Genomic DNA, 144,179 nt, shown 5'->3' with positions numbered 1-144,179 from the left:
ACTCAGAATAGAGAAGCAGTAACACGCGGGACGCGGAAAGACTCAGAGCACAGACCTGGACAGACGTGGATAGACTTGGTGAGATGCGGAGCAGTGTCGCGGTGAGACGTGGAATAGTGTTGCGGTGAGATGCGGGATATCCGGGGCCGAGTTTCCACGGGAGATCAGAGGTGTCAGTGGAAACGGCAGAAGAGTGCCGCTGTGAGGCGAGTTGGCACACAGCAGAAGGGTGGAGATCACGACCCTGCAGCTCGTCCGACATAACCATGGAGGAGGAAGCAGCTATCCAGCTTCTCTCTAGTATTCTCTCTAAGACAGGTGTATCTTGCAATGTAAAAAAGATCAAATCCTTGGTGCACTGGGCTCAGAAGGAGGGTTTTCTGAAGGAAGTCCCTCTAATGTTTAGCCCAGATGAGCGGTGGCATGTAGGAGCTCGATAATGGGATAAAGCCATTTCAAGTGGAAAGCTGGATAAAGATGCAAGTGCGACATGGCACACAGTGATTAATGCGCTGTGCGGTATGAAAACCGAACAGCAGCTGGCTATGGCGGTGGCACAAACTTTGTCAGTACCATCTGGGACTGACAGAACGCTGAGTGCAAAACCTGAGACCTCAGGAATGCGGCTGGCAGGATTCTTTTTGTCAGTTCCTGCACCCACCCCGGTTCAGGGTATGACCTCTTCAATAAAGGAATCAGCAGCAGAAATAACGAAGGGACTATCGGAGCAGAGTGCTGATGGGGAGTGGGGGTTGCCCTCCCCACCCCCCGTGCCAGAAAATCTTGATAAATCTGCGCTGCCAGTATCTGTGCCGCTGCCAGGCAGCAATAAATCCACTCAGGATGCTTCGCCAATGAGAGGTACAGCAGCAGCTTCCAAGAATTGACCTTCAGTGGAGGAGCTGTTCCAAGAACTGTTAGAGAAACTGGAGAACTTAAAAATTAAGGATTCGGAGGAGCTTCCTCTCTCGTCCGCCCCACCAGAGCCGACTCCCTCATTATTCATTGCTACAACACCGTCGGCACCAAGGAGGGACAAGTGCTCCGGCGTCAGACGTGATGCCATCATAGAAGGGCATAGGCATGCTACATCCTTGGCCTGCCCTATTATTATCGACCCTGTGCAAGACACCAGGTCGTGGCAGCCACATGACTGCAAGATTCTACAACAAGCTCAAAAAATGATTTTGGACTATGGATTACAATCCCAGGCGGCTCGACAGATAATTCAATGGATTTTCCAGGCAAAACCAATGTGTCCACTTGACTGTTGAAACTTGGCACGCTTATTGTTAACTCCTTCCCCATTGTTATTGTTTGAAAGGGAATGGTTGCGGTTAGCACAGGGGGAAGCGGGTCGACTGCGTCAACCGGGGGACCCTCTGTATGGGATTACTGCAGAGATGTTAATGGGAACGGGTCCTTATATCAATACCCAGGTTCAGCTGCAGTTCCCTGCGATTATTCACCAAACAGCTACACAGCTCACACTGAGGGCTCTTCTTAGTCTCCCAGGGGAAAATAAAGCACCTCCATTCTCATCTGTAGAACAGGCCCCTGGGGAACCATATGCTAAATATAGCAGGATACCTTGGAAGCAAAAGGGTTGAAGATAGCCATGGCTATACTTGGGATGGAAAATATCAGACTCTACTATTCGTCCACAGAAAGTTGATATAACTACAGTTATATCCGCAGCTGGCTTCAAGGACGAGATCTACGTGACTGCTAATCACAAGGGGGTTGTTTTCTTGCAGGTGGGGTTGGTTTCTTGCAATTGTTTGTCTGAGTGCTAGTGCGTTCTTTCTGCAACATCATGCAAAGCTCCACAGCTCCCCACATCAGGCCACGGTGGGGTATCCCACTGTCCTGGTCTCGACAGTCTCTATCCACCCCTTATTCCATACCATTTATGTCATGCTCAGGTTACACTCTTTTCCATACATTCTAATTAGTCACCTATAGTAGTCATGGTAGTGATAACATACAGTATAATATACTAATTAACATGGTACAATTCAATTCATGGGCTATTCTCACCCAGTATTAAATCTCCTTGAGGTACACATCGGACCTCTCCATTCTTTTGCATCACCCACCAAGTGTATCCAGGTCCCTGAGCGAAAAAAATTCCACGAATAGGTTTGCCTTTTCCTGAGGCAGGAGTAGCCCAGACTGTTTTACCCAGCATATTTCTTACATGCACTACAGGAACTTTATCCCCATCTACAGTACGTAACAGGTTTGATTGGGCAGGTCCAGCTCGGTTGGCAGATCCCCTAGTATTGACTAACCAGGTGGCCTTTGCCAAATGCATATCCCAATTTTTGAACGTCCCAGCGCCTATTGCTTTCAAAGTAGTCTTTAACAGTCCATTGTATCGTTCAACTTTCCCGGAGGCTGGTGCATGATAGGGGATGTGATACACCCACTCAATACCATGCTCTTTGGCCCAAGTGTCTATAAGGTTGTTTCGGAAATGAGTTCCATTGTCTGACTCTATTCTTTCTGGGGTACCATGTCGCCATAGGACTTGCTTTTCAAGGCCCAGGATAGTGTTCCGGGCGGTGGCATGAGGCACAGGATATGTTTCCAGCCATCCGGTGGTTGCTTCCACCATTGTAAGTACGTGGCGCTTGCCATTGCGAGTTTGAGGGAGTGTGATGTAATCAATCTGCCAGGCCTCTCCATATTTATATTTCAGCCATCGTCCTCCATACCAAAGAGGCTTTGACCGTTTGGCTTGCTTGATTGCAGCACATGTTTCACAGTCATGAATAACCTGTGCTATAGCGTCCATGGTCAGGTCCACCCCTCGGTCACGAGCCCATCTGTATGTTGCATCTCTACCTTGATGGCCTGAGGTGTCATGGGCCCATCGGGCTATAAATAATTCACCTTTATGCTGCCAATCCAGGTCCACCTGAGCTACTTCAATCTTAGCAGCCTGATCCACCTGCTGGTTGTTTTGATGTTCTTCAGTAGCCCGATTCTTGGGCACATGAGCATCTACGTGGCGTACTTTCACAGCCAGGTTCTCTACTCGGGCAGCAATATCTTGCCACAATGCAGCAGCCCAGATGGGTTTGCCCCTACGCTGCCAGTTGTTTTGCTTCCATTGCTGTAACCATCCCCACAGGGCATTTGCTACCATCCATGAATCGGTGTAGAGATAGAGAACTGGCCATTTTTCTCGTTCAGCAATGTCTAAAGCCAGCTGAATGGCTTTCACTTCTGCAAACTGACTCGATTCACCATCTCCCTCAGCAGCTTCTGCAACTCACCATGTAGGACTCCATACAGCAGCTTTCCATCTCCGATGCTTCCCCACACAATAATGTCATCGATGTACTGCAGGTGTTCAGGAGCTTCCCCCTGCTCTAGGGCAGATTGGATCAGTCCATGGCAAATGGTAGGGCTGTGTTTCCACCCCTGGGCAGCCGATTCCAAGTATATTGGACTCCCCTCCAAGTGAAAGCAAATTGTGGCCTGCACTCTGCTGCTAGAGGGATGCAGAAAAATGCATTAGCGATATCAATTGTGGCGTACCACTTGGCTGCCTTCGATTCAAGTTCGTACTGAAGTTCCAGCATGTCCGGCACTGCATCACTCAGTGGTGGCATCACTTCGCCCAGGCCACGATAGTCCACTGTTAGTCTCCACTCGCCATTAGACGTTCGCACTGGCCATATGGGACTATTGAAAGGTGAAAGAGTCTTGCTGATCACTCCTTGGCTCTCCAATTGACGAATTAGCTTATGGATGGGAATCAGGGAGTCTCGGTTAGTGCGATATTGCCGCCGGTGCACAGTTGTGTTCTTCGACCCTCAGCAACCCCACAACGGAGGGGTCCTCTGAGAGACCAGGCAAGGTAGATAATTATTTAATGCCCTCTGTCTCTAAGGCAGCTATACCAAAAGCCCACCGGAACCCTTTTGGGTCCTTGCAATATCCTCTTCTAAGATAGTCTATGCCAAGGATACATGGAGCATCCGGGCCAGTCACAATGCGGTGCTTTTCCCACTCATTCCCAGTCAGACTCACTTCAGCCTCCAATACAGTCAACTGCTGAGATCCCCTTGTCACTCCACAAATACAGATGGGCTCTGGCCCTTTATAGCTCGATGGCATTACAGTACATTGTGCACCGGTGTCTACTAGAGCCTTATACTTCTGTGCGTCTGACGTGCCAGGCCATCGAATCCACACAGTCCAATAAACTCGATTGTCCCTTTCCTCCCCCTGGCTGGAGGCAGGGCCCCCCTAATCCTGGTCAGAATCTTCTTCCTTTCTGTGTTTGAAGGACTGTCTGCTGGAAGTTGGAGCAGCAAACTTTTCAGAGAATCCCTTTTTCCCGATTGTTTTATTTTGCAATGCATGTACCCGTGCCTCTAGGGTCGCGGTAGATTTTCCATCCCATTTTCTCATGTCCTCTCCATGGTCTCATAAGTAAAACCACAGGGTGGCACGGGGTGAGTACCCACCATATCGTCTTCCTTGTGTGGATGAACGCCTACCCCTGATAGCTGAGACACTGCTTTGTAGAGGTGCGGAGGAGAATAATCCCTCTTCAAGTTGGTGAACCTTTTCAGAAAGTTTCTCCCAAGTGTTCTCTTTTGGTCGGTGGACACTGGTTGGTTCAGGTGGGGAGGAAGATAGATTCTCTTTAAGTTGGTGGAACTCTTCAGAAAGCTTCTCCACAGCTGAGACGCAGGCCTGCAAGGAAGAGGAGAGACTTTCTTCGTACTGCCGGAGTTATTTAGCCACTTCATCCACTGTGGGTTCCTCATCCTCTTTCCAGGCCATTATTGCCAATGAGCTGGCATATGATGATGGTGCACTCCATACAAACTTCCGCCACATGGGTCGTGTACACCTGACTTCATCTGGATCTTTGGATGTTTGTCTGAGGTCTGGATCCTCATAAATCACTTCCCGTATGGCTAATTCCCTCAGGTACTGGATTCCAATCTCCATAATGGTCCACTTGCCTGGTAGACATAAAAGTTCTTCCTTGAAGGGATACCTTTCCCTCACAGCTGAGAGGAGACGCCTCCAGAGGCTGTGAGATTGTGCTTCATCTGCAATTGCTTTGTCAATGCCTGCGTCTCTAGCAAGGGATCCCAGTCGCTTGGCTTCCCTGCCGTCTAATTCCACACAATTGGCTCCAGAGTCCCAGCATCGGAGCAGCCAGGTGACAAGCTGCTCACCTATACAGCGACCAAAATCTTTTCGCACATCTCGTAACTCACGCTCATTTAGGCTTCGGGTAGTTACTGTTGATTTTTCAGCATCCTCATCTTCCTCCTCCTGAATCCTTGATGGCCCAGCGTCGTCGTCGTCTCCGTCGTCTCTATACCTAGATTTGGCAGAAGATTCTCTGCGTTCTAAACGACCTGAATCTCTATACCATTTTTTCACCTTCTCTACAGGGGCAGCTTGCACTGCTACAGCTCGTTTCTCTGACCTTGTTACAGGGTCTGCCACAGGGGTTGGAATACCCTCCGCAGGGTCAACTTGCACTGCTACAGCTCGTTTCTCTGACCTTGTTACAGGGTCTGCCACAGGGGTTGGAATACCCTCTGCAGGGTCAACTTGCACTGCTACAGCTCGTGAGCCACAGGAGCTGGAGCGGCTGCAGGAGCTGGAACAGCTGCAGGAACCGGAGCTGGAGCGGCTGCAGGAACTGGAGTTGGAGCAGTTGCAGGAGCTGGGACTGGAGTGGCTGCAGGAGCTGGAACTGGAGCAGCTGCAGGAGCTGGAACTGGAGCGGCTGCAGGAGCTGGAACAGGAGCGGCTGCAGGAGCTGGAACAGGAGTGGCTGCAGGAGCTGGAACTGGAGCGGCTGAAGGAGCTGGAACAGGAGTGGCTGCAGGAGCTGGGATTGGAGCGGCTGAAGGAGCTGGAACAGGAGTGGCTGCAGGAGCTGGGACTGGAGCGGCTGCAGAGTCCACCGTAGGGGTCACAGTGGCCGCTGGATCTGTCACAGGGCTTGGAGTGGCCGCAGGGTCTGTCACTAAGTTGATAGCAGTATCAATGGCAGCTCGATAGGCATGAGCCAGGCCCCAGCACGTTACAATGATTTGTGTTACTTTGGAACTGCCAGAATCCTGACACCTTTTTTTTCAAGCATTCTGCCAGTTTTTGAGGATTTTGCAGTTGTTCAGGGGTGAATTTCCAAAACACTGGGGGTGCCAACTGCTCTAGATGCCTGCCCATATCCTCTCATACTCCCTGCCACCCACAACTATACTGCCTCCGGGCAGATCTCTGGATGAGCTTCCTAAGTAGTTGTTTAACTTTAAGCAGAATCTGAAGCACATTCAGGAGGCAGAACAACAAGACCATGCTGGTCTGAGTATCTCAAGGATATTCAATATCTTGGAGAGCTATTGTACCAAGCTCGGAGGATAAGAGGGTGGTGAAGGAGGAAGGGAGAGTGATCAAGGAGGATACAGGGGTGGTGAAGGAGAAAGGGAGAGTAATCAAGTAAGAAAAAATATCTTCCCCTTTCCCCTCCACAGATTGACTCCCTAATGGAAAAAAACAATAGGTATAATTGCTAATAGTTTCCAAGATACAGTTTCCAAAGTACAGTGTCGACGATGTTACTGAGTACAAATACCAAGTTAGAGTCATGACCAGATATCTCATCGTGTCATAAGCCATTGCTACAACACTCAGTACCATAATGGTCTGAAACCAGGGCCCGGAGAGGATAAACAACATGACAGAGAGCACATACGGAAAATAATGTACTATAATACTCAATTTGGAAAACAGGCGCAGCAGAGTTAAGATTAAAGTAATCAGTATCATGACAATTAAGCAGGTCTAACACTTACACCAATTTTAGTTTAACACACTCTGATCAGATCTGCCGTTATCTCAACCTTTCGCGCCCCACGTTGGGCGCCAAAAAGACTGTCGTGGTTTAACCCGGCCGGCAGCTAAACACCACGCAACCGTTCGCTCACCCTCCCCCCTCCCTCTCTGGGACGGGGGAGAGAAATGGAAAGTGAAGCCCGTGAGTTGAGATAAAGACAGTTTAATAAGACAGGAAAATAATAATAACAAAAAAAAATAATAACAATAATAATAATAATAATAATAATACAATGGTGATAATAGGAAAGTAATAAAAATATGTACAAACAAGTGATGCACAATGCAATTGCTCACCACCCGCTGACCGATGCCCAGCCTAACCCCGAGCAGTCCAGCCCCCTCCCCCGGCTAGCCACCCCTATATATTGTTTAGCATGACGTCAGATGGTATGGAATACCCCTTTGGCTAGTTCGGGTCACCTGTCCTGGGTCTGTCCCCTCCCAGCTTTTGCTGCACCCCCAGCCTGCCTGTTGGCAGGACAGAGCAAAAGGCTGAGATGTCCTTGGCTTGGTATAAGCACTGCTCTGCAAAAATTAAAACATCGGGGTGTTATCAGCACTCTTCTCATCCTAACAGCCAAAACACAGCATTCCACCAGCTACTAGGAAGAAAATTAATTCTGTTCTAACTGAAACCAGGACACTCACTGAGATGGGGCAGCACAGGCTTTGAGGGGACAGTAGCAGGGCTGAGTGTCCAGCTGCCTTGAGCCACATCCTGATGAGAAAGGGGGACAGAGAAGCAGTGGGCTAATTACAACAGTTTGGGAGTATTTTGAAGATCCATCTGTAACCCATGTATTGCTATTTCTAATTCTGAATAACAGGTTTCATTTTCTCTCTAAGATTAGTTGATTGTTTAAAGAACTTACTTGGGAATCTGTCCCAAAACAGTCTTGTGGTGAGTGGCAAGGTGTGTGGGATGATGTTGGCAGATACCTGTCACGAGTGTCTCCTCCAATAGTTTTGAACTTCACCCCTGAGCAAGTGCTAAATCCTAAAAACTTGGTAGAATGTTTGAGAGTTGTATGTCCTGACCCTGATAATGCCGGAGAACAACAGCTTGCAGCATTGTGCTGGGTCCTGGCTTATTCCTATCAAACACTGTTTAACATCATCCAGCAACTTGAAGAAAGGGAAGAAAGTAATCCAAATTCTCCTGAAAGCTGGTTTTGCCATTAAACAGAGCAAGGTCAAGGGGCCTGCACAGGAAATCCAGTTCTTGGGGGTAAAACGGCAGGATGGACGTCGCCATATTCCAATGGATGTGATCAATAAAATAACAGTTATGTCTCCGCCAACTAGCAAAAAAGAAACGCAAGCTTTCCTAGGCCTTGTGGGATTCTGGAGAATGCATGTTCCAGGCTATAGTCAGCTTGTGAGTCCTCTATATCGAGTGACTCGAAAGAGAAACTATTTTGAGTGGGGCCCCGGGCAACAACAGGCCTTTGAACAAATCAAACAAGAAATAGCTCGTGCAGTATCCCTTGGGCCGGTCCGTAATGGACCAGCTGTGCAAAACATACTTTACACTGCAGCTGGGGAGCATGGCCTCACCTGGAGCCTTTGGCAGAAAACCCCAGAAGAAACTCGAGGCCGACCTCTGGGGTTCTGGAGCCGGGGCTATCGAGGATCAGAAGCCAATTACACCCCAACTGAAAAAGAAATACTCACAGCATATGAGGGTGTTCGAGCTGCTTCAGAAGTTGTGGGTACAGAGGCACAGCTCCTCTTGGCACCGCGGCTACCTGTGTTACATTGGATGTTCAAAGAGAAAATTCCCACTACACACCATGCGACTGATGCTACTTGGAGTAAGTGGATAGCGTTAATTACACAGCGGGCTCGAATGGGAAAACCCAATCGCCCAGGAATCCTGGAAGAGATTATGGACTGGCCGGAAGGCAGAGATTTCGGAGTGCCAACAGAAGAGGTAACCCGTGCTGAAGAGGCACCACCATACAATGAGTTGCCAGAAGACAGAAAGCAGTATGCGTTGTTTACTGACGGATCCTGCCGTGTGATAGGGAGCCATCGGAAATGGAAAGCTGCTGTGTGGAATCCCATACGACGAGTTGTGGAAGCCATGGAAGGGGAAGGTGAGTCGAGTCAGTATGCAGAAGTGAAAGCCATACAACTAGCCCTAGATATCACCGAAAGAGAAAATTGGCCAGTATTGTATCTTTATACTGACTCATGGATGGTGGCAAATGCTCTGTGGGGGTGGCTGCAGCAATGGAAAGAGAGCAATTGGCAGCGCAGAGGTAAACCAATCTGGGCTGCTGCCCTGTGGCAAGATATTGCTGCCCAGGTAGAAAACCTGGATGTTAAAGTATGTCATGTAGATGCCCACATGCCCAAGAGTTGCGCTATTGAAGAACATCAGAACAACGAAGAGGTGGATCGAGCTTCGAAAATTGAAGTGGCTCAGGTGGACCTAGACTGGGGATGTAAGGGTGAGCTGTTTGTAGCTCGATGGGCCCATGAAACATCAGGACATCTAGGGAGGGATGCCACTTACAGATGGGCTCGTGATCGAGGGGTGGACTTGACCATTGAGGCCATCACACAGGTTACCCATGAGTGTGAGACCTGTGCTACAATCAAGAAACCCATGAGGGTAAAATCTCCCTGGAACAGGGGGAGGTGGCTAGGGTTTCAATATGGTGAGGCCTGGCAAATTGACTATATCGGACCACTCCCAAAAACTCGCCAAGGCAAACGGTACATACTCACCATGGTAGAAGCAACTACTGGGTGGCTGGAAACATACCCTGTAAACCATGCCACAGCCCGAAACACTATCTTGGGCCTGGAAAGGCAAGTGCTGTGGCGTCATGGTACACCAGAGAGAATTGAGTCTGACAATGGGAGTCATTTCTGAAACAATCTTGTTACCTCCTGGGCAAAGAGGCATGGCATTGAGTGGTTGTACCACATCCCTTATCACCCACAAGCCTCTGGGAAGGTTGAGAGGTACAATGGACTGTTAAAGACTATGTTACGAGCATTAGGTGCTGGGACGTGGAAACAATGGGACACAAATCTACCAGAGGCCACTTGGCTAGTTAACAATAGGGGGTCTGACAGCCATGCTGGTCCTGCCGAAACAAAACCCCTACACACTGTGAAAGGAGCTAAAGTTCCCGTAGTGCATGTGGGAAAGTGGATGGGGAAGATGGTGTGGGTTGCTCCTGCCTCGGGAAAAGGCAAACCCACTCGTGGGATTGTCTTCGCCCAAGGACCAGGGTATACCTGGTGGGTCATGCAAAAGAATGGGGATATCAAGTGTGTGCCTCAAGGAGATTTGACATTGAGAGAAAACTAATCTATAATCTAAGTTATATGTTGTAGGAAGATGCTGTAGGATCAACGACAGGTCAACTTTGCAAGGAGCCGGGCAGTGCAACAAGGACTTGAGCTAAGCTGGTGCTGGTGTCCAGACATCCAACTCCGCCTGCCTTGAGTGGCCACTTTGGCAGATGAAGACCTAATCATCAACAGTTCTTATGAACATTTTCCAAGAAAGACCTATGGAATGAAAAGATACACCTGCCTATTAATCCTGTCCTGTTAAATCCTTGTCCTGTTAAAGGACAAGGGATAATGATGAGAATGCTTGTATGCTAAAGTATGGGGATCTGAGTGTGACACAAATGTTATGGAATAAGGGGTGGAGGTTGTACTGGGTCTGGCTGGAATGTTAACTTTCCCGGCAGCAGCCCATACAGTGCCGTACTCTGTACTTGTAGCTGGAACAGCAGTGTTATCACACCAGTGTTGTGTCTACTGCTGAGCAGCAGTGGCACAGCATTGGGCCTTTCTCTAACCCTCCTAGGGGGTGGGCAAAAAGTGAGGAGAGAAACATCACTAGGGCAGCTGACCTAAACCAATCAAAGGGATATTCCATACCATGTGGTGTCACACTCAGCAATAAAAGGTGGAAACAGGAAGAAGAGGGGAGGGGTGGGCTCTCGTTGAGAAGACGTCGGTCCTCCTCTCGAACACCGGCTGCGTGCGTTGAGGCCTTGCTTCAAGGACGTGGTCAATCATCGCTCATTTGTGGGAAGTAGAGAGTAATTTCTTTCCTCTGCACTTCCATATAGCCTTCATTTATTTTGTTTGTTTGTTTTCCTCCTTTCTTTTTATTTTCCCTTTTCCCCTCCCTTTTCCCCTTTCCCTTTTCATTTCCCCTTAGTTAAATTGTTTAGTTCATGGCAGTCTTTATTTTATTATTATTATTATTTCCCTTTAATTAAATTACCCTTATCTCAACCCATGAGTTGTTCTTTGCTTTACTTCTCCCCCTCCTCATCTAAAGGAGGGGGAGTGAGAGAGCGGTTGTGGGGTTTAGCTGCCCAGCACGGTAAAACCACCACAATATCTCAGATAATTTTCTTCAGACAGGATCTTCTGTGAAGCTATTTTATTTGCGATTGCAATGGCAGACATAGCCAGGATTGTGTGTAGGGAGCTCAACTTCAAAATCTGTTCTTTACTAGGACTGAGTATGATCTGTCATTTTTAGAAATCTAGAGAATCCAGACACAGTTGCTGCTGGAAATAGTAATCAGGGACAAGGCCTTTTCAATCTTTCTAGGCATCTGGGTGCAAATCCAACAAAAGCCGAGTTTCCAGAGCTTAGACAATTACTGTCTGATCTTCTCCATCCTTCCAGAAGAGGAAGGATGCCAAGGAGTGTGAAATTTCCACTTAATTCCTAGAGTCCACATTATCCCTTGCAATATTTTTGGCATACAGTGATTTCTTTGATCAGGGTTAATATTTTCAACAATTCCATACCTGGGAGTTAATTATTCTAGAATTACTTTAGTTACTGTGCTCACAGTAGCAGATACTGAAGGGAAAGCTTCCACCCACCCTGACAAAAGATCGACCAAGACTAACAAGTATTTAAATCTACCTACTCTAAGGAGTTTTGTAACATCTACCTGTATATTTTGGAAGTGTTGAATTCCTGGTTCTCGCCCTCCTTTGGGCTGACTGCAGGTAATTTTCCTATTTACCTTTTGACATCCTACACAACTCCTGCATACTTGTCCAGACAGAGTATATATATTCCTACACATAAATATTTCCATAGCACAGCATCACACATTGCTTGAATTCCTCAATGACCCTCTTGATGTAAAACAGTTAATATTTGCCTCCTTAGCACTTCCTTTAGCATTTCTCTCCCCTCAGGGAGTATCTGTTTTCCTTTGGACTTCGTGACTCCTAATTCCTTAAAAACCTCTTTCTCTTAAAAATGTTAGTTCTTTTTAGTTTTGGGTAGGGGTAGCTCAACAGTTCCCTGAATCCTCTCTGGATTTATTCTTCATCCCCCCTCAGACACTAGATGCCCTAAATATTTGACTTCTCTTTCTATGAATTTTAATTTATTTTCCAATCCTTTCATGCCCTGTTTTCCCAGAAAGTTGAATAGCTTGTTAGTGGCTTCCTTCACAACTGTTTTCTCCTGTCCTGACAATAAAAGATCATCCACATACTGTAACAGTAACACCTCCTTTGGAGGTTGGAATTGTTCCAAAATTTGTTCTAGAACTTGCCCAAATAAATCTGTGGCCCTGTAAACCCCTGAGGTAAAATTATCCATCTGTATTGCTGCTTCCTCCCCATTTCAGGGTCTTTCCACTCAAAGGCAAATATATCTTTGCTCCCAGGGTCTGAGAGCACCCCATTAATAATACTGTTATTCCAGCCTAACGATTTACTATTTGAATGCCACATTTCATTATCAAATCCTTTCCCAACAAGTTAGTCCCTGCTTCGGGTGCATACAATAATTGCCCATTGATCATTCTATCCCTAGTCTCAGTTTGGTGTCCCCAAAAAGTGGCACTGTTATCCCAGTCCCTTCCAACACCAACACATTTAGGGTTTCATTAGTTAATTTAAGCCTTGATACTTTACAGGCCAGTAATGACCTAGCTGCCTGCCTCAGTGTTCTGGGTTCACATGGCAAGGTTCTGGTACTGGGGGGGCTGCAGTGGTAGCCCCTGTGAGAAGAATCCAGCAGCTGCCCCAGGTTAGATGAGGGCCAGTTTCAGCTGGCTCCAAAGGGGCCCACCGCTGCCCAGAGCCAAGCCATGAGCAATGCAGAGAGCACACCAACTCAGCCAGCCATTGCTGCCCAGCTAGGAGAGGAGCGAGGCCTTGGCTGTCTGCTCCTATCTCTGCTCCCCTGGGCTTCTGGTTAGGATACTATTTATGTCCTGATGGAACAAAATCTGGATTCTTTGTGCCTCTTCTTCATATAGTGCTGGGTGTTTGTGTTATCCATCCAAAAGTCTAGCCATACAGAAAGGGCAAAGAGCAGGCTTGTGTATTCCTCCATCTTTTCCAAGCTCTGTGTTGTAATTTCCTCCACAGTCTCAGTAATAAATATCTCCAGTCTCCCTCCACTGAGAACTGTAAAGGGCTGGAAATGCACTGCCTTGAAAAGTCTATTTTCTGATGGCAGAATGCCTGAGATGCTACTTCTAGGAACAATAGCAGGAGCTGCTGTTATTTGCTGCTCACCCAACTGAAAACTTACCAAACCAATGTTTTGCTTCTGTGGAAGCTGGCTGAGGCTGTAGCAAAAGCAACCAGGCAATAATGGTCAATGGAGTCTGGCATCACAGCAAGATGGAGATTTGGGGAATGCTGGATGTGGAACTGAGTCATAATTTTAATTCTGCCTTATTCTTGTAAAGAGCTGAATACAAATCTATGCACTCTAAAGTTTGTGCCTCTTTCAGTGGGCCAGATAAAGAGTTTAAAGCCCCTGCAGTATTGCCCAGATCCCTGCTCCCTGCAGAGAGAGAGAGAAAAAAGCCTCTTGGCAGCCTCAAGCTGTTTTTAAATGAGACAAATTCCTGGGGTGCCTGTCTGCCAGAGCTTCCAGCCTGTACATCAAGTCCCTTTTTAGCATGCTTCTCCATGCATCTATATCTGGCTCCAGTTCCTTGCTCAGGGAACATGACTTCATCATTGCTTTGGTATTTCCAGTGATTCAGCCTGGTCTGGGACAGGGAGGATTCATTCCTGGTGCATGAGGACAGGTGTATGTGCATTGCTGGAATTCCAGCATGGTGCAGCCCCAGCCCTTCCACTGCCTTGACAGCTCTCCTCCAGTCCTCAGCTGATGCACTGCATTCCTGACTGGCAGATGGTCTGGACACAGCTGGGAGAGGCACCCAAGCTCCTGCTTTTGGGGCTGATGGGGATCACTGTCTTCGCTGCATACAGTCCTTGGTGAGGACAAAGTAAGCTGAGAACAGTGGTGTGTACGCCTGGGAAAGCCACAAGGAGTCTGCTTTATGAGTGGAAAATGAGCTTTGCAGAATGCTTATAACTATTTCCAGACTGCAAGTGTCCCATAATGAACTTAACTTCACAACAGCTGCAGAAACGTGGTGTTATGATGCTTATTTCACAGGTGGGGAAACTGAGGCACGGGACAGGGTAGTGGTCTGCTTGAGGTTTTACGCAGCTAGAGCTGGGAAAGTAAACTCCCATGAAGCGATGCTGACCATGCCTGCCCTCTCCGGTAGTGTCTGGATTCCTCCAGCGACTGTGGGCAGCAGGTCAGACCAAGGTGGAACAATGCTTGTAGGGAGGAGCAGCTTCTAAAGCAAGACGAGTCCAGGCTGTTGTGTTGGGTCTGTCTGAGCTGGAGTCACCTTTTCCCTGCAGCAGCCCACACAGTGCTGTGCTCTGCACTCGTAGCTGGAACAGCACTGATATCACTCCAGTGTTGTGTCTATTGCTGCGTAGTGCTGGCACAGCATCAGGACTCCTTCCAAGCCCCCAAGAGCCAGCAGGCTGGGGGTGGGCAAGTGATGGGGAGGGGACATTGCCGGGGCAGCTGACCTAAACCAACCAAAGGGATATTCCATAACACCTGATGTCACACTCAGCAATAAAAGGGGGGGGGCTCTCGTGGGGGAGGGGGCTGTTCCTCCTGAACAACCACTACACATTTTGAGGCCCTGCTTCCCAGGACGTGGCCAAACATCGCTCGTTGATGGGAAGTAGAGAATAATTTTTTTTTTTCTCTCTCTCTGTGCTTCCACGCGGACTGATTGTTTCTTTTGTTTCTTTTTTTCCTCCCCATTCCCTTTCCCTTTAATTAAACCTTTCTCATCTCAAACCTCGAGTTCTCTGTGTTGTATTTTCTCCCCCTTCCTCTTTGAGGAGAGGGGGAGTGAGAGAGCGGTTGTGGTGGTGCTTGGCTGCCCACCTGAGTAAAACCACCACAGTCCTTTTTGGTGCCCAACGTGGGGCTCGAGGGTTGAGATAACAATAGCATTGGTTGAAGTATTTACAACTAACATATTGGTAGTCATAATGATCTTTTTTCTGGTAATGCTTTTCTGTGTGGATATGTTGTATGTAGTCCACTCTCTGTTTTCTTTTTTCCTTTACATCCGATCGGAGAAAGTGTTTAAGTCTGTGCTTGTTTTTTTTATCATGTTGTGCTGTAACATACTGGCCTTCAGTTTTGTTTGGTATTCAGGCCCGGCATTGTTATCCTCCTGGTCTCATGGAGATTATCTTATTGAAAATATTAAGAATTACAGAGCCTTCTTTTTTGCCCCTAGCAGTCAATCAGTGAATAATATCGGGTGTGGTGCCTTCTACTTTTCTCCCTGTGGGCTAATTACAGCAGCCTTTCAGTATCTTGGATACCCTTGGTCAGATATTATCCTCCTATTACTAGGTCTAGTGTTTGTCTTCCTCCCCAAGGTAAAGCAATTTATTAAGAATATTATCCAAGGACCTGTCCCCAGACAAAGTAGTTGTGGGTGGCAAGGTGTGTGGGGGGATTTGGGCAGGTACCTATCACGGTTTTCTCCTCCAATGGTTCTAAATTTCACCCCTGATCAAGTACAAAATCCAAGAAAACTGGTAGAATGTTTGAAAGATGTATGCCCTGACCCTGGCAATACTAGAGAACTCCACCAGCTTGCTGCACTCTGCTGGGGTCTGGCTTACGCCTATCAGATGTCAATTAACATTGCCCAGCACCCTCAAGGGGATAGGGAGGTTCCTGAATTTGATGATGAGACAGCACACACTGTGACCACCCCAGAGGACCGACCATCTATGATATCAGTCGCCCCTGTAGTAAAGACAAAACAGTGGAAACGGAGATCAGGTTGTTACCAACAATACCCAACAGCTAGAAGGCAATGAAGCCTTGTAGTTTTATTTACGTGACCACGGGGAAGATATGAGGAAGTGGGACGGTGAACCGACCTCGGCCCTAGCTGCTCGGGTACGTGAACTATGGAAAGATACAGCAGCAACAAAGAGGGCCCCTAGGAGGATTGCTGCCCCAGTTTCTGTTGGGCAGTCCCCCAGAGGCAGTAGAAGGGATAGTATTACTCCTGACCCTGACGAAGAGACTTCTGCTTCACATTTGGAAGAATTAATTGATAGATACTCCGACCAGGACTAGTGGGGCCCTGCCTCTGGCCAGGTAGAGGAGAGGGACAACCGGATTTACTGGACTGTGTGGATTCTATGGCCTGGCACACCGTAACCGCAGAAATATAAAGCTTTAGTGGACACAGGTGCACAGTGTACACTAATGCTGTCAGGCCAGCAAGGGGCAGAACCCATCTCTATCTCCGGAGTGACGGGGGGATCCCAAGAGCTAACCGTATTGGAAGCTGAAGTGAGTCTAACTGGGAATGAGTGGCAAAAGCATCCCATCGTGAATGGCCCAGAGGCTCCGTGCATCCTTGGCATAGACTACCTCAAGAAAGGGTACTTCAAGGATCCAAAAGGGTACCGGTGGGCTTTTGGCATAGCTGCCTTGAGCACAGAGAAGATTAAGCAGCTGTCTACCCTGCCTGGTCTCTCACAAGACCCTTCCGTTGTAGGATTGCTGAGGATTGAAGAACAGCAAGTGCCAATTGCGACTACAACTGTGCACCGGCGGCAATATCGCACCAACCGAGACTCCCTGATTCCTATCCATGAGTTAGTTCACCATCTGGAGAGCCAAGGAGTGATCAGCAAGACTCATTCACCTTTTAACAGTCCTATATGGCCAGTGCAAAAGTCCAATGGCGAGTGGAGGCTAACAGTGGACTATCGGGGCCTGAATGAAGTCACACCACCACTAAGTACAGCAGTGCCAGACATGCTAGAACTCCAGTACGAACTAGAGTCAAAGGCAGCCAAGTGGTATGCTACAACTGATATTGCTAATGCATTTTTCTCTATCCCTCTAGCAGCAGCATGCAGGCCACAATTTGCTTTCACTTGGAGGGGCATTCAGTATACTTGGAATCGACTGCCCCAGGGGTGGAAACACAGCCCTACCATTTGCCATGGACTGATCCAGACGACACTGGAACAGGGGAACACTCCTGAACATCTGCAGTACATCGATGATATCATCGTATGGGGTAACACAGCAGAAGTTTTTGGGAAAGGGAAGAAAAAAATTCAAATTCTCCTGAAAGCTGGCTTTGCCATTAAACAGAATAAGGTCAAGGGACTTGCACAGGAAATCCAGTTCTTGGGGGTAAAACGGCAGGATGTACGTCGCCACATTCCGATGGATGTGATCAACAAAATAACAGTTATGTCTCCGCCAACTAGCAAAAACGAAACACAAGCTTTCCTAGGCCTTGTGGGATTCTGGAGAATGCATGTGCCAGGCTATAGTCAGCTTGTGAGTCCTCTATATCGAGTGACTCGAAAGAGAAACTATTTTGAGTGGGGCCCCGAGCAACAACAGGCATTTGAACAAATCAAACAAGAAATAGCTCGTGCAGTAGCCCTTAGGACTGTCCGTACTGGACCAGCTGTGCAAAACATACTGTACACTGCAGCTTGGGAGCATGGGCTCACCTGGAGCCTCTGGCAGAAGACCCCAGGAGAAACTCGAGGCCGACCTCTGGGGTTCTGGAGCCGGGGCTATCGAGGATCAGAAGCCAATTACACCCCAACTGAAAAGGAAATATTAACAGCATATGAGGGGATTCGAGCCGCTTCAGAAGTTGTTGGTACAGAAGCACAACTTCTCTTGGCCCCACAGCTACCTGTGTTACATTGGATGTTCAAAGGGAAAATCTCCACTACACATCATGCAACCGATGCTACGTGGAGTAAATGGGTAGCGTTAATTACACAGCGGGCTCGAATGGGAAAACCCAACCGCCCGGGAATCCTGGAAGAGATTATGGGCTGGCCGGAAGGCAGAGATTTCGGAGTGCCAACAGAAGAGGTAACCCGTGCTGAAGAGGCACCACCATACAATGAGTTGCCAGAAGACAGAAAGCAGTATGTGTTGTTCACTGACGGATCCTGCCGTGTGGTAGGGAGCCATCGGAAGTGGAAAGCTGCTGTGTGGAGTCCCACATGACAAGTTGTGGAGGCCATGGAAGGGGAAGGCGAGTCGAGTCAGTATGCAGAAGTGAAAGCTATACAACTGGCCCTAAAAATTGCTGAAAGAGAAAACTGGCCGGTACTGTATCTCTACACTGACTCATGGATGGTGGCAAATGCGCTGTCGGTTTTTTTCCTCCCCATTCCCTTTCCCTTTAATTAAACCTTTCTCATCTCAAACCTCGAGTTCTCTGTGTTATATTTTCTCCCCCTTCCTCTTTGAGGAGAGGGGGAGTGAGAGAGCGGTTGTGGTGGAGCTCGGCTGCCCACCTGAATAAAACCACCACAGCTGTGCAGATTCTTAAACCACATCTTCCGTGGGTATTACTTTCTTCCATCTCTGGGTGTGCTCAGAAGGCAAAGGGGAGAACTTGCAGCCAGTGTTCCCCAGACGAGGTCAGTGCTCGTGGCAGGCTGTGGATGCTGCAGGGCTCTCACTTGTACCTCGGCAAGACTACAGTTGCTGCCAATGCTGTAAACCTTATTGCAGCCTTGATCTAAACACTTTCAGATGCCTTATTTGAGCCTGAGTTGTTGTGAACGGTTTAAAAACTGTTTGGGACTATCCAGTGGTTAGCCATTCCCTGGCTGAGACCGATTTGGCTGCAGAAGCCTCTTGGTTGAAGATATGGCTTCAGTGTTGTCTTGCTTAGCAGTGAGCCAGTCTGTCACTATGCAGGAATAAATCATGAAGGCTCATCATGTTTGGAGAGGCAGCCTCTCTGTGGAGCCCCTATTGATGAACAGGTCCTTGGAGAACCAGTCCTGGCTGCATTTTGTTTCAGACAGACCTGGGGACTGGCACCTGACACCAGATTTACTGTTACTACATTGGGAAGTTTTCCCTTTATTTTTGAGCTGGGAGAGTATGTTAGAGGACGCACGGCCGAAAGCATGACAGGCAAAAGCAGAGTCAGATCATGCTCCATTTTATTGCCCGAATAGCCTAACTTTTATAGTGAACTTAACAGGGGCGGACAGTGTTTCACACAAGATCATTGGTCAAAAGAACTCAGACAAACAGTTACAAGAAAACAACCCCACCTGCAAGAAAACAACCCCGTTGTGATTAGCAGTCACATAGACCTTGTCCTTGAAGCCAGCTACTGGTAACAATATTTTCCTGAATTCCTCAATTGGGCGATGTGGGAACACTGTCATGGGAACTTCTCATAGTTGCCCTGGTAGCTTGGTTTGCTCAGCTACAGCAAGCCATGGGATTTTTGCTGTTTCAAAAATCCCTCAACAATTCCCCCTTTTTTTTTTTTTTTTTTTTTCTTTTTTGAGCAAACCACGCCCAATATAACATTTTTGCAAGTAACCCTTTAACCACATTTATCACAATACCACATGCAATGATGATTGACACCACAGCAAACAGAATCCTTAATCCCTCTTTGACTAATCCCAGTAACCATCTATGCATCGTTTCAAACAAATCAGTGAAGCATTGATTGAAAGGATTGATACCATATTGAATCTTTCTCATGTGCTCTTTCAGGAAAGTAATGGATTTGTGAATTGACACATTATGATCAAAAAGGTTTAAACAGTACATTCCCTTAAAGTCCTCACACCCATTCCTTTGAGCCAAAAGCAAGATGTCAATAGCAGCTTGATCCTGTAAAAGCAGATGTTGCAGACTATTTTGATCTGGTAACATCTCCTCAAGTATCTCTGTCGTGGCATAGGCTTGCCTCTCGGCCCAGCATACCAATTTTTCTAAGTTGTTACGTGCGGCCGGAGGTGCCACTCCAGGCACTAAAATTGCCAATGCTGCTCTAGCTGCAACTCAACATTATCATTGCAATCCGGTGCAAGCAATGCCCATTTATGTCTGGTGATCTCATGCAACTGTAACAAGCTAGGAGCAAATACAATGAGTTTATCTAAGTAACATGGACATCTGATAGCATTTGCAGGGATACCTTGCCAGGCCCTATCCCCACAAATCAGAAAAACATCAGGAGGTAAGGCCAAAGCTGTACAATTGTTCCAAACACTGTAGTTGTTACCCCTTGTCTCCATGCTATAAGCCCCTAAACCCTGCTTAGCAGCGTCACTGTAAACACGGATGTTACTTGTATTTCTATACCTGTATGGCCCTTTCCAGGTTCCTGTAGCAGGAATCATCTGATAGCCACGGCTACATTCACATTTGCAGCCACCTTTCAGGTTAATACAGATTTGACTACAGATACCAGGGTTTTGGCATTCATCAATATCTCCACAGTTTCTCTTGTCTACAAACTCAAACCCAGCTGGACAGTCACATTCATTTTTGTTGCATTCCTTCAGGGGCTCATCACCCCAGTCCTTGCAGTCTCTCTGCTGGTTACACACTTTATTGATATCTATGCATTCTCCACTTCTGCACTTGAATTTGCCAGGTCCAGAGCACTGAATAACATTGTTACAGTTTGCTTCATCAGTGCCATCCAGACAGTCTCTCACACCACTGCACTGCCTACTCCCATGGACACAGTTCCCATCTTCACATCTGAACTGGTCTGGCCTGCAGGTGATTCAAAGATCGAAGCCGAAATTCCTTTAAGTGGTATATTCTTTATTGCAGCGCTGGATGCACGGGGGATCTCTCCACCTATCATGCATACCTAAAGCGGAAAGCAGTCTTGAATTTATACAATCAATCTATCAATATTCTACAAGCACCTATACATATGCATTACCTATCCCCGCCTTCCCTCGCTTCTCATGCTAATTAGCCTTTTGGCACCTTGCGCCTGCGTAGAGCCTCCCAAGAATTGTGGGCAGGGGTCTTTGGGAGGAAGACCCCGAGTCTTCCTCACAGTGTACTTTTCACCTTTGGTCAGGAATCTACTGAATTGGCAGGTTTCTTAATTGCAAGAGCTGGTTGTTGCTAATTCTTCCGTTTGTTGTATCTTTATAATGAATTCCAATGTCCAGTTTTGAGATTTATAGTCCTTACGTTTGTTTCTCCGTCCGTCTGCCGCTTCCTTATCATGAGTTCCAGTGTCTTGTTTCGAGATATACAGTCCATGTCTGGGGATTGTCCTTGCCTCCCCAATGCCTCCCCAATACCTCCTTAATCAATCCCCCCTTTTCTTTTCCCATGCAAATTCTTTTGCATCAGATACTTTCATTATTTACAGTAACACAACAAAGCAGGCATCTAAACAACATGCACACAAATATTCCTAACACTACTAATGCGATTAGAGCAATGAACACTTGTTTCAACCATTGAAAATTGGGCAACCAGGAGGTTAACTGTTATAAATGGCTCAGGATTCAAATTAGGATTAAATAAAAAAAAATAGGATTTATTGAAAGAATATAAAGGAATAGAGGTAAGCAAACAGCGCTGGGTGCACTGGGAGTCTCCGCTCCACCAGGACACACACCAGTTACATCAAGCAGCTGATTTTTATGCTCCTAGACTAATACATATTCATTACTACTTCTAAAAAAATAGATTAAAAAAAATAGATTAAAAATAGATTAAAAAAATAGATTAAAAAAATAGATGGACACGAATTGTTAAAACATTTCTCACAATCCCTTATCTTCTTTTTAATATCAACAATTCGTGTCACTTCTGTTGTTAATAACTGGATTTCATCAGTCCATTCTTGGAGGGTCCAATTCTTAAACATCATAATTGATATATCCCCTTCCTTTTTTAATGAAGTTATTACAAATGTACTATTTATCACCCAGTGTATTAATAATGTAAGACAAGGTATCATACAAGGTATAAACAATAACATCATTACACCACATAACAATAAAAATAACACTCTTTTAACCCATGGTCCACCAGGCAGCCATGAAAATAAATCCCATTCCATATCCTTCCAGGTTTGTGTTTGCTTGCTCACCTCCCCCCCCTCCTTCTCTGGGATGGGAGAGAGAAATGGGAAAGTGAAGCCTGTGAGTTGAGATAAAAACAAGAAGATAATAACAATAATGATGATAATAGTACTACTAGTAATAATGTGTATGAAACAAGTGATGCACAATGCAATTGCTCACCACCTGCTGACCAGTGCCCAACCTAACCCCGAGCACTCCGGCCCTCCTCCCAGCCTGCCTGCTGGCAGGACAGTGAGAAGCTGAATTTGGCTTGGTCCTTGGCTTGGTGTAAGCACTGCTCTGTAACAATTAAAAACAATTAAAACATCATCATATTATTAACATTCTTCTCATCCTAAACCAGAACATAACATTCTATCAGCTACTAGGAAGAAACACCCTTTTTATCAATCTTTAAACAGCAATTACTAAAGCTAAATTTTCCACAGACTTCTCCTTCTTGTGCTAGTAAATAATCCAAAGCTAGGCAATTTTGATACAAAGCAGTTCTCATCTTTATAACTCATTTAGATCAGTTCTCATCATTTATAACTATTTCTATTACAGCTAATAACCCTAATAACCTAATTATTCAATTTAGTATATATACTGGGGTCCTATAGTCCCAGGATCTGTCTTCTGCCCACGTAGCTGGATTATAATAGGCAAACGCCTTCAGTCAAGGAGTTAGGCCTGCTTTCAGGGTCACTTCAGGCTTGTGTTACCGTTCGGCCTGTCAGGGTGATCCAGCTCCTGTAAAACAAATCACAATTTTATATAGGTTTAAAAAAGAGTTTTTTTTTTTTTTATGTTATTTTCTCGGGACAACCTGATCTTAGTGGGGGAGAAGTCCGGTCGAGGCCCTCTCACTCGGCAGTCAATACCCATAGGGGTTGCCTCCCTCGGTAGACCTTACACACCGCAGTGGAGGGTCCTGCCCCGGTCTTGCCTTCTCCCTTTTCTCCCTTTAGGCTTGTCCCCTTTATTTGGCATCCTTAATTCATGCAGAGCCTCGTTGCCAGAATATTAGTTCTCCCTTAGCTTGAGTTTCAGTTTCCCAGGAGCGGACTCAACCCTCCAAGTTTCAGTAGTTACTGGTCCTTTTATTCTGGATGCGTGGGTCCCTTTCTGCGGTTCTCACAGCTGTTTCAGTAGTCAGTAAAACAAGGTACAGTCCCTCACATCGGGGGTTCAGTGATTCTTCCCTCTCGTGGCTGCTTGTTGAAACACTTTCTTTTTTATCTTCTGACAAGTTAAGCAACGGTTATGTAGTTTGCTTTGCCGTAGCAGGATTCATCTGATAGCCATGGCTACATTCACATTTGTAGCCCCCTTTCAGGTTGAAACAGATTTGACTACAGATACCAGGGTTTTGGCATTCATCACTATCTCCACAGTTTCCCAGCTGGACAGTCACATTCATTTATGTTGCATTCCTTCAGGGGCTCATCACCCCAGTCCTTGCAGTCTCTCTGCTGGTTACATACTTTACTGATATCTATGCATTCTTCACTTCTGCACTTGAATTTGCCAGGTCCAGAGCACTGAATAACATTGTTACAGTTGGCTTCGTCAGTGCCATCCAGACAGTCTCACACCACTGCACTGCCTACTCCTATGGACACAGTTCCCATCTTCACATCTGAACTGGTCTGGCCTGCAGGTCCAGGAAGGGCAGTTAATTTCATCACTTCCATCCTTACAATAAGGATCTCTGTCACATCGCCACAATCCTCTTCATCTTCTCCACTGTCACAGTCTTTTTCACCATCACATTTCCATGACACTGTTCTCATATGACACAGCTCAGCACTTTCGTCAGACCCATCTTCACAATCCGGATCCCCATCACACTGCCATCTGTTTGGCACACACTGACCACTGTTGCACACAAAGTCAGATTCAGCACACATCTTCTTCACACAAGAACTCTCATCACTGCCATCTGAGCAGTCTTCACATTTTACTCTAGCACCGTCGGCAGCAGTGCACAGTCAGGTGAAGGCGAGCAGCAGGCAGAGCGCCCCGCACTGTCACCTGTGTCACTTATACTACTCCTATTACCCATGCTGTTAGTGTCAGTGGCATCCTCCTTTTCTTTTTGCCACTGACCATTCACCACAACTGGATGAGACACATGATTACTAGTTAGGAAAGAGAGTGTAAAGTCTGCTATACGGCTGCAGGCAGTGCCAGCTGCAACCTTAGGTTTGTGAACGAGCCTGCCGGTGGTCATTTGGCAGTGTAATCTGCATCTCTGCACTCCTGCCCTGCAATAGAGCTAAGTCGTCATTAGTAATGGTTATAACACCGATCTGGGGACTAATAGTCTTTTTTGCATTGCAAGATAAACCTCTTATAAAAAGAATGCTAGAGTGAAGCAGCACAGCCGCTGCTGCCGCTGCCTCCATGGTTACGTCAGACAGGCTGCAGGGTCCTGATGTCCGCCCCTCTGCTCTGTGCCAACTCGCCTCACGGTGAGAGTCGACTGCCGGTGTCCACTGACGCCTCTGGTCTCCCGTAGCAACTCGATCTCGGATGTTCTGCAATTACTTCAATTTCCCTGCGTTTTGCAGCTTCTGTCAGGTCTATTCTTTGTCTCTCAGAGCCGTCCGTGGCTCTGCAGCGTCCCAGGGCTCTCTCCGTCCAGCGGTAGTCCCTCCGTAGTTTCTCTGGTCTCCCAGCGCCGCTCCAGTCTCTCGGCGCCGCTCCGGTCTCTCGGCCTGTTCAGGTCTCAGCGAGTCCAGGTCTCGGCCTGTGCGGGCCTCATATGTTGCAGGAAGCACAGACGAAAGCACCAGTAGAGTCAGATCATGCTCCTGCCTTTTTCTTGTCACAGTCAAAACATTTAAGAGCAAAAATAGGATACACAAGATACACAAGATACACCGGGCCCATATATTAGGCAGCACCACTCAAAACTTGGATAAAACAGCACTTCTTTTCAGTCTGTCAAGCACTTCATTCGTCTCTGCCCACTCCCCTTGCAGAGAGTACGGAACAACGGATCGGAACTCTGCACTCGCTTTGCAGCAACGCTGCGTCTCACTCACACAGCACAATCGCACACGGAGGCCTCCAGCACATCTCATTCATACCACAGGAATAGAATGATAACCAACCAAACAAGTATTGTCTCTGACTGTGTTCTTCGTGAAGTGACTTGTAACACTTTGTTTCAAACCCTTACATTTACACAAATACTTTCAACACAAAATACATACAATATGCAAATATTACAATATACAAAATGTCAACACAAAATACATACATAAAAACACATACAATTATTAACACTCCAGTTAGTATCCCTCCAGCAGCTGAAAACATACCGTTTGTCTGCAGTTTCAGGAGATCTTTGCTCCTGCGGTGAGCAGCTGAGAGTGGAGTCCCCTCCGAGCAAAAACGCTCAGGGTGCACCTAGGGGCGTCCACGCTGCAGCCGATCCCGCAGCCGAGCAGAGTGTCTCCTGCCTGGCTCACCAAAATGACTCACAGAAAGCTGACTCCACAATCAGTAAGATTGTAAAGTAGGTATGTTTACTCAGTTCCATGCAGCACGGGGCGGGTAGTCCCACCAAAGTCGTGCACGCCTAACGTGGCAAATTGCTCTAGTAAAGAGTTACATATACATGAACATTCCTATACATATACATATTCCTAAGCTGTCCCTTTGTGAGCAGTCCTCCTTATCTCAGACCCCTTGATTAAAGTCCGAACCATGAGGTTGTTTTTGATCTGGTTCTCGGGGTCCGAGAGGCTCCTGTTATCTGGTGGTATAAGTGCAGCACAGGCACAAATGTAGCACATATTCATTCTTAATCAATTGCTCTCAAATTTCTAATTCCAATGTTTCAGCTTGCTCTTTTCTGGATCCATGGGTATTCTACTATTAATGTTCAAAGCCTGACAGACCCCGTCCTCCGTGGATCAAAATACATGGGGTCTTAAGAGTTCTTTTGGTCATTCTATCATATAATACAGGATCATTTTTAATTTACTCTTTAATTTTCTGGGGCCCCTATTGTTCCAATTTCTAATCATTATTCGTAATGGACTTTTTGGTCATATATCTGGTAATTTGCTCCCTTTCTGGTCCTTGGTCTTCGATTTTATCTGACCCATCCGGGAATTTTACTAGTGGCAATTCCCACAGTCCTTGGTTGCCCCTAGTGAGAGTGTCTTGCAGGGGGTTTAGGACCTATCACCCACCCACGTATCCCTCTCTTCACCAGCCCAGCACCCCCGACAGGAGATTAGAACTGGTGAGAAAACAAAAAGACCTCCACACGGACTTTAGAAGTCTCAGTTACACTCTCACACACAAACACTAGCAACCGCACCTTTACCCAACCGGACGGTATCTTACGAATCAGTCGTCTTCATCCAGAATCCAACTGGACGGTATCCACAAGCATCTCTGCTGTCTTCATCTGGGATCGAACCAGACGGTATCCACAAACGACTGTCGTCTTCATCCGCTTCGATTCCGGACACCGGAATCCAACCGAACGGTATCCAAACGACCCTGTCGTCTTCATCCGGATCTTCGCGCGCAGAATTACGGGCAAAAAACAGCCGGCAAGGGAGCTCAAAAAAAATCAAATTCTTTGCTTACCTTTATTCAGGTTCAGGATGGCATTAGTCCCGATCTGACTCAAACAGGAGCCACCAAATGGTGGGGCGCCTCTCCTAGATTAAATCAGAATTCAGGAACTATAGCCATCCCGGACGAGCCCCCAAATTGTTATAAATGGCTCAGGATTCAAATTAGGATTAAATAAAAAAAAATAGGATTTATTGAAAGAATATAAAGGAATAGAGGTAAGCAAACAGCGCTGGGTGCACCGGGAGTCTCCGCTCCACCAGGACACACACCAGTTACATCAAGCAGCTGATTTTTATGCTCCTAGACTAATACATATTCATTACTACTTCTAAAAAAATAGATTATTATAATTAGCTTCCGGGGTCCAGTCCCTCCTACTGGAGCATGCGCAGTCTCCTCTGGGGGTCTCTTCTGGGGGTCTCCAGGGGTCTTTCATGCTGAAGGCGCGTAGTCTTCCTCTCCCCCTTTGTACTTACTTGGCACCATGCCAAGTTTATAGAACATTCTCTGCAAGTCTTGTCTCCCAGTCGTCCTTCAGCTTCTTTTTCCTTCCTCTTAATCTCTTGGCCCCCCTAACCAGATACCAAAGATCCTCATAGTATCCCATAACAGTCACTAGTTGTTATCAGTTGTTCTGAAACTCCCAGACTTCAAACACAAACAGCTTTCTTATTTGACGCTTCACGAGTAATTAAAACATTCTTCCCCAGCCATTCACAGACACATCTATAGCAGTGTTAAGTTAATCTTGAAGAAGACAGGAAAAAAAAAGGCTGTAACTGTTAGAAATAGAAGTCCGGAATAACAAAAGCAAACAGGTTCATAAATTTAAGGAGTATTTTCTGAAGACTTGATAAATTGACTAGAATGAGGGGGAGACTGGGACACACTGCATCTGTGGTTCAAGAATTAAGTTGCCAGTGCAGGGCCCAGAGGCAGACAGGATTCAAACAGAATTGTTCTTTATGGACACGAATTGTTAAAACATTCCTCACAATTATTCCATATTTCACTAAAACTCCATGAAAGATCATCTTTACTGATCTCATGTAGGATCCTTGTCTGCTTCCATATTTCTTCCAGGTCGGTAGAGATCCTTCCACTCTGATCTACATACATACAACAACTTGTGTTTATTACTGTACAGACTCCCCCTTGAGTGGCCAGTAACAAGTCTAGGGCCATCCGATTTTGTAATACTACCTGTGATAAACTAGATATCTCTTCTTGTTGAGCCTTTATAGCATCCAGAATTTTGTTTTCTAACTTCTCTATAATTGCAGAAATATTAACTATTGCCTTTTCCAATTCACTCACTCCTAACCATGGGATAAACCATCGAACAAAACTATGAAAAGCGGTGTGTCTCTCTATCAATGGATTGTTAATTTTTCGTCTGATTCTCCGCATATGAGTTCTCAAGTAACCTCGAGGCACTACATCATGTACTGTCATATTGGGGACTACCGCTCCAAGAGTGCAAGTTCCCTTCCAATTCTCAGGCAAGACCTTACGGGCTGTATCGTTGCATAGCCAATACCACCCTTTTCCTTCTGGAACCGTCCAGCTGGTTGAATTTGCCCAGCCGCTAGTCGTACTAATATCAATTGTTCGATTACAAGATGTCTGATTTCCCACATAAGTAGTATCCGTATTTATACAATCCTGTTTCCCCATACCCCTAGGTGGGTTACACCTTTGTACACATACATAGTAAGATTCCAACAGCACAAAGCTATTCACTTCTAGTTTCAAAATTTCTTCATATTTTCGACCCCAAGATGTGTTTTCCCACAAATTAGTCCAAGATAAATTTGCAGGCAAGGGAATCCCAATTAATGATACACCCTTATTCCCATGCTCTGGTAGATGGGTGCATACCCAACAGTTCGTCTTATTAATCACTTGAGATACAGTTTGTATTAAGGTCAGGTGTAAGTTCTCGTCCCAAGTTGCCCATCCCAAATCTGACAACCACACCCCCACAATCATTAGGATCTGGAAAAACGCAATTTTGCCGGTCCGATTGGGGTCGTGGTCCATATCCTCGCCGGGGCCTTCTTCACCTTTGAATAGTGGATCCAAGCTGCTTGCTCCTTGACTTTGACTGCCGTATGTGTTGTTAGTAGTACTTGATATGGTCCCATCCACTTCTCTTCCAATGGGCGACCTGTAAATAATTTTATATAAACATAATCCCCTGGCTTAATGGGATGAATTGGTAAGTCTAGTCCTCGGGTTCGGGCTCCGAAGACTGTCTTAGCTATTAGGTCCAATCGTTTTTGGAGGCTTATCATATAGTTATACAAATATTCTGAACCCAACTGTGTTAGATCCTCCCCACTAAATAAGGATGTGTAGGGCCTACCATACAGTATCTCGAAAGGGCTCAAATTCTCTTTCAAGCGTGGTTTCGCCCTAATTCTAAGCAGCGCTAGAGGAAGCGCTTGAGGCCAAGTCAAATTAGTTTCTTGTCCTATTTTGGCTATTTGTTGTTTAATCAAATGATTCAACTTTTCCACCTGTCCGCTCGCTTGGGGTCTATAAGGAGTGTGAAGATGCCAATCTATCCCTAAAGCCTGGCTTATTCGCTGAACAATTTGTGCACCAAAATGCGAGCCTCTATCTGAGGAAATGGTTGCTGGGATCCCGAATCGGGGTATTATTTCATTCAACAGTGCCTTAATTACCTCCTTAGCCTTATTAGTTCTGCAAGGGAAGACCTCGGGCCATCCTGAGAAGGTATCTGTTAAAACTAATAGGTACCGATACCCCCCTTTTCTTGGCAGTTCCGAGAAATCAATTTGCCAATGCTGCCCAGGATAGTTCCCTTTATCAATGACACCAAACGTCACCCTATTTCCTGTATTGGGATTATGACGCATACAGGTGTCACATTGTTGGGTTACCTGCCTTATTGTGGTATACAGATTTATAGAATCATAGAATCATAGAATATCCTGAGTTGGAAGGGACCCTTAAGGATCATCAAGTCCAACTCTTGACACCGCACAGGTCTACCCAAAAGTTCAGACCATGTGCCTAAGTTCACAGTCCAATCTCTTCTTAAATTCAGACAGGCTCGGTGCAGTGACCACTTCCCTGGGGAGCCTGTTCCAGTGTGCAACCACCCTCTCTGTGAAGAACCCCCTCCTGACGTCCAGCCTAAATTTCCCCTGCCTCAGCCTAACCCCGTTCCCGCGGGTCCTGTCACTAGTGTTAATGGAGAAAAGGTCTCCTGCCTCTCGACACCCCCTTACGAGGAAGTTGTAGACTGTGATGAGGTCTCCCCTCAGCCTCCTCTTTTCCAGGCTGAACAGGCCCAGTGACCTCAGCCGTTCCTCGTACGTCTTCCCCTCCAGGCCTTTCACCATCTTCGTAGCCCTCCTCTGGACACTTTCCAACAGTTTCATGTCCTTTTTATACTGTGGTGCCCAGAACTGCACACAGTACTCGAGGTGAGGCCGCACCAGCGCAGAGTAGAGCGGGACAATCACCTCCCTTGACCTACTAGCGATGCCGTGCTTGATGCACCCCAGGACACGGTTGGCCCTCCTGGCTGCCAGGGCACATTGCTGGCTCATATTCAACTTGCTGTCTACCACGACCCCCAGATCCCTCTCTTCTAGGCTGCTCTCCAGCGTCTCATCGCCCAGTCTGTACGTGCAGCCAGGGTTTCCCCGTCCCAGGTGCAGGACCCGGCACTTGCTCTTATTGAACCTCATGCGGTTGGTGATCGCCCAGCTCTCCAACCTGTCCAGATCCCTCTGTAAGGCCTTTACGCCCTCATTTGAGTCCACAACTCCTCCAAGTTTGGTGTCATCAGCAAACTTGCTCAAAATACCCTCTATTCCTACATCCAGATCGTTTATAAAAATATTGAAAAGTACCGGCCCTAAAATGGAGCCTTGAGGGACCCCACTGGTGACCGCCCGCCAGCCTGACGCAGCCCCATTTACCATAACCCTTTGGGCCCTGCCCGTTAGCCAATTGCTCACCCATCGTATGATGTTTTTATTTAGCTGTATGGTGGACATTTTGTCCAGTAGGATCCTGTGGGAAACCGTGTCAAAAGCCTTGCTGAAGTCCAAAAAAATCACATCAGCTGGTTTCCCTTGGTCCACCATACGGGTGATCTTATCATAAAAGGAAATCAGGTTAGTTAGGCAGGACCTACCCTTCACAAACCCATGCTGGCTGGGACCAATGACTGCTTTGTCCCCCAGGTGCGCCTCAATAAGTCCGAGAACCAACTTCTCCATGATTTTACCAGGCACTGACGTGAGACTGACAGGCCTGTAATTGCTAGGGTCTTCTTTCTGACCCTTCTTGAAAATTGGCACAACATTTGCCAGCTTCCAGTCTACCGGGACCTCTCCAAATTCCCAGGATCGTTGAAAAATAATTGAAAGAGGTTCCGCGATGACATCCGCCAGCTCTTTCAGCACCCGGGGATGAATCCCATCCGGACCCATGGACTTGTAGGGATCCAGGTGGAGTAGCAAATCCCGCACACGTTCAGGGTCGGTTGGGAGTTTGTCATCCCCACCGTCCCGGCCCTCCAGCTCAGGGCACCCTGGGTCCCGAAGCCCATCATTGGCATTGAAGACAGAGGCAAAGAAGGCGTTAAGCGTCTCTGCTTTGCCTACGTCATCGTCTATGAGGAGACCTTCCCTATCAAGGAGCGGCCCTATGAATTCTTTAGTTCTCCTTTTTCCATTTACATATCTAAAAAAACCCTTTTTATTTTCTCTCGCAGACACAGCCAGCTTCAACTCTAGCTGTGCTTTGGCCATACGAACTTTCTCCCTACAAACACGAACAGCATCCCTGTATTCTTTCCATGATGCCTGGCCCTCCTTCCAGTAGCGAAACACTCTCTGTTTCCGCCTAATCTCCATTAGAACATTCCTGGTCAGCCACGCCGGCCTCCTGCCCCGCCTGCCTGACTTGCGATATTTAGGAATTGCCTGATCTTGTGCTTCTAGGAGGCATCGCTTAAAGAATGACCAGCACTGGTGGACATCGAGGCCTTCAAGAGCAGTTTCCCAGGGGACCTTGCTGACTAGTTCCCTGAGCAGCCTGAAGTCCGCTTTCCCCATATCTAGGGATGAGGTTTTGGTGGCACTTTTCCTTCTGTCACCATAAATTTTGAACTCAACCACTTCATGGTCGCTATGACCGAGGCGGCCACCAATCACCACATCTCCCACCAGACCCTCTCTGTTTTCTAGCAACAGGTCTAGGAGGGCACCTTTCCTAGTTGGCTCCGTTAGCACCTGCACCAAGAAGTTATCATCTAGGTGCTTCATGAACCTCCTGGACTTGCTCGTGTCAGCCGTGTGGCACTCCCAGTTAACGTCTGGCAAGTTGAAGTCCCCCATAAGGACAAGGGGAGTTAATCTCGAGGCCTCTCTTAGTTCTGTAAAGAATAATTTATCGGCGCTATCGTCCTGGCCAGGCGGTCTGTAATAGACTCCCACAACGACATCCCCTTTATTTGTTCGTCCCTTGATACCCTTTCTTGCTACCAAGACTTGATTTAATAGTTTATACAGGGCATCGGCTCCCCAATGGGTTTTATTGTGTTCCCCCAAAACCATAGGCCACACCAAATTAGAGGGCATAATAACCCTGTTGTCCTTCAAATGAGCCCACCCATCAACATTCAGCTTCCCTTTTAGATCCTCGATCAACTTTAAATCTTCTTTTGAATATTTAGGAGCCTGGCCTTTCTCTAATGTCTGAATTTTACCGTCTGGTATTAAAGCAAGCACTTCCACTTGGCCTCTTTCCGCCGCCCTTCTTGCCTCTTTATCAGCCAATCTGTTCCCAATCTCGAAGTCAGTGGATCCTCTTTGATGCCCTCGGCAATGCATAATAGCCACTTTTTCTGGTTGTTTTACAGCCTCTAACAATTTTAAAATTTCTTCAGCATGTTTTATCTGTTTTCCCTGAGCAGTCAGTAATCCACGTTCTTTCCAAATCGCTCCATGAGCATGTACCACGCCGAATGCATATTTAGAATCTGTCCAAATATTTACCCTTTTTCCAGCTGCCAGTTCCAATGCTCTCGTGAGAGCAACTATCTCCGCCTTTTGAGCTGATGTTCCAGGGGGTAAAGGCTTAGACTCAATTACCTGCTGAGTAGTTGTTATAGCATATCCAGCTTTACGTTGCCCTTGCGTAACAAAACTGCTCCCATCCGTGAACCAAGTTTCTTCCGCATCTTCCATGGGCTCCTCCTTAAGGTCTGGTCGGCTGGAATACACAGTCTCCATAGTTTCTAAACAATCGTGAATCACAGGTTCCGCCGGAGCATCACTAAGAAAAGAGGCTGGATTCACAATATTAGTTATCACAATTTCCACATCGTCCTGTTCTACCAATATTGCTTGATATTTCAAAAATCTCTGAGGAGATAACCAATGGGCCCCCTTTTGTTCTAAAACTGCTGACACAGTGTGTGAGACAAACACTGTTATCTTCTGCCCCATTGTAAATTTCCGGGCTTCTTATATATTCATAATTACGGCTGCCACTGCTCGCAGACAGCCTGGCCATCCTTTACTTACTTCATCCAATTGTTTGGAGAAATAAGCCACTGCCCTTTTGTAAGGTCCCAACTTTTGTGCTAGTACCCCTAAGGCCATACCCTGCCTTTCATAGGAGTATAACCAAAAAGGTTTAGACAAATCTGGTAAACCAAGAGCTGGGGCTTGCATTAACTCCTTCTTAAGCTTCTTAAAGGCTGCTCGGGCTTCTCCTGTCCATATTAGTCTTATGCAGTTATCTTTAATTAAATCATACAAAGGCCTTACAATTAATCCATAATTGTTGATCCATAATCTGCACCAACCTGTCATTCCTAGGAAAGTTCGTAATTCTTTAACAGTCTGTGGTTCTGGGGTACGACAGATTGCTTCTTTGCGTTCTGTCCCCAATTCACGTTGTCCTCCTGAGATCTCACTTCCCAGGTACGTCACGCGGGTTTGAACCAATTGTGCCTTCTGTTGTGAAACCCGGTATCCATTCATTCCTAGGAAATTAAGGAGGCTTACCGTCCACTGTATGCAGCTTTCCCTGTCTTCGGTAGCAATCAAGAGATCATCAACATATTGCAGCAGGACCCCTGCAGAATTGGGGGCTTCCCAGGATTCAAGCTCCTTTGCAAGTTGATTACCAAAAATCGTGGGGCTATTCTTAAACCCCTGAGGAAGCACTGTCCATGTCAACTGTACTTTTCGTCCTGAGTCAGGATTTTCCCATTCAAAGGCAAAGAGGTTTCGGCTTTCCGGGGCCAAGGTTAAACAAAAGAAGGCATCCTTTAAGTCCAGCACGGTAAACCAGACCAACTTGTCCCTTAACTTGGTCAATATTGTATAAGGGTTTGCTACCACAGGATGTATGTCTTCAGTGATCCTGTTTATTGCTCTTAAGTCCTGTACTAACCTATAACTCTTCCCATCCGGTTTCTTAATTGGTAAGATGGGAGTATTATATTCCGATTCACACTCGACCAGTAACCCATATTGCAAAAACTTATCTATTGTATCTTTTATTCCTCTTCTATCTTCTATTCTAAGGGGGTACTGCTTAACCTTTACTGGCTTTTCTCCCGGTTTTAATTTTACCATTATTGGTGCAGCATTCTTCGCTTTCCCAGGGACATCAGATTCCCACACCCCTGGATAAACTTGATCTTGGATTTCCGGAAGGGTTTCATTAAAAGAATCGGTTTGGATCAATACCAAACTTAGTGCACTTATAAGTCGGTCTTCTTTTACTCTTAACTCTACCCTTCCCTTTTCAAAGACAATTTCAGCTTCTAATTGCTCTAATAAATCCCGTCCCAATAAAGATCTAGGAGATCCCGGCAAATACAAAAACCTATGTATTCCCATTTGCTTCCCCAATTCATATTCTAATGGTTTTAAAAAGAAAGCTTTTTCGTGCCTACCTGTTGCCCCCACCACTGTCACAAAATCTTTATCTTCAGGCATCAACTTCTGATTTAACACTGAATATGTAGCTCCTGTATCTACTAAAAATTCTACTTCCCGACCCAATTTCCCTAGCTTAATTTTAACCAGTGGATCTGCTAGGGTAGAGTCCCCCGGTCTCCTTCATTGTTTTGTAGCCATTAATAGCTTGTTTTCCTCTTGCCGCTTCGGGCATTCCCTTTTCCAGTGTCCTATCTCTTTACAGTAAGCACACTGTTCAGCCCGCAAGGGGAGTCGTATTACCTTCCCCCCCCCCTTCTCCTGCCTCGAAAAGATTCTTCCTGCTTTCGTAAGGCTGCCACAGTGGCTGCTGCAATCGTCTCACCTAACTTTTGCCTTTCATTCCCCTCACGATTTCTAAACACTCTCCAGGCTTCTTCTACTAATCTTTCCAAATCCCTTACGTCTGGTTCTTTCATTTTCTGAAGCTTTCGTCTAATATCTTCTGCCGACTGACCCGAAAATAGGGATACTAATTGAAGTCTACCCCCCTCAGAGGAAGGGTCTATAGTGGTAAACTTCTGCATTGCTGCCCTCAGCCTTTCAAGAAATTCGGATGGGGTTTCTGAGGTCCCCTGTTTTATTGTATATAGTCTTGACCAATTCACAGATTTAGGTATTGCATTTTCTAAAGCAATCCTAATCCATTCTTGATATCGTTTCAGCATTCTATAATCATTCTCATCATTATAATCCCAATTAGGGTCCGCCCTAGGCACATGTACTTCCACTGTGCCGGGCAGGGCTCCCGAGGCTACCTGGATTTGTACCTGCGTTCTAGCAGTTTTAACTATTAGCTGTTTCTCAGTTTCTGATAATGCAGCCAGCATTATCTCTATATCCTTCCAGTCTGGGTCTAAGTTTTTCACAATCAATTCAAATCTTTTAGCCACCGCCTCTGGATAATCTCAATACCCTTTCACCGCCTCCTTCCAGGCATCTAGTTCATTAGTTGTGAAAGGTACTTTAATTCTAGCGGGTCCATTAGCTCCCATAGCCTGACGCAGAGGGGCTTGGATTATTGGTCCTATTTTACTTCGTGTACGAGCAGTTATCGGAGTAAACCCCTTAGAGTCTATGTCATTTCCAGTGCCTTCAACTTCTATTCCAGCACCTACATCACCATTTATAGGTGGTAAAACATAATCTTCCATCCTTTCTTCTGGCTCATTTAATTTTAAACATCTCTGCCCAATGCTACATGCCAAACAACACCTCTTTAATTTCCCCACTCCATCCCTCCTCATATCCTTCTCTATTGATAAAATCAAAGGGTCTTGTGGGGCCAAATTAATGCCACACTCCTTCTGCCACTCTGGGTGGTTTCTCAGAGTAAAAAACATATCCGCATATGAAACTTCATCCCATTTCCCTTCCCTCCTTAAGAATAACATTAATTGTAATAGCGTGTTGTAATTCAAGGTCCCATTTTTAGGCCATTTTTCCCCTTCTTGTAATTTATAAAGGGGCCACCACTGATTACAATATTTTATCAGAGTTTTCTTATTTTCACTTCCACCCGGAGCCCCCCCTATATCCTTCCAATGACTCAAAATACAACCCAGCGTACTTTTCTTAGGAATTTCACTGCTTACTCGCCCCCCCATTTTCCAGTTTACACTTTCAGAATACACGTGTTACTTACAAAAGCGTATCACAAAACGTATCACTCACAAAAATACGGGCACGCAATATCTTTCAGTAGCGATGTCACAAAACTACTATTACCAGCAATATTGCCAAAATCACAATAACAATAGTCAGAGTCAAATTCCACATGCGATAAGTCAGAAAACCGAACTGTGTAACACCGTAACAATATCTTTCTTATAACAATGCCACGAACCTACTATTACCACCAGGAAAATAGCCAAAATCGCAGTAACAATAACCAGAGTTAAATACCATACTCCATGAGTCAGAAAACCAAAATAGACAACACAATTCCAGATGGACCTTAAAGCGAGCTCCTTCCTTAAGGTCCCCAAACATATACTTATGGTGCTAACCACAAAGTATATACCAAACACTGCCTCGCAGAAGATCACCTTCTGACTTACAGACAGTTCCAGATGACCGGTCTACCAGAAAACCAAACCAGAATAAAAAATATACTCACTTACAATGATGGGGTCCTTGTCTGCCTCCGCAGTGATCCGGTGAGTCGAGGAATCCCTCCGGGAAATCCCGGGGGTACCCTAGGGAGTCCTGTCCCCAGCGGGTCCTGCGGTCTGGCAGAGAGGTTGTCCCATCTGGGGTGCCAGATTGATTCAAAGATCAAAGCCGAAATTCCTTTAAGTGGTATATTCTTTATTGCAGCGCTGGATGCACGGGGGATCTCTCCACCTATCATGCATACCTAAAGCGGAAAGCAGTCTTGAATTTATACAATCAATCTATCAATATTCTACAAGCACCTATACATATGCATTACCTATCCCCGCCTTCCCTCGCTTCTCATGCTAATTAGCCTTTTGGCACCTTGCGCCTGCGTAGAGCCTCCCAAGAATTGTGGGCAGGGGTCTTTGGGACGTGGGCAGGGGTCTTTGGGAGGAAGACCCCGAGTCTTCCTCACAGTGTACTTTTCACCTTTGGTCAGGAATCTACTGAATTGGCAGGTTTCTTAATTGCAAGAGCTGGTTGTTGCTAATTCTTCCGTTTGTTGTATCTTTATAATGAATTCCAATGTCCAGTTTTGAGATTTATAGTCCTTACGTTTGTTTCTCTGTCCGTCTGCCGCTTCCTTATCATGAGTTCCAGTGCCTTGTTTCGAGATATACAGTCCATGTCTGGGGATTGTCCTTGCCTCCCCAATGCCTCCCCAATACCTCCTTAATCACAGGTCCGAGAAGGGCAGTTAATTTCATCTCTTCCATCCTTGCAATCAGGATCTCTGTCACAGTCTTTTTCACCATCACATTTCCAGGACACTGGGATACACTGGGTTGACTGAGGACCACAGCTGATTTCATTTACCCGGCATGTTCTCATATGACATAGATCAGCACTCTCATCAGACCCATTTTCACAGTCCGGATCCCCATCACACGGCCATCTGTTTGGCACACACTGACCACTGTTGCACACAAAGTCAGATTCAGCACACGTCTTCTTCACACAAGCACTCTCATCACTGCCATCTGAGCAGTCTTCACATTTTGCTCTAGCACCGTCGGCAGCAGTGCACAGGCTGGCGAGGGCGAGCAGCAGGCAGAGTGCCCCGCACCTGTGTCACTTATACTACTCCTATTACCCATGCTGTTAGTGTCAGTGGCATCCTCCTGGTACCGTTTCTGTCTTTGTCGCCCCTTACTCTCCCTCTTTTCTTTTTGCCACTGACCATTCACCACAAATGGATGAGACATGATTACTAGTTAGGAAAGAGAGTGTAACGTCTGCTATACAGCTGCAAGCAGTGCCGGCTGCAACCTTAGAAGCTGTTTGTGAAAGAGCCTGCCGGTGGTCATTTGGCAGTGTAATCAGCGTCTCTGCACTCCTGCCCCGCAATAGAGCTAAATCGTCATTAGTAATAGTTATAACACCGATCTGGGGACGAATAGTCTTTTTTGCATTGCAAGATAAACCTCTTATAAAAAGAATGCCAGAGAGAAGCAGCACAGCTCAGCACAGCTGCTGCTGCCTCCATGGTTACGTCAGACAGACTGCAGGGTCCTGATGTCCGCCCCTCTGCTCTGTGCCAACTCGCCACACGGTGAGGGTCGGCTGCCGTTGTCCACTGACGCCTCTGGTCTCCCAACTCGATCTCGGATGTCCCGCATCGCACCACGATTACTTCAATTTCCCGCGATTACTTCAATTTCCCACGTTTTCCGCGGCTCCGTTTCCCGCGTCCCTCCGCGATTCCTTTTCCCGCGTCCCCCCGCGGTTCCTTTTCCCGCGTCCCTGCGCGGCTCCGTTGTTCAGGTCGGTGTGTAGAGTGTTTCAACGTCTCTCAGGTGTTCCGGCGTCCGCCAGGTCTGTCCTTGTCTCTCGTAGTTGGCCGTAGCCCTGCAGCGTCAGTCAGTGCTCTCTCCGTGCGGTGGTAGGCTTGCCGCGTGCCTCGGGTCTCCCGCGCCGCTCCGATGTCCCGGCGCCGCTCCGATGTCCCGGCCTCAGCCTGTTCGGGCGCCATATGTTGCAGAAAGCACGACAGACACCAGCAGAGTCAGATCATGCTCCATTTTATTGCCCGAATAGCCTAACTTTTATAGTGAACTTAACAGGGGCGGACAGTGTTTCACACAAGATTATTGGTCAAAAGCACTCAGACAAACAACTAGAAGAAAACAACCCCACCTGCAAGAAAACAACCCCCTTGTGATCAGCAGTCATATAGACCTTGTCCTTGAAGCCAGCTACTGGTAACAATATTTTTCTGAATTCCTCAATTGGGTGATGTGGGAACACTGTCATGGGAACTTCTCATAGTTGCCCTGGTAGCTTGGTTTGCTCAGCTACAGCAAGCCATGGGATTTTTGCTGTTTCAAAAATCCCTCAACAAGAGTATCCCATCCCAAGCATAGCTGGGCTGTGCAGTGGTGGAGAGTCTCTGCACCATGGAAGGGAAAAGCACAAAGCACCTTACTCACTGTAGCCTGGGGAAGGGATATCAGGAGGCGCAAAACAAGGAGTTTTAACCCCAACTGTCCTTCCCCAGTTTTCTGGGAACAGGGGACAACAGGTAATGCAGCCAGGCCATTCTCATCAATAGGGAGCATTTGGGGCTGGCTTAATGCCTAGCTAGATGGGCCATGCTTGTAGGCATCACCAAGGCATAGACCTGTTACACTGGGGTCCTTGTGCTCTCCTTGAAGCTAGGTTAACAGTATTTACCAGTGTGATTGACCTAAGTCAGCTTTTTCAGCCTTTTTCTTTTGAGGCTAGATGGTATTTTTTCAGGGATCTCCCGAGCCTCTAGAGTATACACATCAGTTGCTACCAAACTCTATGGACTCCCTGTTCTTTGTCACTGGTGGCATCCAGAGGTCACTGATGTGAGCTGTATGCCTGTCTGGCATCAGGCATACTGAAAATAGGCTGTGCCCACTTAGGTATGCACCCTGAAACAGTTCCTTCGCAGCCTCTTGCTGAGGTCTTTCAGTGCTAGTTTAGTGGGTGGTAGTTGAAACCTGCTGAACCCCTCTACTGCTGGTTCCATCTGTGGGGACAAAAAAGAAAAGCCCCAAAACCCTTTGACACGTTGCTTCTTTGCTGAGCTAATTCCTATCCTTCCCATCTTTCTTATCTGGTCCAAGTTTCAATCCAGTTGATAAATTACCCTGAAATGGAAGGGAAAAGAAGAATCCTAGCAGGAGGTGCCAGAGGCAGTGAAATGGAGAAAGATGGTAAATCCCAGTGACTGGGGAGCCCCTGTGTATGGGGAGATGGACAGTGAGGGTGGACTGCTGCCCCATGAGCTGGTCTCACACACACAGTGGAGCAATGCTTTTCTTCCCAGCTGTGATGTGCTGCTGGAGCAGCATGCATCAGAGGAGGTGTGGGGATGGAGTATCTAATGTTGGGCACAGGGTGGAAAACCGCATAGGTCTGCATTCCTGCTAGCAGTTGCTGTGCCTGGAGTTGTAGGAGTTGCAAGGGAGCATGGAGCTGGGTGTCCCCATGGCTGGCAGCTGCCCTCCCACTCCACTGTGGGAGTGGGCAGGCGGTGGAGTCAGCAGCACAGTCCCATCACACTGGCTTCTTTCTGAGCTTGCTCTAAATAGCTCTCTGTAACATGAGCCACATTTCTGCCATAGTCTTCTCCAGAGTGCGTCTGTATTTATACTGGGGCTTTCATTAGCAATCTGGCTCTTGCACTGCTAGCAGCCCACAGCCCTCACTAGTCTCTCCTGCCCACATGCTCAGGGAGCGAGACGAGCACCCTGGCACCACTGTCCCTGAGGATAGGAAGGTGATTGGCAGCTGGAGGAATCCCTGAGCCAGCTCCTGTCGGGAAGAAGCGCCTTGTCATCATGTCCCACCATCCTGCAGCAACAGGGGGGACTGCCTGCAGACACCCCCCCCCCAGCCAGGCTCACTGATCCCCAAGACAGCATGGGGACAAGCTGGGTTTGTTTTGGATTATTGCTGGCTCTACGTGCTGTGTTCCTCCTGCTGCTCTCATGCAGTTGCTGCTGTACCTGACTCCCAGCCAGAGCGAGCTGAGCCCACCATCTGGGGAGATTGTATCTGGCACGGTAGGAGCTGATCCCTTTCAGTTTTTCTCCTAAAAGTGGTGTGACCAATCCTGTCCCAGCTGGAGAGAGTGCTTCAATTAATAGTGCATATCTGGTTTGATTATGTATTCTGCTGTGGCTCTGATGACCAAACAGTATACTGCTACACGGGAAGAAAATGCATTTATCCATCATGTTTTTACCTATACACTGCAAAATCAAGCCCTGTCTCCCTTTCTGCTCCAGCATGGTGCTCTGATACTCCAGAGCCCAGGTTGCCCAGGTAGGCATCCAGACAGGCCTTGAATATCTCCAGAGAAGGAGACTCCACAACCTCCCTGGGCAGCCTGTTCCAGTGCTCCGTCACCCTCACTGTGGAGAAGTTCTTTCGCATGTTGGTGCAGAACTTCCTGGGCTCCATTTTGTGGCCATTGCCCCTTGTCCTGTCCCCACAAACCACTGAAAAGAGGTTGGCCAAATCCCTCTGTCTCCCACACCTCAGGTATTTGTACACATTGATGAGATCCCGTCTCAGTCTTCTCTTCTCCAGGCTGAACAGACCCAGGTCTCTCAGCCTTTCCTCATAAGGAAGATGCTCCAGGCCCCGTATCATCTTTGTGGCCCTACCCTGGACTCTTTCCAGGAGATCCCTGTCTTTTTTGTACTGGGGAGCCCAGAACTGGACACAGTACTCCAGGTGACGCCTACCCAGGGCAGAGTAGAGGGGGAGGATCACCTCCCTTGACCTGCTGGCCACGCTCCTTTTAATGCATACCAGGATCCCATTAGCCCTCTTGGACATCAGGGCACAGTGCTGGCTCATGGTCAACCTGTTGTCCACCAGGACCCCCAGGTCCTTCTCCTCAGAGCTCCTCTCCAGCAGGTCGTCTCCCAGCCTGCACTGATAGATGCGGTTGTTCCTTCCCAGGTGCAGGACTGTACACTTGCTCTTGTTAAACCTCATTTGGTTTCTTCCTGCCCAGCTCTCCAGCCTCTCCAGGTCTCGCTGAATGGCAGCACAGCCTTCTGGCGTGTCAGCCAGTCCTTTCAGCTTTGTGTCATTGGCATACTTGCTGAGGGCAGACACTATTCCCTCATCAAGGTCGTCGATGAAGATGTTGAACAAGACCAGACCCAGCACCGACCCCTGGGGAACACTGCTAGTCACAGGCCTCCAGCCAGACTCCACGCTGCCGATCACTACCCTCTGAGTTTGGCCAATCAGCCAGTTCTCAACCCACCTCACTGTCCACTCCTCTAATCCCACACTTTCTCATCTTTGCTATCAGGATGTCATGGGAGACAGTATTGAAAGCCTTGCTAAAGTCAAGGTAGATGACATCCACTGCTCACCGATCTACCCAGCTGGTGATGCCATCATAGAAGGCAATGAGGTTGGTCGAGCACGACTTCCCCTTGGTGAATCCATGCTGACTACTCCTCATAACCTTCTTCTCTTCCAATTGCTTGGAGATGGCATCCAGAACAAGCTGTTCCAACACCTTTCCAGGGACAGAGGTGAGACTGACTGGCCTGTAGTTTCCCAGATCCTCCTTCTTGCCCTTTTTGAAGACCAGAGTGACATTGGCTATCCTCCAGTCTTCAGGCACCCTTCTCCCAAGACTGAAGTCTTGGGAGAAGGGCAGAGGGAGAAGAGAATCACAAAAGACAAAAACCAAGGAAGTTCAGTAGGCATGGAAGTGGCATGACAAAAGTGATTCTTCTAGAATAACCCTATAACATTAGACAAAGTGTCCTGGTTTCAGTTAGGAGAGAGTTAATTTTCGTACTAGTAGCTGGTAGAATGCTATGTTCTGGATTAGGATGAGAAGAGTGCTGATAACACACTGATGTTTTAATTGTTGCAGAGCAGTGCTTACACCAAGCCAAGGACGTCTAAGCTTCTTGCTCTGTCCTGCCAAAGGGCAGGCTGGGGGTGCAGCAGGAGCTGGGAGGGGACAGACCCAGGACAGGTGACCCAAAGTGGCCAAAGGGGTATTCCATACCATCTGATGTCATGCTGAACAATATATAGGGGTGGCTAGCCGGGGGAGGGAGGCTGGGCTGCTCGGGGTTAGGCTGGGCATCGGTCAGCGGGTGGTGAGCACTTGCATTGTGCATCACTTATTTTGTACACATTAGTAGTAGTAGTACTATTAACGGCTGGGTTAAACTACAACAGTCTTTTTGGCGCCCAATATAGGGTCCAAAGGGTTGAGATAATGACAGAACTGACCAGAGTGTGTTAAACTAAAATTGGTATAAGTATTAGACCTGCTTAATAGTCACTTGTCATAATGCTGATTGCTTTAATCTCAACTCTGCTGCGCCTGATTTCCAAATTGAGTATTATAGCACATTATTTTCCGTATGTTCTCTCTCTGTCATGTTGTTTATTCTCTCCGGGCCCTGGTTTAAGTTCATTATGGTACTGTGCGGTGTAACAGCGGCTTATGATACAATGAAATTTCTGGTCATGACTCTAACTTGGTATTTGTACTCAGCAATGTTGTCGACTCTATACTTTGGAAACCGTATCTCGGAAACTATTAGCAATTACACCTATTGCCTTTTTTCATCAGGGAGCCAATCTGTGGTGGGGAAAGGGGAAGATATTTTTTCTTACTCGATCACTCTTCCTTTCTCCTTCACCACCCTCTTATCCTCCGAGCTTGTTACAATCGTTAGCCAAAATATTGAATATCCTTGGGATACTCAGACCAGCATGTTCTTGTTGTTATGTCTCCTGAATGCGCTTCAGGTTTTGTTTAAAGTTAAACAGCTACTTAGGAATCTCATCCAGAGATCTGTCCTGAGGCAGGATAGTTGTGAGTGGTAGGGAGTATGGGAGGATATGGGCAGGTTTCTAGAGCAGTGGGCACCTCCAGTGTTTTGGAAATTCACCCCTGAACAACTGCAAAATCCTAAAAAACTGGTAGAACGCTTGAAAAAAGGGTGTCATGACTCTGGTAGTTCCAAAGTGACGTAATGTGCTGGGGTCTAGCCCTTGCCTATTGAGCTGCAATTGATACTACTACCAACTTAGTGACAGACCCTGTGGCCACTCTAGGTCCTGTGACAGACCCAACGGCCACTCTGAACCCTATGATGGACCCTGCAGCCGCTCCAGTTCCTGTAGCCGCTCCAGTTCCAGCTCCTGCAGCCGATCCAACTCCTGTAGCTGGGTCAGAGAAACGAGCTGTAGCAGTGCAAGTTGCCCCTGTAGAGAAGGGGAAAAAATGGTATAGAGATTCAGGTTGTTTAGAACGCAGAGAGCCTTCTGCCAAATCTAGGTATAGAGACAACGATGCTGGGCCATCAGGGATTCAGGAGGAGGAAGATGAGGATGCCGAAAAATCAACAGTAACTACCCGAAACCTATACCAGCGTGAGCTACAAGATGTGCGAAAAGATTTTGGTCGTTGTATAGGTGAGCAGCTTGTCACCTGGCTGCTCCAGTGCTGGGACACCGGAGCCAATTGTGTGGAATTAGAGGGCAGGGAAGCCAGGCGGCTGGGATCCCTTGCTAGAGACGCTGGCAATGACAAAGCAATTGCAGATGGAGCACAATCTCACAGCCTCTGGAGGTGTCTCCTCTCAGCTGTGAGGGAAAGGTATCCCTTCAAGGAAGAACTTGTATGTCTACCAGGCAAGTGGACCACTATGGAGAAGGGAATCCAGTACCTGAGGGAATTAGCCATATGGGAAGTGATTTATGAGGATCCAGACCTCAGACAAACATCCACAGATCCAGATGAAGTCAGGTGTACACGACCCATGTGGCAGAAGTTTGTACGGAATGCACCATCATCATATGCCAGCTCATTGGCAATAATGGCCTGGAAAGATGATGAGGAATCCACAGTGGATGAAGTGGCTAAACAACTTCAGCAGTACGAAGAAAGTCTCCTCTTCCTTACAGGCCTGTGTCTCAGCTGTGGAGAAGCTTTCTGAAGAGTTCCACCAACTTAAAGAGAATCTATCTTCCTCCCCACCTGAACAAACCAGTGTCCACCGACCAAAAGAGAACACTTGGGAGAAACTTTCTGAAAAGGTTCACCAACTTGAAGAGAGATTATTTTCATCCCCACCTGTACAAACTAATGTCTCAGCTATCAGGGGTAAGCGTTCATCCACACAAGGAAGACGATATGGTGGGTACACACCCCGTGCCACCCTGTGGTTTTACTTATGAGACCATGGAGAGGACATGAGAAAATGGGATGGAAAATCTACCGCGACCCTAGACTCACGGGTACGTGCGTTGCAAAATAAAACAACTGGGAAAAAGGGATTCTGTGAAAAGTTTGCTGCTTCAGCCTCCAGCAGACAGTCCTTCAAACACAGAAATGAAGAAGATTCTGACCAGGGTTAGGGGGGCCCTGCCTCCAGCCAGGGGGAGGAAAGGGACAATCGAGTTTATTGGACTGTGTGGATTCGATGGCCTGGCACGTCAGATGCACAGAAGTATAAGTCTTTAGTAGACACCGGTGCACAATGTACTGTAATGCCATCAAGCTAGGTACTAGGCTGGATGTTCAAAGGAAGGGTCCCCTCTACATATCATGCAACTGATGCTACATGGAGCAAGTGGGTTGCACTGATTACTCAGCAGGCTCGAATAGGAAACCCCAGTCGGCCAGGAATATTGGAAGTGATTATGGACCAGCCAGAAGGCAAGTACTTTGGGATATCATCAGAGGAGGAGGTGGTCTGTGCTGAAGAAGCCCCACTGTACACCAAGCTACCAGAAAATGAGAATAAATACATGTATGCCCTGTCCACTGATGAGTCGTGTCGTATTGTGGGGAAGCATCGGAGATGGAAAGCTGCTGTATGGAGTCCTACACGGTGAGTTGCAGAAGCTGCTGAGGGAGAAGGTGAATCGAGTCAGTTTGCAGAAGTGAAAGCCATTCAGCTGGCTTTAGACATTGCTGAACGAGAAAAATGGCCAGTTCTCTATCTCTACACCGATTCATGGATGGTAGCAAATGCCCTGTGGGGATGGTTACAGCAATGGAAGCAAAACAACTGGCAGCGTAGGGGCAAACCCATCTGGGCTGCTGCATTGTGGCAAGATATTGCTGCTCGGGTAGAGAACCTGGCTGTGAAAGTACGTCACGTAGATGCTCATGTGCCCAAGAATGGGGCTACTGAAGAACATCAGAACAACCAGCAGGTGGATCAGGCTGCTAAGATTGAAGTAGCTCAGGTGGACCTGGATTGGCAGCATAAAGGTGAATTATTTATAGCCTGATGTGCCCATGACACCTCAGGCCATCAAGGTAGAGATGCAACATACAGATGGGCTCGTGATCGAGGGGTGGACCTGACCATGGACACTATAGCACAGGTTATTCATGATTGTGAAACATGTGCTGCAATCAAGCAAGCCAAAAGGTCAAAGCCTCTTTGGTATGGAGGACGATGGCTGAAATATAAATATGGAGAGGCCTGGCAGACTGAGTACATCACACTCCCTCAAACCCTCAAAACGGCAAGCGCCATGTACTTACAATGGTGGAAGCAACCACCGGATGGCTGGAAACATATCCTGTGCCTCATGCCACCGCCTGGAACACTATCCTGGGCCTTGAAAAACAAGTCCTATGGCGACATGGCACCCCAGAAAGAATTGAGTCAGACAATGGGACTCATTTCTGAAACAACCTTATAGACACTTGGGCCAAAGAGCATGGCATCGAGTGGGTGTATCACATCCCCTATCATGCACCAGCCTCCGGGAAAGTTGAGTGATACAGTGGACTGTTAAAGACTACACTGAAAGCAACAGGCGCTGGGACATTCAAACATTGGGATATGCATTTGGCAAAGGCCACCTGGTTAGTCAATACTAGGGGAACTGCCAACCGAGCTGGACCTGCCCAATCAAACCTGTTATGTACCGTAGAAGGGGATAAAGTTCCTGTAGTGCATGTAAGAAACATGCTGGGGAAGACAGTCTGGGCTACTCCTGCTTCAGGAAAAGGCAAACCCATTCATGGGATTGCTTTTGCTCAGGGATCTCGATGCACTTGGTGGGTAATGCCAAAGAAGGGAGAGGTCCGATGTGTACCTCAAGGGTATTTAATACTGGGTGAGAATAGCCCATGAATTGAATTGTATCATGTTAATTATTATATAATACTGTATGTTATCACTACCATGATTACTATATACCCTAGATGAAAATGGTGATTAATTAGAATGTATGGAAAAGAGTGTAACCTGAGCATGACATAAATGGTATGAAATAAGGACTGGATAGACAAAAAGGACTGTCGTGGTTTAACCCAGCTGGCAGCTAAACACCACACAGCCTTTTCCTCACCCTCCCCCCCTCCCTCTCTGGGATGGGGGACAGAAATGGGAAAGTGAGGCCCATGAGTTGAGATAAAGACAGTTTATTAAGACAGGAAAATAATAATAATAACAATAATAATAATAACAATAATAATAATAACAATAATGATGATAATAGTACTACTAATAATAATGTGTACAAAACAAGTGATGCACAATGCAATTGCTCACCACCTGCTGACTGATGCCCAGCCTAACCCCGAGCAGTCCTGCCCCCCTCCCCCGGCTAGCCACCCCTATATATTGTTCAGCATGACGTCAGATGGTATGGAATACCCCTTTGGCCACTTTGGGTCACCTGTCCTGGGTCTGTCCCCTCCCAGCTCCTGCTACACCCCCAGCCTGCCCGTTGGCAGGACAGAGCAAGAAGCTTAGACGTCCTTGGCTTGGTGTAAGCATTGCTCTGCAACAATTAAAACATCGGGGTGTTATCAGCACTCTTCTCATCCTAATCCAGAACATAGCATTCTATCAGCTACTAGTACGAAAATTAACTCTCTCCTAACTGAAACCAGGACACAAAGGAAGAGCCTTCTTTCTCTGAATAGTCTCAAAAGGGTATCTTCTTTTTTCCTTCAGTCCCTCAAGGCAACGTGTTTTGCTATGGAAAAGCCTGAGGCTGCTGTTGTCCCTGGGGATGGTGGCCAGTCAGTATTTTTGGTCTGGTGCAGTGTTTTCCAGCCAGCCTCACTGGCGTTTAATGCCTACCAATATATGCCTTCACTGGGGCTCACCAAGAAACCCCTGCTGGGTTTGCCTGTTTTAGCCCAGGATAGGTAAAATGAGAGGGCAGCAGCATTTTATTCCAACCTCGATGGTGTTTCGGCACAGCTGATCCTTTTTTGTTTGTTTTTCTCTTTTCTACAGCAGCTGCGGTGTGCCTGCCCCTGCATGCATACAGCATTCATCTTTCCCTGCCTCTTGTACCTGGTCTTCCCTCCTATATGGGGGATAGTCTCCTAAACAGGACAGACAAGGGTATCAGGCCTTCTGCAGGTGATGCTTTCCTTGAGGACTGACCCAAGTAACAAAACCTGTTTTAGGGCCCCCTGCATCCCCAGCTCCGAAGTGTTGAGGAGGGAAGGGGGAGTCTTACAGATTTCCCTCCTTAGTGCACCCTGCTCTGCTGCCAGTGGGCGTATAAATAATACCCACAGCATACCATTTTGGTAACAAGCTTTTCCCAGGATTTATCCAAAGAAGTACATGAACAAGTGTTAAAAATAACGCCAAGCCCTGCCCAAATGCTGGCATCGGTTCAGGGATAGTGTTTTGGGGTTCTTCATAGAAAGCCCTGGCTCTTGGGTTGGTACAGCAGAAGGGGGCCAGCAGGGCTCCTACTGCTTCCCTGTCCTCACTGCCTTGCTGACCACAGAGGATGCTGACCTTCAGCAGATCTGCTGTTCCCCAGGAGGATGTGAGACTTGCACTTCTAATTAGGTTATTTGCTACTGAGCTTTCCCTGCATGTCCTGTGCATTATTTCTGTGTCTAATGGGAGGCACAATGCCAGGAGGAAATGCCAGGAGGGGTTAACCTGGGCTTTGTCTAGTTTGCTACCAGCTCCCTGCCACTGGCCAGATTTAGCTGCTCCTCCAATGTCTCATGCCATAGCAATGGCATATGTAGACATTCTGGCCCTATGTTATGTTTATCCTGATCTGGAAATTGGTTTAGTTGTGGAAGGCACATTACCTTTGTATGTTGAATTAACATCTATATCTCTGGACATCCTTGTTATCCATATAACCACAAAATATAATTGCAAAATTCTGCCCTTTTAATGGGCTGGTTGGTGCCTGTAACTGAAAACCAGACCACCCTGCAGAGACTGCAGGGATGCTGGGGAGCCATACTCCTGGGGCCTATGCAGGCTGCCCCATCCCACTGGGGAGATGAGAGCTGCAGTTTGTTACCCTCAGGCTGGGTTTTACTTGTTGATGCTCAAATCCTGTGCTAGGTATGTAATTTTCCTGCTCTCAGGCTGCTGGAGCATCAGCCTCTCTCCTGTTTTCAGGCTACGTGGGCCAGAGCAGCAGATCCCACTGCTTCCTTGTGTATGGAGCCTAGAGCTCATATAAATGCATCTCTGCTGGTCTAATATGGGATGTAGGAGAAGTTACACCTGTGGAACTGCAGCGTCCACTGCTGTGATGTGGTTTAATATGTGGAGCCTTCTTCATGGAAGAGGAAAAGAGCTGAGATGTCTCCTGGCTGCAAGCCTGGGGCAGTGCTTGGGCTCGCCTATCTGCTCTGATTTGAAGGCACCAGTGTCATGGGTGGGGGAGACCACACTTCTGTTTCAGTGTCTGAAACAGAACTGTGTCATTAATCCCTCCCGATAGCACCTTGGCCTCCATATTTGCATCTCTAGATACATCTGTGCTAGTTTTGGCTTTGAAGAGGAAGGGCCAGATACTTCTGCAGTCTCTAAATACATTACTTTCTGAAGGGCTGGGTTTATTTTAAGCCAATACAGAAAATTGCTGTGAAAGCAGCAGGTGTGCAAAAATTGCTGAAAAGGTCACAACTGCTGCTTGTCACTCCATGCTTCACCTCTTCTGATGTGGGAATACTAATCCTGGAAGATGTTCCTAGTGATGGAGGAAAGGTTCTGTTAGAACATGGTGACCCAGAGTTTTCTCCAGCCATTGCACTGAGAATTAATGAGAGCACAGCAGCTGCTTGTGGTTTGGCTTTGGCCGTCTTATCTAGTGTGCCCAGCTCTCACTTGCTCTCTTCCCCTTCTGGACATTTAGCTGGGCTTCTCTTTTCCTTGCTGTGTGTTGAAACGCTCTTACTGAGTTTGTGCACAGGTTGGAGTGCTTTCTTAAGGGTTGCATTCAATGGAGTGCATTGAAAATACAGACTTCAGAATTGTCCAGAGGTGGAAAGACATCAGAGATGAAAAGCATCTTTTTTTTTTTTTTTTCCCCAGATATTGTGAGTATTGTGAGGCAGAATAACCTGCTCTGGGCAACCAGTCCTTCATCAGGGGCATCCTGCTCTTCTGTTCTTCTGATCCTTCCTGCTCCTCTCCCATGTCCAGCCAACATATGAGGTCTCTGAGTCATCATCACTGCTGTTTATTATTAGGTCTGAACCAAGGCCCTGTGTATTATCATTACGGAGCTCCATTTTCAGTGCTCTTTCCACCCTGATATGCTCTTGTTCCCATGGCTGGAATGCATCTGGGATGCATGGGGACACATGACCTTGTTTGCCATCTTTAAGCACCTCTTTGCTGTCTGTTTTTTGACAGAGTTCTGTGAGGTGCCAGAGCACCACACCACAGTTTCCAGCAATTCCCGAAGTGCTGAGATAGCTACACGGGGAGCATCACAGAGCATCATGCACCATCTCTTTAGTCTATCTCACCTGAGGGTTGAGCCCTATTTTGGTCTGTCCAATGAAGTCTAAAGTCGATGAGTTTGTCAGGAGTCTCCTGTGACCTGCTTTGTCACTGGCATCAGGTCACAGGTACTGTGTGAGCCCAGGCTTTCCCTCTACCATCTTTACTTTCTATTTTAAAGAGCATGTCAGGATTTCCTCCCACACATGGATCCCCTTTATCTCTAGCATTTCCTTCACTGTGGGTCTTTTTCCATCCTGAGCAAAACTGCTGCTCACAGTGTATGGACACATACTGGTATTGAACAGATTCCATTCAGAAAAAAACAAACTTGAGTATGTTTTTAATAGCCAGGTGGATTAGCTACTGGATCAGCTGGCATGGGATGCTTTTCCACTCTCAGTCCACCTGTAGGCTTACTGTGTCTTTCCAGAAGCGTATTTCTGTTTCTTCAGGTATTCTACCTAAATAAATTGCACTAGGTTTTTAATCCTGCATTAGAGGCTTTCTGGTCCTCTGAGTCAAACAGAAATCATATGAGAATAAGACCTCCGGAAGTCATGCAATTACATCTCCCTAACCCAGACATAGTTTACTTAGACTATGCCATTCCTCATGTTTCTTCATCTTATCTCTCTCAAGAAAGTCCCAGGGACTGGGACATCATTGCTGCATCCCGTGTCTTTGCAGTCCAGTCCCTTCCCTTCTTCAGTTTCCCCTGATGCTATGGCACACAGAGTTGGACGAAATCCTGAGTTGGGCATTTCTTTGTCAGCAAACCCAGACAAAAAAAACTTTCCAATTTCTCACACTAAGGGCCTATGAAAACCAACAGGAATGTGTACCTCTAAATAAGTAAAGCAAAGAGCTTCTGAGACAGACAGAACCATGAATAGTATGAAGAAAACCAGTCTTATCTCCTGACTGTTGTGTTTTTTGTTTTGTTTTGTTTGCTTTTTTTTTTTTGTGTGGAATAATGCATGTTTTATCTGTCATACCTGATGTTTAACCTAAACTTCCCTTGCTGCCTGTCAGGCAGCCTATTCCTGTTGCCCTGGGATGTGGAGAATGGCTTATTAACTTGTTTTTGGCAGCAGCCTTTTATGCATTTCAGAACTGCTTTAATGTACCCCCTAGTTTTCTACAGACAGCTATCACACTTGCTTTGCATTTTACTTCTTTCTGTTTTTTTTTTTTTTTTTGTTGCTGTCTTTGAAGTCTCACCAGTTTGTCTATATTTTTGCCAGACTGGTGGAAAGCTGGGGCATGTACCAATGTTGGGTAGAGATGAAGGATTACTCCATTTCTTGTGTATGGCATGCCTGTTCATACAGCTGGACTTATTGTTTGTCTGCTTCAAAGCAAAATGCCACTATTATTCAAGTTCAGCCTGTGATCTATGGTAACCACAACTCCCTTCTAAATGAGCAGGTCATGCACGATCATTATAGGTGAGGATGTGCAGTCTGTGCTGTGTGAGGTGTCATGGTAATGATTATAATTTGTGTCTATTTGCTGTTTATGTATAGACCTTTTCCCTTCAGCTAACAGATGGTACAGACGAAGACTAAGAGACAACCATTCCATTTCAGAGCCAGCAGGTTAAATGCCCAAGAGGTGGACTGAGTCTCCAGGGTTTAGTTACAAGCCTGCAATACCTAGGCTTTTTAGCAGATGTTTTCAATGGCTTTCCCTTAACTGTTGTTTCCTCTTCTCTTTGCAGCTTTTCTAAGCACCTACTGGGACGTGGGTGTCCATGAATGCATGCAGACTTTTGTGTGGCACTATAATCTGCCACTCATGTGCTGCTAGGTTGCTGCTGAGGGATGATTTCTGAGTGTACCTTCAATGGTCTCTTCCAATCAGAGAGCTCTTTGCAGAAGTACCAGTTATCTAAGGATTGCTTCATTTGGCATTAAAACGTAGCGAGCTGGGGCAGGTAACACTTCAGAGCAGTGCTGCATGTCCATTTTGGGTGATAAATGTATAACCTTAGGAAAAAAAGCAATATAAACAACCATAATTAATATCATGCAACTCTAATAAGCTGGTAGTTGTGTGCTCATTGAGAGGGCTTTAAACTAAGTAAGATGGGGGATGGGGCTGAAACAAGGCTTGTTGGAGCTGTGCCAGGGGGAACAATGGCAAGGCCGGGGAAGAAGGCAATGGCCCAGCTGAAGCGCATCTACACTAATGCACGCAGCATGGGTAACAAACGGGAGGAGCTGGAAGCCATCGTGCAGCAGGCAGGCTATGACTTGGTTGCCATCACGGAGACGTGGTGGGACCAGTCTCATGACTGGAGTGCTGCAATGCCTGGCTATAAGCTCTTCAGAAGGGACAGGCAGCACAGAAGGGGTGGTGGTGTGGTTCTCTATATTAGAGAATCTTTCGATGTTGTGGAACTCGAGGCTGGGAATGACAAGGTTGAGTCCCTTTCGGTTAGGATCGGCGGGAAGGCCAACAAGCCTAGCGTCCTGGTTGGGGTCTGTTATAGACCACCGAACCAGGATGAGGAGACGGATGAGGAGTTCTACAGGCAGCTGACAGAAGTTGCAAAATTGTCGGCGCTTGTTCTCGTGGGGGACTTCAACTTCCCTGACATATCCTGGAAGCACAACACAGCCCAGAGAAAGCAGTCTAGGAGGTTTCTGGAGAGCGTGGAAGATAGCTTCCTGACGCAGCTGGTTAGTGAGCCTACCAGGGGAGGTGCCCCACTAGACCTGTTCACAAACAGAGAAGGACTGGTGGGAGATGTGGAGGTCGGAAGCTGTCTTGGGCAGAGTGACCACGAAATGGTGGAGTTCTCTATTCTTGGCGAGGCCAGGAAGGGGACCAGTAAAACCGCTGTATTGGACTTCCGGAGGGCTGACTTTGAGCTGCTCAGGACACTAGTTGGTGGAGTCCCTTGGGAGGCGGTTCTGAAGGGCAGAGGGGTCCAGGAAGGCTGGGCGCTCTTCAAGAAGGAAATCTTAATGGCGCAGGAGCGGTCTATCCCCACGTGCCCAAAGGCGAGCCGGCATGGAAGAAGACCAGCCTGGCTCAACAGAGAGTTGCAGCTTGAGCTTAGGAGAAAAAAGAGGGTTTATAATCTTTGGAAAAGAGAGCAGGCCACTCAGGAAAACTATAAGGATGTTGCGAGGCTGTGCAGGGACAAAATTAGAAAGGCAAAAGCTCATCTGGAGCTCAATCTGGCTACTGCCGTTAAAGACAACAAAAAATCTTTTTACAAATACATCAACGCAAAATGGAGGACTAAGGAGAATCTCCAGCCTTTACTGGATGCGGGGGGAAACGTTGTTACAAAAGATGAGGAAAAGGCTGAGGTGCTTAATGCCTTCTTTGCCTCAGTCTTTAGCGGCAATACCGGTTGTTCTCTGGATACCCAGTACCCTGAGCTGGTGGAAGGGGATGGGGAGCAGGATGTGGCCCTCACTATCCACGAAGAAATGGTTGGCGACCTGCTACATCACTTGGATGTGCGCAAGTCGATGGGGCCGGATGGGATCCACCCGAGGGTACTGAGAGAACTGGCAGAGGAGCTGGCCAAGCCGCTTACCATCATTTATCAACAGTCCTGGCTCTCAGGGGAGGTCCCAGTCAACTGACGGCTAGCAAACGTGACGCCCATCTACAAGAAGGACCGGAGGGCAGACCCAAGGAACTACAGGTCTGTCAGTTTGACCTCAGTGCTAGGGAAGCACATGGACCAGATTGTCTTGAGAGTCACCACGCGGCACTTGCAGGGCAAGCAGGTGATCAGGCCCAGTCAGCATGGGTTTATGAAAGGCAGGTCCTGCTTGACGAACCTGATCTCCTTCTATGACAAAATGACGCGCTTGGTGGTGTGGTGGTTTTACTCAGGTGGGCAGCTGAGCACCACCACAACCGCTCTCTCACTCCCCCTCTCCTCAAAGAGGAAGGGGGAGAAAATACAACACAGAGAACTCAAGGTTTGAGATGAGAAAGGTTTAATTAAAGGGAAAGGGAATGGGGAGGGAAAAAAGAAACAAAAGAAACAATAAGTCCGCGCGGAAGCACAGAGAGAGAGAAAAAAAAAAATTATTCTCTACTTCCCATCAACGAGCGATGTTTGGCCACGTCCTGGGAAGCAGGGCCTCAAAATGTGTAGTGGTTGTTCAGGAGGAACAGCCCCCTCCCCCACAAGAGCCCCCCCCTTTTATTGCTGAGTGTGACATCAGGTGTTATGGAATATCCCTTTGGTTGGTTTAGGTCAGCTGCCCCGGCAATGTCCCCTCCCCATCACTTGCCCACCCCCAGCCTGCTGGCTCTTGGGGGCTTGGAAGGAGTCCTGATGCTGTGCCAGCACTACGCAGCAATAGACACAACACTGGAGCGTTATCAGTGCTGTTCCAGCTACGAGTGCAGAGCACAGCACTGTGTGGGCTGCTGCAGGGAAAAGGTGACTCCAGCTCAGACAGACCCAACACAACTTCCACCCCTTATTCCATAACATTTGTGTCACAGTCAGGTACAGTTTAATATATAGATGTTCTCATCACCATTGTTTTCTGTCCATTGAAGCATTTATATGTCTGTACTTCTCTTTATTCCATAGGTCTTTTCCCAAAATGTTCATAAAAACTGTTGATGGTTTCAGCTTCATCTGTCAAAGTGGTCACTCAGGGCAGGCGAAGTTGGTTTTCTTGACACCAGTATCAGCTTAGCTCACATCACTGTTGCACTTGCCCGTTGCCTTGCGAAGTTGACCTGTCGTTGGTTCTGCAGTGTCCTCCTACAACACATAACTTGGATGACCGATTAATTTTCTCCCAGTGTTAAATCTCCTTGAGGCACACACTTGATATCCCCATTCTTTCTGCATTACCCACCAGGTATACCCTGGTCCTTGGGCAAAGACAATCCCACGAGTGGGTTTGCCTTTTCCCAAGGCAGGAGCAACCCACACCATCTTCCCCATCCACTTTCCCACATGCACTACAGGGACTTTAGCTTTTCCCACAGTATGTAGGGGTTTTGTTTCAGCAGGACCAGGACGGCTTTCAGACCCCCTGTTGTTAACTAGCCAAGTGGCCTCTGGTAGATTTATGTCCCATTGTTTCCATGTCCCAGCACCCAATGATCGCAGCATAGTTTTTAACAGTCCATTGTACCTCTCAACCTTCCCAGAGGCTTGTGGGTGATAAGGGATGTGGTACACCCATTCAATGCCATGTCTCTTGGCCCAGGAAGTGACCAAATTGTTTCGGAAGTGACTCCCATTGTCAGACTCAATTCTTTCTGGTGTACCATGTCGCCACAGCACTTGTCTTTCCAGGCCCAAGATAGTGTTTCGGGCAGTGGCATGGTTTACTGGATATGTTTCCAGCCACCCAGTAGTTGCTTCTACCATGGTCAGTATGTAATGTTTACCTTGGCGGGTTTGTGGAAGTGGTCCGATGTAGTCAATTTGCCAGGCCTCACCATATCGAAATCCAAGCCATCTCCCCCTGTTCCAGGGAGACTTTAGCCTCATGGCTCTTTTGATTGCAGCACAGGTCTCACACTCATGGGTAACCTGTGTGATGGCCTCAATGGTCAAGTCCACCCCTCGATCACGAGCCCATCTGTATGTGGCATCCCTCCCCAGATGTCCCGATGTTTCATGGGCCCATCGAGCTACAAACAGCTCACCCTTACATCCCCAGTCCAGGTCCACCTGAGCTACTTCAATTTTCGAAGCTCGATCTACTTCTTTGTTGTTCTGATGTTCTTCGGTAACACGATTCTTAGGCATGTGGGCATCTACATGACTTACCTTTACATCCAGGTTTTCTACCCGGGCAGCAATATCTTGCCACAGGGTAGCAGGCCATAGAGGTTTACCTCTGCGCTGCCAGTTGTTCTCTTTCCATTGTCACAGCCACCCCCACAGCACATTTGCCACCATCCATGAATCAGTGTAGAGATACAGTACCGGCCAGTTTTCTCTTTCAGCAATTTTTAGGGCCAGTTGTATAGCTTTCACTTCTGCATACTGACTCGACTCGCCTTCCCCTTCCATGGCCTCCACAACTTGTCGTGTGGGACTCCACACAGCAGCTTTCCACTTCCGATGGCTCCCTATCACACGGCAGGATCCGTCAGTGAACAACACATACTGCTTTCTGTCTTCTGGCAACTCATTGTATGGTGGTGCCTCTTCAGCACAAGTTACTTCTTCTGTCGGTGCTCCGAAATGCCTGCCCTCTAGCCAGCCCATAATCTCTTCCAGGATTCCCGGGCGGTTGGGTTTCCCCATTCGAGCCCGCTGTGTAATTAACGCTACCCATTTACTCCACGTAGCGTCGGTTGCATGATGTGTAGTGGAGATTTTCCCTTTGAACATCCAATGTAACACAGGTAGCCGTGGGGCCAAGAGAAGTTGTGCTTCTGTACCAACAACTTCTGAAGCAGCTCGAATCCCCTCATATGCTGTTAATATTTCCTTTTCAGTTGGGGTGTAATTGGCTTCTGATCCTCGATAGCCCCGGCTCCAGAACCCCAGAGGTCGGCCTCGAGTTTCTCCTGGGGTCTTCTGCCAGATGCTCCAGGTGAGCCCATGCTCCCCAGCTGCAGTGTAAAGTATGTTTTGCACAGCTGGTCCAGTACGGACAGGCCTAAGGGCTACTGCACGAGCTATTTCTTGTTTGAGTTGTTCAAAGGCCTGTTGTTGCTCAGGGCCCCACTCGAAAGAGTTCCTCCTTCGAGTCACTCGATATAGAGGACTCACAAGCTGACTATAGCCTGGCACATGCATTCTTCCTAACTCATGGATAGGAATCAGGGAGTCTTGGTTGGTGCGATATTGCCGCCGGTGCACAGTTAGTTGTAGTCGCAATTGGCACTTGCTGTTCTTCAGTCCTCAGCAATCCTACAACAGAAGGGTCTTCTGAAAGGCCAGGCAGGGTAGACAGCTGCCTAATCTTCTCTGTACTAAAAGAAGCTAATCCAAAAGCCCACCGGAGCCCTTTTGGATCCTTGAAGTACCCTTTCTTGAGGTAGTCTATGCCAAGGATGCACCGAGCCTCTGGGCCAGTCACAATGGGGTGCTTTTGCCACTCATTCCCAGTTAGACTCACTTCAGCTTCCAATACAGTTAGCTCTTGGTATCCCCCCGTCATTCTGGAGACAGAGATGGGTTCTGCCCCTTGCTGGCCTGACAGCATTAGGGTACACTGTGCACCTGTGTCCACTAAAGCTTTATATTTCTGTGGTTACGGTGTGCCAGGCCATCGAATCCACACAGTCCAGTAAATCCGGTTGTCCCTCTCCTCTGCCTGGCCAGAGGCAGGGCCCCACTAGTCCTGGTCGGAGTATCTATCAATTAATTCTTCCAAATGTGAAGCAGAAGTCTCTTCGTCAGGGTCAGGAGTAATACTATCCCTTCTACTGCCTCTGGGATTCTCCCTTGTTTGATCTGGAGACTGCTGGACACGTTGTCCACAGTTGGCCCCATCCCCTCCTCCCAACCCATTGCTGCCAGTGTGCTGGCATGTGTTGGGGGTGCAGCCCGTACAAACTTCTGCCACATGGACGTTGTGCATTGGACTTCATCAGGGTCTTTATGTACCTGGGCATTGTTTAAATCACTCTAAAGCATCTCCAGCACAGCTAATTTCTGCAGCTGCTGAAGGCCCTTATCCATAGTGGTCCATTTGCTTACTTTGTATACAATATCTTCTTTGTGGGGGAAAGACTGTGGATGTGGTCTACCTTGACTTCAGCAAGGCTTTTGACACCATTTCCCACAGCATTCTCCTCAAGAAACTGGCTGCTCTTGGCTTGGACTGGCATACACTTCGTTGGGTTAGAAACTGGCCAGATAGCCAGGCCCAAAGAGTTGTGGTGAATGGAGTTAAATCCAGTTGGAGGCCAGTCACTAGTGGAGTCCCCCAGGGCTCAGTACTGGGGCCAATTCTCTATAATATCTTTATCGATGATTTGGATGAGGGGATCGAGTGCACCCTCAGTAAGTTTGCAGATGACACCAAGTTAGGTGCATGTGTCGATCTGCTCGAGGGTAGGAAGGCTCTGCAGGAGGATCTGGATAGGCTGGACCGATGGGCTGAGGTCAACTGCATGAAGTTCAACAAGGCCAAGTGCCGGGTCCTGCACCTGGGGCGCAATAACCCCAAGCAGAGCTACAGGCTGGGAGATGAGTGGTTGGAAAGCTGCCTGGTGGAGAAGGACCTGGGAGTATTGGTGGATAGTCGGCTGAATATGAGCCAGCAGTGTGCTCAGGTGGCCAAGAAGGCCAACAACATCCTGGCTTGCATAAGAAACAGTGTGGCCAGCAGGGCTAGGGAAGTGATTGTCCCCCGTACTCGGCTCTGGTGAGGCCGCACCTCGAGTACTGTGTTCAGTTTTGGGCCCCTCGCTACAAGAAGGACATCAAGGTGCTTGAGCGAGTCCAGAGAAGGGCGACGAAGCTGGTGAGGGGCCTGGAGAACAAGTCCTACGAGGAGCGGCTGAGGGAGCTGGGTTTGTTCAGCCTGGAGAAGAGGAGGCTCAGGGGCGACCTTATTGCTCTTTACAGATACCTTAAAGGAGGCTGTAGTGAGGTGGGGGTTGGTCTGTTCTCCCACGTGCCTGGTGCCAGGACGAGGGGGAATGGGCTTAAGTTGTGCCAGGGGAGTTTTAGGTTAGATGTTAGGAAGAACTTCGTTACCGAGAGGGTTGTTAGGCATTGGAATGGGCTGCCCAGGGAAGTGGTGGAGTCACCATCCCTGGAAGTCTTTAAAAGACGTTTAGATGTAGAGCTTAGGGATATGGTTTAGTGGAGGACTGTTAGTGTTAGGTCAGAGGTTGGACTCGATGATCTTGAGGTCTCTTCCAACCTAGAAATTCTGTGATTCTGTGATTCTGTGATTCTGTGTTCTCCCTGGGTTTCATGGTAAAGGTGGGAGTGTTTGAGAGCTAGGAGATCTGCTGGAACACTTTGTGGAGAGCTGACAGATCTCAGTGCTTGGCTTTTATTGTTGCTCTGAGCAGCGATGGCAGAGAAGTGCCCAGGCATGCACAGAGGGAGGCAAGCGTGTGTTTTCTGCATGAAATCCAGAAATCTTCATACTTGCTGTTGCCTTGGAAAACTGGAATATTTATGACTCAGTACTAAAACAGGAGTCTTTTTCCATTCTTGGATGTGGCCTCTCTTGTGTCTAGTCTTGGCTTGAGATTCCTCATGACTGCTTGAATTTCAGACATCCTGTCACTGCAAGGTATTTGACACTGGTCAAAGTGCTTGTGGCTGCATCTCACTCTGGGGTTGACTGCGTTTCAGGGACACTGTGTAGATGCTGTTGACGAAGCTCTCCAGGACAATGCACCACAGAAATTTAAAAGAAGCTTCAAGAAGCTTCTTGTATTTTTCCTGATCTTTCAGTTTTAAGTCTTCCCATCCTCCTTCTCCCATGCATTACTTTGCAGACGAGTGTTTTATCTCCACGGGCTCTGGCTGCCATTATCAGTTGTAGAAACACAGCAGTCTGGTTCCTTTTGCTTTCATTTACAAAGCCAAAAGAGATCAGACAGCTTGCAGTCATGCAGCATCTGAAACCCAAGCTCATCACCTAATAAGATACTTCAGCTCTGTCCTATGACATAGGCTTTGATTTTATGCTTCTCCTCATGCTACCTTCCTGATTTCCCAGTTCCTGTAAGAATCAATCCTCCATCTTCCAGCCTGATTTGTTCTCTCCCTTTCTCTTCTTCTCTGCTCCCTCCCATGCCCTCCCTTGTCTGAGGTCCCACAGGGGCTGATTGCAAGCTGGAGTGACTGTGCTGTGGGCATGCTTGCTCCTTCATATGAAGCAACGTCACAGCAGCAGGAGCATTGGAGATGTGATTGCGCAGACCCTCTGCATTGCCAGGGATGCAGCTGTGACCAAAAAAAATAATAATAATTGACTCTGTGTTTCCCACAGCATCCTGGTGAGAGAGCACGGAGCCCACTGGAATCAGAGTGCTCAGCGCTGCCAGAGCGGAGCATGTGCAGGGAGAGGAGACAGGAAGCAGAGGATCTGTGGAAAGGTGAGATGGAGAAATGAGTGGGGTGGGCGTTTGCCTTACTGATGGTTTTCAGACTGTTCATTGTCCTGTGAAATGGCTGGCTTGCTTGTTTATGCAGAGATTGCCAGCTACCCAATGAAGCGTAAAGATTTTAGGATTGCTTTGTCTGTTCAGAGGCTGCATTGTTTTGGAGCTGTCATGATTATAATTGATGCAAGAGAGTGAAGAGGCTGGTATTGCTGTGCAGAATGCATGTTTTTCCATTGTGGCCATGAAATAGTGGTTGTTATGTCCGGGGCTGGTTGTGCAGAGGCAATCTGCATTTCGCCCCAACAGTACTCTCTTGGTGCAGTCGCACAGCTCTCTATTGTGTCTACCATGACAGCTGAGCCCACACGGATTGTTGTGATCCCATGAGCTGTCACGATCTCTGTACATCCCCAGCGGTGATGCTGCTGTGCAGCTCAAGAGCTGTTTTGACAGACAGAACTTCCATGAAAAGACAGAAACAAAGGATGCGGGAACAAGAAGGTCTGCTTTTTTTTTAAATGTCTTTTTAAAATATATATATATATATTAATCCTAGTAAATCAATTGCTCAAAGGGCATTAGGATAAAATAGTGTGGCAGGTAAAAACTTGCTCTTCTGCAAAATGATACACTGGGATCTGTGCAGGCTGGAATCCTTTGTGTTGCCCAGGGTGTGTCTGTTCTGGCTGTGTAAATGAATACTTTCTCCCTGCCTCTTTTCGCCAATCAGATGAGAAAGGTTATCTCAGAATGGAGGAATTGCTATTTTTAATTACTGAGATGAGTGGTCTGGGCTGGGTACCAGTTACTAGAGCTTAATTACATGGTCCTCTTATAACCAAATCCATCTTTTCCCTCCTCCCTGCCTTCCTCCTTCTTTTCCCTTCCCTACACCCTGCACAAAACCTTCCCTCAAATTGCTGCTGCACATGCAAAAGGCCAAGGGCTTGAACAAAGAGAATGATAAATGTGGGAAAGGGATATAAATTGATCAGGATGATGGTTAGTGAGAACAATATGGAGGAATGATTTGGGTATCTGTGATGCAGTGACATGGCCATAGGAGGATGTATACATGAGGACATAGTAATGTAAGTAAATAAGCAAACAGAAGATGCAATCTTTTGGGGTTATAGAAAATGCTGACCATGTGGAGATGCAATTGTAGGTGTTTGGGAGGAATGTGGTGTTAATGGAAGTTAACATAGCATTGGCTATTGAGAAACAGATCATACAGGGACTGGATTGATGGGCATTGCAAAGGTGTGTGGAGTATAGGGGAGTATAGCGATCTTCTGCATTTATTTTTTTTTAACCTCCAAATGTTGCAGGAAGCATGGCCGAAAGCACGACAGACACCAGTAGAGTCAGATCATGCTCCATTTTATTGCCCGAATAGCCTAACTTTTATAGAGAACTTAACAGGGGTGGACAGTGTTTCACACAAGATTATTGGTCAAAAGCACTCAGACAAACAGCTACAAGAAAACAACCCCACCTGCAAGAAAACAACCCCCTTGTGATTAGCAGTCACATAGACCTTGTCCTTGAGGCCAGCTACTGGTAACAATATTTTCCTGAATTCCTCAATTGGGCGATGTGGGAACACTGTCATGGGAACTTCTCATAGTTGCCCTGGTAGCTTGGTTTGCTCAGCTACAGCAAGCCATGGGATTTTTGCTGTTTCAAGAAATCCCTCAACACTCCAAACACCTAGAGCCTTGTCTACCAGTGCTGCTAATGAGTGAGCTTGGCACGTCTAACCTCTTCACAAAACCCTTCTGCAGTGTGCCAGCTTGACAGAGTGCTTGGGGCAGCTTAGCATTGAAGTGATCTGAAAATAGCTCAGATATATCATAGAATCATAGAATATCCCATGTTGGAAGGGACCCATAAGGATCACCAAGTCCAACTCCTGGCACCACACAGGTCTACCCAAAAGTTTAGACCATGTTACTAAGTGCACAGTCCAAATGCTTCTTAAATTCAGACAGGCTTGCTGCAGTGACTACTTCCCTGGGGAGCCTGTTCCAGTGTGCAACCACCCTCTCGGTGAAGAACCTCTTCCTGATATCCAGCCTAAACTTCCCCTGCCTCAGCTTGACACCATTCCCGTGGGTCCTATCACTGGTGTTTATGGAGAATAGGTCACCTGTCACTCCACTCCCCCTCGCGAGGAAGTTGTAGACCACGATGAGGTCCCCCCTCAGCCTCCTCTTCTCCAGGCTGAACAGGCCCAGTGACCTCAGACGCTCCTCATATGTCTTCCCCTCTAGGCCCTTCACCATCTTCGTCACCCTCCTCTGGACACTCTCCAACAGTTTAATGTCCTTTTTGTACTGTGGTGCCCAGAAGTGCACACAGTACTCGAGGTGAGGCCGCACCAGCGCAGAGTAGAGCAGGACAATCACCTCCCTCGACCGACTAGCCATGCCGTGCTTGATGCATCCCAGGGTACGGTTGGCCCTCCTGGCTGCCTGGGCACACTGCTGGCTCATATTCATCTTCCTGTCAACCACAACCCCCAGATCCCTCTCTGTGGGGCTGCTCTCCAGCATCTCGTCGCCCAGTCTGTATGTATAGCCAGGGTTGCCCCGTCCCAGGTGCAGGACCTGGCACTTGCTTTTGTTAAACTTCATGCAGTTGGTGATCGCCCAGCTCTCCAATCTGTCCAGATCTCTCTGCAAGGCCTTTCCACCCTCATCCGAGTCCACAACTCCTCCAAGTTCTGTGTCAACAGCAAATTTGCTCAGAACACCTTCTAGTCCTACATCCAAATCATTTATAAAGACATTGAAGAGGACTGGCCCTAAAATGGAGCCTTGAGGGACCCCACTAGTGACCATCCGCAAGCCAGATGTGGCCCCATTTACCACAACCCTTTGAGCCCTGCCAATTGCTCACCCATCGTATGATGTTTTTGTTAAGTTGTACACTGGAAATTTTGTCCAGTAGGATCCTATGTGAAACCGTGTCAAAAGCCTTGCTGAAATCCAAAAAGATCACATCAGCTGGTTTCCCTTGATCGACTAGATGGGTGATCTTATCATAAAAGGAAATCAAATTTGTTAGGAAGGACCTACCCCTCATGAAATTTACCATGTTGGCTGGGACCAATGACAGCATTGTCCCCCAGTGTTGTGGTTTAACCCAGCCAGCAGCTAAACACCACACAGCCGTTCGCTCACCCTCCCCCCTCCCTCTCTGGGACAGGGAAGAGAAATGGGAAAGTGAAGCCTGTGAGTTGAGATCAACACAGTTTAATAAGACAGGAAAATAATAATAACAATAATAATAATAACAATAATGATAATAACAATAATGATGTTAATAGCACTACAAATAATAATGTGTACGAAACAAGTGATGCACAATGCAATTGCTCACCACCTGCTGACCGATGCCCAGTCTATCCCCGAGCAGCGAGTCCCCCCACCCCAGCTAGGCACCCCTATATATTGTTCAGCATGACGTCAGATGGTATGGAATACCCCTTTGGCCAGTTTGGGTCACCTGTCCTGGGTCTGTCCCCTCCCAGCTCTTGCTGCACCCCCAGCCTGCCCACTGTCAGGACAGAGCGAGAAGCTGAAAAGTCCTTGTCTTAGTGTAAGCACTGCTCTGCAACAATTAAAACATCAGCATGTTATCAGCACTCTTCTCATCCTAATCTAAAACATAGCAGTCTACCAGCTACTAGGAGGAAAATTAATTCTGTCCTAACTGAAACCAGGACATCCAGGTACACTTCAATAACTTGAAGAATCATCTTCTCCATAATTTTACCAGGCACTGACGTGAGACTGACAGGCCTGTAATTGCTAGGGTCTTCTTTCTTACCGTTCTTGAAAATTGGCACAACATTTGCCAGCTTCCTGTCTACTTGTACCTCTCCAGATTCCCAAGATCATTGAAAAATAATTGAGAGCGATAAAAAATAAATAAATAAATAAAGCATCTTTAGGCCTGTCTAGAGCCACAGGATGGTAGGGATCATGTAGGTAAAGTCATGAGTGTTTGGCAGATCTATAGAGTAACCTTGGAGCTGAAAAGGCAGGTGTGAGGAGCATTGCAGATCTAGAGGAACAAAGTTGCGGGTCAGAGACCAGCAGTAGAGGGCCCAGGGGAGGAAATTTAGGTTCATGTTCAGGGAATGTAAATATGTTGTTTATAGTGTCATTCTCAAGCCTCTCTCACTGTGTTCCCTGAGATGGTCAGTGTTGTGTGCATCCGTACCGGTTTTGTAGAAATAGGCACGATCCTCAGCACAGCCTTTTCTGCATCAGTTGTCTGAAGGAACCATTTCACTGCTGCGTATTCTCAGACAGTCACTTCCTCTCCATCCTTGTGGAGCAGCAAGGATCTGCAGCCTTGACATTCAGTAGAGAAGATGTACCCCAGGTTTCAGTTCAGGCTGCCAGGTGGGAAGTGCAAGGCTTCACAGAGCAGAATGAATTCTGCTCACAGCTCTTTGACGATGTCCTGGCAGTGCCATAGGTCTTCCTGAACTGCAACTCCTTCTCCCCCCAGCCTGAAACCTCGCCCTGGGACACTGTGTCATAGAATCATAGAATGGCCTGGGTTGAAAAGGACCTTAAAGATCATCTAGTTTCAACCCCCCTGCTCTGGGCAGGGTTGCCAACCACTAGAGCAGGCTGCCCAGACCCTCATCCAGCCTGGGATCCCCAGGCCTTTGTCCCACACAGCCTGATGGAAGTCAGTAGTGGGATGTGCTTCTGTGGTGGTTTTACCGTGCTGGGCAGCTAAACCCCACAACCGCTCTCTCACTCCCCCTCCTTTAGATAACTCTAAAAATAGAATAATAAGTAAGTGGCAAAGAATAACTCACGGGTTGAGGTAAGGATAATTTAATTAAAGGGAAATAATTATAATAATTAAATAAAGACTACCATGAACTAAACAATTTAACTAAGGGGAAATAAAAGGGAAAGGGGAAAAAGGGAGGAAAACAAACAAACAAAATAAATGAAAGCTATATGGAAGTGCAGAGGAAAGAAATTACTTTCTACTTCCCACAAATGAGCGATGATTGACCACGTCCTCGAAGCAAGGCCTCAATGCACGCAGCCGGTGTTCGAGAGGAGGACCGACGTCTTCTCAACGAGAGCCCACCCCCCCCCTCTTCTTCCTGTTTCCACCTTTTATTGCTGAGTGTGACACCACATGGTATGGAATATCCCTTTGATTGGTTTAGGTCAGCTGCCCTAGTGATGTTTCTCTCCTCACTTTTTTGCCCAACCCCTAGGAGGGTTAGAGAAAGGCCCAATGCTGTGCCACTGCTGCTCAGCAGTAGACACAACACTGGTGTGATAACACTGCTGTTCCAGCTACAAGTACAGAGTACGGCACTGTATGGGCTGCTGCCGGGAAAGTTAACATTCCAGCCAGACCCAGTACAACCTCCACCCCTTATTCCATAACATTTGTGTCACACTCAGATCCCCATACTTTAGCATACAAGCATTCTCATCATTATCCCTTGTCCTTTAACAGGACAAGGATTTAACAGGACAGGATTAATAGGCAGATGTATCTTTTCATTCCATAGGTCTTTCTTGGAAAATGTTCATAAGAACTGTTGATGATTAGGTCTTCATCTGCCAAAGTGGCCACTCAAGGCAGGCGGAGTTGGATGTCTGGACACCAGCACCAGCTTAGCTCAAGTCCTTGTTGCACTGCCCGGCTCCTTGCAAAGTTGACCTGTCGTTGATCCTACAGCATCTTCCTACAACATATAACTTAGATTATAGATTAGTTTTCTCTCAATGTCAAATCTCCTTGAGGCACACACTTGATATCCCCATTCTTTTGCATGACCCACCAGGTATACCCTGGTCCTTGGGCGAAGACAATCCCATGAGTGGGTTTGCCTTTTCCCGAGGCAGGAGCAACCCACACCATCTTCCCCATCCACTTTCCCACATGCACTACGGGAACTTTAGCTCCTTTCACAGTGTGTAGGGGTTTTGTTTCGGCAGGACCAGCATGGCTGTCAGACCCCCTATTGTTAACTAGCCAAGTGGCCTCTGGTAGATTTGTGTCCCATTGTTTCCACGTCCCAGCACCTAATGCTCGTAACATAGTCTTTAACAGTCCATTGTACCTCTCAACCTTCCCAGAGGCTTGTGGGTGATAAGGGATGTGGTACAACCACTCAATGCCATGCCTCTTTGCCCAGGAGGTAACAAGATTGTTTCAGAAATGACTCCCATTGTCAGACTCAATTCTCTCTGGTGTACCATGACGCCACAGCACTTGCCTTTCCAGGCCCAAGATAGTGTTTCGGGCTGTGGCATGGTTTACAGGGTATGTTTCCAGCCACCCAGTAGTTGCTTCTACCATGGTGAGTATGTACCGTTTGCCTTGGCGAGTTTTTGGGAGTGGTCCGATATAGTCAATTTGCCAGGCCTCACCATATTGAAACCCTAGCCACCTCCCCCTGTTCCAGGGAGATTTTACCCTCATGGGTTTCTTGATTGTAGCACAGGTCTCACACTCATGGGTAACCTGTGTGATGGCCTCAATGGTCAAGTCCACCCCTCGATCACGAGCCCATCTGTAAGTGGCATCCCTCCCTAGATGTCCTGATGTTTCATGGGCCCATCGAGCTACAAACAGCTCACCCTTACATCCCCAGTCTAGGTCCACCTGAGCCACTTCAATTTTCGAAGCTTGATCCACCTCTTCGTTGTTCTGATGTTCTTCAATAGCGCAACTCTTGGGCATGTGGGCATCTACATGACGTACTTTAACATCCAGGTTTTCTACCTGGGCAGCAATATCTTGCCACAGGGCAGCAGCCCAGATTGGTTTACCTCTGCGCTGCCAATTGCTCTCTTTCCATTGCTGCAGCCACCCCCACAGAGCATTTGCCACCATCCATGAGTCAGTATAAAGATACAATACTGGCCAATTTTCTCTTTCGGTGATATCTAGGGCTAGTTGTATGGCTTTCACTTCTGCATACTGACTCGACTCACCTTCCCCTTCCATGGCTTCCACAACTCGTCGTATGGGATTCCACACAGCAGCTTTCCATTTCCGATGGCTCCCTATCACACGGCAGGATCCGTCAGTAAACAACGCATACTGCTTTCTGTCTTCTGGCAACTCATTGTATGGTGGTGCCTCTTCAGCACGGGTTACCTCTTCTGTTGGCACTCCGAAATCTCTGCCTTCCGGCCAGTCCATAATCTCTTCCAGGATTCCTGGGCGATTGGGTTTTCCCATTCGAGCCCGCTGTGTAATTAACGCTATCCACTTACTCCAAGTAGCATCAGTCGCATGGTGTGTAGTGGGAATTTTCTCTTTGAACATCCAATGTAACACAGGTAGCCGCGGTGCCAAGAGGAGCTGTGCCTCTGTACCCACAACTTCTGAAGCAGCTCGAACACCCTCATATGCTGTGAGTATTTCCTTTTCAGTTGGGGTGTAATTGGCTTCTGATCCTCGATAGCCCCGACTCCAGAAGCCCAGAGGTCGACCTCGAGTTTCTTCTGGGGTTTTCTGCCAAAGGCTCCAGGTGAGGCAATGCTCCCCAGCTGCAGTGTACAGTATATTTTGCACAGCTGGTCCAGTACGGACAGGCCCAAGGGCTACTGCACGAGCTATTTCTTGTTTGATTTGTTCAAATGCCTGTTGTTGCCCGGGGCCCCACTCAAAATAGTTTCTCTTTCAAGTCACTCGATATAGAGGACTCACAAGCTGACTATAGCCTGGCACATGCATTCTCCAGAATCCCACGAGGCCTAGGAAAGCTTGCGTTTCCTTTTTGCTAGTTGGCGGAGACATTGCTGTTATTTTATTGATCACATCCATTGGAATATGGCGACGTTCATCCTGCCATTTTACCCCCAAGAACTGGATTTCCTGTGTAGGCCCCTTGACCTTGCTCTGTTTAATGGCAAAACCAGCTTTCAGGAGAATTTGGATTATTTTCTTCCCTTTCTCAAAAACTTCTTCTGCTGTGTTGCCCCACACGAGGATGTCGTCAATGTACTGAAGGTGCTCAGGAGCTCCCCCTTGCTCCAGTGCAGACTGGATCAGTCCATGGCAAATGGTAGGGCTGTGTTTCCACCCCTGGGGCAGCCGATTCCAGGTGTATTGGATGCCCCTCCAAGTGAAAGCAAACTGCGGCCTGCATGCTGCTGCTAAAGGGATGGAGAAAAATGCATTAGCAATATCAGTTGTGGCATACCACTTGGCTGCCTTTGACTCTAGTTCGTACTGAAGTTCTAGCATGTCCGGCACTGCAGCACTCAGTGGTGGCGTGACTTCATTCAGGCCTCGATAGTCCACTGTTAGCCTCCACTCGCCATTAGACTTTCGTACTGGCCATATAGGACTATTAAAGGGTGAGCGAGTCTTGCTGATTACTCCCTGACTCTCCAGTCGGTGAACCAACTCATGGATGGGAATCAGGGAGTCTCGGTTGGTGCGATATTGCCGTCGGTGCACCGTTGTGGTAGCAATTGGTACCTGTTGTTCTTCAACCTTCAGCAATCCTACAACAGAAGGGTCTTCTGAAAGGCCAGGCAGGGTAGACAGCTGCCTAATCTTCTCTGTGCTCAAAGCAGCTATGCCAAAAGCCCACCGGTACCCTTTTGGATCCTTGAAGTACCCTCTCTTGAGATAGTCTATGCCAAGGATGCACGGAGCCTCTGGGCCAGTCACAATGGGATGCTTTTGCCACTCATTCCCAGTTAGACTCACTTCAGCTTCCAGTACAGATAGTTGTTGGGATCCCCCTGTCACTCCAGAGATACAGGTGAGTTCTGTCCCTTGGTAGCCTGATGGCATTAAGGTACATTGTGCGCCAGTGTCCACTAAAGCTTCGTATTCCTGTGGTTCTGATGTTCCAGGCCATCGGATCCACACAGTCCAATAAATCCGGTTATCCCTTTCCTCTACCTGGCCAGAGGCAGGGCCCCTCCAGTCCTGGCTGGAGCGTCTGCCACTTAATTCTTGCAAATGCACAAATTCTGGCAAATGAGAGGTAGAGGTCTCTTCTTCGTGGTCAAGAATAACATCAGCTCTTCTACTGCCTCTGGGGTACTGCCCAATAGAAACTGGAGCAGCATTTCTCTTAGGAGCCCCTCTTCTTGCTGCTGTATTTCCTTTCATTTCACGTACCCGAGCAGCTAGGGTTGAAGTAGGTACACCATCCCATTTCCTCATATCTTCCCCATGGTCACGCAGATAAAACCACAAGGTGCCACGTGGTGTACGTCTTGGGTACTCTCTCTCTTGAGTAGGCGAATGCTGATTCTTAGTGGCTGAAGTATCACTCTGTCTAGATGAGGGGGAATATACTTTCTCCACAAGCTTGTCAAGTCCTTTAGACAATTTCTCCACAGCTGAGACACAGGACTGTAGCGGAGCAGAGAGATTGTCTTCATATTTTTGAAGCTGGCAGGAGACATCATACATTGTTGGTCCCATCCCCTCATCCCAGTGAATTGCTGCCAGGGTACTGGCATGTGCTGATGGTGCACTCCGCACAAATTTACGCCACATGGATGTTGTGCACTGGACTTCATCGGGGTCTTGAGGTGTCTGGGCATTGTCCAAATCACTATAAATCATCTCCCGCACAGCTAATTCCCGCAGATGTTGGAGACCTTTATCCACAGTGGTCCACTTGCCTATGTGATATACAATATCTTCCTTATGGGGATATCTTTCTTTGATAGCTGCCAGGAGTCGTCTCCAGAGGCTGAGGGCCTGTGCTCCTCTCCCGATTACTTTGTCGATTACCCTTTCTCTAGAGAGGGATCCCAGCTGCTTGGCTTCATTGCCTTCTAATTGTAGGCTACTGGCCCCAGCATCCCAGCATCGGAGCAGCCAAGTGAGGATGTGTTCACCTGGGTGTCGTGGTTTAACCCGACCGGCAGCTAAACACCACGCAGCCGTTCGCTCACCCTCCCCCCTCCCTCTCTGGGACGGGGGAGAGAAATGGAAAGTGAAGCCCGTGAGTTGAGATAAAGACAGTTTAATAAGACAGGAAAAAAAAAAATAACAAAATAATAATAACAATAATAATAATGATGATACAATGGTGATAATACGAAAGTAATAATAGTATGTACAAACAAGTGATGCACAATGCAATTGCTCACCACCCGCTGACCGATGCCCAGCCTAACCCCGAGCAGTCCGGCCCCCTCCCCCCGGTAGCCACCCCTATATATTGTTTAGCATGACGTCAGATGGTATGGAATACCCCTTTGGCTAGTTTGGGTCACCTGTCCTGGGTCTGTCCCCTCCCAGCTCTTACTGCACCCCCCAGCCTGCCCGTTGGCAGGACAGAGCAAAGGCTGAGATGTCCTTGGCTTAGTATAAGCACTGCTCTGCAACAATTAAAGCATCGGGGTGTTATCAGCACTCTTCTCATTCTAAGCCAAAACACAGCATTCCACCAGCTACTAGGAAGAAAATTAATTCTGTGCTAACTGAAACCAGGACATCTATCCACCCCTTATTCCATACCATTTATGTCATGCTCAGGTTACACTCTTTTCCATACATTCTAATTAGTCACCTATAGTAATCATGGTAGTGATAACATACAGTATAATATACTATTTAACATGGTGCAATTCAGTTCATGGGCTATTCTCACCCAGTATTAAATCTCCTTGAGGTACACACCGGACCTCTCCGTTCTTTTGCATCACCCACCAAGTATATCCAGGTCCCTGAGCGAAAACAATTCCACGAATAGGTTTGCCTTTTCCTGAGGCAGGAGTAGCCCAGACTGTTTTACCCAGCATATTTTTTACATGCACTACAGGAACTTTATCCCCATCTACAGTACGTAACAGGTTTGATTGGGCAGGTCCAGCTCGGTTGGTAGATCCCCTAGTATTGACTAACCAGGTGGCCTTTGCCAAATGCGTATCCCAGTTTTTGAACGTCCCAGCGCCCATTGCTTTCAAGGTAGTCTTTAACAGGCCATTGTATCGTTCAACTTTCCCGGAGGCTGGTGCATGATAGGGGATGTGATACACCCATTCAATACCATGTTCTTTGGCCCAAGTGTCTATAAGGTTGTTTCGGAAGTGAGTCCCATTGTCTGATTCTATTCTTTCTGGGGTGCCATGTCGCCATAGGACTTGCTTTTCAAGGCCCAGGATGGTGTTCCGGGCGGTAGCATGAGGCACAGGATATGTTTCCAGCCATCCGGTGGTTGCTTCCACCATTGTAAGTACGTGGCGCTTGCCATTGCGAGTTTGAGGGAGTGTGATGTAATCAATCTGCCAGGCCTCTCCATATTTATATTTCAGCCATCGTCCTCCATACCAAAGAGGCTTTGACCGTTTGGCTTGCTTGATTGCAGCACATGTTTCACAGTCATGAATAACCTGTGCTATAGCGTCCATGGTCAAGTCCACTCCTCGATCACGAGCCCATCTGTATGTTGCATCTCTACCTTGATGGCCTGAGGTGTCATGGGCCCATCGGGCTATAAATAATTCACCTTTATGCTGCCAATCCAGGTCCACCTGAGCTACTTCAATCTTAGCAGCCTGATCCACCTGCTGGTTGTTTTGATGTTCTTCAGTAGCCCGATTCTTGGGCACATGAGCATCTACGTGGCGTACTTTCACAGCCAGGTTCTCTACCCGAGCAGCAATATCTTGCCACAATGCAGCAGCCCAGATAGGTTTGTCCCTACGCTGCCAGTTGTTTTGCTTCCATTGCTGTAACCATCCCCACAGGGCATTTGCTACCATCCATGAATTGGTGTAGAGATAGAGAACTGGCCATTTTTCTCGTTCAGCAATGTCTAAAGCCAGCTGAATGGCTTTCACTTCTGCAAACTGACTCGATTCACCTTCTCCCTCAGCAGCTTCTGCAACTCGTCGCGTAGGACTCCATACAGCAGCCTTCCATCTCCGATGCTTCCCCACAATACGACAGGACCCATCAGTGAACAGGGCATATTTCTTTTCATTCTCTGGCAACTGGTTGTACAGTGGGGCTTCTTCAGCACGACCCACCTCCTCCTCTGATGATATCCCAAAGTATTTGCCTTCTGGCCAGTCCATGATCACTTCCAATATTCCTGGGCGACTGGGGTTTCCTATTCGAGCCCGCTGAGTAATCAGTGCAACCCACTTGCTCCATGTAGCATCAGTTGCATGATGCGTAGAGGGGACCCTTCCCTTGAACATCCAGCCTAGTACCGGTAATCGGGGTGCTAGGAGGAGCTGCGCTTCAGTACCAACCACCTCCGAAGCAGATCAAAATCCTTCATATGCTGCCAATATCTCCTTTTCAGTTGGAGTATAGCGGGCCTCAGATCCTCTGTATCCCCGACTCCAAAACCCCAGAGGCCGACCTCGAGTTTCCCCAGGTTCTTTCTGCCAGAGGCTCCAGGTGGGGCCGTTCTCCCCGGCTGCAGTATAGAGCACATTCTTTACATCTGGTCCTGTTCGAACTGGCCCAAGGGCTACTGCATGGACTATTTCCTGCTTGATTTGTTCAAAGGCTTGTCGTTGTTCAGGGCCCCATTCAAACTCATTCTTCTTACGAGTTACTTGGTAGAGTGGGTTTACAATCAGACTGTAATTTGGGATGTGCATTCTCCAAAACCCCACAACACCTAGGAAAGTCTGTGTTTCTTTTTTGTTAGTTGGTGGAGACATAGCTGTTATTTTGTTGATCACATCCATTGGGATTTGACGACGTCCATCTTGCCATTTTATTCCTAAAAACTGGATCTCCCGTGCAGGTCCTTTGACTTTATTTTGTTTTATGGCAAAACCGGCTTTCAGAAGGATTTGGACTATTTTCTTCCCTTTCTCGAAAACTTCCTCTGCTGTGTCACCCCACACAATAATGTCATCGATGTACTGCAGGTGTTCAGGAGCTTCCCCCTGCTCTAGTGCAGACTGGATCAGCCCATGGCAAATGGTAGGGCTGTGTTTCCACCCCTGGGGCAGCCTATTCCAAGTATATTGGACTCCCCTCCAAGTGAAGGCAAATTGTGGCCTGCACTCTGCTGCTAGAGGGATGGAGAAAAATGCATTAGCGATATCAATTGTGGCGTACCACTTGGCTGCCTTCGATTCAAGTTCATACTGAAGTTCCAGCATGTCCGGCACTGCAGCACTCAGTGGTGGCGTGACTTCGTTCAGGCCGCGATAGTCCACTGTTAGTCTCCACTCGCCATTAGACTTTCGCACTGGCCATATGGGACTATTGAAAGGTGAATGAGTCTTGCTGATCACTCCTTGGCTCTCCAATTGACGAATTAGCTTATGGATGGGAATCAGGGAGTCTCGGTTGGTGCGATATTGCCGCCGGTGCACAGTTGTGGTAGCAATTGGCACTTGCTGTTCTTCGACCCTCAGCAACCCCACAACAGAGAGGTCCTCTGAGAGACCAGGCAAGGTAGATAATTGTTTAATGCCCTCTGTCTCTAAGGCAGCAATACCAAAAGCCCACCGGAACCCTTTTGGGTCCTTGCAGTATCCTCTTCTAAGATAGTCTATGCCAAGGATACATGGAGCATCCGGACCAGTCACAATGCGGTGCTTTTCCCACTCATTCCCAGTCAGACTCACTTCAGCCTCCAATACAGTCAACTGCTGAGATCCCCCTGTCACTCCACAAATATAGATGGGCTCTGGTCCTTTATAGCTCGATGGCATTATAGTACATTGTGCACCGGTGTCTACTAAAGCCTTATACTTCTGTGCGCGTGATGTGCCAGGCCATCGAATCCACACAGTCCAATAAACTCGATTGTCCCTTTCCTCCCCCTGGCTGGAGGCAGGGCCCCCCTAATCCTGGTCAGAATCTTCCTCGTTTCTGTGTTTGAAGGACTGTCTGCTGGAAGTTGGAGCAGCAAACTTTTCGGAGAATCCCTTTTTCCTGATTGTTTTCTTTTGCAACTCACGTACCCGTGCCTCTAGGGTCGTGGTAGATTTTCCATCCCACTTTCTCATGTCCTCTCCATGGTCTCGTAAGTAAAACCACAGGGTGGCACGGGGTGAGTACCCACCATATCGTCTTCCTTGTGTGGGTGAACGCCTACCCCTGACAGCTGAGACACTGCTTTGTACAGGTGCGAAGGAGAATAATCTCTCTTCAAGTTGGTGAACCTGTTCAGAAAGTTTCTCCCAAGTGTTCTCCTTTGGTCGGTGGGCACTGGTTGGTTCAGGTGGGGAGGACAATAGATTCTCTTCAAGTTGGTGAACCTTTTCAGAAAGTTTCTCCACAGCTGAGACGCAGGCCTGTAAGGAAGAGGAGAGACTTTCTTCGTACTGCCGGAGTTGTTTAGCCGCTTCACCCACTGTGGGTTCCTCATCCTCTTTCCAGGCCATTATTGCCAATGAGCTGGCATATGATGATGGTGCACTCCGTACAAACTTCCGCCACATGGGTCGTGTACACTTGACTTCATCTGGATCTGTGGATGTTTGTTTGAGGTCTGGATCCTTACACCAATTTTAGTTTAACACACTCTGATCAGATCTGCCGTTATCTCAACCTTTCGGGCCCCACGTTGGGCGCCAAAAAGACTGTCGTGGTTTAACCCGACCGGCAGCTAAACACCACGCAGCCGTTCGCTCACCCTCCCCCCTCCCTCTCTGGGACGGGGGAGAGAAATGGAAAGTGAAGCCCGTGAGTTGAGATAAAGACAGTTTAATAAGACAGGAAAAAAAAAAATAACAAAATAATAATAACAATAATAATAATGATGATACAATGGTGATAATACGAAAGTAATAATAGTATGTACAAACAAGTGATGCACAATGCAATTGCTCACCACCCGCTGACCGATGCCCAGCCTAACCCCGAGCAGTCCGGCCCCCTCCCCCCGGCTAGCCACCCCTATATATTGTTTAGCATGACGTCAGATGGTATGGAATACCCCTTTGGCTAGTTTGGGTCACCTGTCCTGGGTCTGTCCCCTCCCAGCTCTTACTGCACCCCCCAGCCTGCCCGTTGGCAGGACAGAGCAAAGGCTGAGATGTCCTTGGCTTAGTATAAGCACTGCTCTGCAACAATTAAAGCATCGGGGTGTTATCAGCACTCTTCTCATTCTAAGCCAAAACACAGCATTCCACCAGCTACTAGGAAGAAAATTAATTCTGTGCTAACTGAAACCAGGACACTGGGCGTCGACCATAATCCTTTTGTATTTCTCGCATCTCACTCAGGGATAAGGATCGAGTGATTTCTGATTCCTTTATGATTTCCATCTCGTCTTCCTGCTGTTTTTGTGATGGCTCTGCTTTAGAGGTGCCTGCCAATTCCCCTTCTCCCTCCTTCTTAGGAGAGCCTTCTTCCCTTACTAAACGAGCTGACCTCCGTTTCCATTGTTTTGACTTGACTATGGGGGCGACTGATACCATAGTTGGTTGGTCCTCTGGGTCAGCCACAGCATGTGTTACTTGGTCATCAGATTCAGAGACTTCCTCCCTCTCTTCAAGTTGCTGGATGAGGTTAAACAGTGTTTGATAGGAATAAACCAGGACCCAGCACAATGCTGCAAGCTGTTGTTCTCCGGCATTATCAGGGTCAGGACATACAACTCTCAAACATTCTACCAAGTTTTTAGGATTTAGCACTTGCTCAGGGGTGAAGTTCAAAACTATTGGAGGAGACACTCGTGACAGGTATCTGCTAACATCATCCCACACACCATGCCACTCACCACGAGACTGTTTCGGGACAGATTCCCAAATAAGTTTTCTAAACAATCGACTAATCTTAGAGAGAAAATGAAACCTGTTATTCAGAATTAGAAATAGCAATACATGGGTTACAGATGGATCTTCAAAATACTCCCAAACTGTTGTAATTAGCCCACTGTGAAAGAAGGGAAAGGTACCATTCCTGATATTATTAATAAACTGGTGTCCAGATGAGAAAAGGAAGGCAGTGTAGTTCTGAATATTCTGTGAAAGATAGTTTCCATGGGACCCAAATGATAACAGCGCAGAGCCTGAATTCCAGAGTAAAACCAAGGTCAGTGCTTGGCAGCACAACGAATTAAAAAAAGTGAACACAGATTGTAGCACTTTGTCGGATCGGATATATAGGAGAAAGGAGAATATGACACGAATTGCATGACATATGAACAAAGCCATTATTATTAACAGGGCAAGGAACATGGTTACTAGCAAGCAAGTGTGTTAGTTGTATGCGTTTAATCAATTCTATTGTTATCTCAACCCTTCGAGCCCCACGTTGGGCGCCAAAAAGGACTGTGGTGGTTTTACCGTGCTGGGCAGCTAAACCCCACAACCGCTCTCTCACTCCCCCTCCTTTAGATGAGGAGGGGGAGAAGTAAAGCAAAGAACAACTCACGGGTTGAGGTAAGGATAATTTAATTAAAGGGAAATAATTATAATAATTAAATAAAGACTACCATGAACTAAACAATTTAATTAAGGGGAAATAAAAGGGAAAGGGGAAAAAGGGAGGAAAACAAACAAACAAAATAAATGAAAGCTATATGGAAGTGCAGAGGAAAGAAATTACTCTCTACTTCCCACAAATGAGCGATGATTGACCACGTCCTTGAAGCAAGGCCTCAATGCACGCAGCCGGTGTTCGAGAGGAGGACCGACGTCTTCTCAACGAGAGCCCACCCCCCCCCTCTTCTTCCTGTTTCCACCTTTTATTGCTGAGTGTGACACCACATGGTATGGAATATCCCTTTGATTGGTTTAGGTCAGCTGCCCTAGTGATGTTTCTCTCCTCACTTTTTTGCCCAACCCCTAGGAGGGTTAGAGAAAGGCCCAATGCTGTGCCACTGCTGCTCAGCAGTAGACACAACACTGGTGTGATAACACTGCTGTTCCAGCTACAAGTACAGAGTACGGCACTGAATGGGCTGCTGCCGGGAAAGTTAACATTCCAGCCAGACCCAGTACAGCTTCTGGTGGTGTGAGAAGAGGGAGACATGCTCTTGGACCATGTTTGTGCTATGGAAAGGTGGTGCTGCAGAGCAGCCTCTTTCAGGAGGGTGCCAAGGGCAAGAACAGCACGTGTGCATTCATAGGTGCATCATGGGCCAGAGGACAGGTCATGCAATGAGATAGATCACTGCAGGATACATGCACTTCTGTTGTGCTGTGGAAGAAAATATGTGTACTGTCTGTTTACCATATTTGCGTAGCAGAATAAAAAGAAGGTGGTGCAGCCTGCTTTGCTGCATGGGAGGGAACACTCCTCAGGACGTGCAGGCTGTGCCTAGCTGGTAGGTGCTACTCTTACAGGAACATCTGTTAAGCTGTGAGAGTGCACAGATAATCTCTGCCCTGAGATGCTTGAACCTAAAAGATGGACAAGAGCCTCTGGTGACTGGAGCTGGCTGAACTGATTCACAGCAGGGAGATAAAATCATTGCTGTGTGTCTTCTTCACTGTCCTGATGCAAAATGGAGGTTCCCAGGGTCCAAGGGCCTGGACCTGCATTGCATAAAGTGCAGGTGCCTGAGAGAGTATGCAGTCGTCTCAGAAATGGCCTTCCCATGGTTCTATTGCCGCCTGTCAGGGTTTCTGAGGCTCTGATAGCAAGCAAGGAACAATTTCTCTGTCCCAGAGATGTTAATTTTCTTGCAGTCTGATGCTCCTGGTGAGACAAGATCTCACTCTGGTGTTATTCCTGATAGCCAGACAGTAACCCACCTTTAGCAACCCCATGCCATGTTTTGCCCCATTTTAAGTTTATTACTGTCTCATTATTCTTTGCCAATGTTTTCTGAAAGCCTTATGTAGTATTAAGGGCAGGTCGAAAGATCTATGGTGGGTCACTTCCCTTCCTCTTTCAGAACAGGTATAGGCTTTACCTTTATTATTTGTCAGCCACATGACTTCAGCTCCTTCCTCTCTTTTTCCTCATAGGTATTTTTATTGAAAGCTCTGTTGTTAGCTGTGAACATGCAATGATTCTTTAAATGTCCTGGGATCAAGAATATCTTGTCCTTTCTGACTGGAGTGCATTAATCTCCTTGGATTTGTTTCCACTTCAAATGCTCATTTCCTTCTCTGCACTCTCTTTTCTCTGTATTGTCTAACCCATCATTGATGTATCTTCCATGTTCTTCTTTATGCCAAAACAGTATCAAAGATGCAGTCTCTACTTGACTGTAATATCCTTCTTGGTGTGGTTATTCATTCAGTTTGGTCAGGAGCCCTGTTCTTCTAATTTCCTCAACTTTCTTGGTGATTCCAGATGTTTTTTTTACTTACAATGTACATTCAAAGTTTTTTCTGAACTAATTCCTTGAGCTCCTTGTTCTTGTTGGCTTTATAACTGTTTTGCCTGGTATGCCAAAGATCTGCTCTTTAAAAATTGAAAAGGTTTCATTACAGAGCTGTTTGCTTTTTACCCTTCTATTTAATGTAAACTGGATCAGCTTGAGATAGCTCTTTAAATTGATAAACAGACCAATAGGTAGAGCTGCTAGGTGGGGAGAGCTTAAAGAAACACAAAGATGAAGACCTGGATAGGAAAAAAAAAAGACTGCAGCTGTTAACTCTTGCAAACGAGCTACCCTGAGCTGCAAGGTGGGTAGGAGAACCAGATTAGAATGTGCTGTGTTCTTGGGAAGGGGTGGGACACATGGACAAGGAATGGGTACTGGACTGGGAAAGTCTGCCTTCCCGCTGGTTCCCAGATGCATGAGACTCACCTGTGCATATGTGGCTCTCTTTGCTCGGGAACATTCCTGCATATTTGTGCAAGGAAATTGAAAAGCATGCTGTTTCAGGATTTTTATTTTTGGGGGGAGGAGTGGGAGGAGAGAAACAAAGTTGTGTTTTTGCAATAGAAGGTGTTTTTACAGTGGAAAATTCCACTAACCTTGCATATTCAAAAGTGATTGTACAGCATAGCAGTGGGGAGTATGTTAAGCAGATAAGGGAAGGTCCCACTGTCCCAAAATAAGGAGGATAGCTAAGAAAAACAGGATGAGCAGTACAAAATCAGTAAAAACGATAATCACAGGCCCTCTAGTTAGGAGAGAAGAAGGGGAAAAAAAAAAAAAAAAAAAAAAGGAAAAGGAGAAATTAATGGTTGGTCAATTCAAATTGTGTATATATATAGTACAGAAGAGTGTTGAGTAGCTTGTGAACCTGTAGTACTCAGCCAATGAGGAAACGGGAGAAATCAGGTGTCAGGTAATAGGGAATATAAGGTTATGATAAATTTTTACTGTATGCTCCTGCTTGCAGGACACCCGCCATTGCAATCGTGAATAAAATAGCTTCACAGAAGATCCTGTCTGAAGAAAAATACTGAGATTTTTTCTCACAGGGGGGCGAGAACTCAAGTTATCTATTTGATCTTTGAATCAAAGAGTTGCTTAACCATGATGCAGTCAACACTGGGAAAATCTTGTGCTCCTGAGTGTTGGCTAACACAGACATGATTTGACACCAATTAGATCATTGCTAAGCTCCTTCTGGCCCCCAGGGAATGGGCTCTTCAGGTGCTACTCTTGAAGGGAGAAGGGAGTCCGTGCTCCCTACATAGTTAGGCTAATCTCACTGGTTTGTTTTAATACCAGAACCACACCTGATTATGGGTAAACTGGCACCAACTGCAATTACTTCTGGAGAAGTGTGACCTAAATGCTTTCAATGGGCAGGCTTTTCTCCATTCTGCTCTGCATACATTGGTGCAGGAGCAACCACATACCTACTTAGCCTCCTTTTACCTGGTACTTCAGTAAGGCTTTTGACACTGTTTCCAACAACATTCTCCTCAAGAAACTGGCTGCTTGTGGCTTGGACTGGCGTATACTTCATTGGGTTAGAAACTGGCTGGATAGCTGGGCCCAAAGAGTTGTGGTGAATGGAGTCAAATCCAGTTGGAGGCCAGTCACTAGTGGCATTCCCCAGGGCTCGGTACTGGGGCCAGTCCTCTTTAAAATCTTTATCGATGATCTGGATGAGGGGATCGAGTGCACCCTCAGTAACTTTGCAGATGACACCAAGTTAGGTGCGTGTGTCGATCTCCTCAACGGTAGGAATGTTGAGGGATTTTTGAAAAAGCAAGGAGGCCATGACTTGCTGCAGCTGAGCAAACCAAGCTACCAGGATGACTATGAGAAGTTCCCATGACGTTGCCCAACTGAGGAATTTTAAAAATATTGTTGCCAGCAGCTGGCTTCAAGGACGAGATCTATGTGACTGCTAATCACAAGGGGGTTGTTTTCTTGCAGGTGGGGTTGTTTACTTGCAGTTGTTTGTCTGACTGCTTTTGACCAATAATCTTGTGTGAGACACTATCTGCCCCTGTTAAGTTTGCTCTAAAAGTCAGGCTATTCGGGTAATAAAGGGAGAGCATGATCTGACCATACTGGTGTCTGTCGTGTTTTCGGCCGTCCTTCCTGCAACATAGGAAGGCTCTGCAGGAGGATCTGGATAGGCTGGACCGATGGGCTGAGGTCAACTGCATGAAGTTCAACAAGGCCAAGTGCCGGGTCCTGCACCTGGGGTGCAATAACCCCAAGCAGAGCTACAGGCTGGGAGATGAGTGGTTGGAAAGCTGCCTGGCGGAGAAGGACCTGGGAGTATTGGTTTAAAGTCGGCTGAATATGAGCCAGCAGTGTGCTCAGGTGGCCAAGAAGGCCAACAGCATCCTGTCTTGTATAAGAAGCAATGTGGCCAGCAGGGCTAGGGAAGTGATTGTCCCCTTGTACTCGACTCTGGTGAGGCCATACCTTGAGTACTGTGTTCAGTTTTGGGCCCCTCGCTACAAGAAGGACATCGAGGTACTCGAGAGAGTCCAGAGAAGGGCGACGAAGCTGGTGAGGGGTCTGGAGAACAAGTCTTATGAGGAGCGGCTGAGGGAGCTGGGTTTGTTCAGCCTGGAGAAGAGGAGGCTCAGGGGCGACCTTATTGCTCTCTACAGGTACCTTAAAGGAAGCTGTAGCGAGGTGGGGGTTAGTCTATTCTCCCACGTGCCTGGTGCCAGGACGAGGGGGAATGGGCTAATTTTGTGCCAGGGGTGTTTTAGGTTAGATGTTAGGAAGAACTTCTTTACTGAGAGGGTTGTGAGGCATTGGAATGGGCTGCCCAGGGAAGTGGTTGAGTCACCATCCCTAGAGGTATTTAAAAGATGTTTAGATTTCACAGAACTGTAGGGGTTGGAAGGGACCTTGAATGATCATTGGGTCCAACCCCCCTGCCAAAGCAGGTTCCTCAGAGCAGGCTGCCCATGTAGGCATCCAGACAGGCCTTGAATATCTCCAGAGAAGGAGACTCCACAACCTCCCTAGGCAGCCTGTTCCAATGCTCCATCACCCTCACTGTGAAGAAGTTCTTTCGCATGTCAGTGCGGAACTTCCTGTACTCCATTGCCCCTTCCTGTGCAGCCATTGCCCCTTGTCCTATCCCCACAAACCACTGAGAAGAGGTTGGCTACATCCTTCTGTCCCCCACCCCTCAGATATTTATATACACTGAGGAGATCCCCTCTCAGTCTTCTCCAGGCTGAACAGACCCAGGTCTCTCAGCCTTTCCTCATAAGGAAGATGCTCCAGGCCCCGTATCATCTTTGTGGCCCTACCCTGGACTCTTTCCAGGAGATCCCTGTCTTTTTTGTACTGGGGAGCCCAGAACTGGACACAGTACTCCAGGTGAGGCCTACCCAGGGCAGAGTAGAGTGGTAGGATCACCTCCCTTGACCTGCTGGCCATGCTCCTTTTAATGCACGCCAGGATCCCATTAGCCCTCTTGGACATCAGGGCACAGTGCTGGCTCATGGTCAACCTGTTGTCCACCAGGACCCCCAGGTCCTTCTCCGCAGAGCTCCTCTCCAGCAGGTCGTCCCCCAACCTGTACTGATACATGCGGTTGTTCCTTCCCAGGTGCAGGACTGTACACTTGCTCTTGTTAAACCTCATTTGGTTTCTTCCTGCCCAGCTCTCCAGCCTCTCCAGGTCTCGCTGAATGGCAGCACAGCCTTCTGGCATGTCAGCCACTCCTCCCAGCTTTGTGTCATCGGCGTACTTGCTGAGGGCAGACACTATTCCCTCATCAAGGTCGTCGATGAAGATGTTGAACAAGACCGGACCCAGCACCGACCCCTGGGGAACACCGCTAGTCACAGGCCTCCAGCCAGACTCCACGCTGCCGATCACTACCCTCTGAGTTCGGCCAGTCAGCCAGTTCTCAACCCACCTCACTGTCCACTCCTCTATCCCACACTTTCTCAGCTTTGCTATCAGGATGTCATGGAAGACAGTATCAAAAGCCTTGCTAAAGTCAAGGTAGATGACATCCACCACTCTCCCCCCATCTACCCAGCTGGTGATGCCATCATAGAAGGCAATGAGGTTGGTCGAGCACGACTTCCCCTTGGTGAATCCAAGGGAATAGATGTTGAACTTAGTGATATGTTTTAGTGGAGGACTTGTTATTGTTAGGTCAGAGGTTGGACTCGATGATCTTGAAGTCTCTTCCATCCTAGACAATTCTGTGATTCCAATTTACTTAAATTATTTATTAATTGTTAGAAATGGCTCAGGATTCAAATTAGGATTAAATAAAAAATAGGATTTATTAAAAGAATATAAAGGAATAGAGGTAAGCAAACAGCGCTGGGTGCACCGGGAGTCTCTGCTCCACCAGGACGCACACCAAGTACATCAAGCAGCTGATTTTTATGCTCCTAGACTAATACATATTCATTACTACTTCTAAAAAAATAGATTATTATAATTAGCTTCCGGGGTCCAGTCCCTCCTACTGGAGCATGCGCATCAGTCTCCTCTGGGGGTCTCTAGGGGTCTTTCATGCTGAAGGCTCGTAGTCTTCCTCTCCAAGCTTTTTTCTCGTCTTTCCCCTTTGTACTCCTTTGGCACCGTATCAAGTTTATAGAACATTTCCTGCAGGTCTTGTCTCCCAGCTGTCCTTCAGCTTCTTTTTTCTTCTTCTTAATCTCTTGGCCACCTGGCCAGATATCAGAGGCCTGCATAGTATCCCATAACAGTCACTAGTTGTTATCAGTTGTTCTGAAACCCCCAGACATCAAAGACTTCATACAAACACAAATAGCTTTCTTATTGACACTTCACCAGTAATTAAAACATTCTTCACCAGCCATTCACAGGGACAGTCACACCTATTGCAGTGTTAAATTAATCTCGAAGAAGACAGAAAAAAGGCTGTAACTGTTAGAAATAGAAGTCCGGAATAACAAAGGCAAACAGGTTCATAAATTTGAGGAGTATTTTCTGAAGACTTGATAAATTGACTAGAATGAGGGGGAGACTGGGACACACTGCATCTGTGGTTCAAGAATTAAATTGCCAGTGCAGGGCCCAGAGGCAGACAGGACTGTTCTTTATGGACACGAATTGTTAAAACATTCCTAACATTAAGGCACCTTCTTTTGGTCCCCCTCTGGGGCTCCCATGGCAAAGAGCAGGGACACAGGCATTGTACTTCTTACCACATGTGTTCTGTGTAGCTCAGATAGCATAGGTGTTCTCACAGATGTCCTTCTCGGCAGGGAAAATGACCCATCTGGACCATTGTGCTAGGGAAATTTGTTGTTCTTTGTAGTGAGGCTATTTCCAGTGCCTGCTTGCACTGTATTTTTCCCCACGTAGACTAGCTTTCAGACCTTTCCCAGTAACTCAACTGATAAAGTCGTAAGCCCACATATAGGAAGATCCAGTGGAGGTGTAAATAATTCATGTCTCTGGTCCCAAGATATTGCTGGCCCACCCTGAGTATTTTCCCTGGCTTTGCCTAGTTTCTTCTTATGATCCATGGCAGGAGCAACACATCTGCCCTGAGGTTTGGCTTGCTGTGGCTGCCGTCTCCATCAACGCTTGTTAGCATGTGAACAGTTGTAGTCACTTTTAAAGTTTTCTTGCCTGAATATGGCTTATCACGAGCAGTGATTGTAGCTTGACCCTTCAGAAGAACAGCAAGTGGATTTCAGCAGACATCTGCACTTAGTCATTTTCTACTGCCAACAAAATGTTCTCTCTAGTCCACATTCAGTGGCATCTTACTTAATCTACTGCTAAGAGATATCCTCCAGCTGCAGGTCATAGTGCTTGAAATGGCCACTGAGGGGAGCATCTTCCTTACTCAGATGTCTTGCCTCAGCTCCATGTCATATGCCTCATTTTCATTTCTGCAGACACCTGCTATTTATAATTATTGGATGTATAAAGCACTCTGAAGGTGGTGACTACTCCTTGTTTCTGTAAACCTGACAGCCTTCTTGGTCCCACTTGCTTTCCTTCTATTTTTCCTCTTTTCCCTGACTTTTAGGGAGGACTTGAGAGAGGAAAGGTGAAGCTGCAGGGAGCACAGAGAGACCTCAGACATTCCTAGAGGTCTCTATCCCTTAGGACAGTAGGCCTAGACAGTTCATGGCACAATAACAGGGGAGGAGAGGAGGAACTGTCAGAAACAGGTATGTCCCAACACTGACAAGCAGTGGGCATGACAGTGGTTATCACACAAAGGTGGCAACACTCATCACAGGTCATTCAGCATACTTTTGACCATATCTTTTTGAGACACCGATAGCAGTCATTGATCCGTTGAGATATCTATTCTCTGAGCTTCTGCTGATGACTGTGCAAGCTTTACAGACCCCCAAAAAAGCCTCCATCTCTGTAACTGACCCCTCAAAGACTTTGTGCTGCTGACAAGGTTTGGTACTGCAGGGTAGTAGAAATACTTTTAACTGAAGCAACATGTTTGTATTTGTCCTGGAGGTACAGAGGGGTGATTTCTCTCTTTACCAGAGGATGTTCCACAGACAGTATTTTGGTCTCCTATCTTGTTGCCTGCTTTCCCCTTGGCACGAGTTGAGGTTAAAAAAAAGAAAACCCACAAAAACCTCTTGGCCTGCTGATAAAAGCAGAAGGAGAATCTTCTTTCATGGAGGCAGGCCACCAGACCTCGCTGATTAAATAAGCAAATTTCACCAGACAAAATTTCTTTCAGTCCAGACCTTAGTCTGTGATTGAGAACCCTGTTATCTCTTGAGGACCCACAAAGAGAATTTGCATGAAGACAGGTAAAACTCCACACACACCTACCCCAAGTATTTGTGGAAGTTGAGGATGCAAAACCCCCACAAACCAACCTCCAGATGCAGGGAAAAGAAACTCCTTTCCTCAGAGAATGTATATTTGAAAAAAAAAAAATCCCTTGGTTTCTTCTATGCTAGTCTTTTTGTAAGCCTGGATTTTTTTGAACTTAATGCTGACTTAGATAAATGGTATAAGAGTGTTACAAGGACAGCTACAACAGTATACTTTGCCAGGTTCCAAATTATCTGGCTTTGAACTACCAAAAGCCATGCTTTTGATGTCATGCTGGCCATTGAGGAACTTTACTGATGAACATCTATATTTAAATGTTAAGGTACATAAGAAAAGGAATGGAAAAATATTGCAGAGTTTTTTAATGTTGATACATAAAGCAGAGGGCATCCCACCATCGATTGGGAAAGCATGTGCAATTAATTAGTCACCCCAGATCAGAAGGATGACTAAAGACTTGGTGGGAACTGAGGAACTGCCCAGGAATCTGCACAAAGTCCTGGAAAACTTTCATAACTGGAGAGACTGAAGAAACTGAGATTATTTCTGTGAAATGGGAAACTGTAGGATTCATGATATGAAATAATGAATGGTCTAGAGAAAGAAGATAGTGATTGATGTGCTGCCCAGCTTGTAACGTCAAAGTATTCCAGAGAATTAAGGAGGATTATTTGAAAATAATAATAGGAATAATTTTCACATACTGTGATTAATTAGTCCATGAATCTTACTGTTAAACTCAAAGCCCAGCAATATTCCCAAATGGCTTGGCATTTGTGTGAATAACAAGACTACCCAGTGTATTTATAGCACATGTTCAGAACTGAAGTTGCAGAGTTTTGAAACCTCCTGGCTGAGTTGAGGCCTATCTCAGTGTAAGGGCTTAGTAGGGACAAATTCTTCCTCACAACATGATGTAGATACTTCTTCTTTGAGACTTCTTGTACAGAAAGGACACAACTTCAAGAAAGAAGATTTCCAAATCTGTGCATGTCCTATATAGGAAGACCTGGGAGCCTACCGTCTTGAGGGGTCTCCTCTACCCTCTTGAACGTGCTTGAAGTGATTTAAAGCAGAGTAGTCATCCCTCTGGTGCATCCTCAGGAATGTTGATCTGCTCCTCCAGTACAGAGCCAAGGATCATCTCTGCTCTCCCTTTTTCTTCAGTATAATAGGTCTATGCATCCTCTGCAACCCAGAAAGACTTTCCTTAGCAGACCTTGGTTAATCCAGATTTATCAGATTTAGTTAGATAGACCCTTAATGCTCTGTTGAGCCCAGTCATTCTGAGCCTAATTAGCAAATGAGCTGTCTTCTGGAGCATTATCCTAAAATAAATGTCTCACTCAGGGCAGCTGATCACTGTCCCAGCTGGAGCTTTACAAGCCGAGTTTGGTTTGAGTTGTCGGCCCCTGTTGAGGGATAAGTTTCTCCTCTCAGAAGAAAAGTATTCGTAATCATTACTAGAGCCTGGTCTGCTTCATAAGTATTTTATTAAGGTTCTGGCTTGCCTTTTGTTAGTTATGTTGCATGGAAAATATTCTGTTATGTAAATTAATGCTGCAGTTTCATCCAGATCTTCTGAGTTCTGCCTTGCCACTGTGCAAACACACAAGTGGAGAGAGACGGGTGTCGGGATGGGGGAAAGCTCTTGTATGTGAGCAGGATGAAAAGCTTGGGACTGCTCAGAGGGGTGGCAAATGCAATAAGAAATATAATGCTCTTCCTGTCCTAACACAAGGACAAATAATGAAGGTAAATGTTGGTAAATTCTAAAGGACTGACTGACAGCTACTACTGTGTCATGTAATTATCTATGAAGCTCAACGATTCAGGATGTTATAGGGTTCAAAGGTTCAGAAAAAATGGACACTATCAAGGATGTCAAGAAAATGTAGTATTATGATTATAAGGGCACCTAGCTGTTTATGGAGGGGTTATGAAACCTGCTTCTGGCATAAAGCATTCTCAAGTGGAGGTTGCCCATGCCAGGAGGGGGAAAATGGAACAGCCAGTCACTTGTTCGCCCATTTTGGGATTATTACACCTCATTCTGAGCCTCTGAACTCTGCTGGCAAAGGCGAAGGACTGGGCTGTACTGGCCATCTGATTCAGTCCACAGACTTATGTGTTCCCATGCTGAAATTAAAAATTCCCTGAGGCTGGTGATCCATGAAGGCTAAATATGTTCATCTGTCCATTGCTTCTTTCTCCTCCCTCTGTTTCTGAGCTAGTGGCAACAGTTGGCTTAGAATTTGTAATTCCTGGAAAAAAACAGCATTCTTGGTAGACTTGTTTTGGGCAGGGAGGTCACATCAAGACCTGCTGTGTGGGGCAAAGAGCAGTTTCTAATCTCACACAGTCTCACTGTGCGCTGAGAGCTGGGAAGGGTTAAAGTTTTCTGCAGTCTTGGCAGGAGTCAGCTGTTGGACATAGCTACTGTTTGAAAAAACATTTAGATTTGCAGTGTGTGGAGGAACATCTAATAAAAACAGCCTGCTGCTGGGATGTTTTTCTGTTTGTGTTTGCTTTTGGGGTTTCTGATCCGGTTGCACACAGTATGTACTAAATTCCTTGTACAACTGAATCATTTAAAAGTAATAAAGCTCTGCAAATGCAGGTATTCTGGACAGCTGGCAGAACTGATGCCCATTGCTGTGAGGTAACACCATACCTGCATTGCTTCTGGCTACTGTAACAAACCATTGGCTACTGTAACAAACATGGCTACTGTAACAAATCATTATACCACCACTGTGTTCAAGTCTGAAAATTATTCTGTAAGGGCTTTTTGACGTCTGTCTGTTTTATTTATGGTGAGTTGTGGGAGTAATACTTTAGTTGTTTCAAGACCCATGTTACCCATGTTTTTTTCTTCAATTTCAACTGAATACCATATCCACGTTTGCTGCCCATTCTGCTATTGCTGTGTTGCTATATTTATAACATAATGTTAATACATCTAGGTTGTACATCTATAATCTGCTGTCCCAGAAATGGTTGTTTTTCACTTGATACTGACTGATTCGTATATATGTGGAGCTCTGGGCTGAGCAGACAGTAAACATAATTTCACAGCCTCTTTAACTCAGCTGTCATGACTGAGTTCCTTATTTCTCACACTTTCATCCATGGTCATTGATACTTTTGCCTTGCAGTAAGGATTCAGGCTTGCTTTGCAGCTGTGATTCCTGCCAGGCATGGTCTTGACAGAAAAGCAATGCCGTCTTAATCTGGATAGAGAGCAAGTAATAATGAAGTCATGCAGCCATGGAGTGGCTTGTATGTATGTATGTTCTGACCTGTGCTGCAGTAAGAACTTATTTCCTGTGAAGACAGACCTTTTTTGTCCCTTTTAGGGCTTAGCTCATCTCTTTTCCCCAAGTCATGAAGGTGACAGGGGATCTAGAGATCCATCTTGAGATGGAGCTGTCTTCATTTGCTTTCTTTGTGCATATGAAACTTCTGAAATTATCCTCCCATAACCTTTGGATAAGCAGGACCTCTCTTTTGCCACAGCCTGAGCAAAGTTGAGCTGTCTGAAGCCATCTTCCAGGAAATGTTAGGAAAGTCCTGAGGGCCTAGTGGGAGAGATTTGTGACCTATTAATTCTAGGGATGCTTCACATCCCCAGCAACCCCTGAAATCTCCAATACTAAGAACATTCCCACACATATGAAGCATCTGTGCCCTCTGCCTCTTGCTGTGATCTTGGGAGCCTTCACCCCTGCAGTGCACACCTGAGCAAAAATGGCTGCTTGTTAACAGTTGCATGTAGCTATATAACATAATATCATATGATGGGAACAGCCTTGCCATCTTGTGTGCCTCCAGGCAAAAGTCAGGGAACCAGCTTTGATCCATGAAGCCGAAGACATGGTCCTCAGCTGCTCATGTCTGCACAAAGAGCATATTCATGAAGTAGCCAGCTGATAGTCACAGCCCTACTTTGTGTCTAAGCCCTGGAGAAACTGCAGCCAAGGAGGAGTTCAGCCTGACATCTGAGCTACTGATTCTGCCCAGTAATTTAATTTGCTTACACATGTAGGATTTTTTTCTTTTCAGCGTGGGTTCTTGAAGACTTTGGAAATCATCACAGAATCACAGAATCATCTAGGTTGGAAGAGACGTCCAAGATCACCTAGTTCAACCTCTGCCCTAACACTAACAAGTCCTCCACTAAACCATATCACTAAGTTCAACATCTAAACGTCTTTTAAAGACCTCCAGGGATGGTGACTCCACCACTTCCTTGGGCAGCCCATTCCAATGCCTCACAACCCTCTCAGTAAAGAAGTTCTTCCTAATATCCAACCTAAAACACCCCTGGCACAAAATTAGCCCATTCCCCCTCGTCCTGGCACCAGGCACGTGGGAGAACAGACCAATCCCCACCTCTCTACAGCCTCCTTTAAGGTACTCGTAGTGAGCAATAAGGTCTCCCCTGAGCCTCCTCTTCTCCAGGCTGAACAAACCCAGCTCCCTCAGCCGCTCCTCGTAAGACTTGTTCTCCAGACCCCTCACCAGCTTTGTTGACCTTCTCTGGACTCTCTCAAGCACATCGATGTCCTTCTTGTAGCGAGGGGCCCAAAACTGAACACAGTACTCAAGGTATGGCCTCACCAGAGCCGAGTACGGGGGACAATCACTTCCCTAGCCCTGCTGGCCACACTGCTTCTTATACAAGACAGGATGCTGTTGGCCTTCTTGGCCACCTGATCACGCTGCTGGCTCATATTCAGCCGACTATCAACCAATACTCCCAGGTCCTTCTCCGCCAGGCAGCTTTCCAACCACTCATCTCCCAGCCTGTAGCTCTGCTTGGGGTTATTGCGCCCCAGGTTCAGGACCCGGCACTTGGCCTTGTTGAACTTCATGCAGTTGGCCTAAGCCCATCGGTCCAGCCTACCCAGATCCTCCTGCAGATCCTTCTTACCCTCAAGCAGATCAACACGCACCTAACTTGGTGTCATCTGCAAACTTACTGAGGGTGCACTCGATCCCTTCATCCAGATTATCAATAAAGATATTAAAGAGGACTGGCCCCAGTACCGAGCCCTGGGGGACTCCACTAGTGACCGGCCTCCAACTGGATTTGTTCCATTCACCAAAACTCTTTGGGCCCGGCTATCTGGCCAGTTTCTAACCCAACAAAGCATACGCCAGTCTAAGCCATGAGCAGCCTGTTTCTTGAGGAGAATGCTGTGGGAGACGGTGTCAAAAGCCTTGCTGAAGTCAAGGTAGACCACATCCACAGCCTTTTCCTCATCCACCAAGCGTGTCACTTTGTCATAGAAGGAGATCAGGTTCATCAAGCAGGACCTGCCTTTCATAAACCCATGCTGACTGGGCCTGATCATCTGGTTGCCCTGTAAGTACCACGTGATGACACTCAAGGCAATCTGCTCCATGAGCTTCCCTGGCACTGAGGTCAAACTGACAGGCCTATAGTTTCCCGGGCCTACCCTCTGGCCCTTCTTGTAGATGGGCATCACGTTTGCTAGCCACCAGTTGACTGGGACCTCCCCTGATAGCCAGGACTACCGATAAATGATGGTAAGTGGCTTGGCCAGCTCTTCCGCCAGTTCTCTCAGTACCCTCAGGTGGATCCCATCCGGCCCCATCAACTTGCTTATATCCAAGTGCTGTAGCAGGTCACCAACCATTTCCTGGTGGATTATGAGGGCGACATTCTGCTCCCCATCCCCTTCCACTAGCTCAGGGTACTGGGTATCCAGAAAACAAACCATGTAGCAGCCAGGCACCAGAACCCAGCTGGATCCATGGTTCAGGAAGGAACTGTGTAATTTCTGCTCTTGTAAAATCTTAGATATGCTTTCAATATGCTCAGGCTGGAAGACACTATGGAAATGTGGTCCCTCCTCCTGCTGCTGCCACTACAGTGTCTGCAATAAGAAAGGATTTACTGTGCTTGGAGTTTAATTCCGCAGCAATTTCAGTGAGATATTAACAGCTAGCAACATCAAAGTCTCTTTCTCCTCTGTAGATTTGAATATGGTAATTAGGAGCATATGTGGTGGGGGCTGGGGCAGAGGACAGCTGGAGGAGGAGGAGGAGCAGATTCCAACCCAGATCACCTGGGCCATGTCCCTGAGTCACAGCCTGCAAGTGGCTCCTGCTGAGTGCCAGCTGGTGAGTCACAGAGCAAGGGAGCACAGACATGGGAGAAACTGTTTCAGTCACTGTCCAGTGGTGGCTGGTATAGAGCTGCTGTTTGAGCTATTGTTAATGCCTTCTGTAACTCAAAATGCCCCAAACAGCTGAGATTTCTTTTCCTCTGACTAGGAGGCAGTACCTGCTGATCCTAGTTATGTCATCATTAGGCATGCACGTACTACTTATTATTACTTTCATCTCACTTGCCTTGTCATCTCTGCTGGCAAGCTTCTCATCTCTGACCTGAGCAGCTCCTTGCTGTCATGTGCACAAGGCTGTGATTGACCGTCACATGCTGCAGTTTCCATTTTGAACACATCATAATCCTATATAGTTCTGGGATGTAATGATACATTAATAATGGACTTAGGCTGTCCTGGAAACCTCTGCAAAAATCTCTGGCCCAGGCAGCACCTTGCTGTGGAAAAGAAAGTGGCCTTTTCAGGAATTTGCTCAAGACCACAAGAGGAACCAGCCTGACCTGAGGCAGAAATTTAAGAATTGTCTAGTCCTTCGATCTTGCGGCAGTCCCCTGTAAACACTGGGTGCTGGAATATTCACCCTGGAACCAGGCAGACCACCCTCACTCTGCTCCCTGTTCCCTGAGGGAGGTAAGGGCAGCAGGAGGCTTAGGATGAGTCAAACAACTGCTATTTCATCTTGCACCTTTTCTTTCATTAAACATGCAGGATGATTTATTATATTATTTAATGAAGGTGTGAATTTGGCAGAATTGTATTAATTGGCAATAAATGAACATATGCCCAAACAAATACCATTAGGTAGTCCCACCCTACAACAGTTTATGGGCTTCCCAAGTTGTGGTGGTTTTACCGTGCTGGGCAGCTAAACCCCACAACCGCTCTCTCACTCCCCCTCCTTTAGATAAGGAGGGGGAGAAGTAAAGCAAAGAACAACTCACGGGTTGAGGTAAGGATAATTTAATTAAAGGGAAATAATTATAATAATTAAATAAAGACTACCATGAACTAAACAATTTAACTAAGGGGAAATAAAAGGGAAAGGGGAAAAAGGGAGGAAAACAAACAAACAAAATAAATGAAAGCTATATGGAAGTGCAGAGGAAAGAAATTACTTTCTACTTCCCACAAATGAGCGATGATTGACCACGTCCTCGAAGCAAGGCCTCAATGCACGCAGCCGGTGTTCGAGAGGAGGACCGACGTCTTCTCAACAAGAGCCCACCCCCCCCCTCTTCTTCCTGTTTCCACCTTTTATTGCTGAGTGTGACACCACATGGTATGGAATATCCCTTTGATTGGTTTAGGTCAGCTGCCCTAGTGATGTTTCTCTCCTCACTTTTTTGCCCAACCCCTAGGAGGGTTAGAGAAAGGCCCAATGCTGTGCCACTGCTGCTCAGCAGTAGACACAACACTGGTGTGATAACACTGCTGTTCCAGCTACAAGTACAGAGTACGGCACTGTATGGGCTGCTGCCGGGAAAGTTAACATTCCAGCCAGACCCAGTACACAAGTCCTCAAATCTATTCTCTTTTAACTCACTTGGATAGATCAGTTCTGTCCCCAGGCTATTCACCCTGTGCCCCTTGTTTTATCTTCATCATGCTGTTCTCTGAATGCCCTCCAGATTGCTGGAATTTTCCTATTGAGATTTAAAAAAAAAAAAAAAAAAACAACAAAAAACATTCAGTGCTTTCAACCAGTGCTTTCTGGCAGCTTTTGGTTTGACAAAGACAGGGCAGGGATGAGCTGCATTACTGGGATCCTGGAAACTGGTGGCAGAAGCAGTGAGTAGCAGCCCCAAGCCCTGAGAATCCCCACGCTACCTGTCCTGCGAAGTGGCTGGAGGGTGACTTTTGGTTTGGGGTCTTCTCCCAGCCCTTTTGCCCAGAGTTGTGAACTGGAGCCCTCTCTCCGCATGGAGCAATGAAATGTCTGTATTGTGCCCATCTGCAAGCTCACACAAAGTGCTGCTTTTTGCAGCATTTCTACTCATGCTTGTTGTGTAGAGCTGTATGGCTTCTTCAGCTGTGTTAGTGCAAATGTTCTGCAGGAGTCAGGGATTCACATGGAACAATGCTGAAATAACAAGCAGCTCCAATACAAAAGGATTTTTGCCAGTTCATCTATGGAACTAAATGCCCAGCTTTTAACCCTGTTTTTCCATCTTTCACCCTTGCTTAATCTTGGTTCATGTGAGGAAGATGATGATGACTGAAACCATATCCATTCAGAAAGAGGCAGCAAGAACCATCACAGGTAAAAGATTTATATTGGGCATTTGATTTCACAGATGAAGTGGCTGAGATTTGTAGAAACAGTAATATGTTCAGAAGACCCAGCCTCCAAAAAGCCAACATCTCCTCCAACTGACAGTTCTCATGATCTTGCTCCTGCCCCTACTTCCTCCATTCTCTATACACAGTCTTTTTGTATTTAAATCACATTTATTTCTTAAATCTCTGCATGCCTCCCCTGCTATTGCTTTACATTCTGTGAGAAAAGCTGGATCACTGACTTCTGGACCCAGCCATGCTTTGTGTGCAGCTGCCAGCGTTGAGCAGAGCAGGCTATTAAGCAATCAGTTATGGAACTCTGAAAGCGTGCCCAGAGTGGTAACAGATAGCGAGATATGCCTGGAGGTCTGTGACCACCACACCTCGCCATCAGCACTTAGAGGCAAGGCCCAGATGGCTTCTGCACCTTCCCAGAAGTGTTATAGTGGCAGGAAGCTGTGCTTCAGAGGCCAAGGAGCTGCACTGACAACCCTCAACTTAGCACAGCGTCCTCAGCGGTTGAAGGTGGAGCAGAGGAGGAAGGTGGAGGCCTCTACGTAGTGCTTGGCAAGGCCTGACAAGGAGTGGCTGCATCCTTTCTAGAACACGACGTGGCTTGGCCAGCAGCTCTCAGGTCACTGCTGAACCACCCTTTGGTGCTCAACACTCCTCCCCCTCGACTTACCTAGAGCTTTGCTGCAGCTCAGAGCTTTTGCCATATGGATATGTGGGGTAGGCACTGATAAGCAATTCTTCACCACACCATAGGTATCTCGTTGCGGTTTAACCCAGCTGGCAGATAAGCACCACACAGACATTCGCTCACCCTCCCCCCTCCCTCTCTGGGATGGGGGGGAGAGTTAGAAAGAAATGAAAGCCTGTGGGTTGAGATGTGTAAGACAGTTTATTAGGACAGAAAAGAAAGGAAAATAATAATAATAATGATAATAGTACTACTAATCATAATGTGTACAAAATAAGTGATGCACAATGCAATTTCTCACCACCCACTGACCGATGCCCAGCCTATCCTCGAGCAGCTGGTCACCCCACCCCGGCCAGCCCCCCCATATTAATTGTTTAGCATGACATCAGATGGTATGGAATACCCCTTTGGCCAGTTTGGGTCAGCTGTCCTGGGTCTGTCCCCTCCCAGCTCCTGCTGCACCCCCAGCCTGCCCGCTGGCAGGGCAGAGCGAGAAGCTGAAAAGTCCTTGTCTTAGTGTAAGCACTGCTCTGCAACAATTAAAACATCAGTATGTTATCAATGTTCTTCTCATCCTAAATCCCAAACATAGCACCCTACCAGCTACTAGGAGGAAAAAGAACTCTATCCTAGCTGAAACCAGGACACTCATGAAAAGCCATTCTTCTCTGCTTTGTGTTACCTTGACTGGCCTGAGGCATCCCCAGGTAATGAGGTGTCTGGCCCTCGCCTTCTACAGATAACCAATAAGCACCTCAAGAAAGAGCTGACTGAATAAACAACCCATGTTTCCCCCTTTAGCAGCAGATAGTGTCAGTATGGAGCAGGTAAAGAATTTTGACATTTTGACATTCTAGACGCTGAAGCGTCTAGAGTCACAGTGCTCCTTGCTTCCCTCCCAGCCTTGTACTACTGTGACACTTTTCAATTTTCCATTGCTGGGTGATGCTGTGTTTGCTGTTGTGTGTATAGGACTGAGAAAGCTTCAGCACTCTGTGGGCTTGTGCTATTGCAAGTGATAAATAAGAAGAACTAACCTATTTGGCTAAAAGTTTCTGGGTACAGACTGCCTATCCCTACTTCTGGAATCTCTCCTTGCAAAGGGATGTGATGGCTTTACAAAGAGCTGATCAAAACCAGCAGAATCTGAAACTACTCTGGTTGCTGGATTTTACACCCCAGTGTAGATCTCAACCTACCATACCCTAAACAGAGGAGGGAAGATCCTTCTACAGTCTTCCAGAATGAGGGAGGAAGAGCCAAGAGATGATACAGCCAGGGAGAATGGGTTGGGAAATGAGCAATCCCTATGCTGCTAGTGCCACTGCCTAACCTCCCCGCATCCCTGAGACAGGAGGATGTCCCAAGGGAGAGAGTGGTGTCTAGAGCACAAACAAAAATCATGCATAACACAGAATCACAGAATCACAAAACTGAAGGGGTTGGAAGGGACCTCAAAAGATCATCAGGTCCAACCCCCCTGCCAAAGCAGGTTCCTTAAAGCAGGCTGCCCAGGTAGGCATCCAGACAGGCCTTGAATATCTCCAGAGAAGGAGACTCCACAACCTCCCTGGGCAGCCTGTTCCAGTGCTCCGTCACCCTCACTGTGAAGAAGTTCTTTCGCATGTTGGTGCAGAACTTCCTGGGCTCTATCTTGTGGCCATTACCCCTTGTCCTGTCCCCACAAACCACTGAAAAGAGGTTGGCCAAATCCCTCTGTCTCCCACACCTCAGGTATTTATACACATTGATGAGATCCCCTCTCAGTCTTCTTTTCTCCAGGCTGAACAGACCCAGGTCTCTCAGCCTTTCCTCATAAGGAAGATGCTCCAGGCCCCGTATCATCTTTGTGACCCTCCGCTGGACTCTTTCCAGGAGATCCCTGTCTTTTTTATACCGGGGAGCCCAGAACTGGACACAGTACCCCAGGTGAGGCCTGCCCAGGGCAGAGTAGAGTGGTAGGATCACCTCCCTTGACCTGCTGGCCATGCTCCTTTTAATGCACGCCAGGATCCCATTAGCCCTCTTGGACATCAGGGCACAGTGCTGGCTCATGGTCAACCTGTTCTCCACCAGGACCCTGTGGTGGTTTTACCATGCTAGGCAGCTAAACACCACAACTGCTCTCTCACTCCCTCTCCTTAGATAAGGAAGGGAAGAAGTAAAGAACAAATCATGGGTTGAGATAAGGATAATTTAATTAAAGGGAAATAATAATAATAATAATAATAATAATAACAGTAAAGGAAAGATTATTACGAACTAAACAATTTAACTAAAGGGGGGAAAAAAAAAAGGAAGGGGAAAAGGGAGGGGGAAAGGAAAAAAATAGAGGAAAACAAACAAAACAAATAAAGGCTATGTGGAAGTGCAGAGGAAAGAAATTACTCTCTACTTCCCACAAATGAGCGATGCTTGAGCACATCCTTGAAGCAGGGCCTCAACGAATGTAGCCGGTGTTCGGGAGGAGGACCGTCGTTTTCACAACGAGAGCCCACGGGTTGGGTTGGTTTACGGGGTATGTTTCCAGCCACCCAGTAGTTACTTCTACCATGGTGAGTATGTACCGTTTGCCTTGGCGGATTTGTGGTAATGGTCCGATGTAGTCAATTTGCCAGGCCTCACCATAGTGAAACGCTAGCCATCTCCCCCTGTTCCAGGGAGATTTTACCCTCATGGCTCTTTTGATTGCAGCACAGGTCTCACACTCATGGGTAACCTGTGTGATGGCCTCAATGGTCAAGTCCACCCCTCGATCACGAGCCCATCTGTATGTGGCATCCCTCCCCAAATGTCCTGATGTTTCATGGGCCCATCGAGCTACAAACAGCTCACCCTTATGTCCCCAGTCCAGGTCCACCTGAGACACTTCAATTTTCAAAGCTCGGTCCACCTCTTCGTTGTTCTGATGTTCTTCAGTAGCGTGACTCTTGGGCATGTGGGCATCCACGTGACGTTCCTTTACAGCCAGGTTTTCTACCCGGGCAGCAATATCTTGCCACAGGGTAGCAGGCCATAGAGGTTTACCTCTGCGCTGCCAGTTGGTCTGTTTCCGTTGCTGCAGCCACCCCCACAGAGCATTTGCCACCATCCATGAGTCAGTGTAGAGATACAGTACTGGCCATTTTTCTCTTTCGGCAATCTCTAGGGCTAGTTGTATAGCTTTTACTTCTGCATACTGATTCGACTCACCTTCCCCTTCCATGGCCTCCACAACTCGTTGTGTGGGACCCCACGCAGCAGCTTTCCATTTTCGATGGCTCCCTACCACGTGGCAGGATCCATCAGTGAACAACACATACTGCTTTCTGTCTTCTGGCAACTCATTATATGGTGGTGCCTCTTCCGCACAGGTTACCTCTTCTGTTGGCACTCCGAAATCTCTGCCTTCCGGCCAGTCCATAATCTCTTCCAAGATTCCTGGGTGATTAGGTTTTCGCATTCGAGCCCGCTGTGTAATTAACGCTACCCACTTACTCCACGTAGCATCAGTCGCATGGTGTGTAGTGGGGATTTTCTCTTTGAACATCCAATGTAACACAGGTAGCTGTGGTGCCAAGAGGAGCTGTGCTTCTGTATCAACAACTTCTGAAGCAGCTCGAACACCCTCATACGCTGTTAATATTTCCTTTTCAGTTGGGGTGTAATTGGCTTCTGATGCTTGATAGCCCCGGCTAGAGAAAACCAGAGGTCGACCTCGAGTTTCTTCTGGGGTTTTCTGCCAGAGGCTCCAGGTGAGGCAATGCTCCCCAGCTGCAGTGTAAAGTATATTTTGCACAGCTGGTCCGGTACGGACAGTCCTAAGGGCTACTGCACGAGCTATTTCTTGTTTGATTTGTTCAAAGGCCTGTTGTTGCTCGGGGCCCCACTCAAAATAGTTTCTCTTTCGAGTCACTCAATATAGAGGAGTCACAAGCTGACTCTAGCCTGGCACATGCATTCTCCAGAATCTCACAAGGCCTAGGAAAGCTTGCGTTTCTTTTTTGCTAGTTGGCGGTTATTTTGTTGATCACATCCATCGGAATATGGCCACATCCATTTTGCCATTTTACCCCCAAGAACTGGATTTCCTGTGCAGGCCCCTTGACCTTACTCTGTTTAATGGCAAAAACAGCTTTCAGGAGAATTTGGATTACTTTCTTCCCTTTCTCAAAAACTTCTTCTGCTGTGTTGCCCCACACGAGGATGTCATCAACGTACTGCAGGTGCTCAGGAGCTCCCCCTTGTTCCAGTGCAGACTGGATCAGTCCATGGCAAATAGTAGGGCTGTGCTTCCACCCCTGGGGCAGCCGATTCCAGGTGTATTGGATGCCCCTCCAAGTGAAAGGAAACTGCGGCCTGCATGCTGCTGCTAAAGGGATGGAGAAAAATGCATTAGCAATATCAGTTGTGGCATACCACTTGGCTGCCTTTGACTCTAGTTCGTACTGAAGTTCTAGCATGTCTGGCACTGCAGCACTCAGCGGTGGCGTGACTTAGTTCAGGCCGCGATACTCCACCATTAGCGTCCACTCGCCATTAGACTTTCGCACTGGCCACATGGGACTATTAAAAGGTGAGCGAGTCTTGCTGATCACTCCTTGACTCTCCAGCCAGTGAACCAACTCATGGGTGGGTATCAGGGAGTCTCGGTTGGTGCGATATTGCCGTCGGTGCACCATTGTAGTAGCAATTGGTACCTGCTGTTCTTCAAGCTTCAGCAATCCTACAACAGAAAGGTCTTCTGAAAGGCCAGGCAGGGTAGACAGCTGCCTAATCTTCTCTGTGCTCAAAGCAGCTATGCCAAAAGCCCACTGGTACCCTTTTGGATCCTTGAAGTACCCTCTCTTGAGGTAGTCTATGCCAAGGATGCACGGAGCCTCTGGGCCAGTCACAATGGGATGCTTTTGCCACTCATTCCCAGTTAGACTCACTTCAGCTTCCAGTACAGTTAATTGTTGGGATCCCCCTGTCACTCCAGAGATACAGGTGAGTTCTGTCCCTTGGTAGCCTGATGGCATTAAGGTACATTGTGCGCCTGTGTCCACTAGAGCTTTGTATTCTTGTGGTTCCAACGTTCCAGGCCATTGGATCCACACAGTCCAATAAATCCGGTTATCCCTCTCCTCTACCTGGCCAGAGGCAGGGCCCCTCTAGTCCTGGTTGGAGTGTCTGCCACTTAATTCTTGCAAATGAGAAGCAGAGGTCCCTTCATCAGGGTCAAGAATTACATCAGCTGTTCTACTGCCTCTGGGGTACTGCCCAATAGAAACTGGAGCAGCATTTTTCTTAGGAGCCCCTCTTTTTTCTGCTGTATTTCCTTTCAGTTCACGTACCCGAGCAGCCAAGTGTGAAGTGGGTACACCATCCCATTTCCTCATATCTTCCCCGTGGTCATGCAGATAAAACCACAAGGTGCCACGTGGTGTGCGCCTTGGGTACTCTCTCTCTTGAGCAGGCAATTGCTGATTCTTAGTGGCTGAAGTATCACTCCGTCTAGATGAGGGGGAATATGCTCATTCTACAAGGTGGTCAAGTCTTTCGGACAGTTTCTCCACAGCTGAGACACAGGCCCGTAGCATAGCAGAGAGATTGTCTTCATATTTTTGAAGCTGTCAGGACAGATTATACACTGTTGGTCCCATCCCCTCATCCCAGTTAATTACTGCCAGCGTACTGGCATGTGCTGACGGTGCACTCCGCACAAATTTACGCCACATGGATGTTGTGCACTGGACTTCATCGGGATCTCGAGGTATCTGGGCATTGTCCAAATCACTATAAATCATCTCCCGCACAGCTAATTCCCGCAGGTGCTGGAGACCTTTATCCATAGCGGCCCACTTGCCTACTTGATATACAATATCTACCTTATGGGGATATCTTTCTTTCACAGCTGCCAGGAGTCGCCTCCAGAGGCTGAGAACCTTTGCTCCTCTCCCAATTCGTTTGTCAATTACCATTTCTCTAGAGAGGGATCCCAGCTGCTTGGCTTCATTGCCTTGTAATTGTTGGCTATTGGCCCCAGCATCCCAGCATTGAAGCAGCCAGGTGAAGATGTGTTCACCTGGACATCGACCATAATCCTTTCGTATTTCTCACAACTCACTCAGGGATAGGGATCGAGTGATTTCTGATTCCTTTATGATTTCCATCTCTTCTTCCTGCTGTTTTTGTGATGGCTCTGCTTTAGAGGTGCCTGCCTTTTCCCCTTCTCCCTCCTTCTTAGGAGAGGCCTCTTCCCTTACTAAACGAGCTGACTTCCATTTCCATTGTTTCAACTTGACTATGGGGGCAACTGATACCATAGTCAGTTGGTCTTCTGGGTCAGCCACAGCATGTGTTATCTGGTCATCAGACTCAGAGACTTCCTCCCTCTCTTCAAGATGCTGGATGAGGTTAAACAGTGTTTGATAGGAGTAAGCCAGGATCCAGCACAACGCTGCAAGCTGTCGTTCTCCGGCATTATCAGGGTCAGGACATACAACTCTCAAACGTTCTACCAGGTTTTTAGGATTTTGCACTTGCTCAGGGGTGAAGTTCAAAACTATTGGAGGAGACACCTGTGACAGGTACCTGCCTATATCCTCCCACACACCTTGCCACCCACCACAAGACTGTTTTGGGACAGATTCCCAGGTAAACTTTCTAAACAATCGACTAATCTTAGAGAGAAGAGGAAACACGTTATACAGAATTAGAAATAGCAATATATGGGTTACAGATGGATCTTCAAAATACTCCCAAACTGTTGTAATTAGCCCACTGTGAAAGAAGGAGGAGGTACCCTTCCTAATATTATTCATAAACTGACATCCAGATGAGGAAAGGAAGGCAGTGTAGTTCTGAATATTCTCTAAAAGATAGTTTCCATGAGACCCAAACGATAACAGCGCAGAGCCTGAATGCCAGATTAAACTCAAGGCCAGAGCCTGGTAGCACAACGAATCCAAAAAAAAGAACATAGATTGTAGCACATTCTCGGACTGGATATAGAGGAGAAATGAGAACATGACACGGATTGCATGACATACGATCAAACAAGCCATTATTAACAGGACACTGAACATGGTTACTAGCGAGTAAGTGTGTTAGTTATAAACGTTTTAATCAATTCTATTGTTATCTCAACCTTTCGTGCCCCACGTTGGGCGCCAAAAAGGACTGTGGTGGTTTTACCGGGCTAGGCAGCTAAACACCACAACCGCTCTCTCACTCCCCCTCCTTAGATGAGGAGGGGAAGAAGTAAAGCAAAGAACAACTCACGGGTTGAGATAAGGATAATTTAATTAAAGGGAAATAATAATAATAATAAAGGAAAGATTATTATGAACTAAAAAATTTAACTAAAGGGGAAAAACAAAAGGAAAGGGAAAAAGGGAGGGGGAAAGGAAAAAAAGGGAGGAAAACAAACAAAACAAATAAAGGCTATGTGGAAGTGCAGAGGAAAGAAATTACTCTCTAATTCCCACAAATGAGTGATGCTTGACCACGTCCTTGAAGCAGGGCCTCAACGCACGTAGCCGGTGTTCGGGAGGAGGACCGACATTTTCACGAGAGCCCACCCCTCCCTTCTTCTTCCTGTTTCCACCTTTTATTGCTGAGTGTGACATCACATGGTATGGAATATCCCTTTGGTTGGTTTAGGTCAGCTGCCCTGGTGATGTTTCTCTTCTCACTTTTTGCCCACCCCCTAGGAGGGTTAGAGAGAGTCCTGATGCGGTGCCAGCACTGCTCAGCAGTAGACACAATGCTGGTGTGATAACACTGCTGTTGTAGCTACAAGCGCAGAGCACAGCACTGTATGGGCTGCTGCAGGGAAAGTTAACATCCCAGCCAGACCCAGTGCAGACCCCCAGGTCCTTCTCCTCAGAGCTCCTCTTCAGCAGGTCATCCCCCACCCTGTACTGATACATGCAGTTGTTCCTTCCCAGGTGCAGGACTCTATACTTGCTCTTGTTAAACCTCATTTGGTTTCTTCCTGCCCATCTTTCCAGCATCTCCAGGTCTCGCTGAATGGCAGCACAGCCTTCCGGCGTGTCAGCCACTCCTCCCAGCTTTGTGTCATCAGCGTACCTACTGAGGGCAGACACTATTCCCTCATCAAGGTCGTCGATGAAGATGTTGAACAAGACCAGACCCAGCACCGACCCCTGGGGAACACTGCTAGTCACAGGCCTCCAGCCGGACTCTGCACCACCGATCACTACCCTCTGAGCTCGGCCAGTCAGCCAGTTCTCAACCCACCTCACTGTCCACTCCTCTATCCCACACTTTCTCAGCTTTGCTATCAGGATGTCATGGGAGACAGTATCGAAATCCTTGCTAAAGGTTTATCCCTAGGGAATATCCCTAGGGAAGCTGTCAGAATGGCTCCCAGCAGGATCTGGCAGTATGCCCCATTTGATGTTGGACCTCAGAGCCTTGTGCTGGGAACAGGCTGTAGGTGCAGGCAGCGATGCTGCAGTATCTGTGACAGTGAATCACAGTCCACCCAGATAGCCTGCGCTGCCACTGAAAACAAATAGCTGGGCAGCGCTGCATGTTGCAGCCAGAGCTGCAGAGGGACAGTTGGGAGTGTGCGAGCTCCCTTGATATTTTTACTGTGAAATGTCAAAGTGTGCCTCTGCAATCCTTGTCCTCCCACAGCAGTATCTGCACCAACATGAAGCACGTGTTGCTTGGCAGGGCTTGTCAGCAGATGGGTGCTTGTGCTCCAAGCAGCTATTTTCTAGAAGCAGCAGTGGCCCCATGCTTCAGCAGTGAAGTGTTCATTTGTCACGGTCTGGATCCTCAAAATTATGCTTTTCAAGCTGTTGCATTGTGGCAACACTCAGAATACAGCAAAGCCTTACAGAGAGGTGCAATCTAAGTGTTATATCCAGCTACAAGGATAGTAATGAGGGAAGGGGAGGTCTGAATGAGCAAGAAGGTACTGGGAGACCAGGGCTGGCTTTTTCCCACAGTGCTGGGGGAGAGACAGGATAAATAGGGACTCCCACTGGTACAAGTACCATCAATGGTGCACAAGGTTCAAAACAGGGTGAGAACACTGCCCGAGCTGTTGAACATCACTTTCAGCATGTGTGTGCTAGACACAGAGCCAGGAGCTGCTGTTGCTAATGGTTCTTGTACAGTGTGGTCGTGGGAATCCGTGAGGTACAAGATCTCCCAGGAACCAGACTGAGAACGGACTCATGCCTTTCAGTCACTGCAGGGCTGTGGGACAGGAGCCAGAGGCTTGTAAGAGGAGTTGCTGAAAGGGCAGTGAAGGGTGATATAAGTATTAGGAGACTATAAGTGGGGGGAATTTAGGGTCTCACAACAAGCCACTGGATGTGGTCCAGGTGACCTCTCTACTTCAGAACCTAATCCTGGGTGAAGCATACCAGTAAAAGCAGGTGTGAGGGTGTGTGTGCCCCTCATGTATGTCTCTGGTAGAGTCTAGCCTGACCCACAAGGCTTGTCTGCTCACTAACACTAGTGTTAGTATTAACTTTTACATCATTGGGTTTTACATCATTGGGTTTTTACTGTAAACACCAGGTCCATTTGCATCTTTCTTCAGATGGAAAGATTCTATTTTTTTTCAGATTTCTATTTTTCTGCCAACACTTCCTGTCTCTGTAAGAATCAGTATTATGTGTGGGAGGAAAGTCCTTCTTTTGATCAGCTTTATCTTAGCATGTTTTAATTGCTATTCTTATGCTGTGAAGTTGGAAGAACTGAAGCTCCTGATTGTCTTTCTGTAGAGCTTTTTCATTGCTTACACTGTTGCTCTGACTTCACTTATCCTACATTTCTCAATTTCTTTTCTGGGCTCCCACGTGCCTGTGCAGCTCTGGTCCAAATCCATTATCAACCCATAGTCACACACACTGGGTTAATGTAGATAAAGACAGATACTGTAAAAGTCACTTTTTGGAGTCTGATGGTCACAGGTGGCAGCAGACCCAGGGCCCTGGTGTCCAGAGATCACAGTATGTGGTGACAGGGTGCTGTGAGCACTGGGGATGCCTGGATGAGATATGGGATGTGGATTGCTGACCAAGGGTGTTTGAACTGGGGTTTTCAGAACTAGGGGTTGATATATGAGAGCCCTAATTCCCCTCAGTATCACCCTGGGTCAAAGTTTTTTTCTGGTTTCTCCATCTCCTTGATGCCTTAGCTGACCCCCCCACACACACACACACACACACTTCTCTGCATTGGTTTATCTGAAATGCAGAAGTGCTTGCAGGTTGGTCCTCTGGGGCAGTTGGGGAAGGGGGAATGAATATGTTCCCTGCTTTCTCATGTCATGTACAGGTGAACGTGCTTCCTCTAGTGTTATAACAACCTGCTATTTACTGAACACTGAAAGAGTCGGGCTCTTAATGTTCTGGTTGAATGGCTCCAGGGACTGTGGGCTGTTGCAGCAGTACTGTTGCAAAATACAGTAAATAAGTAGATAAGCAGATAAGTGTCACACATAGAGTGACAGAGAAGTAGGGGACTGTGAACCAAGCACCCAGGACCATAAGAGGAACCAGCCTGAGATGAGGCTTAGCCATCAGCAAAAGGTTAGCAGAAGACAGCATGCTGCATGGCACCTATTTAACCATCAGCAGTTCAGGACCTCATGGGGCCTCCTGGATTTTGGAGAAGAATGGTTGTTGCTGCTTTCCTGTTCCAGTCTGTTCCTGCTTTCCAGTTTGTGCTCAGACCTCTGTCTCTATAGTGCTGCAGTGCAGTGAAGGGTCTTGTTTGTAAAGGAAAGTTGAGGATACCTAAAGGCATGTAAAGATATCAAATCCAATGTGAGAAGATGGATTACTCTCATCAGAGTACAGCTCCTCATTTCAGAACCTGTTCTGTCTGCCTGTTTTCCTGTGAGTCTGCAATGCCATCAGCAGTAAGGTCTTCATTTGACCCAAAGCCTGTGATGCCCTTCGACCACTTGAGTGAAATCAGTTACCCTAGGTAAGTTTGAGAGGGGTCATCTGGAAGCACAAACATTGTTCCTGGAGTCCAGGGAGAGAGAGACATGTTTGTCTTCCATTGTAATGCTTTCCCTGAAGAAAGATCAGTCAGGTACTTGTACTGACAAGGACCACTCTGTTTAGCTCATGAAGTCTTCAGCCAAACCAAGGATGCTTTAAATATTCACTGCCTTTCCTGAGAAGTGACTTTCTTTGTGTTTTTGTCTCTCTCTAGGTATCTGAATTCCCCCATGAGAAGTGTCCTACCAGCCTCTTATGCACAGCCCTACCTGTCCATGGGTAGCACCAACTTAACTGATGTCCTGAAGAACATTCCTCACCATGGATAGTCCACCAAAGCTGACTGGTGAAACGCTGATTGTCCATCACATTCCCCTGGTGTATTGCCAGGTCCCAGATAGACAGTGCTACTCCGTGAACAAAAGGACCAACCCCTTCTGTCAGCCAGATCTCAGCATTACACGGACCTCTGCCCTTCCAGAAAGAGACCTCTCACAGACCAACTCCTTGGTGTACAGCAGCTTTTTCCGGACCTCCAAAAGTTCAGCAGAGGCCTCAGACAACAAAGAAGGAAAAGCGAGGGACTTGATCGTCCCTAGTGCCAGCAAGCGACACAACCCTTTCTTACTGAACAAGGCTGAAGACCTCAGCCTCTTTGGGGATGACTTGGGTCCAAAATCTGTCCACCTTCACAACTCCCTTGTCGCTGGCAAACCTCCCTTTCATCTGCATGAGCTAGCCTTGCCTCCTTTCCACCTCCACAACTCCAACCACATTGTGAAATCCTGGAACATGGCCAGCTGGTCCAGTGTGGTAGATGGGCAAGAGGAAAAATTCAGCAGTGATGACATCCAGAAGAGGAACAATGCGAAATGGTGCCACCAGGCCACAGAATTCATGGAGCTGGATGAATGCAGCTGCCATTGCGGCAGCTCTTCCAGCTTCTCCTTTGATGGTGGCGACCAGGAGTGGAACCAAAACACAGGTGAATCACTGAGGAATCAGGATGCACTGTACAGCCGGACATGCAGCTGTTCCAGCTCCGAGCTCCATCACTGTCACTGCTACAGTTCGTCAAGTCAGTCTGAAGTGATTGACCAGCAGATGGGCTACATCAGTGACTCTTCCTGCAACAGCTCTGATGGGGTGCTGGTGAACTTCAGTGCTCTCTACAACAAAATGAATGGCCATTCTCAATCTAACCTGAATTTAACCAACCTGTCCTGTGACTCTTCCTTCTGCAGCCACTCAGACATGGGAGCATTTTACCTGGATTTGCATTCATCACCCACAGAATCCAAGATATTATGTGAGTTGCATCACCCAGAGAGTTCAGGGAAGTCATGTGAGTGTCACCACTCCTCCTCACCTGTCCTTGATGCTAACTGCAACTCCTACCACCTCCACTGTGAGCCTTGTACTTCAGAGAGCTCAGACTTCACTGCCTGCTTCCAGAGCCAAGCACGGCTTGTTGTGGCTACTCAGAATTATTATAAGTTAGTCACATGTGACTTGTCTTCCCAGTCATCCCCCAGCCCAGCAGGATCTTCCATAACTAGCTGCTCGGAAGACCACACCAAAAGTAGCCCAGCCCAGCCCACTGAATACTATCTTTTTAGAAGGCCTGACCTGAGACAAGAAGAAAGCAATGTGGAGTGCAGTGAAGAGGAGACAAAGGGAGAAACCACACAGAACATGATTGAGGGTCAGGTCTATGTGAATGTGTCACCACCTAACCTCAACACAAGCCAGCAGCGCTCCAGGAGCTATGATCAGAAACTGGACAGGAGTCCTAACAGCAGGCTGGGCTCTCTGGAGCGCATAGTGAGCTGTCCAGTCAAGTTGAGTGAAAGTCCAGTGATACCCATCCAGAGTTCCCCCCCGAAGCGAGTGACATCTTTTGCTGAACTTGCTAAAGGCAGGAAAAAGAATGGCACCTCCCCACTGCTCCGTTCCAGTGGCGATTCCTCCTTGGAGTTCTCCCCTATCCCTGAGACACAGCAGGATTGTCCAACCTTCCTTGAAGAAAGAGTTCGCCACAGCCAGAGTCTTCCACCCATGCCCTTCATCCATGGCCTGAACCAGAGCTGCGAGGGCTTCTATTTGAATCACCCTTTTGGGGACAGACAGGCTTTGTGTTCCACCAAAGACTTGGTCTCCACTGAGACCATCCCCAGTGGGCATGGGGCAGGTGAGCAAGCCTCTCTCTCCCTGCTGACGGAGGCAGATACCAACTTCTCAGGTAGCTCTGCCAGTGGCTGCGGACAAAGAGACGTTAGAGCCCGAGTAGACGGTAAGGAGCCAAACTAGGCAGAGTAGAGAAATAACAAGAAAAGCTTTTTGGAATTAGAGGGGAGTAGCAGAGGAATGTGCATGGCAATGAGACACCAAAGCCTGCACAGTTTCCTGGTCTACTGGTCTCTGGAACAAAGCCCTGCTGTGCTTATTTCAGACCCAGATCAGTGCAAGTGGCTTGTCCTTCTATTTCTTTAGAAAACTGAGGTTTTGTGCAAACCTCCCATATCATGTAAGGGAGGATAAGCACTTAGGGTCTGTGCAGCTTTGAGGATTGTCTCATTCTGACTCCCTTTCAGGGCACTGTACTCCCCCAGCCTGTGACCTGCCCTTAGCTCCCAAGACAGATTTACAGATGCTCCGTAGAGCCATGTTCCCAGCAGACAAAGGGAAGGGAACCATTGGGTAGTTTTTAGACTTTCTTTTTTTGGATCTATATAGAGCAGAGGTGGGGAGGGAAGTGGCATAGCCAACAGTCCCCTCTTGATGCAGGGCTCACAGAGATCTGTCTCTGCCAACATTTACAGTATGAGCCGTACAGAGATTAGAGGAGCTCTGTGTGTTTGCTGTAATATCCTGTCCATTTCTTCCACAGTGCATAGGCAGAGGTTCCTCTGGAGGAGGGCATGGACATTACCAGGGTAATTGTCCCAGCTGCCTCTGTGGGAAAGCCTGTAGCACCTGAATTGCTTTCCACACTGACATTGGCATTACATGTCTCCAACCGAGAGCAACATGCAAGCCTAGAGGGTCTGATAAGGGACCAGAGGGAAAGCAACCTCTGCTAAAGGCTATCTATAGGGAAAGAGGGCTGGCATACCCCATAGGGAGCAGGTAACACTGGGGGGGTCTGCTTGTGACAGGTCCTACAGTCCCTCAGCATCTTTGTCCCAGAATTTGCTGTGGGCTGGAGGAGTGGCAGGGATGAAAGCCAGGACCTTCCAGGCCATGCTGGCGTGCTGTGTGGGTGGAAATCAAGGAACCTGGTCAGCCTGGCCAGGCATGTTGTGCCTTTCAGCTGTGTCCCTTGAGATGTGACCCCATCAGGAGCAGCAGGCATGCACTCAGAGGAGATCAGGAGGTGGTGCACACCCTTAGGAAATTCTTGTCCATCATTTGCTGGGGCAGACTAACTTTTTCCAGGGTTGGAAGCTTCTAACTCTACTGTGGGCCTGATTTCACTGAGAATATTTGGGGCTGGTACAGGGAGAGGGAGGAAGGGAGCTGCATGCTTGGGGGGGGAACAGGTACAGGAGTTACATGTCCTTACCCTGCCAGCTCATGTGTGTAACTGGTTCAGACTTGAACCACTCTGCTTTTGTCACTGCTATATATCTCATCCTCTTCCTCCCACAGCTGAGATCATGTTCCCTTTTGCCTGTGATCCACCAAGCTCACGATGATTGTCCCTTTGCCCATTCTCATGCTGTCCCCCTTTCTCTCCCAAAAGGTGGCGGCACAGACAGCAAGTCTGTGGTGCGCTACAGCAAGGACCAGCGTCCCACGACTCTGCCCATCCAGCCCTTTGTTTTCCAGCACTATTTCAGCAAGCCACCCAAGGCCCGTGCTCTGCACAGCCATTTTGCCTCCAGCTTTTCTCAACTCTACAGCTTCTCCAGCAACCGGCCTGCCAGCCAGCAGATCTCCTCCAATTCCCAGACCTCTGCTACCTTGGCAGAGCAGGCAGCATCAGGGAGCCAAGCCCACAGCACGCTGCTGACCCAGCGCTCAGCGGATGGAGCTGCCTCCCTCAACGATGGCTGCATCAAAAAGATGGCCCCTGAAACAACCCGGCCATCCCCCCTGGGCAGTTATTCTCCCGTGCGATGCAATGTGCCTTTCTTTCAGAGCGTGGACTCCTCTTCCTCACCCACCGTGGAGAGAGCTGGAGAAAGCCAGCCTTTCAGGAGCAGGTCCTGCCCCATCTCTGCCAACCTGCTTCCTACCAGGTCTTCCCCTGCTGTCAGTGCCATGCAACCCTCCCAAGTCACCAAAGCTGATGCCCTGAGGCAAAAGGAGAACCCCAGGCTGGTTCCCAAGAAGGAGGCATCATTGGAGCCAAGCCCACTGCTCTCCAAGTACCAACTCCACAGTGGGTCTCTCCTGCCCCTTTCATTGAGCAGTGTGCCCATGAGCCAAGGTGGAGCCCATACAGATCCCCACTGGAGGAGTGGCAGTGAGACGAGCAGCTCTGGTCCCCTGAGCAGCATGGGAGTACGGCACCTCAATGGTAGGTACCTATCTACCAGGATGTGCTGGCGGGGAACATCTCCAGCTCCCTGTCTGTGGCTGCCCTCTATAGCACCACCTTTCCCACAGCAACAACCTGAGCCAAAATTGCATCTGTGTGCTGCAGCATCCAGCAGCCCTTGTGATCACTGCCTGCAAAAGAAAGTCATTTGTTAAGAGCATGTCCCTCCAGTCCTGACTCCTACACAGTGTCTCCTGAGAGGGATGCTGATCTTACATCTCCCCATGCTGGGTTCTGGCACCCTGAACCTTCTCCTCCTGTGCCTGCAGCCACCAGGCCTCTTGGGCTCCTGCCCTGCAGTGCCAGGCTATGGCCTCCACCTCCCCCTGTGTATATGTGCTAATGCCCTGAAATGCTGCTGGCCTTAAATAACTTGCTGGCTCTCTTTCTCTGTTCTTCCTCCTTCTCATCCTTCTCTCCCCATTTGCCCTCCACATCCTCCTGTCTGCTCACATCCTCTCATCTGTTGCACGCTGCCTGCGGAATTGTAGCGAACCACCTCTCCCCTCAAGTGCTGAAGTGGCGAGAGTACAGGCAGAGGAACCCCCTGGGCCTGGACTGTGCTTCAGGGCTGCCTGGCTTAGCCAGCAGCGTAGACAGGAGGCAGCAGGAGCCCCAGCTGAACCAGGGGAACCCCATCTTTGAGTTCCCTGGCACCCTCAACACCAACAATTTCCACTGCAAGCTGAACGGTATGCACCGCCCTTCTGCTGGGGGGTCTGGGGGTGACCTTGGGGCTCAGGTACAATGTCTCAGCTATGCCTGGCCTCATCACTGCTCTGCCGGCTCTGAGCAGGAGGGTCGATGCATCTGCTCACAGTGGGGCTGAGGGGTGCAAGAGGAAGGTGAAAATTGCCTTACTGGTTGGTAAGGCAATAGAAATGGAAAGGAGGCTATGTGGAGCCTCCTTTCTTCTCCATGAGCTGAGAACAGTCAGGTCTGGCTCTGGGCCAGATTGAAGGGCCAGCTCAAACCTCAGCAAATGCTCCAGGCCTGTGTCCAGTTTGTAGTTCATGTCTTACATGAACATGTCTTACAAGGGATTGTGCCCGTTGGAGACCTCATGTCTGTGTTCCAGTGGCTGCCCATCTGCCCCAGCATCTCTCAGCATGCTAGATGTTGGGCTGTAGCTCAAGACTCCTGGAGAAGTCGCCCCTTGGAAACAGAGCCCATCCCAGGGGCCAGGCAGAAGGCATGTTGTTTATTGCCTATCGATGCCTGTGAGTGACAAGTAAGGATTCTGGTCTGCTCTTCTTCTGACCCACTTGCATCTCTGCTGGGGCTACCTGCACAGCAGCCCTGAGAATCTGCTGCAGTTAGTTTTTCTTTAGCACTAGCCCATGCAGGTGAACCTCCCACAGCATGTTCCAGTGCCCATGGGTCCTCAGCCAAGCTAGAGCTGGATGTTGGGTGAGCTGTGGGGTTGAACATGTTGCAAACCACTGCTGGTAGAGTAGCAAGCCTATAGTCTTGCTGCCCCAGTCTTGGACAGAGAGATGGGAAGACTCCTGCTGGTGCAGCCTGCTTCTGGGAAAAACAATGTGGGAGAGGCTTTGGGGCTGACCTTTCTCCCTCCTGTCTTGGCCCTGCAGGACAGTCTATGAGGCAACTCCAGCTTACCTACACTGACTTCTTCCCTGACTACTTCTCACTAGCTGAGAAGCCCCCAGCTGAATTCTGCCTCTCCCCGGATGGCAACACAGAGTCCATTTCTATCGACTTGCTGCAGAAGAAGGGTGAGCCTGTGTGTCTCTTGTGGCAGTGGAGGAGAATGTGGCATAGCACAGCATAAGGCAAACAGTGCTTCTCTTTCTCACCTCATCTCTGTAGACATAATGGTTTCTTTGCCTGCTCATCTCTGCTGTAGCATCATAACTAGACATTCCCCCTTGACTGCCAGCTGTTTCCATGACATGTTCATGTGTTCTCTGCACCTCGCCACATGCTACAAAGTATATATGAGCTGCTTGTCCCAGGAAGTATGATGATAAAAGGCCTTAAATCCACAAGAATGTATGAAGAGAGAAGGCAGGTATGGGAGCATGACCCTAAGGCAGGGCATGCTGCCACCCCATCTCAGTATAAAGGATAGACCTCTGAATCTGTGTGGTGTTGCAGGTGTGCTAGCCTGAGTGTGTGATTTAGTTAAAAAGTCTGTTGGGTCCTATATGGTGAAGCCTTTATAGGGTGGGAGCCTTTTAAGGGTGGGAGAAAAGATTCCAAAGCAGGACAAGATACGACTGTGATAGGACCCATACTAGAGGCAGACTTGAGGGCAGGATTCTGGCAGCTGCCTCTGTGTCATGTTGGAGGCAAGTGATGTGCAGAAAGGTTCCCGTGCCCTTACCAGTTATGTGTTTGTGATTCCTAGATGGCAGCCTTCCCCTCTGTTCCACTTCTATTCTTGCATTGTGCTGGAGCAGATGTCAGATTAACCACCACTGGCTTGTTAGTGTCATTACACAGCTTGCCAAATGCATGGTTTCTGCCCTGTCATTGCCTCAGATCCCATTTCTGCTCCCACAGGGGATGCAATGGAGGTGATATTCCATGTCCCTTGGGAATATTTGACAGGATGTCTTATCAGTCACTTAAGTCTTCAGCCACTTCTAGAGTTTGTCTTACTCCCAGGCTGATGCTTGAGTGTTAGAACCAACAGGGATAGATTTGCTGAGGAGTTAGGACAGACTTTGCATGCTTTTGGCAGAGATGAGGCATGAGCCGATTATGTCCCCAGAGAGACTACATGTGCTGATGCGGCCTGGAAATACCCCTGCCCATTTCTTCATGAAATATTTGGTCTGGGTCTGTCCTAGAAGCCCCTTGGGCAGCTATGATTCTCTTTCCCTCTAGATCTGGTGAAGGCAATCAACACTGCTGTTGACCTGATTGTGGCTCACTTTGGAACCAGCAGGGATCCAGGGGTGAAGGTAAGTCTTGCTTTCAGTATGGCTGCTCAACATCATGAGCAACGTAGAGAGGATGGAGAAAGATTGCCTCTCCATTCTTTTCCAGTTCAAAAACTAAGAGGCATCAAGTAAAGCTAGTAGTACCAAGAACAAAACAAAAAAACCTGATGTTATGTCATGCAGCAGACAGTAAATGTGTGACAGTTCTTGCTGCATGATATTGGGGATGCTAAAGATTACATGTGTTTAAGGGAAGATTGGAACAATACAGGGAAGGGAAATTCATTGATGTCTACTACACACAAAGGAATCATGTCCACCTTAGGTAGTCCTAGTTGTAGGCTGGGACAGCATTATTAAATTGAAGTATTATATATTTTTGCTCCAGTTTGACTGTTTCTTATGTACTTGCATGATATACTCTACCTGGTAGAGAATACCAGGCCAGCTGGACCTCTGGTCTGATGCAGTACAATGGCTCTTTATTCTCATATAGTAGAGAGTTCTGTCTTCTTTCTCCATCTGTCTTGTGATTGTGCTCTGGCACTGGTGGCAGGGCACAGTGCAGTTCTTTGATGTATGACAGGACTCCATAATGATAAAAAATGTGTTAGTCATTGTACATCTGGGGCAGGTGGTCTTTCCCTATGGCCTTTACCACATACCCACTGGCTTCGGAGTACATCTTGATTGCCCATGGCTGTCTTTGGCTTGTGCTCCTCTCACCTCCCATTTCTGGACTAACACAAGCAGAGCAAGCTTGTTTGATTGACCCAGACAGTGTTTTCAGTCCTGTGATGCTTAGCGTGTTTGTGGTTCTTTCTCTCAAACCTGAATAATATCCTTCAGCTGCAGGGACTTTGGGGCAGCAATGTAACACTGTCTGGAAATGACAACTGCCCCTGGAGTGCCATCCCCAAGGAGAAATTTGACTAGGACAGATTCCAAGCCAATTCAGTCTTATCTCACAGCCCAGGGTAATTTGACCCTAATTACAATTGTTGCTGAGGCAAAGATAGTTATGCAGTGTAACTTGAGCTGTTTGGATTTCCACAGCTTTTTGAAAACTTCACTGTGAATTTCCTATGCTTGCTGTCTTGGTTTGGGAAATAATTGCAACATTCACCCATTACTTTACTTGCCAGACAATGCTATGGTTTTGATCCAGGGTTTCTTTATGTGTCAGAGTGACAAGGACTGAACATTCACCTGTCAAAAGGAAGCACCGGTACATGATGCTCCCATGCTTGATGGATCTGGCAGGATTATTCCTGACCCAGAAGTTCAGTCCTGAGTTCAGGACTTTGTGGACCCATGCCAACTGGCCAGTGTAATTCCAGCTCAGCTGGTAAAATCTGTGTCCCGAATACAGCTGCCTTGGACCACCAACATGATGTGTAAGGTCCAGGGATGACCCCTTTGGATTGACCCTTGGCATCTCAAGGACTGCATGCAGCAGAATGTGTCCTTCTCTGCTGATGCTGGGCTCTTACATGCCTCCTCACTTCAGCCTGGGCTCTGTCCAGCCATTTTCCCCTCATCCTGTTTATTTATAGGAATCCCTAGGAATTATAGCTCAGTTTGTCACTGACTTAAGTTTTCCTTAACCCCTCTGTGCTGGAAGTTTCTAGGTCACTTTCTGCTTCCTGCTTCTAAAATAGCAATGTGAAAATCTTCTACGGCAGCAGAAAAAGTCCCATCTCTTTTCTTCCTCCAGCAAGACAGCCTTGGTATACCTGTGAGCAGAACTGGGTATCCCTTCTAACTTGAATATCCACTTTCCAAGCTGGGATATTCTCTTACCAAGCTGTCGCCTTATCTCAGCCTGGGTCAGACCTTGCAGAGAGCAACCCAGAATTGTTTTATGAGGCAGCAAGGGTGAAGAGGAAGAGCCTGCCTGTTCCAGGAGCTGCTGAGCTTCATCATAGCCTGAGTATTGCCAGCTAGGTGACTGTAGTAAGCAAGTGGTACTGGAATGTTTGCATGTGTTTGTACCATGTAGAGTAATTGCCAACCCTCTCCCTGTTGCCTCTTCTTCCTTAGGCCAAACTTGGGAACAGCTCCGTGAGCCCCAATGTGGGACATCTCATCCTGAAATACCTGTGCCCAGCTGTCCGGGACATCCTGAGTGATGGGCTCAAGGCCTACATCCTAGACATGATCATTGGCCAGAGGAGAAACATCCCCTGGAGCGTGGTGGAGGCATCAACCCAACTAGGTATGGAGGATATGTGGTGATGCTTGTCACTCTGTGGTACTGCTGTGCTGTGGCTGGGAAGTGCTGGGGAAGGTCCAAATTCTCCTATAACAGGCCCTAGCAATACAAAAAAGCCCAGACAAAAAACAAAAATAATTCCCTTTTTCCCCCCTCTGAGTTTCTGGGTTGTTTCTAAACCTTCATCTTTAGCCTTGCACAGCTGCAGGTGTAAGGCAGAGCTCTGATCTATAAGAAAATTTGCACACACAGCTTACTGCTCTCAAGTATGCCCACGTTGCCTGCACCCTCTGCTAGTACCAGTCTGCACCCCAGATTGGGGCAGTGGCTACCATCCAGCAGAACTCCTTTCTGAGGTTACAGATGGCAGGTCCACGCTGATTTCTGCATTATGAAGAGCTTACAGCCAGGGCTGGGGAGCCTTCTAGCCTGTTTGTGGCAAATCTCCTGCTCTGGGTTTCTCTCTGTGATTGCAAACACCCCAAATTATAACTAACAACTTCAATGTTATTTTTGCCTGGTGATTCTGAACCGAGGGACATGATTGTCCCTGAATTGTGGGAGGCAGGTCCCTGGGGCACCTTCATGTATTGAAACTCTCCCAAAGTTTTGGACTGACAGCCTGAGAAAGACTGCAACCCATCTCTTCTGTGGAGTCTAACTGTTGGAACGGAGTGAACTCATCTAGTGGAGGGTCATGTAGACATGGGAGCTGGACACATTATCATAGAATCATAGAATATCCCGAGTTGGAAGGGACCCATAGGGATCATCGAGTCCAACTCCTGGCACCACACAGGTCTACACAAAATTTTAGACCATGTGACTGTAATAAGCGGCTAAGTCCCAAATAGGGTTACAATCAAAGTTTACAATTTATTAAACGAATAGAGGTAAGCAAACAGCGCTGGGTGTGCCGAGAGTCTCTGCTCCACCAAGACGCACACAAGTTACATCAGGTGGCTTGTTTTTATGCTCCTAGGCTCCTACATATTCATTATTACTTCTAGAAAAGGCAGGGTTATTATAATTAGTTTCCGGAATCCAAACCCTCCTACTGGAGCATGCGTATCAGTCTCCAGTGGTCCCTCTGGGGGTCTCTTGTGCTGTAGGCTCGTAGTCTTCCTCCTAGGCTTTTTTTCTTGTCCTTCTCCTTTGTCCAACTTGGCTGTATGTCAGAGACTTGTGCAGCGTCCTCTGCAAGCTTTTTCTTTTAGTCGTTCTTCAACTTTCCCATTCTCCTTAATCTCTTGGCCAGATATCAGAGACTTTCATAGTGTCCCATGCAATAGTCATAATAGTTAGCAGTTATTCTGAAACCCCTTTGTTCTCTTATCTGTTATTGACACAAATTGCTGGACTATTCCTTTGCAAGATACAAGAACTATATACATTAACCACTCTGTTTTTCTTAGACTTGTGGTTATACAAGGGTATGTAAGACAGAAGGTCACATTCATCATACCACGTGGCCCTAGCATTGTTCCATATTGACAGGAATTAGATGAATCACATTTCACAATCCCCCATCTCCTTTTTCATGGTATTGATTCGTGTTTTCCTTTCCAATCGAGTCAATACTTGCCGAATTGATATCAATTTTTGATCTTTGTTTGTTTTTATTATCATCAGGGAATGGGTTTTCACTTTCCCTGGTTCTGGGTCAACAGGTACCGCAGATATTTGCATTCCTTGTATAACCGAGTGTATTAGTCTGGTAATGCAAGGTATTAAACATGGAATTATTAACAATCCTCCACATATCCCCAATACAACCATCCTTATTTTAGCAAACCAATCACTGCCTATAAAACTCCCTCCCATAATCCTCTTAGATCGATTCCATTCCAAGTCTGAACTGGGACATGTGCAATTTTCTTCATTTCTTTTACAAGTTCATTTACAGCTTTTCTTTCTATTGTGGTTTAACCAAGCTGGCAGCTAAACACCACACAGCCATTTGCTCACCTCCCCCCCTCCCTCTCTGGGATGGGGGAGAGAAACGGGAAAGTGAAGCCTGTGAGTTGAGATAAAGACAGGAAAATAATAATGACAATAATGATGATAATAGTACTACTAGTAATAACGTGTGCGAAACAAGTGATGCACAATGCAATTGCTCACCACCTGCTGACCGATGCCCAGCCTAACCCCGAGCAGTCCGGCCCTCCTCCCAGCTCTTGCTGCACCCCCAGCCTGCCCTTTGGCAGGACAGAGTGAGAAGCTGAAACGTCCTTGGCTTGGTGTAAGCACTGCTCTGCAACAATTAAAACATCAGCATGTTATCAGCACTCTTCTCATCCTAAGCCAGAACATAGCATTCTACCAGCTACTAGGAAGAAACACCCTCATCATCAATCTCTAAACAGCAATTACTAAGGTTAAATTTTCCTCCTTCTTGTGCTAGTAAATAATCCAAAGCTAAGCGATACAAAGCAGTTCTCATCTTGGTATTTTGCTTTGCAATTATTCCAAGTGCATCTCCAGTTTCATTTACAGCTATTTCTATTGCAGCTTGTAACCTAACTATTCTATTAAGCATATATATTGGGGTCCTATAGCCCCAGGATCCGTCTTCTGCCTACGTAGCTGGATCGTAATAGGCAAACGCCTTCAATCAAGGGGTTGGGCCTGCTTTCAGGGTCGATTTGGGCTTGTGTTACTATTCAGCCTGTCGGGGTGATCCAGCTCCTGGAAAACAAATCACAGTTTTATATGGGTTTAAAAAAATGTTCTTATGTTATTTTCTCGGGACAACCCAACCTTAGTGCGAGAGAAGTCCAGTTGAGGCCCTCTCACTCGGCAGTCAATACCCATAGGGGTTGCCTCCCTCAGTAGACCATACACACCGCAGTGGAGGGTCCTGCCCAAGTCTTGCCTTCTCCCTTTCCTCCCTTTAGGCTTGCCCCCTTTATTTGGCATCCTGAATTCATGCAGAGCCTCATTACCAGAATATGAGTTCTTCTTTAGCTTTAGTTTCAGTTCCCCAGGAGTGGAATCAACCATCCAAGCTTCGTTAATTATTGGTCCCTTTACTCTGGATGTGTGGGTCCAACCCCTTTCTGCTATTCTCACAGCCATTTCAGTAGTAAGCAAAACAAGGTACAGTCCCTCCCATCAGATATTCAATGATTCTTCCCTCCAGGTGTTTATTAAGACCTTGTCTCCTGGTTGTATCTTAAGAATAGCAAATCCTAAATGTGGTGTTTGAGCCATCATTCCAATTTCACATGACTAAGCACACAGTCCAAATGCTTCTTAAATTCAGACAGGCTTGGTGCAGTGACTACTTCCCTTGGGAGCCTGTTCCAGTGTGCTGTCGTGGTTTAACCCGGCCGGCAGCTAAACACCACGCAGCCGTTCGCTCACCCTCCCCCCTCCCTCTCTGGGACGGGGGAGAGAAATGGAAAGTGAAGCCCGTGAGTTGAGATAAAAAGAGTTTAATAAGACAGGAAAAAAAAAAAATAATAATAATACAATGATGATAATAGTACTACTAATAATAATGTGTACAAACAAGTGATGTACAATGCAATTGCTCACCACCCGCTGACCGATGCCCAGCCTAACCCTGAGCAGTCCGGCCCCCCTCCCCCAGCTAGCCACCCCTATATATTGTTTAGCATGACATCAGATGGTATGGAATACCCCTTTGGCTAGTTTGGGTCACCTGTCCTGGGTCTGTCCCCTCCCAGCTCTTGCTGCACCCCCAGCCTGCCCGTTGGCAGGACAGAGCAAGAAGCTGAGACATCCTTGGCTTAGTATAAGCACTGCTCTGCAACAATTAAAACATCAGCATGTTATCAGCACTCTTCTCATCCTAAGCAAAAACATAGCATTCTACCAGCTACTAGGAAGAAAATTAATTCTGTTCTAACTGAAACCAGGACATCTATCCACCCCTTATTCCATACCATTTATGTCATGCTCAGGTTACACTCTTTTCCATACATTCTAATTAGTCACCATTTTCATCTAGGGTATATAGTAGTCATGGTAGTGATAACATACAGTATTATATAGTAATTAACATGGTACAATTCAATTCATGGGCTATTCTCACCCAGTATTAAATCCCCTTGAGGTACATACCTTACCTCTCCATTCTTTTGCATCACCCACCAAGTGTATCCAGGTCCCTGAGCAAAAGCAATTCCACGAATAGGTTTGCCTTTTCCTGAAGCAGGAGTAGCCCAGACTGTTTTACCCAGCATATTTCTTACATGCACTACAGGAACTTTATCCCCATCTACAGTACGTAATAAGTTTGATTGGGCAGGTCCAGCTCGGTTGGCAGATCCCCTAGTATTGACTAACCAGGTGGCCTTTGCCAAATGCATATCCCAATTTTTGAATGTCCCAGCGCCCATTGCTTTCAATGTAGTCTTTAACAGTCCACTGTATCACTCAACTTTCCCGGAGGCTGGTGCATGATAGGGGATGTGATACACCCACTCAATGCCATGCTCTTTGGCCCAAGTATCTATAAGGTTGTTTCAGAAATGAGTTCCATTGTCTGACTCTATTCTTTCTGGGGTGCCATGTCGCCATAGGACTTGCTTTTCAAGGCCCAGGATAGTGTTCTGGGCGGTGGCATGAGGCACAGGATATGTTTCCAGCCATCCGGTGGTTGCTTCCACCATTGTAAGTACATGGCGCTTGCCATTGCGAGTTTGAGGGAGTGTGATGTAATCAATCTGCCAGGCCTCTCCATATTTATATTTCAGCCATCGTCCTCCATACCAAAGAGGCTTTGACCGTTTGGCTTGCTTGATTGCAGCACGTTTCACAGTCATGAATAACCTGTGCTATAGCGTCCATGGTCAGGTCCACCCCTCGATCATGAGCCCATCTGTATGTTGCATCTCTACCTTGATGACCTGAGGTGTCATGGGCCCATCGGGCTATAAATAATTCACCTTTATGCTGCCAATCCAGGTCCACCTGAGCTACTTCAATCTTAGCAGCCTGATCCACCTGCTGGTTGTTTTGATGTTCTTCAGTAGCCCCATTCTTGGGCACATGAGCATCTACGTGGCGTGCCTTTACAGCCAGGTTCTCTACTCGGGCAGCAATATCTTGCCACAATGCAGCAGCCCAGATGGGTTTGTCCCTGCGCTGCCAGTTGCTTTGCTTCCATTGCTGTAACCACCCCCACAGGGCATTTGCTACCATCCATGAATCAGTACAGAGATAGAGAATTGGCCATTTTTCTCGTTCAGCAATGTCTAACGCCAGCTGAATGGCCTTCACTTCTGCAAACTGACTCGGTTCACCTTCTCCCTCAGCAGCTTCTGCAACTCGTCGTGTAGGACTCCATACAGCAGCCTTTCATCTCCGATGCTTTCCCACAATACGACAGGACCCATCAGTGAACAGGACATATTTCTTCTCATTCTCTGGTAACTGGTTGTACAGTGGGGCTTCTTCAGCACGACCCACCTCCTCTGATGATGATATCCCAAAGTATGTGCCTTCTGGCCAGTCCATAATCACTTCCAATATTCCTGGGCGACTGGGGTTTCCTATTCGAGCCCGCTGAGTAATCAGTGCAACCCACTTGCTCCATGTAGCATCAGTTGCATGATGCGTAGAGGGGACCCTTCCTTTGAACATCCAGCCTAGTACCGGCAGTCGGGGTGCTAGGAGGAGCTGCACTTCAGTACCGACCACCTCCGAAGCAGATCGAACTCCTTCATATGCTGCCAATATCTCCTTTTCAGTTGGAGTATAGCTGGCCTCAGATCCTCTGTATTCCCAACTCCAAAACCCCAGGGGCCGACCTCGAGTTTCCCCAGGTTCTTTCTGCCAGAGGCTCCAGGTGGGGCTGTTCTTCCCGGCTGCAGTGTAGAGCACATTCTTTACATCTGGTCCTGTTCGAACTGGCCCAAGGGCTACTGCATGGACTATTTCCTGCTTGATTTGTTCAAAGGCTTGTCGTTGCTCAGGGCACCATTCAAACTCATTCTTCTTACGGGTTACTTGGTAGAGAGGGTTTACAATCAGACTGTAATTTGGGATGTGCATTCTCAAAAACCCCACAACACCTAGGAAAGTCTGTGTTTCTTTTTTGCTAGTTGGTGGAGACATAGCTGTTATTTTGTTGATCACATCCATTGGGATTTGACGACGTCCATCTTGCCATTTTATTCCTAAAAACTGGATCTCTCGTGCAGGTCCTTTGACTTTATTTTGTTTTATGGCAAAACTGCCCTTCAGAAGGATTTGGACTATTTTCTTTCCTTTCTCGAAAACTTCCTCTGCTGTGTCACCCCACACAATAATGTCATCGATGTACTGCAGGTGTTCAGAAGCTAACCCTTGTTCCAGCGCAGACTGGATCAGTCCATGGCAAATGGTAGGGCTGTGTTTCCACCCCTGGGGCAGCCGATTCCAAGTATATTGGACTCCCCTCCAAGTGAAAGCAAATTGTGGCCTGCACTCTGCTGCTAGAGGGATGGAGAAAAATGCATTAGCGATATCAATTGTGGCGTACCACTTGGCTGCCTTCGATTCAAGTTCGTACTGGAGTTCCAGCATGTCCGGCACTGCATCACTCAGTGGTGGCGTCACTTCGTTCAGGCCACGATAGTCCACTGTTAGTCTCCACTCACCATTAGACTTTCGCACTGGCCATATGGGACTATTGAAAGGTTAATGAGCCTTGCTGATCACTCCTAGGCTCTCTAATTGAAGAATTAGCTTATGGATGGAAATCAGGGAGTCTCGGTTAGTGCGATATTGCCGCCGGTGCACAGTTGTGGTAGCGATTGGCACTTGCTGTTCTTCGACCCTCAGCAACCCCACAACAGAGGGGTCCTCTGAGAGACCAGGCAAGGTAGATAATTGTTTAATGCCCTCTGTCTCTAAGGCAGCTATACCAAAAGCCCACCGGAACCCTTTTGGGTCCTTGCAATATCCTCTTCTAAGATAGTCTATGCCAAGGATACATGGGGCATCCGGGCCAGTCACAATACGGTGCTTTTCCCACTCATTCCCAGTCAGACTCACTTCAGCCTCCAATACAGTCAACTGCTGAGATCCTCCTGTCACTCCATAAATACAGATGGGCTCTGGCCCTTTATAGCTCGATGGCATTACAGTACATTGTGCACCGGTGTCTACTAAAGCCTTATGCATCTGTGCGTCTGACATGCCAGGCCATCGAATCCACACAGTCCAATAAACTCGATTATCCCTTTCCTCCCCCTGGCTGGAGGCAGGGCCCCCCTAATCCTGGTCAGAATCTTCTTCATTTCTGTGTTTGAAGGACTGTCTGCTGGAGGCTGAAGCAGCAAACTTTTCAGAGAATCTCTTTTTCCTGATAGTTTTCTTTTGTAACTCACGTACCTGTGCCTCTAGGGTCGTGGTAGATATTCCATCCCATTTTCTCATGTCCTCTCCATGGTCTCATAAGTAAAACCACAGGGTGGCACGGGGTGAGTACCCACCATATCGTCTTCCTTGTGTGGATGAACGCCTACCCTTGATAGCTGAGACACTGCTTTGTAGAGGTGCGGAGGAGAATAATCTCTCTTCAAGTTGGTGAACCTGTTCAGAAAGTTTCTCCCAAGTGTTCTCTTTTGGTCAGTGGACACTGGTTGGTTCAGGTGGGGAGGAAGATAGATTCTCTTTAAGTTGGTGGAACTCTTCAGAAAGTTTCTCCACAGCTGAGACGCAGGCCTGTAAGGAAGAGGAGAGACTTTCTTCGTACTGCTGGAGTTGTTTAGCCATTTCATCCACTGTGGGTTCCTCATCCCAGCACCGGAGCAGCCAGGTGACAAGCTGCTCACCTATACAGTGACCAAAATCTTTTCGCACATCTTGTAGCTCACGTTGGTATAGGTTTCGGGTAGTCACTGCTGATTTTTCGTCATCCTCATCTTCCTCCTCCTGAATCCCTGATGGCCCAGCGTCATCGTCGTCTCTATACCTAGATTTGGCAGAAGACTCTCTGCGTTCTAAACGACCTGAATCTCTATACCATTTTTTCCCCTTCTCTACAGGGGCAACTTGCACTGCTATAGCTCGTTTCTCTGACCCCGTTACAGGGTCTGCTACAGGGGTTGGAATACCCTCTGCAGGGTCAACTTGCACTGCTACAGCTCGTTTCTCTGACCCAGCCACAGGATCTGGAGTGGCTGCAGGAGCTGGAGCTGAAGCAGCTGCAGGAACTGGGACTGGAGCGGCTGCAGGAACTGGAACTGGAGCGGCTGCAGGAACTGGAACTGGAGCGGCTGAAGGAGCTGGAGCGGCTGCAGGAACTGGAGCTGGAGCAGCTGCAGGAACTGGAACTGGAGTGGCTGCAGGAGCTGGGACTGGAGCGGCTGCAGAGTCCACCATAGGGATCGCAGTGGCCGTTGGATCTGTCACAGGACTTGGAGTGGCCGCAGGGTCTGTCACTAAGTTGGTAGTAGTATCAATTGCAGCTCGATAGGCATGAGCCAGGCCCCAGTATGTTACAATGATTTGTGTTACTTTGGAACTGCCAGAATCCTGACACCTTTTTTTCAAGCATTCTGCCAGGTTTTTAGGATTTTGCAGTTGTTCAGGGGTGAATTTCCAAAACACTGGGAGTGCCAACTGCTCTAGATGCCTGCCCATATCCTCCCATACTCCCTGCCACCCACAACTATACTGCCTCCGGGCAGATCTCTGGATGAGCTTCCTAAGTAGTTGTTTAACTTTAAGCAGAACCTGAAGCGCATTCAGGAGACATAACAACAAGACCATGCTGGTCTGAGTATCCCAAGGATATTCAATATCTTGGAGAGCTATTGTAATAAGCTCGGAGGATAAGAGGGTGATGAAGGAGGAAGGGAGAGTGATCAAGGAGGATAAGGGGGTGGTGAAGGAGAAAGGAAGAGTGATCGAGTAAGAAAAAATATCTTCCCCTTTCCCCTCCACAGATTGACTCCCTAATGAAAAAAGGCAACAGGTATAATTGCTAATAGTTTCTGAAATACGGTTTCCAAAGTATAAAGTTGACTATGTTAATGAGTACAAATACCAAGTTAGAGTCATGACCAGAAATTTCATCCTCTCATAAGCCACTGTTACAACACACAGTACCATAATGATCTTAAACCAGGGCCCGGAGAGAATAAACAACATGACAGAGAGCACATATGGAAAATAACGTGCTATAATACTCAATTTGGAAAACAGGCGCAGCACAGTTGAGATTAAAGCAATCTGCTTTATGACAAGTGACTATTAAGCAGGTCTAATACTTATACCAATTTTAGTTTAACACACTCTGGTCAGATCTGCCGTTATCTCAACCTTTCGGGCCCCATGTTGGGCGCCAAAAAGACTGTCGTGGTTTAACCCGGCCGGCAGCTAAACACCACAGAGCCGTTCGCTCACCCTCCCCCCTCCCTCTCTGGGACGGGGGAGAGAAATGGAAAGTGAAGCCCATGAGTTGAGATAAAGACAGTTTAATAAGACAGGAAAAAAAAAAAAAATAATAATAATAATAACAATAATAATAATAAAATGGTGATAATAGTACTACTACTAATAATGTGTACAAACGAGTGATGCACAATGCAATTGCTCATCACCCACATACCGATGCCCAGCCAAACACCGAGCAGTCCGGCCCCCCTCCCCCGGCTAGCCACCCCTATATATTGTTTAGCATGACGTCAGATGGTATGGAATACCCCTTTGGCCAGTTTGGGTCAGCTGTCCTGGGTCTGTCCCCTCCCAGCTCCTGCTGCACCCCCAGCCTGCCAGTTGGCAGGACAGAGCAAGAAGCTGAGACGTCCTTGGCTTAGTATAAGCACTGCTCTGCAGCAATTAAAACATCAGCATGTTATCAGCACTCTTCTCATCCTAAGCCAAAACACAGCATTCTACCAGCTACTAGGAAGAAAATTAACTCTGTTCTAACTGAAACCAGGACATGTGCGAACACCCTCTCAGTGAAGAACCTCTTCCTGCTGTCTAGCCTAAACCTCCCCTGCCTCAGCTTGACACCATTCCTGCGGGTCCTGTCACTGGTGACTTAAGAGAATAGATCGGTGCCTTCCCCTCCACTCCCTCTTGTGACGAAGCTGTAGACTGCGATGAGGTCCCCCTCAGCCTCCTCTTCTCCATGCTGAACAGGCCCAGTGACCTCAGCCACTCGTCATATGTCTTCCCCTCTAGGCCCTTCACCATCTTCATCGTCCTCCTCTGGACACTTTCCAACAGTTTTACATCCTTTTTGTACTGTGGTGCCCCGAATTGCACACAGTACTCAAGGTGAGGCTGCACCAGTGCAGAGTAGAGAGGAAGGCATGGGAGCTCAGACATCTTCTGGCTTTGCCTGAAGGCTGCTTCCTGTGGTGCTGTTTTGACTTTGCTGACCACAACTAATCCCAGCATTTCACTTCTCTTGACAGGTCCGTCTACCAAGCTGCTGCACAGCCTCTATAGCAAGATCAGCCAGTACACAGAGCTCACCAACCACGACATGAGGTTCAACGCATTCATCTTCGGCCTTCTCAAGTAAGCAGGCTCCCTGGGCTGACTGCATGTCGTTGTCCAGGGCTGGCAGAAGGTGTTGCTCCTTGAGTGCAAGCAGGCACAGTTGCCAATGAAAAGACTTAAGAAACCTGGGAAGCAGCTTCCCAGTTGTAGGTGAGAGAAGGAAGAAGCTGAGAGCCTCAGGTAACACCAGAGGGATCAAAACCTACCCCTACTAGGCCAGGACTGAGAATGGTTGGCTGTAGCCCACTGAAGAACACTGTCAGCTTATCCTGACAAAATGCTAGGTGGGAAGAGTCTGTCTGCCAGGACTCATATAGGGATCATCACAACATATGCATATATTACTCCTGAAAATCCCTGTGACACTGCTTCCTAGGGCTGCAGTGAATCCCAGCACATGAGTCTCTGAAAGGGAAATTGCCCTGGTCCAGGACTCAAGGCTGACCCTTCTAGTTTGGATAAAGAGTGTAAACACTATGCACAGCGTTAAACAGAAAAAGTCAGTGGTGTTCTGTCTGCCTGTGACAGGATGAGTGCTGTTAGAATGGTACTTCCCTGTTCCTCTGCAGATGTGAGCAAGACCTTTGAGACTGGCAATGAAGTCCCCAGGGTCTCCAAATGTTGTGGGACCCTTAGGAGCAAGCTATGCCCTGCTCTCCTGACCCAGGCTGGCCCAGCTCTCTTCTTCTGGCACAGGATGCCGGCATACTTTGGGCCAAGCTTGATGCAGTGATTTCATGTTTGTAGTTGATTTGCCACTTCCATGTGAGCACTTCTCAGCAAAGCTAAGCTTTTTATATAGAAGCTAAGTGGTGTGGAAACTTCCTGGGAGCATGGCTGTTAGGGATTACAGTTACACAATGCCACATTGCAAAGCTAACAGGTTTGCTCCTTCACAGGCTGGGTGGCTGTGATCAGTGCATGCTGATGGGAGTGATGAAGGGGGCAAATTGATTTTTGCTTTTTCTCTTATTCCCTGCCCGTGTTCCCTTCTTACAGTATCCAGTCCTTGGAGTTCTGGTTCAACCACTTCTACAACCATGAAGGTAAGAGGCTGTGCGCTAGAGAGGACCAAATTCTGCATATTGTGCAGCACAGATCTAAGCTCTGGGACATATTTGTCTCTTGGTGGTCTCTCAGCCTGTTCTGCTCCCCTCTGCTCTGAGCTGAAGGGCTAGACTGTATTGCACTCCTGGTGTAGATGTTGCTGGATGGCTGTTCAGCTAAAGGAAGGGAGGTGGAAGTCAAAGCTCCATGCAGTTCCCTCCACCTGAGCTGTGGAAAGCCTGCCCACCTGTGTCCTTCCCAGATGCAGCTGGTAGCCAAGGCTATATCCTACAGTACAAATCCCTCAGTCTACCCTCAGGAGACCAGATCTAACCCTCCCCAAATGTCTGTGTCCCCTGTCCAGTGCCTGAGAGCTTCTTAGAACTGGAAGTGTGAACACTTATCTGAAACCCTTGAGGCATGTGAAATAGAAAGGAAAGCCTTACGGCAAACAAACAGCAGATTTTCCTGGATGTATCTGTTATTTTTCTTTTCAACCAGAAATGTTTCTGGAGTGTGTAGATAACCTAGCAGCAACAACCAAGCTGCCTGATGCCTAGAAGCTTCATGACTAAGTGCTAAGTGCACAGTGAGGCAGACACCCTTGACCTGCTGGATTCCCTGAGAGTGCTGCTGGCTTAGTGCATGCTCAGCCTAGGGCCCCATGCACTGCAAGAAGTCCAGCCCAATATCTTCTAGCAGGTTTGGGGGCTGACAGCAGGCATTGTTTGGGTCCATGTGTGCTGTCAGCACTTTGGAGCAGATTGCCTTTGTACTGAGCAGTGTAACAAGAGGATGCACCCTGTTTTTCTGGAGCAGGACAACCGTTGCAAATCTTCTGTTTCAGTTTGTTTCAAGCCATCATTAAGAACTGAAAGTGTGATATGGGATATGGTTTAGTGGGGACTGTTAGCTGTGAGGTTGGACTCGATGATCTTGAGGTCTCTTCCAACCTAGAAATTCTGTGATTCTGTGATTCTGTGAGGTGGAGCTGCCAGGTGGCTGAAGGCTAGGCATAGGGTTTGCAGATAAAGTGAAAATCCTGTCTGCAGTGTAAGTTTGTTAACTCACTGTAGACAAATGGGCACAGAGCCTATGCCAAACTCTGTACCTGTGAGTGACACCTGAAAATAAAGCTAGTGGCGGGGCAGTGTAGAAGTGGCCAAAGGAAGTGTAGGATGAATACTGCAGGTAGAAATACTATTCTATTTTCTGTTAGGATCCATGGTACAGCCCAGACAGATCCCTGGAAAGGCTGCATTCCACTGTCCCTGACACCTCTCCCTGTAGGGCACTGGTATTGGCCCAGATCTGCAGCTCCTTGTTCATATCCAGGGGGCTGGAAAAGAGAATCTTAATGTGTGCCAACCCGCTCTGATGCTTTTTGTTTGCACCCTGCTCCCATGGCATTTGCGACAGAGGTTGTTCCAGTGGGTAAGCTGACAGGCGGGTGGTGGCTGCAGGAAGCAGGATCTGGGCCAGTTTGCCTAGTGTTGAGCCTCACACTGCAGCCACAGAAGTGACCAGAAACCAGTGCTCAACTCCTTTCCCCAGTAGCTTCTTGGTGACTTGGAAAAGGTGGCAAGGGCCTCTCATCTAACCAATGCCTCTTGCCCTACAGATATCATCCTGGCACACTACCAGCCAGTGAGCTTCTTGTGCCTGTCTCATAGTGTGTGCCAGCCTCTTTTTGAGGAGCTCCTGCTCCTTCTCCAGCCTCTGTCCCTGCTGCCCTTCAACCTAGACCTCCTTTTTGAGCACCACCTGACACAGATGGGCAAAGAGCAGCAGCAGCAAAAGGAGCTGCTGCGTGTGAAGCAGGATCTGCTGCTTTCCGCACAATCTACCCTGCAGCTGATGCGGACGCGAGACAGCAGCGAGGATCCCGATGGCTGCAGCACTGCCCCTGAAGCATGCAAAGTGGGTGGCAGAGATGGTGGCGTGTCACCAGGCCACAGCCCTGAACGAGCTGCAAGTGAGAGGGTCAAGGGAGTGGGGGCCTCCTCTGGAGATGGGGACAGGGAGGAAGAGCGGAGGAAGGTGCGAGAGAGCACGTGTGAGGGGAAGAAAGATAAGCAGGCGGGCTGGTGGTACCAGCTCATGCAAAGCTCTCAGATTTACATCGAGGGCTCGACTGAAGGCTCGAAGCTCATCCGTTATGAAAAGAAGAAGGCGGCCTTGAGTGCTGTCCCCAGGCCAGATGAAACCCACAGGACACCACCTCCACGTGAAGGCGTGGTGGAGGGTGCAGAAGCCTGCCCCATTGCTGAAGGCACCTTGGAGGAGAAGCCCAAGGCCACCAGCAGGCCAAGTCCTGGAGCTGTGGAAGAGCCCCTGGAAAAGCCCCAGCAGGTACCAGCTGGTGAAGAGGTCAAGGAGCAGAGCTGGCTCTTCTGGATGGGCAGCCCCCCAGACTCAGTGGTTACAGAGCTGAAGCACAGCAAGGTGAAGGAGACTGGGACTCAGCAAAGTTTGGGAGCAGCAGCAGCCCCCCAAGAGGAAAGCAGCACCAGTGTGTCAGAGAGCAGCCAGCCCATCAAGTGGGGACACTTATTTGGGTCCAGGAAGGTGCAAAAAGAGCCCAGGCAACCTAACAGGTAGGGACATGGGTGGCTTAGGGCTGGAGGGGCTGGTTAAGCTGGAGCTGCATCAGTGTGGGCAAGAGTCAGGCCAATAGCCTACCTCTGGACTACACTGTGGTGGTACGGCAGAGGTGAATAGGGAGGTCTGTATGTCTGGAGAATGCTGGCTCCCTTGGAAAGGAAACAGTCTGGGGATTGCAGTGCATGTTGTGCGTGATCTAGACCTCTAAGGCATGACCTTGCCATGAGAGGTTGCCTTCCCCACCACAACCTGCTTCTCTCTCCTTCTTGCAGGTTGCCCTCCAGCTGGCTGAGCCTGGACAAGTCTGTGTTCCAGCTGGTGGCCCAGACGGTTGGAGCAAGCATGTGGCGAGAAGCAGCCCCTGAGCCAGAGCCCCCCCAGACAGAGCCACCTGAAGTGTCACCCGTGCCACAGCCAGCCCGGGAGCTGTGTCCCAACCCTCCCTGGTGAGCAGTGGCATGTGACTGTCCCACAGGGGCTGGGGACATGGTGGGATAGAGTTTACATGGGTCTGGCTGTTGTGGCAGGAGGGGTTTCTTCCTCCCTGGTGGTCCCTAGGCTTCAGTGGCGTGAGCATCCTGTGGTGATCTAACTCTTTCTCCCCTTCTTCTGCCCGCAGCGAGGTGAAAGCTCTTTGCCATCACATTGCCACCGAGGCAGGACAGCTGAGCTTCAACAAAGGGGACATCCTGTAGGTCATCTCCAAGGTGGATGGTGACTGGCTGCAGTGCAGCCTCGGCTCCGAGAAGGGACTGGTGCCCATCATGTACATCACCCACCTGGAGGATGAAGACTATTGATGTGGCTGGGAGGCCAAGCACAGTACTGTGGGCTGCTGAGGCTCCTCTGGGGATGCCCACCCTGCCGGAGGAACAGACACAGATTCTTGCTAGTTTCTTACCTTTCTTGCCATTACAGAATACAGTAACCATAGGTGGTTCTTTCTTGCTCTTCCTCATGCAGCTGCCAAAGGCCAAACCGGCCATGGGGCCTTCTGCGAGCTGCACCTCGTATTGTCAGGCATCGCCGTGCATGCAGCCACACCAGGGACCATCTGAGCCCCCTCCACCCCATGCCACCTCCAGCACCCGTAGGTGGTGGGCTTGTACATAGCAGGGATCCAAGCAGTCCCTGCCAGCACAGGTCTGGCTCAGTTTCACACTAGAAGGTGCAGGATGCTGGCCATGCCCTGCCGGAGGTGGCAGTACGGCCTCCAGCACCCGCGGTGTCATCAGCTACAGGGTGGGAGCACCGTGCACTGCTGCACTGCCTGGCCACAGCTATGGGGGGGAAGGGGTGCATGTGTGTGCAGAGCGAGGGTGTGTGGGGTCATGAGGAAGGCGCGTGGATGTTCAGTGTGATGTAGGTCAAAATTGGGTAGTGCCACCCTGTGCGGAGCTGGGTGCTGCGGGGGTGCCCCCGCGCCCTCCACACTAAGCAGGGAGCCAGTGCCTTGGATGCCCTGGGATGCTTGGTGGAGTGGGGTGGGAGGGGAGGGGGCTGAGGGCAGGGTCCCTGACAGGGCTAGGGATGGGATGCTATTTGGAGATGGAGGCCGTGCTCCCGGCAGGGAGAGCAGGGGATGCTCCCAGAGGGAGCAGGGGAGATGGGGATGGGGGGGGGGGGGGGGGGGGGGGGGGGGGAATGCTCCCTGTGGCGTGGGGTTGAGGGCAAGTGTTGTGCACAAGCACAAGGGGCTGCTGGGGTTCCTGGGCTCCTTGGCAGAGGCAATACCAGCCCTGCCTTGCCATATTCTTGGGGTGGGGTGGGGGTCCTTGCCTGCCCACTGGGTGGGGGACAGTGTTAATTAAAGGCCATGATAGTATTTGGTGCCTTGGCCAAGTGGATGCTGCTCACGGCATTGTGCCTGGGCTGGCTTCCCCGTGGCATGGGGCCCTGGTCTTGCACGGTTACCTCCTGCTTGTACATTGCTTAGTGGATGTCGCACCATATTTAATTTGTATTTCCCCATTAGAACAAGGTGTCTCACCTTTATTTATTTCTTTATTTGTGATGCATATTAATAAAAAAGGTGCTGATTGAAGTCCCTTGCTCTACAGCCTTATGATTTCAGCCTGACCCTGAGAAGGGCCTGGGAGATACCTGTGCTTTGTCCTGCCTCCAGCCATAGCCAGAAGCAGACCTTCAGAGCAAGATAGGTTGTCCCTTGCTATGCTTGGCTCATGGCAGACCATGGCACAGGGAGGAGATGGTCGCCACCTGGTCAAGAGTGGTAGATCCAGTCCCTGTATCATCCAGAGGTCCTTTCTTCACCCCTCCAAAGAATCCCCAGACCCAGGTTGGATGTGGCTGCCCCTGCCCCTGTGTTTCCTTTCTCCGCTGTCCTGGGTGAGCCCATGTTCTTTTGTCCCTTTTCAGCTCTGGCAATGCCAGAGTGCCTTGTCTTTATTCCCTGTGCATGCTTGCAGGGGCAAAGCAGGCTTCGGACAGCAGTTCACACCAGTTCAGTCTGGGATCTTCTTTGCCAGGGTGCTCAGGCCCAGGGCGTTGTGAGTCAGGCATCTGTAGGTACGGCCAAACTGGAACCGCGGACAGCAGAAGGAGGTCCTGAGCAGTGCAGAAAGGAGGTGGTGAGGATGGGTTTTGGGGCTGAGGACCCAGGGCCTGGGACAACCTGTCCATGAGGCTGAGTGGCTGTGGGTCATTTCACAGGGAACGGCTCTGGGGCATTTGCACTTTGCATATGTGGGTCTATCCTCACCCTTGAAGGATGACCCTAAATGATGCTGAAGCTGCCAGGAAGATCCTTGTTTGGGAGTACAGGCAAATCCCAGTGGGGCTCTGCAAGATGTAGCTATTAATGGAGTGTTTAGGGACCCTGCTTGTCCCCTCTCATCCCAGCCCTATCCCTCTCCTTGCAGCCTCACGTGAGATAAAATATTTTTGGGGATCATCACCCTCCATGGAGTAGGGGGATCCTTGTGGCTGGAATGCATATGACAATGTGCACGGGGCAGTGGCAGCTGCTGCTGCTCCTGTGGCTGGGTGTCCTTGGTGGTTACCTGGCTCATGAGGGTCATCTGCAGGGTCCTGGTGGGGATATGGGGGTGTGAGTACTGCCAGGGGTAGGCTGAGCAGGGACAGGAGCCTCCAGTGCTCCTGTGCCCTGGAGCTGGTCCCAGTCTGGGGAGGGAGACTCAACCAGTCCTCAGCACAGGGAGCTCAGCATCCCCCCGGCACCCCTTTGGCTGGGACACGGTGGCAGAAAGGTGGATGCGGTGGGGTGCTGGTGGTGATGCAGCGTAGCTGCAAGAGGTTGGACTCGATGATCTTGAGGTCTCTTCCAACCTAGAAATTCTGTGATTCTGTGAAGAGCAAAGTGAGGGCAGGTGGGAAGCCACAGGTGACAGCCCCTCTAAACTCTTTACATTCCTGATGGCCTCATCGTTAAGTCTGATGTTATCACCAACCATGGGGCTTGTCAACCCCCATGGCCACACTCCCACATCTCCACCTTCTTTATTAACATCAACCATCTTCTTGACACAAATTATTACTCCATATATCACAATCCCTCCTCTTCTTTTGAATGTCATTAATTCATGTCTTGGCTTCGAATTTGGCCAAGGCTAATTGAACCATAACTATGTCTTCTTGAGGACTTTCCACTGGGATTGTGGTAAACTGCATTCCTTGGATTATTCTCCGTACTATTCTCTGTACAAGGAATGTAATACAAGGAATTAAGCACGGGATTGTTAGTAGTCCCAGGAACAACCCTCCAATTATAATTCCCAGTCTCTCTCCTCAAGCAATGGGTAATAGGAAGAAACTGGGCCTAATTATTCCCAATACACGATTCCGTCCAACTTTTAGATAATGTAGTATATGATAGTTTACCACATATCCAATAATACTCATCGGGCGCTGGCCACCCATTCGGTATTTGGTTACTATCTGTCCAATTTTTCAGGTTTTCCGGCATTTCTTGAGGGCTTCCCAAGGAGGTCCAATTTAATATTGTCTTATTCCATTCATATCCTCCTTCACAGACTAAATCCCCTACTGATTGTTTCCCATTCTGGTTTTGCCAACAGGTTTGCCCAATTATGCTTGTTTGTAATACCCATTGTGTCATTCTATTACCCTTTGCCGGTTTCCAAATTTCTGGGTCTGAAATGTTTGCTTCCATCGACTCCCAAAGCCAGTGTTCCCCTTGATTTGCTCCTCCACAGACAAAACAGTTTGTTACATGTAATGCCTTCACAATATTCTCTGCAAGATTTATAAACAAGTTTTTAGCAATGGTTGGAATCTCATATTTAGCTCCCGTTCAAATTTCATGGTAAAATGACTGGAATAATAATCGCTTTGTGGCAGATTCCCTAGCTCTTTCGATAACCCTTATATCTATGATAGCCCCAGGATCTTTTCCCTTTCCTCCAATTGCAATTCCATATTGGGTTTCTTTCCTCTGCTTTAACTCACCCGGATTATAAATAGTAAGGTTTACTGGATTACAGTCTCTTGAACTACATTCTTTCTTTATTTATTTCTCCCTTTTTAAGATAGGCCTTTAATCCAGTGCACAAAGTAGGTTCCTTCTGCCATGTACCCCAACATACACAGCTCCAGTCCCTGGGTGCACGCCCACAGAAATAATGACTTTTGTTGACCTCTCCGCCACTACTGATACCTGGAAAACACCATGTCAACCTCATTCTATTTTTTGGACATATATATTTTTCTTGTTCACTGTAATATTTCACCCAAGTCATTGTTTCATGGGGTGTATAATAATCATCACTAGCAGCATCATTCGATTGATAATGGCTTACTAAGATTTGTGGTGATGCGACTTTTCCCAATTAACCTTCCTCCTTCGTTATTAGTTCTTACCTCTATCCACCATTGATAGGGGACCTCTTTGGGATCATATCAGGTTATCTTATTGCTTTCATTACATTGAGCATACTCCGTTTGGTTCACATAGCATGGGTTTAATTCTTCCCCTTTACAGGCATAGATAGTATGATATACTAATGCTCATTCCTGAATTCTTCCTCTCCGGGTGTTACCAATACAATCATTACAATTCTGAGAATGTCCCTGGACCAATAGAATTATGCATGTAATTAGGAGAGGTCCAGTAAAGGCCATGTTACCCGGCGGTTATTACCCTGAGGGGTTGCAGCCCTTTGTAAACCTTCTTGAGCCGCGGTACTGGTCCCTTCTCTGGTCTTGCCCTCTCCCTGATGCTTCTTAGGAAATGGTACAGGCTTACACACCCGATGGCTCTCCTACCTGCATTCAACTTTTACATGAGTTAGCGGGGCCTCAATTCAAAGTAGATAACCAATCCTCTAGGTATATTTCCCACCTATTATTTTAAATTTTCTGGACCGGGGTAATTCAAGATGTTTTGGGTATAACATATATTATCTTATCTCTACCGGAGGTGGCACTCCCTCTATGGGGTTTTGGGGTCTCCAAATCCTTCTATTAGGGCCTTTATGAGTTTCCAATGATCGCTACAATTAGCATCCAAAGGGTAGCTATGCCCCGATATACATGTACTTCAAGTTCTTTTAAGCTTAACTTTCATCTCCAGGAGTAGACTCAACCTTCCAGGTTCCTGTTATGGGGCCCTTTTCTCCTGACCCATCCTGGAACCCTCAAAGAAGTTCTGAATCCCTGGAACCCTCAAAGAGGTTCCAAATCCCTGGAACCCTTAAAGAGGTTCCAAATCCCTGACTGTGCCTGTGTCTAGAGGTGTCTTGTAAGTGATTAACCCACCCACGAATTCTTAAAGAAATTGCTTCGGTCCTTCACCTGCCGAGTCCCTCGTGGGAGATCGGAACCACGGTTAGAAGACCTCCACACTCGCTTCGGAACTAAGTTCTGTCTCAGTTACACCCTTACACACAGTAACACAACCGAATCCCACCCCAACCTAACGGTATACTCACAAATCCTCTTCATTCGGGTATTCACATGCAGAATTACAGGTCATGGAGGGAGAGCTCTTGGTTCTTTACTTGCCTCTTATGTTCAAAATCTTGTTGGACTCTAGCACCACTATCGGCAAGGGCCACTATGTGGGGCACCTCCTTTTATTGGTCACAGATCCAAAGTCCAAGAAGATCACGTCGGGATCACCAATTTGTTATAAATGAAGATAAAACTCAATCTGAATTTAGTAATATTTATAAAAGGCAAGTAAACAGCGCTGGGTGCACGGGCAGCCTACACTCTACCAACACACACACAACAGCGCTGGGTGCACGGGGAGTCTACGCCCCACCAACACGCACACACAACCGTCAAACTTTCTAAATATATAGAACATTGCTTTTACATACTAAACCCTAGTACGCCTATACATATGTACAATCAGAAAAGGTATCAATTGAAACATAAACATGGCAAAGTTTTCCGAATTCTGGCTATTACTATTAATGTCCATGTCTGGGGGAGCATAGTTGGAGTTGGTAATCCTGGTTGAAGTGCTCCCATATCTTCCATGACTTCATTAATTTCTCTCAGATCATATAACAGTCTCCGTTTTCCATTTGTTTTCTTGATTACAAACACCGGAGAATTCCAGGGCTAGTCGTGGGAACAATATGTCTCGCTTTAAGTTGTTAAACAACTTGGCCTTCGGGCCTTATGTATCCCATTCTTCCCGGATCGAAGGAAAACATTCATCTCCTTTTCCAGGCCAATAGGGCCTGGGTCAAAAGGCATGTCCAGGTCAGCAGGGGGAGTAACAGCGAAGGCCTGCGATGGCAGTAGCAGCAGAGGGGCCGATGGCGTAGCAGTCAGATCAGTAAATGAGCCTGCAGTTCCTTCACTGTCTGGCAAACCACACATTTCTGACTGTGGCTCCACATGGCTCTTTAAGGCCTCAGAGATTGCTCGCCAGGTGCTGAGCAATCCCGCCGCTACCTTGTAATTTTTAGTTGCAGAGTCCCACGCCTTGACCTCAGTTTGGTCCCATATTTCAGGATCATAAACTGTCTGTTTGTTAATAAAGAGAATAAGCTGTAAGGTTACCAGGACAGTCTTTGTTCCTAAGGACGCATGATTCCCCATAATGCGCAACTGCTTACCAGCCAGGGGCAGTTGTGTGCGCAGGTCCGCTTCTCTCAGCTTGAGCTTCTTTCCAGCTCTGGTGCGCCCATTTCCAGCGACTTTCTGTACGAGCTTCTCTGAGCAGTTTGCTGAGTTTGGCCGAACCTATCTTCATGAGGCGATCAAAATGCCTGTTCCCATCCTGGTCTCCGTTCTGCTAGCCTGCTCCTCTTCATTCCTTCTTTCTGCCTCTCCATTGACGACATACATGTAACTTCATTACATCATGTTGCCTTTTTTTTTTTAATCTTGAGGGCAGGCTCCCCTCTTATACCCTTCTCCCCACAGCAGTTCTTTTCAAAACAACTTTTCATTGGTCAAACAACTTTGAATATAACAACATCAGCAAACACCCAGCAACTTCCATGCCTTAACAGCTGGAGAACAAGAAACCGGAGACTGCCTGGAGTCTCCTGAATCACCCTTCTTTGTTCCCTCTAAACTCTTTTACATTCCTGATGGCCTCATTGTTAAGAGTCTAATGTTATCTCAACTACGGGGCTTTCCAACCCCCATGGCCACACTCCCAAATCTCCCCCTCCTTTATTAATATCAACCATTTTCTCGACACAAATTACCACTCCATATATAACATGTAGGATCATGGAAAGAAAGCCCATTTTGGCTGTCACTGGTGGGCAGTTCTTGGCTGAGAACTGGCTCAGCCCAGCCCTGCACAGAGTTCGGTACCCCATCTTCCTCCCTGGATCCCGTGCCTGGCTGCAGGCTCCTGCTTCAGCACCTCAGGGTTCTGCCACCAGCGGGATCACACCAACAGGGACCCAGGAACTGGCTTCTGTGAACCCGGGCTGAGCTGGCCACCCTGCAGGGCTCAGCGTGTCCCCAGGCTGTGCTGCTGGATGTTCATCTGTATTCAGCAGGCACAGAACTCTCAGGAGTTACCGACCTGCAGGTCTGTCTACAGACACTGTCCACGCTCAGCTGTAGGGTTCCCCCCTCTGAAGGCAACTCTCCATCACCTGGCAGACCCCTAGGGCCTTGTGCTCAACCCTGTGACATGCAGAAAACAGACTCCACAACCTGTAAAGATGTAAAGTAGGTATGTTTATTCAGCACTGGGCAGCACGGGGGGGGGGGAGGTCGCCCCACCACAATCGTGCGCACCCACCACAGTAGTTCATTTTGTATTTATACAAAAGGGGTTACACAGGTAAGGAAACGCCTACACATATTCATAACCTCTCCCCAAAAGGGCGGTCAGTCTTTAAGCACTGCCTCCTAAAAGCACAAGATCAGGCAACTCCAAAATATCGGAAGTCAGGCAGGCAGGGCAGAAGGCCGGCCTGGCTGACCAGGGATCTTCTACTGGAGCTTAGGGGAAAAAAGAAAGTGTACGGCTGCTAGAAGGAGGGTCAGGCGACGAGGAAGGAATACAGGGATGCTGTTCATGTTTGTAGGGAGAAAATTCGTGTGGCCAAAGCCCAACTAGAGTTGAAGCTGGCCATGTCTGTGGGAGACAATAAAAAAGGCTTTTTTAGATATGTGAACAGAAAAAGGAGGACCAAAGAAAACATAGGTCCACTACTTGATGGGGAAGGTCTCCTCACAGACAATGACATAGGCAAAGCAGAGACATTTAATGCCTTCTTCACCTCTGTCTTCAACACTGGTGATGGGCTTGGGGACCCTGGGTGCCCTGAGCTGGAGGACTATGACGGTGGGAATGACAAAGTCCCAACCGCACCTGAACGTGTGCGGGATTTGCTGTTCTGCCTGGCTACAAGAAATCCGGATGGGATCCATCCAAGGGTGCTTAAAGAGCAGGCTGATGTCATCGCGGGACCTCTCTCAATCATTTTTCAACGATCTTGGGAATCTGGAGGGGTCCCAGTAGACTGGAAGCTGGCAAATGTTGTGCCAATTTTCAAGAAGGGTAAGAAAGAAGACCGTAGCAATTACAGGCCTGTCAGTCTCACATCAGTGCCTGGTAAAATTATGGAGATGATTCTTGAAGTTATTGAAGCACACCTGGGGGACAATGCTGTCATTGGTCCCAGCCAACATGGGTTCATGAGGGGTAGGTCCTGCCTAACAAATGTGATTTCCTTTTATGATAAGATCACCCATCTAGTTGACCAAGGGAAACCAGCTGATGTGATCTTTTTGGACTTCAGCAAAGCTTTTGACATGGTTTCCCATAGGATCCTACTGGACAAAATGTCCAGTGTACAACTTAACAAAAACATCATACGATGGGTGAGCAATTGGCTGACGGGCAGGGCTCAAAGGGTTGTGGTAAATGGGGCCACATCTGGCTGGCAGATGGTCACTAGTGGGGTCCCTCAAGGCTCCATTTTAGGGCCAGTCCTCTTCAATGTCTTTATAAATGATTTGGATGTAGGACTAGAAGGTGTCCTGAGCAAATTTGCTGACTACACCAAACTTGGAGGAGTTGTGGACTCGGATGAGGGTGGAAAGGCCTTGCAGAGAGATCTGGACAGATTGGAGAGCTGGGCGATCACCAACCACATGAAGTTTAATAAGAGCAAGTGCCGGGTCCTGCACCTGGGACGGGGCAACCCTGGCTATACATACAGACTGGGTGACGAGATGCTGGAGAGCAGCCCCACAGAGAGGGATCTGGGGGTTGTGGTTGAATATGAGCCAGCAGTGTGCCCAGGCAGCCAGGAGGGCCAACCGTACCCTGGGATGCATCAAGCACGGCATGGCTAGTCGGTCGAGGGAGGTGATTGTCCTGCTCTACTCTGCGCTGGTGCGGCCTCACCTCGAGTACTGTGTGCACTTCTGGGCACCACAGTACAAAAAGGACATTAAACTGTTGGAGAGTGTCCAGAGGAGGGTGACGAAGATGGTGAAGGGCCTAGAGGGGAAGACATATGAGGAGCAGCTGAGGTCACTGGGCCTGTTCAGCCTGGAGAAGAGGAGGCTGAGGGGGGACCTCATCGCGGTCTACAACTTCCTCGCGAGGGGGAGGGGAGTAACAGGTGACCTATTCTCTGTAAACACCAGTGATAGGACCCACGGGAATGGTGTCAAGCTGAGGCAGGGGAAGTTTAGGCTGGACATCAGGAAGAGGTTCTTCACAGAGAGGGTGGTTGCACACTGGAACAGGCTCCCCAGGGAAGTAGTCACTGCAGCAAGCCTGTCTGAATTTAAAAAGCGATTGGTCTGTGCACTTAGTAACATGGTCTAAACTTTTGGGTAGACCTGTGCGGTGCCAGGAGTTGGACTTGATGATCCTTATGGTTCCTTTCCAACTCGGGATATTCTATGATTCTATGATGCTATGATTCTTTCCACGTCCGAATCAGGACCCAGTTTCCTGGTTGATGGTGGTGAATGGGGAATTCCAAAGGTTTGAGCCAACAACCCATGGGTCCTGAGAGATGACAAAGAAGAGGACAACCCCAGAATACAGTTCTTAAGAAAACTCTCTCTTGTTTCGAATTGTGGTATCTCATCCCTTCTGCCCAGATAGGGTAATCCGAACAGCATCTCATATGGTGAAATTCCTATATCCTTTCTTGGTGCTGCTTGAACCTGTAGGAGTGCTAAAGGTAAGCATTTTAAAGGTAAGCAGGCTGCCCCCTCCCCCCAATACTTGGGAAACTGACCAAACCACACAGCAAATATACCAAAACTTCTCGACTGTTACTTAGATAATGCCTACACCCTCTTTCCCTGCTCATTCAACTTCAAACAGCTCTGTCAAACACTACATACCACCTTTAAAACCTTCAATAACCCTTTTAACACTTCTTTTTATCTTTCTCCAGCCTGTACTTTCACCAAAGGCTCAGTCACTGGCCAACTTAATTCCATACCTTTCTCCCTCCAGGATGCTGAAACAACATATCAGTATACCATATTTCATCCCATTTTCCTTCTTTCCTCCTTCTTCCACTCCAGATATTCCTATTTGAAGTGGACAGCCTGGCCACACTTAAAACATATTATCAAAGCCTGTCCCTGCTAGGATTCAGGCTGCAACACAGTTAGGGTAGCTTTCCTTGCCTGCCATTCCTTCATCTCTCTTCCTCTCCTTTTGTCGTGTTAAGGGGTGTAGCCGATTAACCGTTAGGGGTCTGGTCGGATTCACCAATAATGTATAACCACCCTTACTCTAGTTGCATTTAATGAGAACTGTCACAACTAGGAAAAATGCAATCAAGTGCAATTTATTACAGCAACAGGTACACAGGTTCTTTGGATTGCCAGCAATAGTTACTGTCTGCAAAAGCAAGCTAGCATGCATGAAACACACAGGTGACACAGGTGTGCAGCCTGGAAATTAACGTATTAAAAGGCACAAAGACTCTAGAGAGATTTCTAAGTTTCTGTGCTGACACACAGTATAACCAAGTGTTCAAATCTCACCCAAAGGCATCCCAATGGGGGGGGGGGGGGAAGAGAGGCTCAGCCAGTCGACTGATCCCAGAAGTCAGGAGGTCCTCAGGATGGTGTATTCCCTTGGGATGGTATCTGACGGTGGTATCTCCCCTGACATCCCCTCTCTTAGGCCAATTTATATTATTGTCTATCTTTTAGGTGGCACTTGAGTGACTCTAGTAAAGCATATCTTAGTTATGATTGGTGAAAAGTTCTCCTGTCTCCGTTTAAAGTAAAGGGCTCCAAGAAATTCAGAGTGCATGCTCGGTGAGGGGTGGTCACACCTTGGAGGAGGGTAGCTTTTGGGATGGAGGTGTGTTTTGGTATTATAATTGTGAGAAACACTCCGTAGCCAATAACTTAGGCTCAGGCGAGGATCTCAGTGAAGTAGTAATTTATTCGCGATTGCAATGGTGGGCACCCCACAAGCAGGAGAGAGCGCATCTACTAGTTCCAAAACACAGTTTATATACCTTTTGATGACAGGACCTCCCCTGTTTCCCCACTGAGTGGGTAATCCAGGTTCACAATCTATCTGATGCTTCACAAACAATGCATGGCCTTCAGTTGCCGGCCTGTTAAATTTCAAATTTCTTTTGACATTTTTACTGCTTGAAGTGGTAATGTTTCTTCACTTATCTGACTTGACTTGACACCGTGATTTTCAACTAATTGTCCTAAGGAGTCTGGTTGTCTGCATTTTACAAGGTCGCCTGCTAAGCTTTCTTATCACTGTAAGCATATCTCAGTACCACATTCCCTCCTTCTAAACAATGTAACTCTGCAAAAACAACATTTCTATTCCCACATAATGATATTATAATGAGCAAAAGTACACTAGGGTACAGCATTTGTCAAAACATGACAGGTCCTTGGCTCAGGATAGCAAAAAGTGTAGCTTATCAGTCTTGGTGTGCACAAGGACAATCTGGACCCCACCTGGTCACAGAGCCTAGCCATGGTGTCTCCACTCCACTCTACGCTCCGTACTGTTCCTTAGAGCTAGCATACCAGGTTCCCTCAGTGTGATAGCATCTAAGGTTGGAAGACTAGGGAACACTCAGGTAATGCAGCTACGCCCTACCCTGAAAGCCTCTTCAGTGCTGTACATTTTCTTTAAAATGTGAATAGTATTTTTATTTTCCTAGTTACTTTAGGCAATTGCACCACACCTTTCCATCCTGAACATGACTTCCCCTGAAGATTTTCTTCCTCTTTCTCCAACCCTCTGCCTCACTACCTGCTGCACTGTGAATACCATTAGTTTCACTCTCTGCTTTTCCTTCTCATCTCCCCTCCTGACATACACATTCTGGGCCTCCCGCAGGAGGGTCCCCCAGTGACTGTTCACTACATCCCCCCACCTTCTGGAGCTTTTTCTGTGTATCTGGCCAGGCTTTAATCACAAAATGAACTTTCAAGAGCCCTTGGGATACCAGGTCCTCGGGATTCATCCCCAATTACTTTCTCATTCTGACCCCAAGTCTCTCATATGATTTCTGTGTTGCACACTATTATTATTCCAGCCAGGATTGGCAAGTGGGTATTTCTGCCCTGCCGGTATTACCCCTGGTCCTGGAGGATGAGTTCTTTCCCATTCTTGTATAGCAGCTCTCCTCCTGATCATTCCCCTTTCTTCCCCTGTAAACAACATACTTATAATTCCCCCCAAGAATATAAGTTAGGTCCTAGGAACTGGTCTAATAGTTCAGCTAGCCTGATGGGGTCCTCGAATAAAGACTTCCTCTCCTTCTTAAAAGTCCTAACCTCTCTGCTGGTAAGGACGGGGGGGAGTTCACCTAAGAGGATACACAGTTAGTGTTAGTACTGTTAGTATTAGGGAAGGCAAAATTCTCAATCTCTCTTCTACCTTGTTCTAATTCTTACCAAAGCCTAGAGTACGCTCTTCTCTAGGGTCAGTGTTATTTGCAGTCCCTGTCTCCCTTCCTGGAGTGACTGTTGCTGCCACCTGTGCAATATTAAGATTATAGGGAGCATAACTTGGCTCCTTCTCCAAAAAAAGGAATCTTATTGTTTACACATAAATTTAAAGCCTGAATTTTCATCAGACCCGTATTTTGGCCAAAATACTGCTGTTTCCTCAATTGGTTCTTTTGTCCAGACTGATACACAATATTTAACCTTTTTTTTTTTCTTTCTTTTATCATCTCCTCTAATTTTGGGATTATTTTTCCAATTTCTTATCATTCTTCAGGAAGAACTGTCGGTAGGCACTCCCCCAGGGATATCTCCCTGTCCCCTGGAACCCATATTTTCCGATTTCTCCTAGCCCTTGTCACTGTGCTGCTACAGAAATTTACCTCCTGCAGGGTACCACACACTAACGTTCCAATTCTGGAAAAATGGTAGTGTGCTTTACCGTGCAAGGGGTACCGTACACCAAATTTCAAATAGATGCTAAAGGGTTAATTGTAGAACTATAGCAGGTCTGGAGAGGTCACCCCATGCTGATTTTGCAAGTTTTAGCTAACACAGAGGTATATTGTAAACTAATCACAAGGACAGTACTGAGACAGTATAGCCCTGGAGGATAAGGGATTTCTATAGGTATTGTAAACTAATCACAAGGACAGGATTGAGACAGGATAGCTCTGGAAGATAAGGGATTTCTATAGCCCAGGCCATTGTGAACACTAGTTATCAAGAAAAGAAAAGCGATAAAATAGCAGGTTCCCTGTTAAGCAAGAACTGGTTTAGACAAGTTTTGTGGCTGAGGTGAAAAGTCCGTAGTGAGAAAGACATACAGCCTTCATCCTGAAGACCCCAGCCCATGACCACCATAAGGCACTGCGCGTGCATAGTTGGGAGGAGTTAAAGGCAGAGACAACAGAAATGGTTTATTGGAACTCATTGTAATAAAGACCGCCCTTTTGGGGAGAGGTTATGAATATGTGTAGGCGTTTCCTTACCTGTGTAACCCCTTTTGTATAAATACAAGGTGAACTACTGTGGTGGGTGCGCACGATTGTGGTGGGGTGACCCCCCCCATCCCGTACTGCCAAGCACTTCACCGTGCAAGGGGTACCATACACCAAATTTCCC

The 144,179-nt window shown here is 47.6% G+C and overlaps 1 protein-coding gene across 1 annotated transcript; it reads left to right on the top strand.

The window, feature by feature from the left end:
• The first annotated feature begins 60,487 nt into the window (after positions 1 to 60,487).
• On the top strand, positions 60,488 to 131,111 carry LOC116501437 (iporin-like). Its single transcript, XM_032207009.1, has 12 exons — positions 60,488 to 60,670; positions 106,065 to 108,143; positions 109,596 to 110,375; positions 110,888 to 111,088; positions 111,989 to 112,132; positions 113,250 to 113,326; positions 115,349 to 115,523; positions 125,912 to 126,017; positions 126,999 to 127,045; positions 128,668 to 129,643; positions 129,923 to 130,096; positions 130,270 to 131,111. Exons 2-12 carry the CDS (start codon positions 106,172 to 106,174, stop codon positions 130,343 to 130,345), a joined length of 4,728 nt encoding a protein of 1,575 aa, XP_032062900.1. The 5' UTR covers positions 60,488 to 60,670; positions 106,065 to 106,171; the 3' UTR covers positions 130,346 to 131,111.
• The last annotated feature ends 13,068 nt before the right edge of the window (positions 131,112 to 144,179 follow it).

This window comes from Aythya fuligula, chromosome W (assembly GCF_009819795.1).
Source record: "Aythya fuligula isolate bAytFul2 chromosome W, bAytFul2.pri, whole genome shotgun sequence".
Taxonomy (NCBI): Eukaryota; Metazoa; Chordata; class Aves; order Anseriformes; family Anatidae; genus Aythya; species Aythya fuligula.
Note: the sequence above shows the minus strand (reverse complement) of the source record. Positions and strands in the feature narration are given on the sequence as shown.

Bases quoted from the DNA above. Each gene is read 5' to 3' on its own strand.
- LOC116501437 (XM_032207009.1), top strand. From the start codon at position 106,172: ATGGATAGTCCACCAAAGCTGACTGGTGAAACGCTGATTGTCCATCAC. The intron at 110,376-110,887 runs GTAGGTACCTAT...GCGGAATTGTAG, and splicing joins GGGAGTACGGCACCTCAATG to CGAACCACCTCTCCCCTCAA. The intron at 111,089-111,988 runs GTATGCACCGCC...TTGGCCCTGCAG, and splicing joins TTTCCACTGCAAGCTGAACG to GACAGTCTATGAGGCAACTC.